This window comes from Protopterus annectens, chromosome 10.part0 (assembly GCF_019279795.1).
Source record: "Protopterus annectens isolate FY-2018-M chromosome 10.part0, PAN1.0, whole genome shotgun sequence".
In the NCBI taxonomy this organism is placed as follows: Eukaryota; Metazoa; Chordata; order Ceratodontiformes; family Protopteridae; genus Protopterus; species Protopterus annectens.
The window spans coordinates 750,405,881-750,550,059 of NC_056744.1; positions in this window are offsets into that span (position 1 = coordinate 750,405,881).

Here is a 144,179-nt window from a genome sequence, read left to right on the forward strand (position 1 = left end):
CTATCAGATTTAGTAGACAGAGCCTACCCTTCACAAATCCAGATTGATTTGGGTTAATACATATTGGTCATATTCTGAAGAAAGTGTAAGAACAAATCTTTGGAGTTAGACATACCTTCATTACAACATACAATACCAAATTATGTAGTTTTTGATGCAATAAGTATGTAGTTTTAGTATTTTATTTTGTTGATAAGGACTGTCCCATAATTTTTTCTCAGAGTTAAAAATTCCTGCCATAACATCATGAAAGTCTGACCCCATAATACCTCATCATTTAAATTAATGTATAGGGTACTGTATGTCCATGCTGAATGTATTAGTAGCTCTAGAAAGGCAAACTGTCAATAGTTCTTGCAGATAGAACACCTCATATTCAAAATTAACATATGAGGTTATGTAGCAGTGAAACTACAATGTAAGTAAGATGTTCCTTTTCTAAAGAAAAAGTTAGTTTTGCTTACCCATGATGCTTTGCAGTTGTATATAAATCATTAAAATGAAAAGACCAATGGTTAGACCACAGCTGAAGATAAAAATGGAATAATACACGTCAGGAAATAAATCACTTGCAGCTTCACAGTAGTGCCCTTTATAAAACCAAAAGTTGTAACTCTTGTTTAATAAAATGGTGTGAAACTGCAAGTGAACCGTTTCCTCCCTTGACTACTACATCTCAGTTACAACTTTTGGTTTTATAAAACGCACTACTGTGAAGCTGCAAGTGATTTATTTCCTGACGTGGATTATTCCATTTTTATCTTCAGCTGTGGTCTAACCATTGGTCTTTTCATTTTTTTTCGCTTGAGGTGTATATAAATCATTGCCTGATACCTACAATGATATCATTTTGTGGATGTGACTATAGAGATAAACTAAGGAACCAATAAAACAAAAACATCAAACGACACACAATAATCTTTGTTTTTCTGTGAAATCACTTGCAACTTTAACATGAGGAATATAAGAGGGAATTTAATTAATTGTAAAACAAAGGTTCTTCTGGATATGACAAATACTCTTTAAGAGCCTGTAGGTTGCCTATATCTTTATTTATTGACATCTACAATAATATGATTCAGTACTTTACAAAAATGATAAGTGGTGCAGTCACAGTTGTATAGGGGTACCACTTTAGCCATTTCCCAAACCTTAAGTATGTATCCTGTGATGGTGCTAAGATTAAACCATTTTAAAAGGGAATTAATAAGACCATGTTTGGTACAGACTAGGAAACCACTTAGTATGTTTTTTTGGAACTATAAAGACAGTAAGTACAATTTTGCAGAAGGCATTTAGGACCACTTCAGAAGTAATGTCAGGAGAAGTCAGGGATGGAGTGATAAGGAAGAAAGCAGAAGAGAGTGGGGAAATTTGTTTGTGAGTATGTTAGCAATGTTCTCCAGGATGGAATAGCTGGTGCCATTTGAAATCATTCCCACATATTCCCACCAAGATTCATAATAAACTTAAAAATGGCAGGTGATTGTTTTTGGAAAATGTGGTAATATTTATCTCTTGACTGGTTTTACAAAAATGCCAGGTGATTGTTTTTGGAAAATGTGGTAATATTTATCTCTTGAATGGTTTTACAAGTTTTGATCGTATGCATGAGCTGTTATAGATCCTTTTGAGTTCACTTACAGAATTAGGGGATTTGATTGTATTCCATGGTGTGAAATTGTATTCCACAGTGTGAAAAGTTTTTCTTTATACTGTAGAGTTTGTTTATATTAAGGTTTGACCATAGGGACTTATTCTTAAATTTACCACCACAGAAGTGCCAGATTTTGATTGAGGTTCTGTTGCAGGAGTTATGGTAGTTGTAGAAGTTGGTAATACACATGTGATCTCAGGAGGGAGGAGATCTTTAAATATTTTAGGTTGTGTAAGAATTCAGGAAGATATGCCTTAGAGCAATCCCTGATTATTGTGGTATGAGATGCAATTTGAGGTTAAGTTTTTAGAGAAAAAAAATGATGGTGTGAGGGATAGGATTTGAATATGGATGGGAAGACTTTATGTGTGGAGATAACTGGTGCTATGTCAATGAGAACCAGGTCAAGGATAATGGATCACATAGAAGGAGAAAGTGTTAACTGGTCCAGGGAGTTGATATCAATAAAGTTATATATCCACTGTGCATATTTGGTGTTTGTAATTTATGTTCAGTGGTTTATGGAAGGGTAGTTACGTCCTCAGGATGATAGTGCTGAGTTCAGTAGTTATGGACTCTGGTTTGTTCAAGCAGACATCATGAACAGTAAGAAACAAAATGGTTTGCAATGATGTGCTCACTGAACTTGTCTGTTGACACCCAGAAATGTAGGAGTTCATAGTCATTATCATGCCTTTCAGATGTACACTTTTTCGCAGAATGTCCAGATTTTTGCCTCATATTTGTGGTCTGTTTGTCATAAAATTGTGGTTTTCTGGTTAATTAGTGGCAAATCATTAAAGACTGAAGTTAGAAAATAATGACAGACATTTGAGTTTCAGGCTTCATACCCTTCAGAACATTCATGCTAATGCAAAACCTGTTATTCTATCAACTTTCTACATTTGTAAGAGCAATATTTAAAAATTGTCCTTATTTTGGGGCCTTTGTCCCACTTTTATGGCTTTATCCAGATTTCTTGCTCTAAGAGGTTGAGAGGTATGGTCATTATTCTACTGGTGGATTGTGGATAAATATGGATCTACCCTTCCAAAAATGCCCTGCATCACTGCATGGCCTGAATGAAAGAAAGGTGGTGAACCAGGTATAGAGGGAGTGTTATCAGTACACTGGAATGAAGTTACAGTAACAATACAGATGTGTATGTGTTTTAAGGTTAGGAATTCCTCAAAGGCAGTTAGTTTCTTGTTTAGACTGCTAGCTTTGAGCTTGGAAAGTCTAAGAGACCGAGTCTGTCTAAAACAGGCATGACAGGTATAGAAAGTGGCTTTACTGTGACACTAATGCTCACATCGGCCACTGGGGAGGGGTTATGGCTATAGAAGAAATGCCTTCATAGCTGATGCAATAGATAATACTGGGTGAGCAGGCTGTATAAATTCCTGATGTGGAGACAACTAAGGCCTATCCTAAAACATGGATAGCCTTGTTCTGGGGTGAAGTCAGATCATTAAATCACTGGGATAAAGACATCCCTCTAGAGCAGCAGATAAAAGAATGGTAATTGCCAGGGAGTCAAACACATTCATACCTGTCTTTATGATGTCTACATCTGGTCAGCTCCCATTCAGTGTACATGGGGAGAAAAATAATCTCATGACCCTGGCTGGGGAGGAGGGCTTGATGACTGACAGACACAGAAGGAAAAACATATAGTAAAAAATAAAATGTTCTTTGACAACACAGAGGTTTAAGGCTATGTGCTGTTAATGAGTTGCTTCTTGTAGTTCAGGGTTTGATTTCCTTAGCCTCTGTTTGCTTGTCTGACTCAAATCAAGTCACTTAACCAGATAATGCTCATGGCAATTTGTAAATTGGACTGGCTAATCCTTATTCTGTGGCATAGATGGAGAGAGCCCTTACTGTAACTCAGGTGACTGGGGTTCAGATAGCAGACCAAGCTCTGAAGGAGCCAGGTGGGGACTTTGATAAGTGAAGAACCATGGCCTGTTCACCTGTCCCAAGGGATAAGAAGGGCAGCAGTCACCTGAGGAGCACATATGGAAGTGCATTTTCTGTGGACATTGGGGAGACCTGCTTGCTGGTCTTCCTTATGGAATAGAGGGTAGACAATTGCATGCTCCCTTTAGTTCCCCAAACTGAGTGGCCATAAGGGGAAACAAAGGGGCAAAGACAAAAAAAAACTCATATCCCCATTAATGGCTGTTTAAAAGATGGTCCTTCCAGGTTGACACTTACCACGACAGTTGTTGTGTCTTTCGGCTTTTCCCGGTTAGGGGTCGCCACAGCGGAACTCTGATCCGTTAATGATTGGTAGTTAATTTTTACGTGCTGAGTTACCAGCCCTGATGCACAACCTTCAACGAAGGTATGCCCATTCACGCATGTCTCCACGCAGAAGACGCTGTAGCTGAGAATCGAACCAGACAGCGTCTTACTGTGAGGTGACAGGAAATAAATTGGATGATTTACCAGGATGAGGCTGACAGTAGACAGCCAATGGGGATTGGTCTTTTTCCTCAGTGGTCTCCTGAGCCATATGCCTTGTAACATGAACTTATGAACCTATTAGCCTATGAACTTTTGTCACCTTACAAAATTACAGTACCTGTGATAGCATCAGGCACAAAGTGAGTTTAAATTCCCCATGACTGCCTGTTGTATGCATACTATGTTTAACACTACTATCATTCGTATCATATGGCTTAAATAGCATATCCTCAAGAATTACTATCTGCAAACTTATCCTCCTGAGCAAAAGTGGCTGTGAACATCTTCTTAACCCTCATATGCTTCACTGTCTCTTGAAATAGAATAAAATAAAACTTAAAGTAAAAACTATTATGTCTGCCATGGTTTGATGGAAAATAATTATCTCTCAATGTGCAAAATAATGCATTGTTCTATAGACTGTTTACCAGAATTCTGGTAGTTATTTTTTGAGTACTGTGAGGAATGTGATATAAATGCAGTAACAAGTCTCAATGTTTTAGTAACAATGCAGATAATAAGCTATATTGTCTCACTGTAGAAAATCACATTGTTCTAATAGACAGCTTCCTCCTAAAGCTTTAGCAGACAATCCCCAATGTCATGTTATTTGGTACAATAAAGAAGATGCCAGTATCAATTTTTATAAGTAAACACTCATACAATAATCTGAATCCACTACTAGAAAAAAACACAGTTTGCTACTTTACAAACTTCTTAGTCTGGCAATTTATAGTACTGCAAAGTGAGAACTGGTGCCCTTCCATATCAGTAAGCATATAGATAATAACCTGGGCAATTCTGTCAGAAAAGCAGTACTCAAAATGGATTTTCCCAAAATGTATCTCTGATTTCAAACTCACATCCTTTCTTCCAACTCACAGAAAGTTTCTAGGTGAAACAGCATATTTCCAAACCTGCCACTATGTGCAAAAATACATTACATTTCAAAATCTTGGTAGTCTGAAATATGCTGAATATTTCTCTTTTTCCACTGTCTTATGATTATGGAGTTAGCATATTAAAGTAAGGAGGTAACATTGAGCAAAGTCACTCACGTAGGCAGCAGGGGGCTGACCTTACAAAAAAGCTGTTAGTTGTGTTTTGAGCTCTGTTCAGTGAGGTTATTCTTAATCCTTTTGGGTCAACATTCATGTGTAGGTGGGTTTGGAGTTGACTTCATAATGGACCCCTCTTGCAGCTTGCACTCACCAGGACTACTTCTCCCAGTACTTTCTCTGGTGAAGGTGTTTTGTCCACTCTGCTTAATTCAAGTCACTGTCAACTAATTTTCTGAAAGCAGTAGATAATTGCTATCTGACTGTAAATAAGGCATCCCATGTAATTCTGAATAGTTTACTATAGTAGTGAATATCTAATTGCAATATAATATACAACAGAACTGATTATGCCAGGCAGTAGTCACTTCAAATGTAAATGGTGTGTAACTGGCAAAAGTCAGAATTTAGGAAGTAACTCTTGCATGTTTGGAAACACTCAGCTGCCTTTACTGCTGCATCACTGCTTCATAGCACTTGGTATCATTTCCAGTCCATGCACTACTCCTAATGCTAACCACTGATGGTGTTACTGCATACATTTATACTGCTAGTTTGCCAAAACAGATATGTATGTAGGATGAAAGCAAGAGAAAAGGGATTCAGAAACTTGGCTCCATCAGGTTAATCCGGAGAGTATATATGTATGCATGTATGTACGTATGTATGCAGGTATTTATTTTTTTTGCATTGCTCTTTTTTGTGTGTGGATATGTGTCTATGTATGTGTGTGTGTGTGTGTGTGTGTGTGTGTGTGTGTGTGTGTGTGTGTGTGTGTGTGTGTGTGTGTGTGTGTGTGTGTGTGTGTGTGTGTGTGTGTGTGTGTGTGTGTGTGTGTGTGTGTGTGTGTGTGTGTGTGTGTGTGTATGCATATTAAAATATTTCCATAATATTGTGATATTATAATTTAACCACAGCAAACTCTTTACAAAACAGCTATCAGATAACCAATTTACACTTATTTTAATCAGCATGAAATGCAAAATAAATAAATGAACTCAAGTGATTATCACACATTACACCCAACAGTGTGCCATGTTGTACCATCCTCATAATTTGCACTATGAGGATAATTTATTCAATTCTCCTTTCCTTCCAGGCAGAAACTTCTTAAATTATCCCACCTATTTTATGCTTTCTTTCTAGTCCCTATCATCTTTTTGATGAAACTATGACCATTCCATACATTTTCAAATTATTCTCAGTGGTCAGATTGGATTTTTACATTACTTCACGTTTCCAGTCTCTAGCAACAATTCTTCTGACCCCCATCTAAAATTAAAATTTGCATCTTTTTCTGTTGTTTCCATTCTCCTGTCTGACTCAATTTGCTCTTCATCTTTAAGTTACTAAAGATGATAAAAACAGGAAAATGCATCACGTTCAGTTTTTACTTATATGAATATTGTTTTTCATACCACTTCAGTGGTTATGTTTGAACTTTCAAATAGGTTTTGTTTATTATAAAAAGCAAGAGTACAGTATTCATATAATAAACATTGAATGCAGGGCACATAGACATGTTTTGTGTACCTTGGACTGTTGCCCATCAGTTATTAGTGGAACAAAAAGAGGCCATGAATGTCAGCACTGTCTATGTTGTTGTATCTTTCGGCTTATCCCAGTTAGGGGTCGCCACAGCGGAACTCCGGTCCGCTAATGTTTGGTAGTAGATTTTTACGTGCCGAGTTACCAGCCCTGACACACAACCTTCAATGAAGGCACGCCCATTCACGCATACCTTCACACAGAAGATGCTCTAGCTGAGAATCGAATGGGACAACGTCTTGCTGTGAGGCGACAATGCTACCGCAGCACCACTACCACGGGTTAAGGTCAGCACTGTCTATAAAATGTACATTTCTACTTGGATTATGAAATGCTCACTGCATACTGAGAAATGAATGCTGCAATAACAAAGATACATGGGAGAAAGACTAGAAGAAAAGCATCTTGACTGTAGCATAACATCTGTAATTATTAATGTTAGTCATCTTTCTATTTACTTCAATTTTATTACTTAGATTAAAAAATACATTTTATTATGGAATCTCATAAAACAGCTGTCTACATCGTTACTAGCTTTCACATCCCACTGTTCTTGCAGTGAAAATTTAATCATTTTTTTAGCTCCTTATTTGTCAGACCTGTTATCTAATGAAAGCAGCCCTCATGGTTACTGCAACAAGAAATGCAAGGGGCCATTAGTCAGTACATCACTGGATGGTTGAGCTGAAACCTGGAACTTATGAGACCTGCGTAAACTGTGACAGTTATCAAACAACCAAAAAATACCTTTTGCTGTGGCAAACTGTATCCAATACGAACTTTAAAACCAGAAGAAAAAATGGATAACAGAAACGCTCAGTTAAACTCTCTACTCTTTATTTCAGCAACAGCAAAGCTTTCAGGTTTCCCCTTCTTCAGTGCTAACATATCAACGAGTAAGTATCCATTCAAATAAATAGTAGCAGCAATAAAACAAATGACACAGCCCATCCAATAGAAACATGTTAGAATAAAAATATCTAAAACATATAGAAAAAATATACATATATAAAAAAATGTATGTATACATATATAAAAAAAAATATATATATATATCTATATATATATATATATATATATATATGTCTAACTGACAAGTATTATTAGCGAGTTAGAATATATAGTTGGGGTTGTGTGGGGGGCAGCCCCCCTTCATTTCATATGATATTGTTAACTTTGATGTAATATTGCTTAGTAAAAGAAAAGTAGTGGGGGCTCCCCACACACACCCTGGGGGGGCTGCCCCCCCCCCCCTAACTATATTCTAACGCACTACAGTGGGGAAGCATATTCATATATATATATATATATATATATATATATATATATATATATATATAAGAATATATTAATTTCTAAAAGGGCCTAAAGCACAATTTTGTAAGTACCTCAATCAATATAACTAATGTAATTTTTGTTTTTTTGCATAGAACTGGTTTGATGCTTGTCGCATTATTAATGCCAGGATACATATCTCCTTGCAATTTTGTAATCCAGGTGTATTCTATATCCTCAAGCATATTATTCACATCACCTCCTCTTATGCTTTTGAGCTATACTTTAATTACCCTAAATTTAAAAATATGATCACTACCTTTTTCAGTGATATGCTTGGCCAGTGCATTCATGAGCACATTCCTTCTGATGCCAGATCTATTTTCAACCTCCAAGTACTCTTTCCCACATAAAAACAAAAACATTTCTGACACGTGGCCAAATAAACAATCTGTGCTATATTACAGTTTGCATAACACTCACATTTATAAGTATATTTTGTATGTGGATGTATAAACCTAGTTTTTTCAGTAATAATATCAACACAACAGCTACAATTTGTACAAGGATAGGTGCCTTGTCTACGTGATTCACTTCTGATCTTTCCTACATGCAAGTCTTTATAACATAAACCTCTGCTTTAGGTTCCTTTCATTTTTATAAGCAAAAAGTACAGTTTTGTACCTACCATAAATGTAGATGTTCGAGGATCTCCATTGCTGCAGTCCTGACAAATGGGTACTCCGCTGCCCACCATCGGCCCGAATATCAAAGGGCTAGAACCGGCGTCGGTCATGGGCGCCTGAGACTGACGCAAGTACTTGTCAGTACAAATGCGCATGACCGACGCCATAACCTCAGTCTTTCTTGCCTCAGACGTCAGAATGCAAAAAAACACCACCCAAAACCCCAATCTAAAAAGAAAAACTGGGAAGGAGGGAGGGAAAATAGGACTGCAGCAATGGAGATCCTCGAACATCTACATTTATGGTAGGTACAAAACTGTACTATGTTCGTCGTCTCCCATTGCTGCAGTCCTGACAAATGGGTAGAATCCCAGAGCAACGGAAAAAGGGAGGCTGGCCAACTAAATAGCAGGAGGAGCTGCAGACATGCCCTGCAAGACTGCAGTGGCAAACCCAGCCCTAGACCTAGAATAAAGAGGCAAATGATAATGCTTTGTAAAGGTATGTACAGAACTCCAAGTAGCTGCCTCCAGAATGTCTTTAGTAGCTACCCCTTCAAAAAAGCAGTAGAGGTGGCCGTAGCCCTAGTAGAATGAGGCCTGATCCCAACTGGAACCTCCTTTCCATGATGAGAGTAACAAAAAGCAATACAATGGCCGATCCACTTGGAAATAGTTTGCTTGAGACAGCTTTCCCACTTGAAGCCACAGCAAACGAAACAAATAACTGTTGAGATCTCCTGAACTCATTGGTTCTGAACAAATAATACCGTAACTGCCTATGCACATCCAAAGAATGCAAAACTCTTTGCGCTTCATTTTGGGGGTTAGCATAAAAAGTAGGCAAATGTATAGATTGGTTCAATGCCACATTAGAAACTACCTTAGGCAGAAAAGTAGGATTAGTACACAAGGAAACTCTGTCCTGGTGAAAAATCAGAAAAGGTTCCACTGCCATGAGAGCCTGTAATTCAGATACCCTTCTAGCAGAAGTAACAGCCAATAAAAAAGCAGTCTTCCAGGACAACAACTGCAATTCAGCCGTAGCTGCAGGTTCAAAAGGAGGCAGAGTCAGTTTTTCCAAAACAAAATTAAGATCCCAGGCAGGAGTAGGAGCCCTCCGTGGGGGTCTTATAATCTTTGCCCCTCTAAGAAACTGTTTAAGCAAAGGATGTGAAAATAAAGGAGGATCACCATCATAGTGAGCAGAAATAGCTGCAGCATGCACTTTTATAGAAGAGAAGGACAAACCCTTGTCCAGTAACATAGTCAAATATTGCAAAGTGCAACTCAAATTAGGCAAAGTGACATCAAGGCCTTTAGCTGAACTCCAAAGAAAAAATCTCTTCCATTTATCAGCATAAACTTTTCGAGTACTAGGACGCCTGGCTTCCAAAAGGACATCTAAAACTTGTTGAGGGAGCTGAAGGCCCTCATCCTCTAAAACTGAATGCGGCAGGCTGTCAGGTGTAGGGATTGCACCCTGACATTGAGAAAATGATTGTCTGCTTGAGACAATAAGTGAGGAATCCGTGGTAATGGCCAAGGTGTCCCGTGAATTAGGCTCCTCAACAGAGGGTACCAATGTTGACGAGGCCAATCCGGCGCTATAAGGATCATGCAAGGTTTGTCCCTCCTGACTTTCAACAGGACCTTTGGAAGAAGAGGCAGAGGAGGAAAGGCATACACGTGAAGGTTGCTCCAACTGAAGGATAGTGCATCTATTTTCCAGGCTTTCGGATGAAACAGCCTTGTGCAAAACAGAGGTAGTTGGGAATTCAGAGGAGAAGCGAACAGATCTAAGTCTGGAGTTCCCCAAGCCATGGTCAACTGAAGAAATACCTGAGGGTCCAACTTCCATTCGTGAGGATCCACCATCTGTCTGCTCAGAACATCTGCTAATGAATTTTGTGCTCCTGGCAGAAACTGTGCTCAAGAGTGATGTGCAGATTCAAAGCAGTTTCCCATAACAGCATTGCTTGTCTGCAAAGAGGGTAAGAATGAGTTCCCCCTGCTTGTTGATGTACCACATGACAGTTGTGTTGTCTGTTCGAATCAACACCAGTCCCAGTCAAGTAGATCCTTGAATGCTTTCAATGCAAATTGAACTGCCAGCATCTCCTTCATGTTGATATGCAAGTGAAGCAGCTCGGGGCCAAAGGTCTTGAATCCATTTTCCTTTGAAATGAGCTCCCCAGGCCGACTCCGAGGCGTCTGTCGTTAATATCTGACTTGCCTCCGGTTGGGTCACAGAGAGTCCCTTGTTTAGGTGACATTCCTGAGCCCACCACACAAATTCTTTCTGAATGCAAGGTAGAATCCGAATGACAGGATCCAAATCGTGGCTGTGTTGAGTCCAAACGCTTTTGAGATACCATTGTAGCTTCCTCATATGCAGTTTGGCATTGGGAAGTACTAGAATGCAAGATGCCATGAACCCCAAGGCTTGAAGGACTGTCCTTGCAGTCAGCCTGGACATTACGGATAGCTGTTGGAAGTATAGGTGTAGATTTCTTTGTTTGTCCGGGGTAAGAGATGCCATCTGAGTAGCTGTATTCAGTCTCACACCCAGAAAACACATCTCCTGTGAGGGTACTAGACTGGACTTTATTTCGTTCACAGAATACCCAAGGCATCTGAAAACTGTCAGCACATACTGCAGATGTCGAAGAAGTTCGTGCTCGCCCTGAGCCAGTATCAAACAATCGTCCAGATAAGGATAAATTTGAATTCTCCTTAGCCGGAGAAAAGCTATTACTGGAGCCAGGACTTTTGTGAACACCCTGGGTGCAGTAGATAAGCCAAAGGGCAATGCAGAGAACTGATAATGCAAATTCCCAGTCCGAAACCTCAGGAATTTCCTGCAACTGGGCCTGATAGGAATGTGAAGATAGGCCTCCTTGAGATCCAAAGTCACCATCCAGTGATCCCTGCCTAGCATAGGCAACAGCTGCTGCAGTGTTAACATCTTGAATTTCGGAATTTCCAGAAAGGTGTTTAGAATGGATAAATCCAGAATGGGCCTCCAAGTATTTCCCTTCTTTGGCACTAAGAAAAGACGGGAATAAAACCCCGTGCCTTTTTCCACAGAAGGAACTGCCTGTATTGCTCCCAACCGGAGCAGAGAAAAAATCTGTGCCTGCGCTTCCAGTCTTTGCTGATGAGGCACATCCGGCATACCCTTGAAAGGAGGGAATGTGTGAAAATAAAACTTGTAGCCTCGAGTTATAATGTCCAGTACCCATTTGTCTTGGGTAACCAAATGCCAATTCCATTTGAAAAGCCCCAGTTTTCCCCCTAGAGGAGCTGCCAGCAAAGCAGAGTCCGGCAGCTGAAGACACAGGTCATTGGGACTGCTTCCGAAAGAACTGACCCCTGCCCACCCCAGCAGAAGGGGTAAAAGAACTCAAAGGTCTAGAAGTAACAGGGCCCTGAGAGGAAGCCCTACCTCTACCACGCCTCGACCTGCCCCTAGAATGAAAATCCGAAGAGGGAAAAGACCATCCCTTAGCAGGCCAATTCCTACTGAACTTAGGGGGCTGAACCTGTAAGAAGTTTTTTACCGTCTGCATAGACTTAGCTTTTTCCTCCATTTTTTCAAAACTGATTCCACTGGAGGGCCAAAAGAACATTAGATTGCAAAGGAGCATCCATAATGCGAGCCTTAACATGCTCTGACAAGGACTGATCTCTAAGCCAGGCATGTCTGCGAACAACAGAACTAGTAGCAGCCACCCTGGAAGAAGCTTGTAAAGCATCAAAACCACACTGCAAAGAATGCTTACCAACCTGGTCAGAAGCATGCACTAAATCCTGAAGCTCCTTACAGTCAACACCTTCAGCTAAAGCATCAACTTTACATTTCAATTGACTTAGCAAATAATTCTGATACCTGAGCATATGAAATTGACAATTTAAAGCTCTCATAGCCAAAGTAGAAGAGGTATACAGTTTTTTACCCCACCTATCCAGGGCCCTAGCATCCTTGTCCAGAGGAACTGGATTCTTAACCACAGAAGCCTTAACACCTTTGGGGCCTTGAGAAATAGTTTCTGGATCAGCCCTAGGACTCTTATACAAGTACTTGTGAGCTTCCGGAACCCTGTAGTATCTATCTGGTTTAACTGGGGCAGGAGGCAGAGAATCTGGGTTAAGGGCAGCCTCAGAAAATACATCCTGAACAACATCCAGTACAGGGGGAATAGCCAAAGGCCTGTGCTGAGGTGAAAACAAGAATTCTCTTAGCCTTTTACGAGAATCAGAATAATCCTGGCCATCCCACTGGAAATGTTCCCTCATGGAATGCAAAGTTTCAGAGAAAGAAAAATCTTCTGGAGGGGACGAGAGGAGTAGCGTCCTCAGCCTCTGAATCAGAATAGGGAGTGAAATCCTGAAGCTCTTCCACAGAGGAATCTGACTCATTGGAAGACTGAACCAGACCCTCCAACTCTGTGTCTATCCTGGGCCTCTTCACAGGGGGGGGCATGGAACCTCTAATTAAAGTAATCAAATCTTCAGCCATCTTTAACATGTGCTTCCTAGGGCTGGACCCTGGGGATGAGCACCAGCAGGGAAAGACCTAGATTTAGAATGGCCTTTGCCTTGAGAAGGAGGAGGTCTAACTACCCCATTTCTACTTGGATTATGAAATGCTCACTGCATACTGAGAAATGAATGCTGCAATAACAAAGATACATGGGAGAAAGACTAGAAGAAAAGCATCTTGACTGTAGCATAACATCTGTAATTATTAATGTTAGTCATCTTTCTGTTTACTTCAATTTTATTACTTAGATTAAAAAATACATTTTATTATGGAATCTCATAAAACAGCTGTCTACATCATTACTAGCTTTCACATCCCACTGTTCTTGCAGTGAAAATTGAATCATTTTTTTAGCTCCTTATTTGTCAGACCTGTTATCTAATGAAAGCAGCCCTCATGGTTACTGCAACAAGAAATGCAAGGGGCCATTAGTCAGTACATCACTGGATGGTTGAGCTGAAACCTGGAACTTATGAGACCTGCGTAAACTGTGACAGTTATCAAACAACCAAAAAATACCTTTTGCTGTGGCAAACTGTATCCAATACGAACTTTAAAACCAGAAGAAAAAATGGATAACAGAAACGCTCAGTTAAACTCTCTACTCTTTATTTCAGCAACAGCAAAGCTTTCAGGTTTCCCCTTCTTCAGTGCTAACATATCAACGAGTAAGTATCCATTCAAATAAATAGTAGCAGCAATAAAACAAATGACACAGCCCATCCAATAGAAACATGTTAGAATAAAAATATCTAAAACATATAGAAAAAATATACATATATAAAAAAATGTATGTATACATATATAAAAAATATACATATATATCTATATCTATATATATATATATATATATATATATATATATATATATATATAAAGGAATATATTAATTTCTAAAAGGACCTAAAGCACAATTTTGTAAGTACCTCAGTCAATATAACTAATGTAATTTTTGTTGTTTTTTTGCATAGAACTGGTTTGATGCTTATCGCATTATTAATGCCAGGATACATATCTCCTTGCAATTTTGTAATCCAGGTGTATTCTATATCCTCAAGCATATTATTCACATCACCTCCTCTTATGCTTTTGAGCTATACTTTAATTACCCTAAATTTAAAAATATGATCACTACCTTTTTCAGTGATATGCTTGGCCAGTGCATTCATGAGCACATTCCTTCTGATGCCAGATCTATTTTCAACCTCCAAGTACTCTTTCCCACATAAAAACAAAAACATTTCTGACACGTGGCCAAATAAACAATCTGTGCTATATTACAGTTTGCATAACACTCACATTTATAAGTATATTTTGTATGTGGATGTATAAACCTAGTTTCAGTAATAATATCAACACAACAGCTACAGTTTGTACAAGGATAGGTGCCTTGTCTACGTGACTCACTTCTGATCTTTCCTACATGCAAGTCTTTATAACATAAACCTCTGCTTTAGGTTCCTTTCATTTTTATAAGCAAAACGGGGAAATTCCCCAATAACATGCTTCAGTTCTGGCATGGATAGTAAAACATTCCAATTTCTACATATTACGGCTTCCACTTCTCTAGATTTAATATTAAAATTCATTACATATCTACATTTATTAACATTTCTCCCATTGCCAGTCCTTGTATTAGTTCTATTGCCAAAATAGGGGGGCAAACAGTTTGACTTTCATTCCTAACTTCATTAGCTATTCTGTTCAAGTCAGTGTCATCATAGCATCTATCGATACAGTCATTCATCATTACTTCCATTTGATTTGAAAAGGTACATTCTGTTGTATTCAGTCTGCAGACCCTACTCAGCTGACTCTTCACAATCCCCTTAAAGACATGGGGTGCATGCATACTACACCGATGCGTGTATCTATTTGCATGTACCTCCTTCCTGTGAACACTAGTATATATATATATAATTTCCTTCTCTCTCCAGATTGATATCTAAATAAGTAATCAATTGATTTGAGTAGGAAAGCTTAAATTTCAAAAAATTAGTGGTGTTATCCAAATGTTCAGCGAAGGCCATTACTTCATTAACATTAACACAAATAGAGGCAGCACAGTATCAAGCAGGATCCAGTTTATTCAAACTCTTAAAAATGAAATAAAATAAAAGCATTCACATGTACTAAGCGCTTTCACCCATATCCACTGTGGGCATCTTCAGAGTACAATAAACATTTAAAATCAATGTAATTAAATACACAACAAATAACACAATGCCCTGATGTAACAACCAATGAATGGTTCCAACTGATTAATATAATTAATTAAATTAATTAAATTCATGGAACTACACATTTTTCTTTCTTTTTGAAAATCCAACGAGATAAACATACTACACTAAAAATCTAAAAATATAAATGTGCTGTAGCTAATGATATTAAGCTTTGACAATGACTGAATAGTAATTAAGTATGTGATGTAGTATAAAATGATATATACAATATAAATATATAATTTTAAATATATATAGTATATACATAATTAATATATAAATAAATATCAGTAAAATAAATAAGTAAATATATAAATATATAAATATAATATAAATGTGGTTCATGTAGTACTTGCAAGTTTATAAATGATGGACCCTATGTGGTTGTTCAGAACTATGGGAGAACTATTAGATGTCCTGGGTACTGTAACTGCAACACCAAGATGGTGGTATATATAGCGACATGTACAAGTTGTTCAACATATTACGTAGGGAAGACCATCAGGAAACTGAGGGACGAATACTTGAACATACAAGATATATAAGAAATAAAAAAACAGTGAGTTCATTATGCACACACAGCCAGAAATGTAAAGATTTTAAGAGATTTATATTTTTTGTTATTGACAGAATTCCAAACAATAATAGCAAAGGGGGTGACAATAAAAACTTATTGGAAGCCAAAGAGTGTTTATGGCAATTGAGATTGGATGCCACAAACCCACTGGGAATTAATGATCATATTTCCATTGCCAGTATATTAAAATATTAAAACATAAATCTTACTGTATATGATTAGTTAGATAACATCTGCTTTGTGTTTTTAAGTTTTTAAGTGTATATATATATATATATATATATATATATATATATATATATATATATATGTTTATTTATTTATGTATGTATTCACATATGCATATATATTTTTAAGCTTAATGTTTTTAATGTTTCATTAGAACAATAACTATTGTTTACTATGATTATTTATATATATATATATATATATATATATATATGGATCTACCTGACAACACTGACACACTACAACACCGACAACGAAATCACCGACACCACATAACCGAAAGTTCACAAACACGAAACCTCACATGCCCGACACACCAGAATACCGACAATCAACAAACAAAACAAATCCCCTGTCCAAAAAGCACACACACAACACAAGCACACCAAAATCCTTACAAACCCACACTAAACCTTACATACACAACTATCTATAACCTTAACCCAAACTCTAACCCTAAGGTCCGTCACTATCGCACGCTCACCTAACCCGCGCCCTAACCCTAACTCACTTAACCCGCCCCTATCCCTAAAGACTGTCACTATCGCACACTCACCTAACCCACGCCCTAACCCTAACTCACTTAACCCGCCCCTAACCCTAAAGACTGTCACTATCGCACACTCATCTAACCCGCGCCCTAACCCTAACTCACTTAACCCACCCCTAACCCTAAAGACTGTCGCTATCACACACTCACCTAACCCGCGCCCTAACCCTAACTCAATTAACCCACCCCTATCCCTAGAGTCTGTCAATATCGCACACTTACCTTACTCGCACCCTAACCCTAACATCCGTCACTACCGCATACTTACACAGCCTTTTCACATGTCAGTGTTCTCAGCATCGGGGTTTTCATCCATCGGTTATCTCAGTTTTCAATCTTCTGGTGTCGGTGTTCTCATCGTCGGCGTTGTCAGCGTTCAGCATTGTCAGCTTTCGGCGTTGTCAGGTAGACCCATATATATATATATATATATATATATATATATATATATATATGTACTTACTTATTTTACTGATATTTATTTATATATTAATTATGTACATACTATATATATTTAAAATTATATATTTATATTGTATATATCATTTTATACTACATCACATACTTAATTACTATTCAGTCATTGTCAAAGCTTAATATCATTAGCTACAGCACATTTAGATTTTTAGATTTTTAGTGTAGTATGTTTATCTCGTTGGATTTTCAAAAACTAAGAAAAATGTGTAGTTCCATGAATTTAATTAATTTAATTAATTATATTAATCAGTTTTAACCATTCATTGGTTGTTACATCAGGGCATTGTTTTATTTGTTGTGTATTTAATGACATTGATTTTAAATGTTTATTGTACTCTGAAGATGCCCACAGTGGATATGGGTGAAAGCGTTTAGTACATGTGAATGATTTTATTTTATTTCATTTTTAAGAGTTTGAATAAATCGGATCCTGCTTGAAACTGTGCTGCCTCTATTCGTGTTAATAGTATTAGTTCATTAACATTGCCTTTCCAAATAAGGAAGCAGTCATCAACAAAACGTTTATAAAACAGTAAATCTGAATTAGAAAATCCTCCATCCTTTTATATATACTGTTCTTCCCACTGGTTCAAAACAAGGTTGGAGTAAGTATTGGCCATGGCCACCCCTGTGACCTGTAAGTATGGCTCATTATCAGATAGAAATATATTGTTACTAAGTACAACCTCAATAATTGCACATATATTTTCTATTTGCCTAGCACATATCTCAGTATTAGAATTCAAGAACTGTTTTATTGCTTCCAAACCATATTCGTTTGGTATCATGGTAAACAAGGAATTTATATCAAGGATTGCTAAAAGAAAATCTGTCCCATCATGTTGATTAAACCATACATATAATTTTGCCAAAAAATCTCCTGAATCTTTAATGTACCTCTCACATAAATGCAGATAACCACTCAGCACTTCCTGTCGGTACATGGGCAATGGTTCAGTTATCCATCCCCTCCCTGAGATGATAGGTCTCGGGGGGGGGGGGGGATTCATAGATTTATGTATTTTAGGCAAGCCGTATATTATAGGCAAGACAGGGCAAGGTACAGTAAAATAATTAATAAATAATCAAACAGCAAAATAGAACCCCCTTGTCGGCTTGCTTAATAATCAAGGGCAGGGCAAGGTACGGTAAAATAATTAAATTGTTCCCAAGCTATATAATTATGTAGTTGCAATTCATATACCATCATGTTCACATTAGAAATACATTTTCTTACAATCTCAAAATATATTAATTTAAACCCTTCATCAGTATCCAGAAAATATTTCATTAAGTGCATATAATATGGCCTATCAAACAGCACAATAGCACCCCCCTCCCCCGTGTCGGCTTGCTTAATAATCAAGGGCAGGGCAAGGTACAGTAAAATAATTAAATTGTTCCCAAGTTATATAATTATGTAGTTGCAATTCATGTACCATCATATTCACATTAGAAATACATTTTCTTACAATCTCAAAATCTATTAATTTAAATGCTTCATCAGTATCCAGAAAATATTTCATTAACTGCATATAATATGGCCTATCAAACAACACAATAGCACCCCCCTTCTTGGCGTGCTTAATAATCAAGGGCAGGGCAAGGTACAGTAAAATAATTAAATTGTTCCCAAGTTATATAATTATGTAGTTGCAATTCATATACCTTCATATTCACATTAGAAATACATTTTCTTACAATCTCAAAATCCATTAATTTGAACGCTTTATCAGTATCCAGAAAAGATTTCATTAAGTGCATATAATATGGCCTATCAAACAGCACAATAGCAACCCCCTTGTTGGCTTGCTTAATAATCAAGTCTTGACTACTCTCTAGTCTTTTTAGGGCTTCATTTTCTTCCTTGCTGAAATTGTAATATTTATATGCGTTTTTATTCAAGAAGGCTTTACGAATATCACATTCACACAATTCCTGAAAAGCTGTTAAAACAGGATTATTGTGTGGAATAAACGTACTACTCTTTTTGCATTTTGAATAATTACTACATGTTTGAGAGCCCTTAAAAATAACTTTCAAACTTAGTTTGCGAACAAACAGCTGCAAATCAGTTAAGGCATCCACAATATCACCATCCCTGCTTGGTATAATTTGCAAGCCTTTGTTTAGTACTATAACGTCCAATTTTGTCAATATATAACTAGATAAGTTCACAATGTTAGAGGCATTTATTTCTGATGTACCATTTTGTTCTTCATTAGCGGACTGTTGTTTTTCTGCTTCACAGTCCTGGGTCGCTGTTTCGATCTCCCCCTGGATCCTGATCTGTTTCTTGTATTTATTTTGGCTGGCAAAGTTATCTGAGGCATTTTGAACTGTTTTAAAAAAGACTGAGCATTTTGTTCAGAATTATCGGCTAGTCTATTGCTACCTTCTTCTTCCACCAGCATTGTGACAGTTTCTGGTTGCATAACCTCTGCACCCTGATTGGCCAAACCTCGATTCTCCCACCTCACTAATTCCTTAGTAGCAGTCTTGTTGTTAGTTACCATAGGAACAAAAGTTTCTTCATTAGATGTTTCACCTCCTGGCGAAAAGCTATCCGGTCTATATCCAGATAACCCTTTTTTGTTGTTTTGAGTCATCTGTATTACCAGCTTTTTTGGGCCATGAAAAAATATGGCCCAATTTAAAATCGTTGATGTCTCTCAACAGTTTCCGTCTCTTATATGCTTCCTGGCTTTTATCAAAATTAGACAGCTGCTCCAGCATATGTTGAAAGTCAGAGAAAACTAAGTGAAAGGAGGCATTTGATGTAATTTTATCTTCGAGTTGATCGATCTCAACCATCAGGTCCCCTTCAATTTTATTAAAAAATTTGTTCATCAAGGACATATAGTCCGCGCTCAGCTTAAGGTTCAGCTGCTGCAAGTTATCAAGCTTCCCCACCTAAATGTGAGGTATATGAGCAGTGAACACACTTAGCCTTGATTTAGTCAGCTTAATGAATCAACTGGTATATAGTGTACTGAAGATAAATTGGAAAGTGCTATTCTCAGAAAGTGCAACCACATTCTTATTTACTTTTGTCAGTTAATGTCTTTGGTAAACAGCATTGTCACTGGCCACTGAAACACATGGTCAGCCCATTCAAATAGTGCACAGCACAGAATAACAACAAAAACAAAATTTATAAAATTATCATGATGATAGAGCCAGTTGGCCTCCATTTTTCATGATGTAATAGTTTGGGCTGGCCTCCACAGGTATACTGCCTAGTACAAGACCAGCCTTTGATCAACTGCTGCCCTAGGCAAAAGAGCTCCAAAGCACCCTCCCCACACCACCCAGTGCCTCCATCCTGGTCTACCTGCACCACCCAAATTACTTTTTTCTTCCTTTTTCTCACAGGTTGTCTTACTCTTCATTTTTTTTTCTTTATTAATTCAACACATTTTAAAGAAACAATTTCTTTACTACAAAAAAAATAAATAAATAAATACTGGAAAAGTACCCCTGCTGGAGTGGTGCCCGAGGTGGCTGCCTAGTTGGATTATGCCTAAGGCCGGCTATGGCCTTCTACAACATCTCTCTCTCTCTCTCTCTCTCTGTTTTGCAGCTTGAACTGCTTCCTCCCTTCCCCCAAAACAATGTTTCTTGTATCAAGCTTGTGTGGCTTCAGTTAATCATAGCCTGAATATAAAATTTCAGAGAAGTGAGTGATACCCAAGATCCTCTAGATTTACTTCTAGACTGGTGCCTAAGTGACAGTTGGGTGGGTTTGTTACATCATGTGGGTATAAGGTCAACTGGATCTCTTGTTAAGATAAGTTCATCATGTCCATGTAATGTACTAGCTTGGACCGAGTCCACAGCAGAGAAGGATGGCATTAAGAAAGAATACCCCTCAAAATGGTGGTACAAAAATGTGCCTTGGTTATAGACATGATATCTAACTTACAAAATTTAGCAAAGGTATGCAAAGAAGACCACAGTGCTGCATTGCACATGGAGCTGCATTGGAGCAGAAGGAAGTATTTTACAGTAGTTCAGACATATATATTTTTTATGAAAATGTTATGCATCTAAAGTGACCAAATTATGCTTATGCTATATTGTTTTGGATATATTTAGAAGGGAAAATACAACAAACAAGGATAGATTTCTAAAGAAATGTATGAAAATATTTGTTATGGAAGATGTGACTTTAGTAGGAAAAACTCAGAGACAATTTACATATTATTCCCCAAGCTGTAATAACTGGGCTAGACTAGACAGAAATTATATTTCATAGGAACATGTGCATTTAATTGAGAACTTTGACAAACATCCAATAAATATTTCAGATCATGCACTAATAATTACTAAGGTAAAACTGCAAGATAATTAAGTAAAGATGACACACTGGTGCTTCCCCAAGAGAGACATTTAAGGAATGGATAGTAAAATGTATTTAGGAGTTATTAGGGAATATAGAAAGTACTCCAACAGTTATAGGTAGTGTCTGAGATAAAATGAAAGTACAGTTTAAAAACAGGATAGAAATAAAAGAAGAAGAAGAGATGTAGTTAAGATGTAGCAAGAATTACTTAGAGGGAATAACAAAGGTTAAAGTACTGCAGAATAAGAGGGGTCTCACATAACTAAAGAGAAATTAAGGGAATACCTTGTGAACATGTATAAGTTTTAAAAAGATTGCTGTTAGACAACTTTTTTTTTTTGATAACTTCAGAGCACAAAAACTTTTGGCACAATGATTTAGGCAACAGAAAGTTGAAAAAGTTGTTCCCACACTTAGGGAGACTATAACAAGAAAAATAATCAGAGCCTGTAGAGGTATTAGAGATATATTGGAAATTTTATAAAAAATTGTATAAAGTAGAGAAGTGAGGAAATCAAGAAAAAGCACAAATGGAGATATTTATGGAAGACTTAAATATGTCAAGGTTGGAGGTAGATGAGGCTCAACAATTAACAGCCACAAGGACTCAAGGGCTTTAAAAAAAAAAATAAGTTACTTGACCACTGTCCCTGTGAATGGGTTCTCTCTCAGTCCCCCACTTGCTAAATCCTTGGCCATTGGCTGCATCTGCAGTGAAAAAAACAGCCACAAGGACTCAAGGGTTTTAAAAAGAAAATAAGTTACTTGACCACTGTCCCTGCGAACGGGTTCTTTCTCAGTCCCCCACTTGCTGCATCCTTGGCCATTGGCCAAATCTGCAGTGAAGAAACCAGCCACAAGGACTCAAGGGCTTTAAAAAGAAAATATGTTACTTGACCACGGTTCCTGGGAACGGGTTCTCTCTCAGTCCCCCACTTGCTGAATCCTTGGCCATTGGCAGCATCTGCAGTGAAGAAACCAGCCACAAGGACTCGAGTGCTTTATAAAGAAAATAAATTACTTGACCACTGTCCCTCCGAACGGGTTCTCTCTCAGTTCCCCACTTGCTGAATCCTTGGCCATTGGCCGCATCTTCAGTGAAGAAACCAGCCACAAGGACTCAAGGGCTTTAAAAAGAAAATAAGTTACTTGACCACTGTTCCTGCGAACAGGTTCTCTCTCAGTCATTCACTTGCTATTTCCTTGGCCATTGGCCGAATCTGCAGTGAAGAAACCAGCCACAAGGACTCAAGGGCTTTAAAACGAAAATAAGTTACTTGACCACTGTCCCTGCGAACGGGTTCTCTCTCAGTCCCCCACTTGCTGAATCCTTGGTCATTGACTGCATTTGCAGTGAAGAAACCAGCCACAAGGACTCAAGGGCTTTAAAAAGAAAATAAATTGCTTGACCACTGTCCCTACAAAGGGGTTCTCTCTCAGTCCCCCACTTGCTGAATCCTTGGCCATTGGCTGGATCTGCAGTGAAGAAACCAGCCACAAGGACTCAAGGGCTTTAAAAAGAAAATAAGTTACTTGACCACTGTCCCTGTGAACGGGTTCTCTCTCAGTCCCCCACTTGCTGAATCCTTGGCCATTGGCCGCATCTGCAGTGAAGAAACCAGCCACAAGGACTCAAGGGCTTTAAAAAGAAAATAAGTTACTGCAAATGTCTAGCTACGTTTCCCTCTTAGCCTGCTACTGTAGAAAGTACCTGGTCTAAAGCAGAAATAACTGGCTCTACCCATGGCTAGGGACAGCAGCTGCACCCCCACCCCCATTCTGCAGTAAATACTTTCCTCAGTTAACTTTTTCTTTTTGTTATCAGTAAACCAAGATAAAGCTTTAGGCAAAAAAAGGTAACTCAGTAGATACACTGGAATTGCCCACTTGTAAAATTGAGGCAAAAAGGTACTTAAACTGCCACTTTTTGTCTGCTTCAAACTAGGTATCTACCTAGAAAGGACACAGCTGAAATCAGGTCTGTAGATTGTTTTTCCGTACTAGAGTCTAATAACTCCTAATAATTTGGCTATTTAGACACTTACCCTGCAATCTTTAGCCTGGGGGAGTTCTATGAACTCAGGTCTATAGATTGCTGTTTGCAGCATTTGCTGCTCAAGTTCTCCTGAGTGTGATTTTCTACAAGAACTAGCTACTTCACATTACCTGTGACCACTCCCACCCCCCTCCTCCAATTATGTCCCAGCAAAGTTTTTTAAACTCCTGGAGCCATCTTGGCTTATACACAGCAGCTGCCAATTCCCTTCAGCTCTTGGTGTATCTCATTTAACCACTGTCCCTGCAAACGGGTTCTCTCAGTCCCCCACTTACTGAATCCTTGGCCATTGGCCACATCTGCAGTGAAGAAACCAGCCACAAGGACTCAAGGGCTTTAAAAAGAAAATAAATAATTTACTTGACCACTGTCCCTGCGAACAGTTTCTCTCTCAGTCCCCCACTTGCTGAATCCTTGGCCTTTGGCCTCATCTGCAGTGAAGAAACCAGCCACAAGGACTCAAGGGTTTTAAAAAGAAAATAAATTACTTGACCACTGTCCTTGTGTAGGGGTTCTCTCTCAGTCCCCCACTTACTGAATCCTTGGCCATTGGCCGCATCTGCAGTGAAGAAATCAGCCACAAGATTGCAAGTGCTTTAAAAATAAAATAAGTTACTTGACCACTGTCCCTGTGAACGGGATTTCTCTCAGTCCCTCACTTGCTGAATCCTTAGTCATTGACCACATCTGCAGTGAAGAAACCAGCCACAAGGACTCAAGGGCTTTAAAAAGAAAATAAGTTATTTGACCACTGTCCCTGCAAATGGGTTCTCCCTCAGTCTCCCACTTGCTGAATCCTTGGCCATTGGCTGCATCCACAGTGAAGAAACCAGTCACAAGGACTCAAGGGCTTTAAAAAGAAAATAAGTTACATGACCACTGTCCCTGCAAATATGTTCTCTCTCAGTCCCCTACTTGCTGAATTCTTGGCCATTGGCCGCATCTGCAGTGAAGAAACCAGTCACAAGGACTCAAGGGCTTTAAAAAGAAAATAAGTTACTTGACCACTGTCCCTTCAAATATGTTCTCTCTCAGTCCCCCACTTGCTGAATTCTTGGCCATTGGCCGCATCTGCAGTGAAGAAACCAGCCACAAGGTCTCAAGGGCTTTAAAAAGAAAATAAGTCACTGTAAATGTCTAGCTATGTTTCCCTCTTAGCATGCTACTGTAGAAAGTACCTGGTCTAAAGCAGAAATAACTGGCTCTACCCACGACTAGGGACAGCAGCTACACCCCTACCCCCATTCTGCAGTAAATACATTCCTCAGTTAACTTTTTCTTTTTTGTTATCAGTAAACCAAGATAACGCTCTAGGCGAAAAAAGGTAAGCCAGTAGATACACTGGAATTGCCCACTTGTAAAATAGAGGCAAAAAGGTACTTAAACTGCCACTTTTTGTTTGCTTCAAACTAGGTATCTACCCAGAAAGGACACAGCTGAAATCAGGTCTATAGATTGTTTTTCCCTACTAAAGTCTAATAACTCCTAACAATTTGGCTATTTAGACACTTATCCTGCAATCTTTAGCCTGGGGGAGTCTAGCATGCTCCATTTGTTATGCTCACTCCGCTCCTCTCCCTGCCCCCTGTTCCCACTCACCCCCAGTACCACTACATTTATTCTTAGCCTTAACCCCACACCTAATTGTCAGCAATTAGGCTACACCACTACTCATCCTCTCCCCCTACATCCAACACAATCATCCTACTACCTAATATGTTAAAATCCTAACCTACATAGTTCTCGCTCACATTACATCGTACCAAGGCTCCACAGTCATATGCCCCAAACAACTTCCACTGTACTCTCTTAACACCCTCCCTCAAACATTTACACTATAACCACACAACCCATGCCATCAAAACCATCCTCCCAATGCACACACGCCATTACCAAACACCTAACACACTCAAAAATAAAATATCCCTAAGATAATATAAGCAATTAACTATGTATATAAAACATATCCTAAACACCCTCTATAAACTAGCCCTTGCTGGAGACATCCATCCAAAACCCTGGTCCTCCCAAATCCAACCCAACCACAAACTCTAGTCTGAGCAACCCCCCAGAACTCAACTCTTAGCCAACAAGAAAACAACAGACCTACTTATAATTTCCCTAAACATCAGAAGCATATGCAATAAAATCCAAGAACTACACGCCAGCATAAGCATATATTCCCCAGATATTCTCTTCCTAACTGAAACCTGGCTCAAACCTCACATCAAAAGTGAGGAAATACTTTCACCTGAATACAACATCCTTTGCATAGACAGATTGTCCAAAAAAGGAGGTGGTGTAGCATTGATATTTAAACACCACCTCAATATTCAACTCCTGAACTAATTTGCCCCTCACCACAACAATGAAGAAATCCTTTATGCCAATCTCAAACTAAACCCAAACAAAACAATCAATGTTATAGGATGTTATTTCCAACCAGGACAAAATATTACACCCCTAGAAAATCTCCTGAGCTGGACTACTTTATCTCTACCCCAGGAAACCATCATTCTCAGTTACTTTAACATCAACTGGCTATCCTGTAATAACAGTCTCCCAACCATTCACCTTAATCTCCATGGGTTCACTTAACTCATTCAATCCCCTACTCGAAGCAACAAAAACCCTAACAATCATACCTTACTTGACTGGATCCTAGTCAACAAAGCCCCTCACTCTTACCTAGCAGGCTGCTTACCTGACAGTCTTAGTGACTACTCCCCCACTATCCTAATTCAGCACCACACAAACAGTCTGAAGCCCATTATCCACAGGCAAATATGGAACAAGTCCAATTTTAACCCCAACTCCTCCATCTCTTCCCTGAAAAAAATGAACTGGTCACCACTAAAATACCTCAACCTAGATGAGGCTGTCCACTTATTCAACAGTACCTTCCTCTCCATCCTAAACACCCATGCTCCTGTAAGAAATGCCAAAGTCAGATCCAGGTATGCCCCATGGTTACAAAAGACCACCAGAACCCTAACAAGATCCAGAGATAAGGCCTGGGAGCACTGGTGACTAACAAAAAATAACTCAGATAGGCAATCATTCATTGAACTGCACAATAAAGCCAAAAAGCATATACAATTAGACAAATCCCTCTACTATAAATCCACCCTAAACTCTACAAACCACAACCCTAAGCAATTCTGGTCCACTATTAACACTATCCTCCACCTAGGGAAGGTTGATACCCCCCGGTTGTCCATTCCCCCCTCCTCCAGCAATATTGCTGAATCCTTCAACAAACACTTCACTGAAACTATAACATTTATAAACAAACAACACTTCCATACAACAGCCCCCCCAACTCCTAACCCTAAACCTCCCACTCCTCTTTTCTTCTTCACCTCAGTACCTACCTCCAACATAAAAAGATTATTGTCAAAACTTAAACCCACCAAACTCGCAGCTGACAACCTCCCCTCTGAATATTTGAAAATTGCAGCTTATACACTAGCCTACCCAATTTCAATTCTAATCAACCATTCCATAACAGAAGGCTATGTTCCCTCAATATGGAAAATATCCCACATCATTCCCCTCCACAAAGGCACCCCCTCCACCGACCTCTCCAATTACCGCCCAATTGCTATCCTCTTCCCTCTCTCCAAGATACTTGAAAAATATATCAACACCCAGGTCTCCAACCACCTCCAAGCTAATAATCTCCTCTCCAAAACCCAACATGGTTTCTGGACATATCACAGCACTACCTCCACTCTGCTCTCCTTCACCAGCACTATACTTCATCACAGAAACAATGGCCTCTTCTCTGCTGCCGTATTTCTAGATCTCTCAAAGGCCTTTGACATGGAATCTCATGAGCTACTATTCTCTAGTCTCTCCAACCTCTCCTTCTCACAATCAGCCTGCAACTGGTTCTACAGCTATCTACATGCATGCCAGCAATCAGTAATCTGGGATGATAACATATCACCTCGCCTCCCAGTTACTCTCAGAGTTCCCCAAGGGTCTATCCTTGGCCCTGTGCTATTCAAACTTTTCAATAACAACCGACATATTGCCACCACACAAGTATCTCTTAAACAGTATGCAGATGACTCTACTCTCATCTGCTCTGTCCCCACTCTACCAGAACTACAACAAATCACACAGGAATCATTCGCTTCTGTAGAAAGCTGGCTATCCAATGCTCAGATCCTACTCAACCGAAGTAAGACAAAACTTCTCCTGTTCCAACCTTCCAAAGCCACCCAAAACACCCCCTCACATCAACATTCTTGCCAAAGACAATACCATCATCCCTCCATCAGTACACACAAAATTACTTGGTGTGGAAATAGACAACAAACTTAGATTTGACACACACATATCTCTCACAATAAAAAAAGTTTATAAGAAACTTGGTGCATTATATCGAAGCCGCCAATTCTTAACCAGGGTGGCTATAATCTCCATAGCCAATTCCCAGCTAATCTCCACTCTACTGTATGCAACCCCCCTCCCCATACTTACCAACCTTAAACAGACAGACCTACACAAGCTGGGTGCTTGTTACAACAAAATTGCTAAATTTGCTACTGGAACCTCCTATTGCAGCCATCATTGCATCTCCCTTAAAGAAATAAACTGGCTAGAACTCCCACAACTCCTTCACTTTAATCAATTCACCCTCACTCATAAACTTAATAACCACCCCCTTAACATCCCTTCCCTTCAAATCCTTCTCCAACCCTATCACCCCACTAGGCCCCTAAGATCAAGCAACAAAAATCAACTCACTGTTATCAAACACAAAAACTCAGCAGGAGAAGACATATTTTCATGTACCATATCTAAACTTTGGAACAATCTTCCACCCTCTATAACTACTCTACCTTCCAGCAGCCTTTTCAAGACTGCGCTCAAATTCCACTTATATTTGCACTGGCTTTGTCCATGTTCTAATCCAGACTAACACCTCCCCCCTTACCCCCCCCACCTAAACTCTTAACCCAACTATACTACCGCCACTACTAACCACAGTCAGAAATAGCTAGTTGTCTTTACATACTTTAACATGTTGTCTGCCAACTTTGTTACTAATATTATAAACAAGAAACTATCTTAACTTACAACATTTACTGTATATACTGTTGATAATCAATATCTTGTTATTGTATTAAAGCCAGCAACCTGTAATGTTGTTTACTATTGTTGCAACTTTGTATCTCTATTTATCAGGTACATGATGTGGAGCTTTTCTCCCCGGGCATCCGCTGAAAAAGGATCTGCATCCAGTCAGAATTTCTTGGTAAACAAAATGTAAATAAAATAAATAAAATAAAATAAGCTAGGAGGAGATGAAATAAAAATGGTAATGTATAACCAATTTTCAGGAAAGTTTCCAGGAATAGCTCGCATTCTGGTGGAAGTTTGGAAGCTAGGAGGGAAAGAAAGTGATAAAGATCTGGAAGTTTTTTTTTAACATCATTTTAAAAAGAGGGGAAGCACCAACATCCTAGAAGAAAAGCTATGGTGGCTGTAATACCTAAACACTATGCAGACCCATCAGATCCAGTTTCATATAGGCCCATTTCAATTTTAAGCCAAGATTATAAAGTGTTTATACCTAGAATGGCTAAAGGAATGGCAAACATGTTGCCAAAAATTGGTAAATATAGATCAATGTAGTTTTGTGGAGGGGAGGCAAACATTTAACAGCATTAATAGAACAATGATGATCTATTTAGAACCATTGGCAAAGAAAATAAGGGACTCAGAAATTCAAGGATATAATTGGCATAATATTCTATAAAAGTTGTTTTTATTTGCAAATTATATTATTTTGTACCTGTTAGAATCAGAAAAGGACATCTCAGTGCAGTAGAACATTCTCAGATAGTTCCATTTTTCAAAATATAAAATTAATGAAGATAAAACAATGGCTATAGCTATAAACTATGTACTCACACATGAAATGATTCAACAATACCCATATTTATGGGGACATGATAAAATGATGCATTTATTTATATAGGTTAAAATGGCTCTGTTATGGCAGTTAAGGATATGTGGTAAGGGACTAAACAAAAACAGTAATACAAAAACTGAGAAACTGGAACATCTTGCCTATAGATATGGATAGCAAGATACAAGTGGTGAAAACCATTTTAGTCCCTTTAGTTTTATACATAGGTCAGGCATATTTTTAATCAAAGGAGAAGTTGTGGATAGTAACTAATAAAGAGTTGAAGGATTTTATCTGGGAGGGGATGAGGGCAAAAATCAAGTGGAATAAGATGATACTTCTAATAGACCAAGAAGGTTTAGGATTACCTGATTTGAAGAGATATTTTAGAGCTACAAGGCTAAGGCCCTTATTCATAACACAAGCAGAAACCTACATTTCAAAGTGGAAAGGGATGATGCTGAAGCAAGAAGGAAATAGAAGAAATAAAGAAATAGTGGGGTTTTGGATACAGATCCTTAAAAAGAATAACAGTCATATAGAATACAAAATTCATAAAGTAGCAAAAAGTACACTAAGAACTAAGCAAACACTGGAATGGAGAAATGAGATTCTGACAATGGAGATGATGCAATTAGGGGTACAGAGAAGAGGTAAGAAGGGAACTTGAATTTACTGGGGGAAGCTGGCAAAGGAACCAGGGTATTGGGAACAATTAACTAGATAGGGAAAGGTAAGAGAATAGGAAGAGACCATGAAGACATTTGGACTACAGGCTAGAGGTTATCTTCCCTGTCAGGGATTGATATCAGTATATAGACAAAGAGAAAGGGATAGGGGAATCTAAAAGACCTGCACTGATTGAGTTTTTAGTTGAATCTTGAACAGAATCTTCTGTTAAAAAAAGGATAATTAGTAAGGCATATAAAATATTGCATGATAACTATAGGAATCAGAGGAGGTTAAAAAGGATTGGAAAGAGAGATTAGTAAGTAATTCACAAAGAAACCATGGGAGGACATATGTATGCCTCCCAAATATGCAACAAAATCTAAAAGATTTAGGATTTTTACCTGGAAGTGTTTACATAGTACTTTTTACACCCCAAGCAGACTCCAAATATGTTTCCTTAGGTAGATGGCAAATGGTGGAGGTGTAATGGGGAAAAAAGAGGTACATGAGAGTGTAATGAGTTGGCAGATTTTAAAAATTCCCTACAGAGTATTCTGTTAGGATTACTTGGCAAGCAAATGAGAGTAATTAAGGATTTTTTTAAATGGGTTCTGATTTGTCTTAATTCTGCTGCCTGCCAAAAAAGCAATTAGTAGAAAATAGAAATCAATGTGTAAACCAGCCATACTTGAAGTAGTGAATATTGTAACTGACATAAAAGGAACTGGGAACTTTAGAAAAGGGTAGTAGTAAATTCCTCAGGAAAAAAAAATAGAAAATGTGGGTGCAATATATGTAGAAAAATATATTGGAGGAAGAATGAGGCTTGAGAGAAGGCAGAAACTGAACAATTTATGTAATGTTGGTTTGATATTATATTGAAAAAAAGCATATATACATATAAATATGGTTCATCGAACCGTATTTACGATAACACACGTCCACGAAAGTGCATTATATCAAAAATGTACTTTCGCTGAACAAAATCAGGAAAATGTAAAAAAAAAAAAACATAAACTAAACAGCATTATGCCCCCCTGCACCCACTACACCCCACACTTTATTATTCTCACTCCGAGATCCCACTACAGTGGGAAAAAGGGAATATTTCCTTATCTCCACTGTACTACAATCTCAACAGGAGTTTTCTTAGTTATACATCAACAGTATACTTTGATGTACAACTAATGGTACATGCAAACTGCATATTTTGTTTTTTTGTTTTTTTCTTTAGCAAAAGTGCATTTTCGACAAAATGCACTTTTGCTAAAGTGTGTTCAATAAAGTACAGTTCGATGAACCGTACTTTGACAACACAAATAGGACATATATATATATATATATATATATATATATATATATATATATATATATATATATATAATGTAGAATGTTTGTAAATGTGAACTTGTTAATATGGTTCAATTACCTTTATATAATATACATATATATATATATATATATACATATATATACATATATATATATATATATATACATATACTGTAGAATGTTTGTAAATGTGAACTTGTTAATATGGTTCGATTACCTTTATATAATATGTATATATATATATATATATATATATATATATATATATACACATATATATACTGTAGAATGTTTGTAAATGTGAACTTGTTAATATGGTTCGATTAACTTTATATAAATGTAAGTTTTCCTATATCACAAGTGATAATTCAATAAAGGTGTATTTTTTAAATATAAATGAATAAACAATGCCAGAATACCTAATGTAAAAAAAAAATGAGCACAGCTTAATGGACCAGCTACAGCTTATGCTGACTGTAGCCAGGCAACATAAATAACTAATTACATTCCACATTTTATCACTGAAAATATAAGAGAGCAAAAGTGAGTGAAATATGGAAAAAAAATTAAAACTTTAAAACAGAAAAAAAAAAATTCAAAATGTGACACACCCTAATAACAATGAGTAGTATTATAACAGTCACAAAGACAAAGCAATAATTAGGGTATACTTTGACTTATTAAAAGGTGGTGGGTGCTCTGCCGTCTTATCATACAAATATGGAACCTCCCTCCCTTTCTTATATTTGTGTGTGTGTGTGTGTATATAGATATATATCCATCCATCCAAAACCCCCTTTTACACATGGAATCAGAGTGTCACCTCAACAGTGACAATCATCTAGAACCAATGTCCAAACCACCAGGTGGTTAGTCCTGCCATGGCTGTTCTTCCATACCACATATTTGGTCTCTTTAGAGTGTCAATTCCACGTAATGCATTTCTTTGAAATGTGAGACTGATGTACCTGGAGAAAATTCACATAAACACAAAGAGGACATACACACTCTACACAGAAGGCACCCCAGACAAGCAGCCAAGAATCGAACCAAAGAATCTCTTGCTGTGAGGCAATACTACATGCTGTGCCACTGTACAGCACACATCTCTCCCCCTTGAATATATATTTATCTCTCTCGCTCTCTCTCTCTCTCTTTATATATATATATATATATATATATATATATATATATATATATATATATATATATATAAACTAGTCACAAAACCTTCAAGGTCACATAAGCTTGGAAAATAGGTACATATATTTAACACCTTTTCTCTTGCCTGATAGGACTTGTGAGGTAGTGCATTTAGAGCATAGTGATGTGTGTGTAGTCAGAGATTGAACACTAGGGGTGTATTGTAATATGTTGTCTAATTATCTACCATGATGTGGCAAACTCCCTTGCAAAAGAATGTGCATTATAGCTATGTTTTTGATATTTTCAGTGGAGTCCATAATCTTACTATGCACTTCTTAAACTATATTTTCCTGCTAAATGTGGTTAAGTTAGGAATCATATTTTATGTTTTGCTAACTCATTCACATGAATGGAGCTCTAGAAATGTGTAACTCCCAATGCTTGGTTGCATCCTAAGCCTTTTGACAAAATTGTTGTATCTTCACAGCCCAAGCAAACATCCATTTCTGTAGAAGCATATGAATTACTAAAACATTATGAAATGGCAAACTGTTCAGCATAAACTAATCTTTACCTTGGTCACTTCCATTAGATTATAAGTCATCCTGGATTTTATAAGTAACAATATGCTCAATAGATACTCATTTTATGTAATGCTTTGTAAACAACTTGTATCCTAGTAACAACACAAATTACAACATAATCCCCCGGATTTACTAATCTTCTGTGCAGGACTAGCTTAGTCCTGCACGGAAGCAGCTGTTTAGGAGTAGGATGGCAGCGTGCCATGCATATTAATGAAGCACGCTGGCTGAGCTCCTAATCTTACATGGAGCATGTAAGAGTTCAGGGGGGGGGGCGTGTCTGAGAGCAGACCTCTCAGAATATACACGCCCCTGCAATGGAGAACAGCAGAAAGGCCTAAGAAATGAGCAAGACCACTCCTAGGTGTACGCATATCCCCAGCAACATTCTCCTACGTGTACAACAGCAATAGCAAATACAATTAAATGAACAAACCCTTTTTCTTTTTTATTTTAAAATCTGATTAAAGCTAGGTACGTGGGTGTGCCCATCACTTAGGTATGGTTAATGCAGCTTAAATGGCTGAAGAGGATAATAAGGAAGATATATGCAAATGAAGCAGCATAGCAATAGTGTAGTGGGCAGAGCATTCACCTTATGAGCAGGCATTTCCGGTTCGAGTCCCACTGCAGCACATTCCATTTTTCATGGCAAAGCATGTTATGACCAATATTTTTGGGCATAACCCACTAAATAACATATATTTGTATACTGGAGTACTGCATTAAATGCACAGGTGAGGTGTCAGTGTCATAATGAATAAAGCACTAGTAAGCAAGTCTAAGCATCAATAAGCAGTAGTTAGCATATTTAAGCACTAGTAAGTGAGTTTAAGCCTGTTTGCATGAGGGTAAGCAATGCGCACACAGGTTAAGCAATTTTAAAGCTAAATCTCTGTAAGCATATGTAACCGGAGGTTAGCACTGCTTACCCTCGCACAAACCCACACAAACCTGCTTACAACTGCTTAAAAGTGCCTTAATCACTCTGTATCCAACGGCCCTTCTTCTGCCCAGCAACAAAATAAATAGCCTTGTAGGGCTTGAACCCAGGACCCTATACACTATAGTCATAGCAGTTAACCACCAAGCCATCACAGCAGCACAGAAGAATAAGTTATCACCAGACATGTCCTCACTATAGTGAAATCAAACTCAACCTGTGAAAGGAATCAGTATACAGTCATATGTTCCATAACCCACTACTTAACATAAATATGTGAAATGCAGTACAGCAGTAAACCTAGAAGTGAGGTGTAATTGTAATAGACTGTTGAAGTCCCCAATAAAACACAAGGACCCCATAGAGTGTAAGTACACATCAGTCATGGATACCAGGCAGATATATAAGAAGCTAAGCATTCCACAGGTCAGCTTAGGAAGTATAAGCAATGTGTAGGCCAGCTAACCCATTGTACTCAGTGGTATACCCCTTTAAACAATGCCAACATTAAGTAAGCAGGTTTGCCCATAGCTTAGCCTTTTCAAAACTAGGCAATCGTGGAACAGTGAGGGAAATCGGCCCTACTTAAACCCAACATGCAGGAATGCATCTCATAACTGGTTGCAGCTTCCCCTTACAGGCACCATGTCAGGAAGGGGAGAGGGAGTGCACTTTTGGGTGCAGCACTGGTGCATCCAGGAGTCCAGAGTCATGGCAGGACTCCTTGTCAAAGACCATGAGCAGAGACTGCTGCAAGGCCAGTACCAGTGATCCCAATATAAGGTGGAAGCCTGGGACTGTCTCACCTGTGACCTCACCAGTGCCATTGGCATAACCCAAACTGGTGAGCAGGTCAGGCATTACCATGCCGGCCTGAAGTGGCATAAGGGGGACCTCTTGGAGCAGTGGATCCAAGAGGCTAGAATGGCAGGGGATGCCCCAGCTGTGTGTAAGTATCACCCCACTATGTGTGTAATAATTGCCAGCTCATGTATATCATGGATAGGTATAGCTAAATGTTCCTCTTATGTCCTCTACAGCTGCAGTTGAGTGGGTGACGAACCAGGAGGCCCATGCAAGTCGCCTGGAGAGGTTGCAGTGTTAGGCAGGTCAGTAATAGTCATGTATTTACTGTCATAGGAAATAAATCTAAAAGTATTAGTAAATTAATTGCCTGTATAAAACCTGTATTGTTTAAGGCAAGTGCTGCATACACCGGAAAATATGGCAGGAAGAGTCTCATATAGTTTGTATGTAAATAAATGCATAATAGCCTGACAATAAAGGTCTAACTGCTGGACTGCATTGTTACCCACAACATGCACCATAAATAGAATGTATAGGAATGCCTGTATATGACTGTTGTAATCCCCAGAGGCCATTTAGTATAACTGAGAGACACATAGACAGAAAACAGGGAAAAGGTAGTCAACAAAACCCGAATAGCACATGCAACTGAGATGTGAATTGTTGTATTTGTAGCACACACAGCCATGGTTCGAATCCTGGCAGTGGGAGTAGTCTGCATACAGAATCATACCCCATAACTGTACAGATATGTCCAGAATGTCCAGTAAAGTGGGCCATATCTGTTGCCTGTCAACATGTCCCCCTGGGAAATCAGTGGGATGATCCCAGATATATAGGCAGCAAACAGGAAATACAACAGATTGACACATCTATGAGAACAAAGCTGGCACACTAGCAACTCCCCAAAACCTTATGAGACTAAGAAGCCATGCATGTCCCATTTACACCCCCATGTTGTCAAGCTGCGGCCAGAGTGTGTACAGTGACAGAGTGAGATGTATGTACATAATAGTAATGTGGAATCTGGTACTGTGTATGCCAACATTCAGGTAGTGCTAACAAACATTTCTTCCACAGGTCTGTCAGATACCAACACTGTGCCCAGAAATACAAGAATGATACTTTGTACTGGTACTGTTTACATTGGTATTGTATGGCATTGTGACTGATGCAGTTGCTCTGAATAATGAGGTATTACTCATTACTGTCAACCACACTGTCCTACAAAATATACCTGTCTAGTGAATCTGTATAAGAGTGTTGTAATACAAGGCCAGAATGCAAAAGCACAGGAGAATTTTAAGACAGAAAGCAGATAGGAGATACACAGTGATATCTATACACACACAACTCTGATGGACAGTCTTTAAGTCGTAGCAGACACAGCCATGGTCTAAATCCTGGGAGTGGAAGTAGGCTGCATACAGAATCATACCCAACAAGTGTACAGATAAGACCAGAATGTCCAGTATATGGGCCCATATCTTCTGCCTGTCACCCTGTCCCCCTGGGAAGTCTGTGGGATGATTCCAGATGTTTAGCCAGCAAACAGGGAATACAAGTGATTGTCAAATTGTCAAACATATATAAGAACAAACCTGTCACTGTAGCAACTCCTGAAACTGTTAGGAGAGTAATAAGCCAAGTATGTCCTATCTACACCTCCATGTTGTCAAGCTGTGACCAGAGTGTGTACAGTAACAGAGTGAGATGTATGTGCATAATACTAATGTGTAATCTGGAACTTTGTGTGGCAACATTCACGTAGTGCTAACAAACATTGCTCCCACAGGTACCTTGGATACAAACACTGTGCTGAGAAATAAAAACCTTTATACCCTGTACTGGTACTGTTTACTCTGGTATTGTAGGGACTAGTGAGTGTTGCAGTTTCTCTGAATAATAAAGTATCACAGATCACTGTCACCCACACTGTGCTACATAATATAACTGTGCAGGAAAGCATGTATATGTGTGTCAATTCACTAAAGGTGGAAGAGGGCAATAATCTAGATATGTCCCGGTACACCTGCATGTGGTCAGGACATGGCCAGAGTCTGTGTAGAAAAAGTTGGATAGCTATGTGCACGACATCAACCCGGAATCTGGGAGTATGTGTAGAAACGGCTCATTAGTGTTAACAAACATTTCCTCCACAGGTATACCAGGTAAGAGGTGTATACTGCAGGTAAAACCAGTTCATGTATAATGATGACGACAGCCATATCACTGTCCAAACTAAGGCTATAGGGTAGTGTAGGAATACTTCTAAGGTACAGATAACAGCACTGACTAGAAAAGTAATGTGGACTACAGGAATATACTAGCTGTTAATTGACATCTTTCTCTCCCCCCACCATATCTCCAACAATAAACTACATACCCACCTCAACCAGTATGTTATGACTCCACTGTTCTGATTATGTCCTATTGGTTGATAAATATTTATATTTGTTTCCATGCATGTGCTATATTGAATTATTCCAACATTGGTGGCATGGTGCCATCAATGTACCTGCATGCTGTTGTTATTACCACTGTGGTCCAATATATGTATGTGTTCTGTTTGCTATGCAACTGTTCCGTATCTGGTGTCTGGGTTAATGGTAATATCTATGCATGCTGTTATACCTAACCCTGGAATGTGTTGACTATTACTAACCCACATATGATGATAAAATCTAAACACTATAGCATGTTTGGGAAGGCTGGTCCCAACGGACCCACCTGTCCCACCTCAGCTGGCCATGGCACCGGGCATCAGCATGTCTGGGGCCCAACCCAGGACCTCCTCCTCATCCGTTGGTCCTTCACAACCTTCAGGTGGAACCACCTCAGGGAATGGGACTCGCCCCCCCCCCCCGGGAGTGGGCACGGACAGGAACCTATCACAGTCGCCAGGTCCGGGTCATAGTGCATAATGAGCTCCACAGGGAGGTTGGAGATCTGCTACGCCAGCTCAAGGGCCATGTGTTGTAACTAGAGGGTTGGCCTGGCTCTGCGATTCAGCCCCCAGCACCGCCACCTTCGGACTGTGAAGGTGCAGTGGTGACTGCCCATGGGTGGGGATCTCAGTCCCACTGTTTCCACTAGGGGCTCATGGGCTTCCAATTTCCCAACACCCCTCCCCATCAAGGTGTTTACCCCCCACATGTGTCATATACCACCTCTGTATGTGTCTTGTTTGTCTTGTCTGTTAACCTACCCAACCTTCCTCCCCAAATATACCTACTATCCCTCTCCAACATCCCACTCTCACCTGAAAAAAAAGGCAATCTGTCCCCCCCAAAAAATCTCTCCCCATACATAGTTGTTCATTTTGCACACATGTCCACACTGGGCACATGTATTCCGGTCTAAATGGCATCACAACTTATTATTGTTGTCCTCACCCCTCTCCCAGGGGTGTGAGTGTCCAAATCTACCTCCAAATTCAGTGTATATACACAGCTGTTGCTGTAGAAGAAATGGGCAGCTATGGACCTACCCTACACCCATCCTGCACATCCCTAGCTATTTTCCCTACTGTCTTTCCCTCTTTGTGCCCATTTTTCACCACTTTCCTATCAACCCTTTTTTCTTTTCTTTTAAAGAAATTAGCACGGGGTAAGCGAGAGTAAGTACTTTTAAGCAGTAGTAAGTGGGTTTAAGCCTCTTTGCACAGAGGTAAACAATGCCTACACAGGTTAAACAATTTAAAAGCTGAGTAGAAGAAACTGTAACCTGAAATTAGCAGTGCTTACCTCCATGCAAACCCATGCAAACCCGCTTACAATTGCTTAAAAGTGCCTTAATCACTCTGTATCCAATGGCCCTTGTTCTGCCCAGCAACAAAATAAACAGCCTCTGCAAGGATCAAACCCAGGAACCTGCACACCATAGCCAAAGTTATTTACCACTAAACCATGTCAGATATGCATAACCCTGATGTTTTCACAAACATATCATCCAGCCCAGTCATTCAACAGTACAGGGAATGTATTTCAACATGTAGATGTATGTGTGTGTGTGTATATATATTTATATCTAAATAGACATAACATATTTATATATGTAGATATAGACATATTGGTGCAGTGGTTAGCATTGTCACCTCACAGCAAGAAGCTTTCCGGTTCGATCTTCATCTGGGGTGTCTTCTGTACGGAGTCTGCATGTCCTCCCTGTGGTCATGTGGATTTCCTCTGGGTGCTCCAGTTTCCTCCCACATCCCCAAAGACATGCTGCAAGTGGACTGGACACATTAAAATTGGCCCTAGGCGTGAGTGCGTGCATGTGTTTGCCTTCTGTGGAAGGTTGGGTGCCGGGCTGGAAACTCAACGCCGTAAAAACTCCACTGCCAGTCATGAGAAGACAAGGTGATCCGCTGTGGCAACCCCTAGCCGGGAAAAGCCAATAGAGAGTGAGAGAGAGAGATAGATATAATATACAAATATATACTATATATATATATATATATATATATATATATATATATATAAATATAAACATATATACATACAAATGCATACATCTATAGATATATATGTCTACATCTATATGTATATATATATATATATATATATATATATATATATATATATATATATATATACATATATATATATATATATATATATATATATATATATATATACAGCAAGTTAAATATATGTACGCAGATATATATATCTATATAGGTATATACGGACATACATCTGTAGATAGTGGGAACATAACATAAACATATTTGTCCACATGCACTGTTACTGGAGTTGAGAGTCCCCAAACAACATACGCCTTGTATGAATAGGTATAACCCCCCCCACCCACAGCCAAACACATCTGCCCTGCAATACACTACCAACTGTTGCAGATCCCATACCCAGGACCTAACACAACATGGGCACAAGATGTTAACAGTACTCCATCCCACCTGTATGATGTCAGGCTTGTATCAGTAACATATCAAGAAGTACAGTCTGGCTCCCATAGGGAATGTACAATGTGGAAGCAATCAACATCCCTAGGATACACAGACACATATATGCAGATATATATATATATATATATATATATATATATATATATATATTTAACAAATGTAAAATAAAAATAAAACAAAATAAATAAGAAATAAAAAAAAAAAATATATATATATATATATATATATATATATATATATATATATATATATACATATATATATATATATATATATATATATATATATATATATATACACACACACACACACACACACATATATATATATATATATATATATATATATAGATATTTATGTAACTACACATACACATGCAGAGATATGTATAGTAAGATACATAAGTAGAAGGTGCACACAATATGGAACAGCCACTATGCCTACAGTTACCACCTTACCAACTGGACACTGTATGAGCCACCCATACAAATGACACTCATTGCCTGCAACATATACACAAAGAGAAGTCAAAGGATATAACACCACAAACAAGTTTGCATAAATGGGAAAGCTTTATTTGTGTACTATTACAGTTGCATATGCCATGTCATATAGTTGTTTAAACACGGACATCCATTTAAACTGAGTAATGCAACTGTGAAACAGTTATAGTAATACAGTAGTCTGGAAAGATTAACAAATGTTGCTTTCCAGGCCATGGTCTTCAAGTAGTACAATAGTAAAGACAGACTGGGCCACAGGATACCAAACAATCAACAGTAAGTAATGCAGATGTATAGTTCAGCAGCCTCTATCTACACTCTGTAGACAATCCCTAGGGGGTAAAGCCCTCAGTTGACACAATGGGATGTAACTGTTACATAACAGGTATAACATACACCATCACAAGCACACTGACAAACAGAACAGTCTGTATGGCAGGTGGCCTGCATTTACCCAAGGTGGATTGTATGGTAATGTACATCCAGATGCCTTAAGGCAACTTACCCCTGATACCCCCACATGTTGTAACAACCTAGGTTAGTTATGGTGTATCCCCCCTCCCAAACTTAATAATACAGGGCCATATACCACTGTTACACACATTGGCCTCTGGAATGCATAAGGGCACACATGTATTGTGTAGGTGAAGCCCACACATATATGGCCCCAACCCCACCGTATGTGTGGGGGAACACAACAGCAGTGGACTGATGGCAGGAATGGCAGCATAACATACTCACAGCCCACTACAGAACAACCCCTGACAGCATGTCATATGTGCAAAGCCTATTATGTAGGTGGAGGACAGAGGCTGGAACACAGCCCCATATGTGGAAAACTTTTGTCATACACTAAGCAAGTCATCAGTGTTACAGGATAGTCTGCAACATACCCTTAGTCAGGAATTTGAAGTTAGAAACAGAAATGGATGTAGCCATGTACTGATAGCACTCAACACACACACTGCTAGTGAAATATCTGACACAAGACCTGTGTGGCGGACAGACAAAACATAATAGGCACACCTCTGGCCATCAAGAGGATAAGTTCACAGTTGAGAGCTATGCAGGCAGACTGCATTCTAAGGTAAACTAGTATGTACACAAAAGCCCCTGTAACACCAGTACTGTACAATGCATACAACTCTACTCACACTCTGTCTGTAGTTCTGGAACCTCCTACAAATAAGTTGCTGGCCTTAGTGTGCAGGTTCTCCTGTAAGAGGTATTGCTATCTGCTGCCTGTAACACTGATGCCCATACACAGGAAGGATGTCCATCATGCAGGAAAGGTAAAGGGACCACACCCACACGATGTAGGGATTTATAAAAGGTGGTTACCATGACAGTGGTAATTGGAAGTACTACACAACAAGTGGAGGACACTGATTGGTGCAGAGGCCATCAGCTGATTATGTGCATCACCTACAAAACCATGCTACAATCTATTCAAAGCAGCTAAATCCATTTACTGGAGAGAGACCAAGAGAGAGAGAGAGAAAGAAAAAAAAAAAAAAAAAAAAAAAACAAGCATAAGGCAAAGCAAAAGCCAAAGGAAAAAAAAACTATAATGACATCCAGCAAACTATCCAGAACAGACATCATTCCCACAACAGGTATGTGAAGTATATATGCATTTAATTGAATGTAGTACCTGGTCCATAATAATGGGATAGATGATGTGAAATGATTTATATGTGCCATCAGGTTTGTTGCAATGATGTTCAACTTAACAACTGCTAGGGACAATAGTGTCTGTCCCTGTGGGTAGTGGGGCCATAGCCATCAACTGTGCAGATCAGCACTGACTGACAGGATGTAAACCATCATAGTGAGTTTTGTGTAATGGGAAGTATGTATATTACGTGGCCAATAGCTGGTGGTGGAAGTAATGCCATTATGATGGACACGGGGACCCACAGTCCACCCCTTGCAGGATACTCAGGTTAATCTGTAATGTAGCATGCAGGAATGCCATAGGTGTGCAATAGGGTTACCTGCAATCAGGTCCTACATATACCCCCCTAATGTCAGGTTGTGTCCATATGTGGCACCTGTCTGTGTTGTAGCAAGGCATAACAGTGCAGCTGTGCAAGAAGGTGTTGTGAGATTGTGGATCTGATGTCTGAATGTACCCCACATGTAGGTATGCATATGTGTACATATGTACAAATATATATATGTATATTTACTTTGTAATAATACTTGTCAGTGAAATGAACTTTCAGTGAAATGAAGTTTCAGTGAAATGAATTTCAGTGAAATGGTGTCAGTGAAATGAAAGTCAGTGAATTGAAAGTTCAGTGAATTGAAGTGAACCTATATATATATATATATATATATATATATATATATATATATATATGTATATATATATATCTACCTACATGTATGTCCACAAATATACAGATACCCGTGTGTAAACATATATATGAGTACATATATACATCACATATCTACACATATATAGATATATACCTATATGCACATGTCGACATATATACAAAAGCACACAAACATATATTACTACCACATATATACATCACATATCTACACATATATAGATATATACCTATATGCACATGTCGACATATATACAAAAGCACACAAACATATATTACTACACAGTGATGCATGCTATGTGTGAGGCAACAGCACACATAGCAATACACACAGATATCAACAGCTGGCAGTGTGTGCAACATAGACAGGTATGTCACATGTTAACCCCTTGTTGGGACCACATTGCCCTCGTCTGTGAAGTATGAAATGGGAATATGGGGAAGTATGGCACGTAGAGTTGTGGAGGTGGTCAGGGTTGGTAGATATAGAGGACAGTCTACATGGGTGGTATGTGACATGTGGTGGGTGAACACCCTGGATGGTGTGTGTGGCTTGTGATGTGTACACTCCATGGGCCCCAATATAAACACAATGGGAACAAGCCTGCCACCCACTGCCACTCACAACAGCAGTCCACGTCCTGAAAGTTCCTGGCATGGAGGCTGAGCAGGAGGAGCATGTTGGCCCTGTGAATGTGTACTGGGTGCCTCAGAGTGATGTAGCACATCCCACATGTGTCTGTGGAGCCCGTTATGGAAGAGACCCTGGACCTGACCTCAGGGGACAGGAACATGTCTGTGTGTGTCCCCAGAGGGGGGGGGGATAACATCCCCTGGGTTGGTTCCACCTGATGGTATTGCTGGACCAGTACATGAGGAGGCCCCAGGGTGGGATCCACATGTGATTTGGCCAGGTAACATGGGCAGATGGGTCTGGAGAGGTGGTTCTGCTGGCCAGTAGTACATATACATGTTATTGTGTCACTGTTATAGAACATATGTTGGTAGTAATAGTCTACACAATACTGGAACATGTCCAACCGCATGCATAGATATCCCCAATAACACAGAATGTCAGATATGCAGCAATCACAAAGCAGCCATACCACAGGCATATATGAAATCAGTGGCCCTGACAATGGCATGCAGGTAAATAGTCTGTAACAGGCCAGCAATGACAGTGTCCACACAGGGAACATGGCTACAATTACATAGCAGAAAGTGTGGTACAATACAATATCTGTCCCACTGGTATGTAAGCAGTAGCCATACCTAATGAGTTGTGTGTACAGTTTGTTGTAGCTGATATGGTGGGGGGGGGGTGACAGATGTGTATTAAGAACTGTGGTAACCTTGCTGTATGAGTTGTTCAGACATGTTTCCATCTTTATGTCTTTCAGCCAAGATGTCACATGCACATTTGCCAACATATTCAGCAGCCGAACATGAAGTGCTGATTATAAACTTAATCCCGTACTGCCCTGTGCTGTTTGTCAGGGCCACCCATGAGCAGCAGGAGTGGACCACCCTGTGGAATGACCAACTCCACAGGGTCAATGATGTTGGACTGCACAACCGCAGTTATGAGCAGATCCAGCATCATTGTACTGACCTGCTTTGCAATGCCCGTCGGCATGCTGCTGCAGTCTGGGGTGATCACCTTGCCACAGGGGGGCCATGCCAGCCATCCCCCCCTGAGATGTGTGGAGGAGCTCCTGGCCAGCCTCGTGGCACCTGCCCATCCAGTCAGACACCAACCGCCAGACACCGTTGTGGAGGTGGGTGTCACCCACACACTGACCGAGGAGTGTGCAGGTAAGGACACAGGGCACATCAGTAGATCACTGTTGCATACACAACCGCATCGATACAGGTACATCATGCATATCTGACATGTCATAGATATATTGTGTTGCTGCATAGTAGTGATAAACAGATGTCCAGATGTGGTAGTATTGGGGAAATATACCGTTGATGTATTGTAATACTGCACCCAACCTGTAGCACTGCCACAGGTGTGGCCACTGACATTGCATCACTCACCCTCTTATGTAGGTCCATCCAGGATACCACCAAGGCAGCAGCCAGTAGCTGGTGAGTATGGTTTATGTAGATGCTTACCAACATACCGGGCATGTAATGGCGATGGTATATTCCATGCACACATCTAGCACACCTACCCAGAATCCATGCTGTACATGTGCATGTATTGTTGCTGTGAAATGCACAGCATCACAGGGGTGACCATGATGGGGTATTGGAAGGGTATGTCAGATGCCTGCATGATAACTAACAACCTGTCATTGCGGAATGTGCCCACAGGGAGTAACATAATGGTGGGAGACATGGCCTACAGTAGAGACATGTATGGAACAGCACCCATATATAGTGCAACACTAGTGTATATACCTGTAGGACAATGGCAACTGCTGCAGAGATACACTGTGTTATATGGCATTACAGTAGTCCACATTATCATCTGGGACTAGGCTGTAACATGTGGTGTTCAGTGTATGGGATACTGCAAAGTGACACACATGTCTAAGGTTTACTTGTCATGCATCTGCAAAAAAGGCTGAAGGAGGGGGGGGTGTCAGCATAACACCAGTGCACTGCTGCAGGGATCCTAAGGATGCTAAGAATGGCAGTATCTGCACATAATCAGGTTCAGGACCTGTGGCAGATGTAACTCTACCCCAACAGCAAAAGTGACAGCAGTGTGTGAACACCAATGGATGTGCACATGAGTAGACCTTGCAATCATGCAGAGTAGGGGGACATGTGTAGGGCAGACTGAACATACACTGGCAATTGCAGATGGCCCACACTGGTATACCCCCACCAGGAGTAGTGACTGCTGTAGTACACACAACAAGAGGTGTGTCCAACCGTCATAGCACACATATGCCCACACAGAGTGTATGCATCGCAGTCAGCATCCACACACCTAACACATTCCATAGACACTGCATGTGAAAGTACAGGACATATGTCACATATCGGTCACATGTACTGTTAAGATATGCAGTGATTTGGCCCCAATGCAGATCACAGATGGGTGCATCATATCAGGAAGGGTTTGTACACTCCCCATAGCCATGGTATGCTCTGATGGTTGTTAGTGTAAGTGTATTGGATTGGTTATACATGGTCCGCTGATGTTGAGAGCTGTAAATCATGCATCAGGCATTCACAAATGACAACTGTCCACATATCATCCCAGGTATGTGTTGCTGAAAAATATAGGGGCTGTGAGCATTAAAGGTGACACAACTGACACAGTACTGCACATTCCGCAATGGGTTGTACATATGTGAGGTTTGGTGCACAGTACATGGCAGGGTGCAGAAAAGGTGCACAGCAACACTGTGTACATAGGTGCAGTGGTATCCAGGGGAAGGGGCATCACCTATTGACACAGCACATGCATCTCACACATGTATACTGTTGCTAGCATGGATTGACTGTAGCTGAACTGCATGCTGTTTTGTACCATATGTTCTGCATGTTGACAGATGAATAATAGGAGGACTGTGTGTACTATCATTGTGCAACCTCACATGTGTGTGTGTGTGTGTGTGTGTGTGTGTGTGTGTGTGTGTGTGTGTGTGTGTGTGTGTGTGTGTGTGTGTGTGTGTGAGTGTGTGTCTGTGCATCCTGGTGGTTAGTTTGTTTGTCTGTAGGGTCACTCTGATGAAGCGGAGGGAGGTTGATGTATGTGGAATGCGTGTGTGCATGTGTGCATTTGTGTGGTTGGCCATGTATGCACATGTGAGATTGTGGGGTGTTCATACAGCCGTACCTCCCTTTGGGACCATGCAGTACACGGATTGCCACATTACACACCAGGAATACCTGTCATGTGTGTAATCACAGGACAGCTGATAGTATAGTATCGTCTGTAGCATGGAACAGGCATCAAGAGGGAAGGTAGACACCAGGTAGACCTTTAATAGCGCATTCAGCAGGGAGGTCACCTACAACCCACGTATGCAGCACTACAGATGCATTGGGGAAGTACTAGTCAACACCAGGGAGTGTCTCCATATATCACAGTTGTCACATGATAGGCTAAATGAGCAGCATATCTGGCATGTACTGAGCATTACATACACATACCACACCTGTGCGTGATATTATAAATAGAACATAGTAGCCCACACACATATAGGGACCATGCTCATGATGTCTGGACATACAGAGGGTGCATACGGAATGAAAGCAGTGAGGCCATGTAAAACCACTACACATAGGTCAGGCAGGTAATGTAGTAACAGGTCTTGTGGTGTGACCGCTTGTGTAGGCATTTAGAGGACTGATATGTGAAGGAGTGGTATCAATGTGTGTATGTTAACAAGTGTGATGCAGGATGGGGTACCACATAGACATATACATGGGACTGTCTGTAAAGCCCTGGACAGGTAGGTATTACAGACATGTGTGTGTGTGTGTGTGTGTGTGTGTGTGTGTGTGTGTGTGTGTGTGTGTGTGTGTGTGTGTGTGTGTGTGTGCATACTGTTAGGCAATGCTGTACAGGTTTTAAAGTGTGTTTATTGTTTTCCCCCACAGGTGGCGAGGTGGGTCAGGGTTCCTCCTGCATGCAATCTGATGTTAGTGTCCATACAGATACCGAAGATGATGACAGTACTGTTGAGGCACAGGTGGGGATGTCAGCGGCTGACACTGCACCAACATTTGACATCCCCCTTTTAGCCACCCCAACCTCGCACATAGTTTCAGTGCCTATACATCCTCCATCACCAGTGACTATAACAGAGGGACAGCTGGCGTTTGGTGGCAGTGCACAGGAAAGTGTGGTAACCATGCCTACTTTGTCTGGTTGCAGCAGGCATAGCTGGATGTCTGGCAGGGCACCACATAGGCAGATGTCCCAGGGTGCTTGTGGTAGGGCCACTGGACATCATGCTCCTGGCATAGGCGACATAGCTGGTACCAGCAGGTGCATGTTTCAGGCTGTCATGGTGGTGCAGGCATGTATGGAATGTTACACAAGACAGGGCCTGAGGCTGCAGAGGGCTGCTGTTGCAACTGTAAGTGACAACCTCCGTGAACTGTCTGGTGCCATTCGTGCTTATACCAAGCTCACAGATAGATGGCATGGTGAGATGATGGCCCTCATCGGAAGTGGTGTATATGTGCTTCAACGTGTGGTGGGGATGCGGCGACGGCCGCCATATCTCTCAACCTGGAAACATCAAAAATCTGGACAAGGCCCATGAAAAATAGGTACAAATCTGTATGCTGATTAACATCTAATTTGCATATGTAATTATGTAAACCCCACCCACTCCCATGGAATTGTGGGATACCAACTTTCAAATGCAAACTGAAGAATAGACAACCAAAATATGGCACCAGAATCCCCCTGCAGCCATTCCAATGTCCCATTGCATGGCAATTTCTCCCCATTTACCATAAACACTAATGTGTGCATACTGCTTTACTTCTACAAGGATTATTTGGATTTTATTTTTAAATTTTGCAGCACAACAATGCACAAACACTAACAGACATCTCCTAAACAAAGCAATACTGTCTCACAATGAAAATAGACTTGGAAATAAAACTTCTCTGCCCTTGAAACTCACATTCATTGAAATAGCATTGAAACCCACAACACATCTAAAGAAAATGCATCTGGCCAGTGGTGGATAAAGATTACTTTTGGGCTATTTTCAAATCATTGGCCCCTTGCACACAAACAAAGAAACATAAATGTGTTCTTTTCTTTGCTATACCTTCCTGATTGTATTAAGTTATATTCCTTGTATAATACAGCACACTTGTTAGACAGAGCACATTTTAAATTTATTGTTTGAACATTTTTCCAGTAGGCTGTACTGTAGACAATGGAACAAAATGCATGGACCAATAATAACAAAATTGCTCAATTCAGAACATTTCCATCATAAAAGTCTACTTCCACACTCACACTATAAATAGAATGACAGTAGTGTAAGCTATAGGCATCTTGCACAGATTCTAACACTTATTTTCAACTTCAGTTTTTTTGGGGGGTGGGGCAAATGGTCAAAAACCAGGGACACATTTTAAACATTGCTTGTATCATTTTGGAAAGTTGCTAGAATAAAATGTGTTACCACCATGCATGTCACTGGCAAGTCTTGAACCCAGAGCCCGCTGCATTACAGTCAGAGCAACATACCACTATGCCAAATCAGCAGTTTCCTGAAAAAAGGAAGACTGAAACTTAATGACTATCATTTAGTGAATTCAGTTCCCACTTCTCACCATAGCTTTCAACCTCTTAGCACAAAAAACTGGACAAACAATGTCAATAATGGGGGAATACAAATTCAATTCTCACTTCTTACCATAGCTCTCAACTCTTAGAACAAAAACCTGGACAAAGCTCACATGTGGTGGTGGCTAGGGACTTACCAGAGACACATTTTAAACATTGCTTGTGTAATTTTTGAAAGTTGCTAGAATAAAATGTGTTACCACCATGCATGTCACTGGCAAGTCTTGAAACCAGGACCCTATGCACTACAGTTAGAGCAACATACCACAATGCCAAATCAGCAGTCCCCTAAAAAATAGGAAGACTGAAACTTAATGGCTATCATGTAGTGAATTCAGTTCTCACTTCTCACCATAGCTCTCAACCTCTTAGCACAAAAAACCTGGACAAAGCCAATAATGGGGAAATACAAGTTCAGTCTCACTCACTATAGTTCTCAACTCTTAGCACAAAAAACCTGAACAACAAAGCCAATAATGGGGGAATACAAATTATTTTCACTTCTGCTTAGCTCTCAGCTCAAAAAATGTAGACAAAGCACAGAAATGGTGGTGACTAGGGACTTTAGGCTCTTTTTACCCTGTACCAATACCTCTAGCCACCAGGTGTATTAGATGGGGGCATTTTCACACACACACACACACACACACACACACACACACACACACACACACACACACACACACACACACCTGTGATGTCCTGCTGAAATAAATCCAATTGTACAAAACTACATCCACTCCTGCTTGCTAGTGCATTGCCTCGAACATGTCCTGTTCACTCTTGCAGTGAGTGCATAATACATCTAAACTTTCCTGCTTGCGGCTGCTAATACATCAAACTCCAAAACATTGCTGCAGCTGCTAATACATCTAAACTCCATGTTCCTGCTCTTGGCTGCTGCTAATAAAAATCCAAATGTTTTCCGCTCACATTTGCAGCCGGAAATGATGACGTGAGTTCAAGGAGCTCAATTTTGACTGGCCCTGATGGAGCTGATTGCAACTCCGACAGCACAAACTTTGAAAAAAGAATTAATAAACTAAAAGAAAAAAATCGGAAATGAAGTGGTGCCACTCAGGAATTGTGGCACCCCTTCATTTGGACCCCAAAACTTGGTAAAAAAATGAGTAATTCAGTATGGTTGAGAGGTCTGATGGCCGTGTGGGTGTGGGCCAGCAACACCAATAGCTGGCAGTCAACGTGGACATGCTAGGACACCAAGAGTGGTCCCGTAGTGGCAGTAGCAGCCCTGGCAGTGTTGGGGGGTGTGCTATCCACAAAACAGCAGGCCATGTGCACATGGTCCTGGTCAGTCCCAGGACGGACCTGGTACCAGCTATTTGTCATCAGCAGATGAGAGTAGCACATCGAGGCCTGTACCTGGACGTGCCCATGGAACCCCTGACAGGTACAGTCCTCGTGTCCATGGCTAGAGGCAGTGAACTGCACACCCTGCCAGGTATGGTCTGCAGCTGTCCATAAACACCTGTGTAGGGCAGCCACATGGCAGAACTGTGTGTACACATACCCACACACTATGCAAACACAACTAGAGCAACCCCATACCTACACACACCACATCACCATGCCCAGCTCACCCCAGTACACCCCTCACTCACACACATTGTGTCAAATGTATGGCGCACCCTCGGCTTCTGGCAAACCAACATCACACCCTGTGCATATGATGATACCTGTGCCACATCCCTGTCATCTATACCATCAATGCAAGAACAGGCTGATATGGTTCTGATGCACATGGTGACTGTACTACAGTGTACCACAGTACTGCAGTGTAACATGTTGTAGGGAGTAGAGTGTAATGCATATATGACAGGTAGTGTAGCCATCCAGCAATGATGCCTCATAGCTGTTAGTAAGACTGGTTGGTTGTGGTCTCTATATTGTTATCCATTTGTGTTGTAGGTGTACATGTGTCAGCACAAGGATACCTGTGCCACATCCCTGTCATCCATACCATCAATGCAAGGACAGGCTGATATGGTTCTGATGCTCACGTTGACCGTACTACATGGCAGGCAGTGTAGCTGTCCAGCAATGATGCTTTATCTGTTAGTAACACTGGATGATTGCAGTCCCTATAATGTTATCCATTTGTGTTGTAGGTGTACATTTGTCAGAACGAGGATGGTCTGCAGTCATATTCCACAACAGGGTATGTCACTGTGGTGAGATCATGGCTGTGACATATCTGGGGTACAGCTGCTCACATGTCACAGACTACTAAAATGGTTATTGCCTGTGCCACATGGACAGGTGACCTGCTGAGGCATGTATACAGTGTAACCTGATGTAGACCCATCTACATGCATGCACACTGTTACTTGGCAACACTGGGACTAGACCCCTACCTAGCTATGTAGTGATACTGAAATGTGTGGCTTACATTGTACACACCACACAGCATTTAGGGTGAGGTGTGTCCCAGGTTACATGTTACATGCAGAATATCCCCAGACATGTACAGTATGCTAATGGGGGCTGTAATGGGTGTATATGGACAATACATAGTAGGACATACTGTCATATATACATTAACAGACACAACAGCCAGACACACATCACAGATACCAGAGCCTATCACTGCTAACTAACCTGACCGTGTGTCCAATGTGTTACAGGTAGGCTGCACACAGCACATGCATAAATGGCTTGGATTGTGGTATCAGTTACCTGTATGGTTGATGGTGACAGTGGTAACCATAACGTGGTACATGGGACATATACCGGGTGTACCTTGGGGTAATGACAGTGTACACAGCACCCACATTCCCCAGTGAATATTGTACTCCCTGAAACCCATGATGATACTCTGCCATAACCACCAACACACATTGTCCGCGACTGCGATACAACCCATAGTATACCCCAACAGTGATACTACAGGGATATGCATCTAATGCCCATGCCACACATGTAGTAGGGTGTTACATTGTCATGCCTCACCTATGGGCAGCAACAACCCTATCTGTACTACTGTGTGGCAATGGGTGTTGTAATAGGAGTATGTGGCCTCAGAATGCTGTACCCTACAGATATACGGACATGCACAACTGCACACACATGCCAGAACACAATGAGTATCCCATGCCTATCAACCCATTTGTAAAACACTGTTGTGCTGGTATTGCAAGGCTCATGTAGCTGGTATGAGGTGAGCTTAACAGGGTACATGTAATGTCCCATACAGCAGCAGCCACAACTGACTATGGCAATGTGTGTTGCATTGGGTGTGAAGGTCCTCATGGAATTCTCAAGTACAAGTGTGCTAACAACCAGACACTGCTATACTCAGTCATGCACACATACACATGTGTCAGTACAGGGGTGCATCGCTGTAAGTGGTCATAGCTGTGTACCTAGTTACTGTCCAAGGGGAGAAGGGTTGTGTAGGAGTTGTGTGTGCAGTAGTATCCTGCCACCTGCCAGGTGGCAGCAGGCAATCTATCAACAGACACTACTGTGGTGACCCTCTGGGTGAGAATGACATGTATCAGCCAATCCTCCAGGTGCCTCCTGCACATGGCCACTGAGGTGATCAAGTTGACATGTATGTAACATGCATTACAACACATGGTTAATGTCTATGATGGAGACCTGTACCCAAGCATGTTCAGTTGACTATGGTAGCGTAATGGAAGTACCTGAGGCATGTGGTGCATACAGGGTGACATCTCCTATATGTACCACTTCTTACACAGCTGGGCAGACATGTCAGTGTAAATCAAGCTTACATTGCCTGTACATATCCCAGCTGAATACCTGCCATCTGCACATCTGTACAGGGACTGACAGTCACCAGCTTGGCATGTAGCTATGCAGTAGCATGAGTTTGTTGACAGATAGACATCTGACAGCAATATGTATGCCATAACTACATGTTGGAAGCCCTCATGAACATGTGCTGTACAGATGGTAGTCTACAAATACATTCCACATAATGGATCATTACCCAGTAAGGGGTATATACTGTGACACAGCTCACACACCAGGGATACAACAGGGAGGCCTCGGTTTCCAGCTATGCCTGCAGGTGTGCCTGTTAGCAGTACTACATTTAGCACTCTGTTCTTGCCTGGGTTAACACTGTCAACAGTAGTACTGCCATTATATACTACATGCCAGTGTGACAGCACATACCCTGGGCTACTACACCTGTATGCAACACATTCACACAGATAGTGCTGTACAGGCCTCATATATGTCTGTGTCCCACACATGACACTCACACCCCTTGCTACGCTAATGACAGCATATAAGCGCATGTATTGTACATGGCATTACATACACTTATTACAGATTATCAGACTGGGTGGTGTGACCTGGTTACCAGTGCTAAGCCATGCTTAGCAAGCATCAACATTGCTGTAATATGACAGCTGAGCTGATTTGTGCACTGGTAAGTGATGTCTACACTGTATAAATGCCTGTACGTTTACCCATAGATCAGTATTGCTTAGCTTCACACAAACCCATGCAAACTCTCTTAAAGTTGCTCAAAACTGCCTTAACCACTTTGTATCTGACAGCCCTTGTTCTGCCCAGCAACAAAATGAACAGCCCTTGCAGGTCTTGAACCCAGGACCCTGTATACTGAAGTCACAACACTTAACCACTACACCATGACAACTATGGAAACAGTTGCTTAACCAATATAGCTGTCAATACACATATTGCCTAGTATTGAACAATTGCCTTTAGTTCCTAAATTGTGTAGTTCTTGTTATTAATATGACTGTTGCATAACATATGTTGTTTTATCATACTGTACACATAGCAGATACATATGGTGAGATACATCTGGGAGGGTATACACATCCATGAGGTTTACTCATGACAGGAATATGGTTTTATACTTAGGTCTATATATGTCTACATGTACATACACATGTATACTCATACATATGTCTGTATACACATCTGTATAGTGCTACATATATATGGCCATGTGTACATCTCTTCGTATATATATATATATATATATATATATATATATATATATATATATATATATATATATATATATATATATATATATATATATATATATACACACACACACACACACACACACACACACACATACATATATGTATATATAGATATATGTATATATATATATATATATATATATATATGTATATATATGTATATATATATATATATATATATATATATATATATATATATATATATATATATATATATATATATATATATATAGAGAGAGAGAGAGAGAGAGATATGTATGCACATCCTATGTGTATAGATATGCCTAGTTATGTTGGTATATATGTAGATATCTATAACTATATGTGCATACATATTTATTCTGATATACCTACTACTGTCAATATATATGTAGATATCCATATGTATATGTTCATATGTATCTCTATCTGCAGATGTGTAGACATATATTCCTCTGTATATGTATTTATCTGGGTGTTTATATGTATATCAATGTACATATACATATACATCTATATATGTCAATATGTATATGCAAATATATCTATATAAATATCTGGATAATTATATTTGCATATATATTCACCATATGTCCTGAACATGGAGTGTAGCCCTACCTCAGCCCCTATAGTCCCAGCTTCATAGAGCAAGGGGATGTCAGGTATGTATATCAGGTATATTTGTAGACTATTGCTACTGTAATAGGGAATGTCTTCACAGACATGGTGTGTGTGGGAGGTCACATCTGATTTTAACGTGTGCCTTTGGCTACTGACAGACATCCTAAGGACATCATAGTACAGTACAGCTGCTAGCACGTAATGCTCCTGTGGACTACAGCAGAGATACTGGCCAATATATGTGGACATTCTGACACACTCTGGACAGTCCAGAGGTATACATAGAACCCCATACTGCAAGACATGTGGACAAAGCCTGACAATGTGGATGTTAGCCATGTAGATGGGTATAACACATAACTGGTATACTATGGCATCATAGGTTATGTATTCACACACCCCTGTCTGTCCTGACACAAAATAACCGCTGGTACAGAGGTGCCATGGCCACATACTACCCACTAGATATTGACATACATCTGTACAGCATCCCACTGCTCTGTCTGACATACATGACTGTTAAGGGAGGCCCACAGCAGTACATCTGGCAAGTATCTGGACAGGACATCTCACTGCCTAAGTACACTAAGCTGCTATAACAAAGCACTGTGCAGGCTACAGGTAGATTGGCTTAACACTGGCCTACATTTCCTATGGGGGAATGAACATGTACCTGCATATATAGCAGGCTCTACAGGCGTGTCACAGCACAGAGTAAGATACATCTGTGTGAAAGTGCATAACCACAACCAATGTGAACACAACCACAGCCACATATGGTAAGCTAGTGTAATATTGCAGTATATGGACTATCTGTTCAATACCACGTAATGAAATATAACCCCTACTATACATAACATGTGTAGCAGTCTATCTCACTGGCTTGTTATCAGCTATGATGTCGCTAATTATGGTGTACAGCACATATGCACCTCTTACTGCATGACATATGTACAAAGGTTGACAGAGTTGTGGTTGGAGGCACATACACAAGGACAGTATTGGCATGTTGCTGTCATAACCTCATACATTTACTGTTATAACAGGGTTTGTTGCAAAATATGTCCTATAAGGGATATGGAGTCAATAACTGTCATGGCTTTCACCATCTACAGACTGCAATCCTCACACTACCTTCTGCAGTTCACAGATAGGTGCTCTGTGGGTAACACAGGAAACAAAAGGCACAACACACTGCCCAGTCTGCAGAGGAACCTACAGATGGGGGCTTCCTCATAAACATAACACTGACATGGCAGGTATTAAAACATGTAGGACAGTCATATCCACACACACCCTGTTAAACCAACATTACTCCAACTGCAGTATAGCAGCACTTACAGTCTGTAGTCAGGTCAGGCACATCCCCCTCCTGTGTGTTGCCCTGTTTCCACAGTGTATGTTATTCAAGGCAAATCCCCAATCCATCTGAGATGCTGTTTGCCAAACAACAGATCGAGTTCCTACTCACAGTGAATGAAAAGGCCCAACACCAACATGATGTTCCTAGATACTGGAGTGTGTTTCCATGCAATTGGCTATGGGAATGTTACCACAGCTGTTCCACATGCAATCAGCTAGAGGAGGGCTGCAATTCATGCAGAGGCCATCAGCTGATCATGAGCATCACTTAAAATACACATGCTGCTGCCTAAGCAAAGCAGGTGTAGGTCTTCACATCCACCAGAGAGGGAGTGAGAGAGGCAGACAGAGGAAAGGAAAAGTCAGGGAGGGGTGTGAGAGTAAAACTTAAGCATGTTTATGTCACACACCTACCAGCACAGGGTATCAAACCCCTGACGACTATGTAGTGCTATCACATTTCTATGCAGTTATTGGATGTGCCACATAGGTTACATGTTGAGTAGACCTCAAAATGTATATGTGATGGTGAGTGACACCTGCAACAGAGATATGGTAGCTATATGGTAGGTGTAGTACATGTGCCTGTCCGCATGAACGGCTACCAGCGTCAACACAGCCATACTCTCACTCGGATGCACACTCATTGACACACTTGACAGGGCCAGGAATACAACTCATCACTAGTGAGATTGCCACAACATATTACTGTGCAGGTATCACATGCCCCACAGGGGCCTTACAGAGATTATATGGGCAAAGGGTATGTGGAGGTGTCTGACATCAGACAGCATGCTTCAGTATGCCAATGGGGGTTGTAGTGAGTGTGAATGTGATCATATGCATCATACAGCACACACACACACACACACACACACACACACACACACACACACACACACACACACACACACACACACACACACACACACATGGTGCCAGTACTGACATGCATGGGTGCATTGCTTCACGGATGTGTAGTGGTCAACTGTGCCAGACAGTTATACAAGGCTAGGTGATGGGTATACCTTGGCATCAGGCCACATGACAGTGGTCTACATTGTGGCTCAGGGGTGTAGTTTTTGGATTTGTCCACACAGGTCAGTATTGTATTCACCATCTGGTCATCTGGGTGACTAGTGTGTGTTCATAGGTTCATAGGTTGGTACTAGGCTATTGGCCCTAGGGCCTATACAATCCTAGCCATAACAATCCCCAGGATATTTCTTCCCACAATATTTACGACCCTGGACCCCTGTCTAGCAGGGCGACTGACATGATCCCATCCAATTGTCAAGGTTCCTTTTGAAGAGGACCAAGGAGGCACTCTGCTTGACATGTATGGGCAGTCTATTCCAGAGTATGGGGAGTCTCTGTCAGGAACCAATCCTTCTAGCATGTTTTGTTCATTGTGATGACAATGTTTAGATCCCTGGAGCATGTGGAGCTGAGGGATTGGGATTTCTTTAAGTGGAGCATGTCCAACAGCTCAGGGTTTGACATGGCATTGTATGTTAAGCAGCAATCACCTCTGAGTAGACATTATGCCACAGAGTATAGCTATAGTTTTTTTAGACAGTCAGCATAGGGCATCTGCTTTAGACATGTGATTCTTTTAATGAGGTATTTCCGTGGCCTTTCCAGCTGTTGCAGATGTCTTGTGAGGTACATACCAAACTGTATTGTACTCTATAATGGGTCTAATGAGGGATGAGTACAGTGGGACAATGACCTCCCTTTTTCTGGATGAAAAGCCCTTAGTGATGAGGTGTGCCACATAGAAGGATTTCCTGACTGTTGTGGTGATGTGGTTATCGAAGGTGAGACCACTGTCCACCTGTGTCCCGAAGTCTCTCATCACACTTTCAGTCTTTAGTGTACTGCCACCTATGTGGTAATTCATGGTTACATTTTTTTCCCAGTGGGGATAACTATACATTTCTTGGCATTAAGCTTTAGCCCATGGCTCTGGCACTAAGCATCTGTTTCTGTAAGGCCCTTTGTAGAATATCCACATCATTTGGGGATTTAGTAATGTCTCCCAGTTTGCAGTCATCTGTGAACTTTGTTAGCCAGAGTCCCTTAGTGTTGGCCTGTACTTCAGAGAAGTAGATGCTAAAAAAAAGCGGTCCCAGGACTGAACCCTGAGGTACTCCACTTGTCACCTGTCTGGAGCTGGATTGGAGTCAGCTACTTTTACAGTCTGGATTCTGTCAGTAAGCCAGTTGGCAACCCATCGAGTGACGTATGGATTTATGCCCAGCATAGTAAGTTGATCTATAATTCCAGAGTGGGGGATGGTGACAAAGGCCTTTGCAAGGTCCATATAGGCAGTGTGGACCTCCTTACCCTCATCCACAGCTCTGGAGACTGGTTCAAAGAAGTCAATCAGGTTCAGGAGACAAGATTGGCCCTTCACAAACCCAAACTGGGTGGGGTCCAGTGTTTGAAGGTTGCCAATGTCTTTGTTTATAAGTTCCATGATAATGCGTTCCATACCCTTGCAGATCGGGCTTGTCAGACTGATGGAACAGTAGTTCCTGGGATCCAAGGTGGATCTCCCTTTGTGGAGTGGGATAACTGTAGCTGTGTGCCACTCAGTGGGCACAAAGCCTGAGGTGAGGCTATTATTAAACATGACACTTAGGTGAGGTGACAGTTTATTTTGCAGTTCATGTAGTACACAGCCTGGGATGTCATCTGGGCCCATGGATGCTGTTTTCTTAACTTTGGAGAGTGCAGTTTCTAGCTGTGTGGCTGTGATTACTGGAATTTGACAATCTTTTGGTGGTGAGAGGGGGTGAAGTTGGCACAAAATCGATCTGCCGGGATATTGGCAATATCCTTAGGATCAGTATATTTAATGCCATTCTGTTGTAGCTCAGAGCAGATCTGAGCATTGCCATTTAGATTCTTGACATAACTATAGAATACCTTGTGGTTGTCTTTGGAATCTTTAGCAATATTATTTTCGTAACTTGCTTTGGAGGATTTTATAAGGGATCTCAGCTTCTTACTGAGGCTGGTAAGGGAGTTTTTTACATCCTGGGATTTTCCTTATTTCTGCAACAGTTTCTTCCTTCTGTTGTATAGTTTGTTTATGGCAGGTGACTACCAGAGTGGCTTCTTTTTTTTTGGAAGAGACCGCTTTGGTTCTGTTTGGGATGGCATGATTCATGCACGATTGGATGTGCTCGTACAGTGCCTTAGTGTATGATTCAGCAGTCGAACTTTCAGCTCCCGTCTGCATGGGTGTCATGAAGTTTGTCACTTCTGACTTGAGTAGCATGAAGTTGGCTTTGGATAAGTTTTTTACAGAGGTTTCCTTACTGGGGGGGTGGGGGTGGGATGTGGAAGTCAAGGGTGATTAGTTTATGGTCAGACCTGACCAATGAGGGGGTGACCACTGGTGTGGAGCATCTATCTCCCATGTTGGTAATGACCAGGTCTAAGATATTGGAGCCCCTGTTGGGACAATGGATTAGTTGATCCAGGGCATTGGAATTTATGAATTCCAAGAACCATTGGGAAAAGGTGTTGGTACCCCAGTAGTTTTCCCAGTTAATGATAGGGTAGTTGAAATCACCAGTATTAGGGTGTTTGGTTGTATCTTAATATTTTCCAGTATGTTTAGAAAGGTTTAGTGATGATCTTGAGGCATGGTGGGGGCTCTGTAGCAGGCTACAAATTGGAATGTAGTCTTCTCTAGTGTTAGTTTCATCTGGAGAATTTCAGATGCATTGTGTTGGGCAACTAGCCTGAAGGTGTGAATATCCTTGGTGAATATGGACACTCCTCCACCTTTAATGTTTTGGTCTTGGTTTGGTAGCCAAAATGTGTGGTAAGAGTTGTAGTCTGGCATTGCAGGGGTGCTCTCTGGAGCCTTGAACCAGGTCTCAGTTACTGCACAGATATCGATGTTCTTCATTTTTAGGAGTGTCTCCAGAGAGTGCATTTTGAGGTTTAGACTTCTAGCATTGAGTAGCATTACCTTCAGATTTTGCATGCTTGTATCTGTTACTCTGGTGGTTTTGTCCTTTGAACCTTGCCTAAAAAAGGCACTATAGGGGTGGCAAGAGATTTAGCCAGTAACCTGAATCCCAGGGGTGACAGGTACAGACCATCTCTGGCAAAGCATCGTGGTTTGTCGATCATGTCATCCCAGGCAGACAGATACTGAATCCCCTTTGAATGACACCAGAAGCTTAGCCAGTTTCTGAAGTCAGTCATTTTGTCCTTATACTGTGGTATCATTCTGGTTGAAGGCAGGATGCTACTCAAGGCCAGGGTCATACCTTACTGGGCCACATGATCTGAGAGCTCTTCCATGTCTCTTTTCATGTAGTCCAGGGAGGTATGTCTCAAGTCATTCACTCCAACATGGACAATGATAGAGTCATATTTGTACTTGTTGTGGAGTGAATTGAGTGCATGTGTTATGTGGTGGATCCTGGCACCTGACAGGCAGCTGACTGTAATTTTCTTCTTGTTTAGCCTGGTGAGTGGGACATCAGTGTGGCTGACTATAGAGTCACCTATGACTAAAGTGTTGGGTACATTTTCTTGCCTTAGGGGCTGTTGGGTGGCACACTGGTATTGTGAGCTGTGTGTCACTTTGGTTGTGACTGGTGTTTGTGTTTCAGATTCAGAAGTCCTTGTTGCTTGGGCAGGTTAATGTTAAGGGCCTCTGCATATGTGGGTTTAGTGTTGCTATGTCTGGGTGTTGGAGGTATGGGTTTTGAAGGGCTATGTGTTGCTTGAGGTGTAGTGCATGTGTTAACCTTCTCCTCTTGACTGTCTAGCACAATCTTGGATGGAGAGAGCTTTGCTTCCATTTTGGCTATGTAAGTGCATCTCTCGCAGGTTGTAGTGTTGGGTCATAGGAGGAGAGGGTTGTCTGTGTACATGAGGCAGTTGCTGCATTGCCCCAGTATGCCCAGATTCACCAGGTGGACAGGAGAAATCACTGGAAGCTGTTTTCCCTTACATTTGCAAGGTACTTTGCAATTATAAGCTGTTTAGTGCCTATGATTAATTTCTCCTTATTAACAAGGAGAGGTGAGTGCTTGTATCAGTTTAAGGCTTCCTAGTGCTTTCCAGCAGGTTCTAGAGCAAGTGCTAGTCACAGGTGTTCAGATTTTGATGCTACAACTGATAAACCAGATAGTTCTAAGGGAAACTTTGAAGAGCAGACTTTCCGGCACCTGTTTTTTTACTAGTTATTCGTTATTCTAGATATTTATATCACTTTTATTGTCTGCTGCATACTTGATTACTGTATTTTATAGCTATTGGCTCACTGCCTGTAGTGTTTTCTGCCTGAAAAAAAAGCCTAGGATCTGGATTATACTAGCTAGGAAAGGCAGGAAACGAGCAAACAAGATAGTATTTTCTTGTTAGTAAACAATGCAATAATACAGTAAATAAAGACAGAAAAGGCTAACACACTTGAGTGTGCAGCCCTACACAGTAAATGCAATTAAAACTCTACAAAATTAGCAATTTAAAACTTTTTAAATGAAGAAAGGCAAGTGCACAACTGAAAAACGATTTAAGATGCAGTAATACAGAAGAATAAGTAGCTAGTTTATATATACAGAAAAGTCTATATATATATATATATATATATATATATATATATATATATATATATATACACACACACACACACACACACACACACACACACACACACACACACACACACAGATATGCAGCTAAAACAACACTAAAACAATTCAGATGCAGTGCAACCTACAGCACTTGAGTTATAGCAATATTAAGGCAAATACAGTTTTAATAAATGCTATAAAATATACTCTATATTTCCAAAATGTTTGAGAAGCACAGTCAGAACAATAGGAGCTTCAGGCAATTTTTTTTTTTTTTTTTTTAAGAAAGGGAGAAAGGAAGAACAGAAGGAAAGAACCTAAGTGGGTTGGTCTTCTCAGATGTTCTCTCTGTATTAGGTAAAATGAGCTAATGACACTAGGCTGGGAGGAGTGTCCAAGATCAAATTTAGAGTAGGGGAGAGAGACTGCAAGGCCAGCAAGTATAAAGACAAGATACCAATAGAGAGGGAGGGTGGGAGCTCTCTAGTCAGAACACACTAGAGAAATCAATTCAGGCAGAAAACACTATAGGCAGTGAGCCAATAGCTATAAAATACAGTAAGAAAGTATACAGCAGACAAAAAAGTGCTATAAATATCTAGAATAACCAATAACTAGTAAAAATAAGTAAAAACAAAAAACACAGGCTACTTATTGTTATATGTCACAGATCAGAGTTTTAGTCAGTGCTCCTTCTCCAATATCATTGTGTGGAGTGGTAGAAACACTCAAGTTAACTTCTTAAGTAACAAAAAGGTGAAACCTGAAACAACTTTAAAAATTTTCTAGAGAACCAATGAGGTGCTTTCTCCAAGCCGTAGACCTGGCAACCCCATCCAGAAATTACCACAAACACTACACTCTCACTGTAGTGGGGGATGATTTTTGCTAACTAAGATGGCCTTTAAAATAAGCTGAGAACACAGCATGTAACAATCAACTAGGGCCAGAAACACAGTCTTAAATATGGAAACTTTTCAGGCAGAAAACACTACAGGCAGTGAGCCAATAGCTATAAAATACAGTCATAAAGTATGCAGCAGACAATAAAAGTGCTATAAATATCTAGAATAACCAATATCTAGTAAAAATAAGCAAAAAAAAAAAACAGTGTACTTATTGTTATATTTCACAGATCAGAGTTTTATTCAGTGCTCCTTCTCCAATAGCTCTGTGCAGAATTGCAAGAAACACTCAAGTTAACTTCTTAAGTAACAGAAAGTTGAAGCATTAAACAACTTTAAAAAATCTCAAAAGAACCAATGAGGTGCTTTCTCCAAGCCGTAGACCTGGCAAGCCCAAACAGCAATGACCACAAACACTACACTCTCACTGTAGTGGGGGATGGTTTTTGCTAACTAAGATGCCCTTCAAAATAAGCTGAAAACACAGCCTTTGACAATCAACTAAGGCCACAAACACAATCTTAAATATTGAAAATTTTCAGGCGGAAAACACTACAGGCAGTGAGCCAATAGCTATAAAATACAGTAATAAAGTATGCAGCAGACAATAAAAGTGCTATAAATATCTAGAATAACCAATAACTAGTAAAAATAAGCAAACAAAACAGTGTACTTATTGTTATATATCACAGATCAGAGTTATAGTCAGTGCTCCTTCTCCAATAGCTCTGTGTGGAATGGCAGAAAACACTCGTTAACTTCTTAAGTAACAGAAAGCTGAAGCCTTAAACAACTTTAAAAAAATCTCAAAAGAACCAATGAGGTGCTTTCTCCAAGCCGTAGACCTGGCAAGCCCAAACAGCAATGACCACAAACACTACACTCTCACTGTAGTGGGAGATGGTTTTTGCTAACTAAGATGGCCTTGAAAATAAGCTGAGTACACAGCCTCTAGCAAACAACTAGGCCCAGAATGACAATCTTAAATTTCGAAACTTTTCAGGCAGAAAACATTACAGGCAGTGAGCCAATAGCTATAAAATATAGTAATAAAGTATGCAACAGACAATGAAAGTGCTATAAATATCTAGAATAACCAATAACTAGTAAAAATAAGCAAAAATGTGTACTTATTGTTATATTATCACAGATCAGAGTTTTAGTCAGTTCTCCTTCTCCAAAAGCTCTGTGTGGGATGGCAGAAAACACTCAAGTTAACTTCTTAAGTAACAAAAAGTGGAAACCTGAAACGACTTTAAAAAAAATCTGAAAAGAACAATGAGTTGCTTTCTCCAAGCCGTAGAACTGGCAACCCCAACCAGCAATGAACACAAACACTACACTCTCACTGTAGAGGGGGATGTTTTTTGTTAACTAAGATGGCCTTGAAAATAAGCTGAGAACACAGCCTCTAACAAACAACTAGGCCCAGAAACACAATCTTAAATATGGAAACTTTTCAGGCAGAAAACAGTACAGGCAGTGAGCCAATAGCTATAAAATACAGTAGTAAATTATGTAGCAGAAAATAAAAGTGCTGTAATTATCTAGAATAGCCAATAACTAGTATAAGAAAGCAAAAATACAGTCTACTTATTGTAATATATCACAAATCAGAGTTTTAGTCAGCGCTCATTCTCCAATAGCACTGTGTGGAATTGGAAAAAACACTCAAGTTAACTTCTTAATTAACAGAAAGTTGAAACCTGAAACAACTTTAAAAAATCTCAAAAAAACCAATGAGGTGCTTTCTCCAAGGCATAAACTTGGCAACCCCAACCAGCAATACCCACAAACACTACACTCTCACTGTAGTGGGGGATGTTTTTTGCTAACTAAGATGGCCTTGAAAATAAGCTGAGTACACAGCCTCTAACAAACAACTAGGCCCAGAAACACAATCTTAAATATGGAAACTTTACAGGCAGTAAACACTACAGGCAGTGAGCCAATAGCTTTAAAATACAGTAATAAAGTATGCAGCAGAACAGAAAAGTGCTATAAAAATCTAGAATAACCAATATCTAGTAAAAATAAGCAAAAAAATATTGTTATATATCACAGATCAGACTTTTAGTCAGTGGTCCTTCTCCATTAGCTCTGTGTGGAATGGCAGAAAACACTCAACTTAACTTCTTAGGTAACAGAAAGCTGAAACCTGAAACAGCTTTAAAAAAATCTCAAAAGAACCAATGATGTGCTTTCTCCAAGCCGTAGACCTGGCAACCCCAATCTGCAATGACCACAAACACAACACTCTCACTGTAGTGGGAGATGGTTTTTGCTAACTAAGATGGCCTTGAAAATAAGCTGAAAACACAGCTTCTAGCAAACAACTAGGCCCAGAAACACAATCTTAAATTTCGAAACTTTTCAGGCTGAAAACACTACAGGCAGTGAGCCAATAGCTATAGAGTACAGTAATAAAGTATGCAGCAGACAATAAAAGTGCTATAAATATCTAGAATAACCAATAGCTAGTAAAAATAAGTAAAGAAACAGTGTATTTATTGTCATATATCACAGATCAGAGTTTTAGTCGGTTCTCCTTCTCTAAAAGCTCTGTGTGGAATGGCAGAAAACACTCAAGTTAACTTCTTAAGTAACAAAAAGTGGAAAACTAAAACAACTTTAAAAAATCTCAAAAGAATTAATGAGGTGCTTTCTCCAAGCCATAAACCTGGCAACCCCAACCAGCAATGACCACAAACAATACACTCTCACTGTAGTGGGGGATGGTTTCTGCTAACTAAGATGACCTTGAAAATAAGCTGCGAACACAGCCTCTGACAGTCAACTAGGGCCACAAACACAATCTTAAATATGGAAACTTTTCAGGCAGAAAACACTACAGGCAGTGAGACAATATCTATAAAATACAGTAATAAAGTATGCAGCAGACAAAAAAAAGTGCTATATATATCTCTAGAGTAACAAATAACTAGTACAAATAAGCAAAAAACGGTGTACTTACTGTTATATTTCACAGATTATAGTTTTAGTCAGTGCTCCTTCTCCAATAGCTCTGTGTGGAATTGCAAAAAACACTCAAGTTAACTTCTTAAGTAACAGAAAGCTGAAGCCTTAAACAACTTTAAAAAATCTCAAAAGAACCAATGAGGTGCTTTCTCCAAGCCGTAGACCTGGCAACCCCAACCAGCAATGATCACAAACACTGCACTCTCACTGTAGTGGGGGATAGTTTTTGCTAACTAAGATGGCCTTGAAAATAAGCTGAGAGCACAGCCTCTAAGAAATAACTAAGGCCGGAAACACAACCTTTAATATGGAAACTTTTCAGGCAGAAAACGCTACAGGCAGAGAGCCAATAGCTATAAAATACAATAATAAAGTATGCAGCAGAACATAAAAATGTAATAAATATCTAGAATAACCAATAACTAGTAAAAATAAGCAAAAAAACAGTCTACTTACTATTATATATCACAGATCAGAGTTTTTGTCAGTGCTCTTTCTCCAATATCTTGGTGTGTAATGGCAGATAAAACTCAAGTTAACTTCTTAAATAATAGAAAGTTGAAACCTGAAACAACTTTAAAAAATCTCAGAAGAACCAATGAGCTACTTTTTCTAAGCCATAGACCTGGCAACCCACACCAGCAATGACACAAACACTATACTCTCACTGTAGTGGGATGTGTTTTTTGCTAACTAAGATGGCCGTGAAAATAAGCTGAGGACACATCTTCTAACATAAAACTAGCTCCAGAAACTAAATCTTAAATATGGAAACTTTTCTGGCAGAAAATACTACAGGCAGTGAGCCAATAGTTATAAAATACAATAATAAAGTATGCAACAGACAATAAAAGTGCTATAAATATCTAGAATAACAAATAACTAGTAAAAATAAGTAAACAAAACAGTGTACTTAGTGTTATATATCACAGATCAGAGTTATAGTCAGTGCTCCTTCTCCAATAGCTCTGTGTGGAATGGCAGAAAACACTCAAGTTAACTTCTTAAGTAACAGAAAGTTGAAACCTGAAACATCTTTAAAAAAATCTCAAAAGAACCAATGAGGTGCTTTCTCCAAGCCGTAGACCTGGAAACCCCAACCAGCAATGATTACAAACACTGCACACTCACTGTAGTGGGGGATGGTTTTTGCTAACTATGATGGCCTTGAAAATAAGCTGAGAACACAGCCTCTATCAAATAACTAGGGCCAGAAACATAATCTTAAATAAGGAAACTTTTCAGGCAGAAAACACTACAGGCAGTGAGCCAATAGCTATAAAATACAGTAATAAAGTATGCAGCAGAACATAAAAGTGCTATAAATATCTAGGATAACGAATAACTAGTAAAAATAGGAAAATAGTGTACTTATTGTTATATATCACAAATCAGAGTTTTAGTCAGTGCTCCTTCTACAATAGCTCTGTGTGGAATGGCAGAAAACACTCAAGTTAAATTCTTAAGTAACAGAAAGTTGAAACCTGAAACATCTTTAAAAAAATCTCAAAAGAATAATAAATTACTTTCTCCAAGCCATAGACCTGGTAACCCCAACCAGCAATGACCACAAACACTACACTCTCACTGTAGTGGGGGATGGTTTTTGCTAACTAAGATGGCCTTGAAAATAAGCTGAGTACACAGCCTCTTAGCAAACAACTAGGCCCAGAATCACAATCTTAAATTTCGAAACTTTTCAGGCAGAAAACATTACAGGCAGTGAGCCAATAGCTTTAAATACAGTAATAAAGTATGCAACAGACAATAAAAGTGCTATAAATATCTAGAATAACCAATGACTAGTAAAAATAAGCAAAAAAGTGTACTTATTGTTATATATCACAGATCAGAGTTTTAGTCAGTTCTCCTTCTCCAAAAGCTCTGTGTGGAATCGCAGAAAACACTCAAGTTAACTTCTTATGTAACAAAAAGTGGAAACCTGAAACAACTTTAAAAAATTCTCTAAAGAACCAGTGCGGTACTTCCTCCAAGCCGTAGACCTGGCAACTTCAACCAGCAATGACCACAAACACTACACTCTCACTGTAGTGGGGGATGTTTCTTACTAACTATGATGACCTTGAAAATAAGCTGAGAACACAGCCTCTAACAAATGACTAGGTTCAGAAACACAATCTTAAATATGGAAACTTTTCAGGCAGAAAACACTACAGGCAGTGAGTCAATAGCTATTAAATACAGTAATAAAGAATGCAGCAGACAATAAAAGTGCTATAAATATCTAGAATAACCAGCAACTAGTACAAATAAATGAAAAAACAGTCTACTTGTTGTTATATATCACAGATCAAAGTTTTAGTCAGTGCTTTTTCTCCAATAGCTCTGTGTAGAATGGCAGAAAAAACTCAAGTTAACTTCTTAAGTAATAGAAAGTTGAAACCTGAAACAACTTTAATAAAATCTCAGAGGAACCGATGAGGGAGTTTCTCTAAGCCATAGATCTGGCAACCCCAACCAGCAGTGGCACAAACATTACACTCTCACTGTAGTGGGGCGTGTTTTCTGCTAACCAAGATGGCTGCGTAAATAAGCTGAGAACACTGCCTCTAACAAACAACTAGGTTCAGAAACACAATCTTAAATATGGAAACTTTTCAGGCAGAAAACACTACAGGCAGTGATCCACTAGCTATAAAATACAGTAATAAAGTATGCAAAAGACAATAAAAGTGCTATAAATATCTAGAATAACCAATAACTAGTAAAAATAAGCAAAAAAACAGTCTACTTATTGCTATATATCACAGATCAGAGTTTTAGTCAGTGCTCCTTCTCCAATAGCTCTGTGTGTAATGGCAGAAAACACTCAAGTTAATTCTTAAGTAACAGAAAGTTGAAACCTGAAACAACTTTAAAAAATCGAAAAAGAACCAATGAGTGCAAAATAAGCTGATGACACAGCCTCTAACAAACAACTAGCACCAGAAACAAAATCTTAAATATGGAAACTTTTCAGGCAGAAAACACTACAGGCTGCGAGCCAATAGCTATAAAATACAGTAATAAAGTATGCAGCAGACAATAAAAGTGCTATAAATATCTAGAATAACCAATAACTAGTAAAAATAAGCAAAAAAACAGTCTACTTATTGTTATATATCACAGATCAGAGTTTTAGTCAGTGCTCCTTCTCCAATAGCTCTGTGTGGAATGGCAGAAAGCACTCAAGTTAACTTCTTAAGTAACAGAAAGTTGAAACCTGAAACAACTTTAACAAAAATCTCAAAAGTACCTATGAGGTGCTTTCTCCAAGCTGTAGACCTGGCAACCCCAACCAGCAATGACCACAAACACTGCACTCTCACTGTAGTGGGGGAAGGATTTTGCTAACTAAGATGGCATTGAAAATAAGCTGATGGTACAGCCTCTAACAAACAACTAGGCCCAGAAACACAGTCTTAAATATGGAAACTTTTCAGGCAGAAAACACTACAGGCAGTGAGCCAATAGCTATAAAATACAGTAATAAAGTATGCAGCAGACAAAAAAGTGCTATAAATATCTAGAATACCCAATAACTAGTAAAAATAAGCAAAAAACAGTCTACTTATTGTTATATATCACAGATCAGAGTTTTAGTCAGTGCTCCTTCTCCAACAGCTCTGTGTGAAATGGCAGAAAACACTCAAATTAACTTCTTAAGTAACAAAGGTGAGAACTGAAACAAATGTAAAAAAATCTCAAAAGAACTACAGAGGTGCTTTCTCCCAAACCATAGACTGGGCAACCCAACAAGTAATGACCACAAACACTACACTCTCACTGCAGTGGGGGATGTTTTTTGCTAACTAAGATGGCGTAGAAAATAAGCTGAGAACACAGCCTCTGACAAACAACTAGGCCCAGAAACAATATCTTAAAGATGGAAACTTTTCAAAATGAAAACACTATAAGCAGTGAGCCAATAGATATAAAATACAGTAAGAAATTATGCATCAGACAATAAAATTTCTATAAATATCTAGAACAACCAATAACTAGTAAAAATAAGCAAAGAGTCTACTTATTGTTATGTATCACAGATCAGAGTTTTAGTCAGTGCTCCTTCTCCAATAGCTCTGTGTGGAATAGCAGAAAACAATCAAGTTAACTTCCTAAGTAAATGAAAGTTGAAACCTGAAACAACTTTAAAAAAAAATCTCAAAATAACCAATGAGGTGCTTTCTCCAAGCCATAGACCTGGCAACCCCAAACAGCAATGACCACAAACACTGCAATCTCACATTAGTGGGGGATGATTTTTGCTTACTACCATGGCCTTGAAAATAATCTGAGAACACAGCCTCTAACAAACAACTAGGCCCAGAAACACAATCTTAAATATGGAAACTTTTCAGGCAGAAAACACTACAGGCAGTGAGCCAATAGCTATAAAATACAGTAATAAAGTATGCAGCAGACAAAAAAGTGCTATAAATATCTAGAATAACCAATAACTAGTAAAATAAGCAAAAAACAGTCTACTTATTGTTATATATCACAGATCAGAGTTTTAGTCAGTGCTCCTTCTCCAATAGCTCTGTGTGGAATGGCAGAAAACACTCAAGTTAACTTCTTAAGTAACAAAAAGTTGAAACCTGAAACAACGTTTTAAAAAATCTCAAAAGAACCAATGAGGTGCTTTCTCCAAGCATAGACCTACCATCCCCAAACAGCAATGACCACAAACACTACACTCGCACTGCAGTGGGGATGTTTTGCTAACTTAGATGGCCTTGAAAATAAGCTGAGAACACAGCCTCTAACAAACAACTAGGCCCAGAAACACAATCTTAAATATGGAAACTTTTCAGGCAGAAAACACTACAGGCAGTGAGCCAATAGCTATAAAATACAGTAATAAAGTATGCAGCAGATAATAAAAGTGCTATAAATATCTAGAATAACCAATAACTAGTAAAAATAAGCAAAGAAACAGTGTACTTATTGTTATATATCACAGATCAGAGTTTTAGTCAGTTCTCCTGTTCCAATAGCTCTGTGTGGAATGGCAGAAAACACTCAAGTTAACTTCTTAAGTAACAAAAAGTGGAAACCTGAAACAACTTTAAAAAATCTCAAAAGAACTAATGAGGTGCTTTCTCCATGCCATAAACCTGGAAACCCCAACCAGCAATGACCACAAACACTACACTCTCACTTTAGTGGGAAATGTTTTTTGCTAACTAAAATGACCTTGAAAATAAGCTGAGAACACAGCCTCTAACATACAATTAGGCCCAAAAACACAATCTTAAATATGTAAACTTTCCAGGCAGAAAACACTACAGGCAGTGAGGCAATAGCAATAAAATACAGTAATAAATTATGCGCCAGACAATAAAAGTGCTATAAATATCTAGAAAAACCAATAACTAGTAAAAATAAGCAAAGAGTCTACTTATTGTTATGTATCACAGATCAGAGTTTTAGTCAGTGCTCCTTCTCCAATAGCTCTGTGTGGAATAGCAGAAAACAATCAAGTTAACTTCCTAAGTAAATGAAAGTTGAAACCTGAAACAACTTTTAAAAAAAATCTCAAAAGAACCACTGAGGTGCTTTCTCCAAACGGTAGACCGGGCAACCCAACCAGTAGTGACCACAAACACTACACTCTCACTGTAGTGGGTGACGGTTTTTGCTAACTAAGATGGCCTTGAAAATAAGCTGAGAACACAGCCTCTAACAAACAACTAGGCCCAGAAACACAATCTTAAATATGGAAACTTTTCAGGCAGAAAACACTACAGGCAGTGAGCCAATAGCTATAAAATACAGTAATAAAGTATGCAGCAGTCAATAAAAGTGCTACAAATATCTAAAAAAACAATAACTAGTAAATTAAGCAAAAACAGCTACTTATTGTTATGTATCACAGATCAGAGTTTTAGTCAGTGCTCCTTCTCCAATAGCTCTGTGTGGAATGGCAGAAAACACTCAAGTTAACTTCTTAAGTAACAGAAAGTTGAAACCTGAAACAACTTTAAAAAAATCTCAAAAGAACCAATGAGGTGCTTTCTCCAAACCGTTGACCTGGCAACCCCAACCAGCATTGACGAGAAACACTACACTCTCACTGTAGTGGGGGATGTTTTTTTCTTACTAAGATGGCCTTGAAAATAAGCTGAGAACACAACCTCTAACAAACAACTAGGCCCAGAAACACATTCTTAAATATGGAAACTTTTCAGACAGAAAGCACTACAGGCAGTGAGCCAATAGCTATAAAATAAAATAAAAAAGTATGCAGTAGAACATAAAAGTGCTACAAATATCTAGAATAACTAATAACTAGTAAAATTAAGCAAAAAAAAGTCTACTTATTGTTATATATCACAGATCAGAGTTTTAGTCAGTGCTCCTTCTCCAATAGCTCTGTGTGGAATGGCAGAAAACACTCAAGTTAACTTCTTAAGTAACAGAAAGTTGAAACCTGAAACAACTTTAAAAAAATCTCAAAAGAACCACTGAGGTGCTTTCTCCAAACCGTAGACCAGGCAACCCAACCAGCAATGACTACAAACATTAGACTCTCAATCTAGTGGGGGATGGTTTTGCTAACTAAGATGGCATTGAAAATAAGCTGAGAACACAGCCTCTAACAAACAACTAGACCAAGAAACACAACCTTAAAGATGGAAACTTTTCAGGCAGAAAACACTATAGGCAGTGAGCCAATAGCTATAAAATACAGTAAGAAAGTATCTAGCAGACAATAAAATTGCTATAAATATCTAGAATAAACAATAACTAGTAAAAATATGCAACAAAAAAACTAGTCTAATTATTGTTATATATCACAGATCAGAATTTTAGTCAGTGCTCCTTCTCCAATAGCTCTGTGTGGAATGGCAGAAAACACTCAAGTTAACTTCTTAAGTAACAGAAAGTTGAAACCTGAAACAACTTTAAAAAATCTCAAAAGAACCAATGAGGTGCTTTCTCCAAGCCGTAGACCTGGCAACCCCAACCAGCAATGACCACAAACACTACACTCTCACTGTAGTGGGGGATGGTTTTTGCTAACTAAGATGGCCTTGAAAATAAGCTGAGAACACAGCCTCTAACAAACAACTAGGCCCAGAAACACAATCTTAAATATGGAAACTTTTCAGGCAGAAAACACTACAGGCAGTGAGCCAATAGCTATAAAATACAGTAATAAAGTATGCAGCAGACAATAAAAGTGCTATAAATATCTAGAATAACCAATAACTAGTAAAAATAAGCAAAAAACAGTCTACTTATTGTTATATATCACAGATCAGAGTTTTAGTCAGTGCTCCTTCTCCAATAGCTCTGTGTGGAATGGCAGAAAACACTCAAGTTAACTTCTTAAGTAACAGAAAGTTGAAACCTGAAACAACTTTAAAAAATCTCAAAAGAACCAATGAGGTGCTTTCTCCAAGCCGTAGACCTGGCAACCCCAACCAGCAATGACCACAAACACTACACTCTCACTGTAGTGGGGGATGGTTTTTGCTAACTAAGATGGCCTTGAAAATAAGCTGAGAACACAGCCTCTAACAAACAACTAGGCCCAGAAACACAATCTTAAATATGGAAACTTTTCAGGCAGAAAACACTACAGGCAGTGAGCCAATAGCTATAAAATACAGTAATAAAGTATGCAGCAGACAATAAAAGTGCTATAAATATCTAGAATAACCAATAACTAGTAAAAATAAGCAAAAACAGTCTACTTATTGTTATATATCACAGATCAGAGTTTTAGTCAGTGCTCCTTCTCCAATAGCTCTGTGTGGAATGGCAGAAAACACTCAAGTAAATTTCTTAAGTAACAGAAAGTTGAAACCTGAAACAACTTTTAAAAAACTTCCAAAAGAACCAATGAGGTGCTTTCTCCAAGCCATAGACCTAGCAACCCCAGTCAGCAAAGACCACAAACACTACACTCTCACTGTGGTGGGGGATGGATTTTGGTAACTAAGATGGCGTTGAAAATAAGATGAGAACACAGCCTCTAACAAACAACTAGGCCCAGAAACACCATCTTAAATATGGAAACATTTCAGGAAGAAAACACTACAGGCAGTGAGCCAATAGCTATAAAATACAGTAATAAAGTATGCAGCAGACAATAAAAGTGCTATAAATATCTAGAATAACCAATAACTAGTAAAAATAAGCAAAAACAGTCTACTTATTGTTATATATCACAGATCAGAGTTTTAGTCAGTGCTCCTTCTCCAATAGCTCTGTGTGGAATGGCAGAAAACACTCAAGTTAACTTCTTAAGTAACAGAAAGTTGAAACCTGAAACAACTTTAAAAAATCTCAAAAGAACTAATGAGGTGCTTTCTCCATGCCATAAAACTGGCAACCCCAACCAGTGACCACAAACACAACACTCTCACTGCAGTGGGGATGGTTTTGCTAACTAAGATGGCCTTGAAAATAAGCTGAGAACACAGCCTCTAACAAACAACTAGGCCCAGAAACACAATCTTAAATATGGAAACTTTTCAGGCAGAAAACACTACAGGCAGTGAGCCAATAGCTATAAAATACAGTAATAAAGTATGCAGCAGACAATAAAAGTGCTATAGATATCTAGAATAACCAATAACTAGAAAAATAAGCACAAAAACAGTCTACCTATTGTTATATATCACAGATCAGAGTTTTAGTCAGTGCTCCTTCTCCAATAGCTCTGTGTGGAATGGCAGAAAACACTCAAGTTAACTTCTTAAGTAACAGAAAGTTGAAACCTGAAACAACTTTAAAAAATACTTCCAAAACAACTAATGAGGTGCTTTCTCCGATCCGTAGACCTGGCAACCCCAACCAGCAATGACCACAAACACTACACTCTCACTTTAGTGGGAAATGTTTTTTGCTAACTAAAATGACCTTGAAAATAAGCTGAGAACACAGCCTCTAACAAACAACTAGGCCCAGAAACACAATCTTAAATATGGAAACTTTTCAGGCAGAAAACACTACAGGCAGTGAGGCAATAGCAATAAAATACAGTAATAAATTATGCGCCAGACAATAAAAGTGCTATAAATATCTAGAATAACCAATAACTAGTAAAAATAAGCAAAAAACAGTCTACTTATTGTTATATATCACAGATCAGAGTTTTAGTCAGTGCTCCTTCTCCAATAGCTCTGTGTGGAATGGCAGAAAACACTCAAGTTAACTTCTTAAGTAACAGAAAGCTAAAACCTGAAACAACTTTAAAATAATCCAAAAGAACCAATGAGGTGCTTTCTCCCAGCGATAGACCTGGCAACCCCAAACAGCAGTGACCACAAACACTACACTCTCACTGTAGTGGGGGATGATTTTTGCTTGCTAGCATGGCCTAGAAAATAAGCTGAGAACACAGCCTATAACAAATAACTAGGCTCAGAAACGCAGTCTTAAATATGGAAACTTTTCAGGCAGAAAACACTGCAGGCAGTGAGCATATAGCTAAAAAATAAAGTAATAAAGTATGCAGCAGACAAAAAAGTGCTATAAATATCTAGAATAACCAATAACTAGTAAAATAAGCAAATAAACAGTCTACTTATTGTTATGTATCACAGATCAGAGTTTTAGTCAGAGCTCCTTCTCCAATAGCTTTGTGTGGAATGGCAGCAAACACTCAAGTTAACTTCTTAAGTAACAGAAAGTTGAAACCTGAAACAACTTTAAAAAAATTGCAAAAGAACCAATGAGGTGCTTTCTTCAAACCGTAGACCTGGCAACCCAAACCAGCAATGGCCACAAACACTACACTCTCAGTGTAGTGGGGGTGGTTTTTCCTAACTAAGATGGCCTTGAAACTAAGCTGAGAACAGTGCCTCTAACAAACAACTAGGTCCAGAAACACAATCTTAAATATAGAAACTTTTCAGGCAGAAAACATTATAGGCAGTGAGCCAATAGTTATAAAATACAGTAATAAAGTATACAACAGACAATAAAAGTGTTATAAATTTCTAGAATAACCAATAACTAGTAATAATAAGCCAAAAACAGTCTACTTATTGTTATATATCACAGATCAGAATTTTAGTCAGTGCTCCTTCTCCAATAGTTCTGTGGGGAATGGCAGAAAACACCAAAGTTAACCTCTTAAGTAACAGAAAGTTGAAATCTGAAAACACTTTAAAAAAATCTCATAAGAACCAATGAGGTGCTTTCTCCAAACTGTGGACCTGGCAACCCCAAACAGCAATGATCACAAACACTACACTCTCACTGTAGTGGGGGATGTTTTTTGCTAACTAAGATGGTCTTGAAAATAAGCTGAGAACACATCCTCTAACAAACAACTAGGCCCAGAAACACAATCTTAAATATGGAAACTTTTCAGGCAGAAAACACTACAGGCAGTGAGCCAATAGCTATAAAATACAGTAATAAAGTATGCAGCAGACAATAAAAGTGCTATAAATATCTAGAATAACCAATAACTAGTAAAAATAAGCAAAAAAAAAACAGTCTACTTATTGTTATATATCACAGATCAGAGTTTTAGTCAGTGCTCCTTCTCCAATAGCTCTGTGTGGAATGGCAGAAAACACTCAAGTTAACTTCTTAAGTAACAGAAAGTTGAAACCTGAAACAACTTTAAAAAAAATCTCAAAAGAACCAATGAGGTGCTTTCTCCAAGCCATAGACCTGGCAACCCCAACCAGCAATGACCACAAACACTACACTCTCACTGTAGTGGGAGATGTTATTTGCTAACTAAGATGGCCTGGAAAATAAGCTGAGAACACAGCCTCTAACAAACAACTAGGCCCAGAAACACAATCTTAAATATGGAAACTTTTCAGGCAGAAAACACTACAGGCAGTGAGCCAATAGCTATAAAATACAGTAATAAAGTATGCAGCAGACAATAAAAGTGCTATAAATATCTAGAATAACCAATAACTAGTAAAAATAAGCAAAAAACAGTCTACTTATTGTTATATATCACAGATCAGAGTTTTAGTCAGTGCTCCTTCTCCAATAGCTCTGTGTGGAATGGCAGAAAACACTCAAGTTAACTTCTTAAGTAACAGAAAGTTGAAACCTGAAACAACTTTAAAAAAATCTCAAAAGAACCAATGAGGTGCTTTCTCCAAGCCATAGACCTGGCAACCCCAACCAGCAATGACCACAAACACTACACTCTCACTGTAGTGGGGGATGGTTTTTGCTAACTAAGATGGCCTTGAAAATAAGCTGAGAACACAGCCTCTAACAAACAACTAGGCCCAGAAACACAATCTTAAATATGGAAACTTTTCAGGCAGAAAACACTACAGGCAGTGAGCCAATAGCTATAAAATACAGTAATAAAGTATGCAGCAGACAATAAAAGTGCTATAAATATCTAGAATAACCAATAACTAGTAAAAATAAGCAAAAAACAGTCTACTTATTGTTATATATCACAGATCAGAGTTTTAGTCAGTGCTCCTTCTCCAATAGCTCTGTGTGGAATGGCAGAAAACACTCAAGTTAACTTCTTAAGTAACAGAAAGTTGAAACCTGAAACAATTAAAAAAAATCTCAAAAGAACCAGTGAGGTGCTTTCTCCAAGCTGTTGACCTGGAAACCCCTACCAGCATTGACCACAAACACTACACTCTAACTGTAGTGGGGGATGGTTTTTGCTTACTGAGATGGCCTTCAAATTTAGCTGAGAACACAGTCTCTAGCAAACAACTAGGCCCAGAAACACAGTCTTAAATATGGAAACTTTTCAGGCAGAAAACACTACAGGCAGTGAGCCAGTAGCTATAAAATACAGTAATAAAGTATGCAGCAGGCAATAAAAGTGCTATAAATATCTAGAATAATCAATAACTAGTAAAAATAAGCAAAAAAAAAAAAACAGTCTACTTATTGTTATATATCACAGATCAGAGTTTTAGGCAGTGCTCCTTCTCCAATAGCTGTGTGTGGAATGGCAGAAAACACTCAAGTTAACTTCTTAAGTAACAAAAAGTTGAAACCTGAAACAACTTTAAAAACATCCCTAAAGCACCAATGAGGTGCTTTCTCCAAGCCATAGACCTGGCAACCCCAATCAGCAATGACCACAAACAATACACTCTCACTGTAGTGGGGGATAGTTTTTGCTAACTAAGATGGCCTTGAAAATAAGCTGAGAACACAGGCTCGAGCAAACAACTAGGCCCAGAAACACAATCTTAAATATGGAAACTTTTCAGGCAGAAAACACTACAGGCAGTGAGCCAATAGCTATAAAATATAGTAATAAAGTATGCAGCAGACAATAAAAGTGCTTTAAATATCTAGAATAATCAATAACTAGTAAAAATAAGTAAAAAAAACAGTCTACTTATTGTTATATATTACAGATCAGAGTTTTAGACAGTGCTCCTTCTCCAATAGCTCTGTGTGGAATGGCAGAAGCACTCAAGTTAGCTTCTTATGTAACAAAAAGTTGAAACCTGAAACAACTTTAAAAAAATCTCTAAAGCACTAATGAGGTGCTTTCTCCAAGCCGTAGACCTGGCAACCCCAACCAGCAATGACCACAATCACTACACTCTCACTGTAGTGGGGGATGGTTTTTGCTAACTAAGATGGCCTTAAACATAAGCTGAGAACACAGCCTCTAACAATCAACTAGGTCCAGAAACACAGTCTTAAATATGGAAACTTTTCAGGCAGAAAACATTACAGGCAGTGAGCCAATAGCTATAAAATACAGTAATAAAGTATGCATCAGACAATAAAAGTGCTATAAATATCTAGAATAACCAATAACTAGTAAAAATAAGCAAAAAAAAACAGTATACTTATTGTTATATATTTCACAGATCAGAATTTTAGTCAATGCTCCTTCTCCAGTAGGTCTGTGTGGAATTGCAAAAAACACTCAAGCTAACTTCTTAAGTAACAGAAAGTTGTATCCTTAAACAACTTTAAAAAATCTCAAAAGAACCAATGAGGTGCTTTCTCCAAGCCATAAACCTGACAACCCAAACCAGCAATGACCACAAACACTACACTCTCACTGTAGTGGGGGATGTTTTTTGCAAACTTAGATGGCCTTGAAAATAACCTGAGAACACAGCCTCAAACAAACACCTAGGCCCAGAAACACAATCTTAAATATGGAAACTTTTCAGGCAAAAAGCACTACAGGCAGTGAGCCAATAGCTATAAAATACGTTAATAAAGTATGCAGCAGACAATAAAAGTGCTATAAACATCTAGAATAACTAATAAATAGGAAAAATAAGCAAAAAAAGCAGTCTACTTATTGTTTTATATCACAGATCAGAGTTTTAGTCAGTGCTCCTTTCCAATAGCTGTGTGGAATGTCAGAAAACACTCAAGTTAGCTTCTTAAGTAACAGAAAGTTGTAACATGAAACAACTTTTAAAAAAATCTCAAAAGAACCAATGAGGTGCTTTCTCCAAGCTGTAGACCTGGCAACCCCAACCAGCATTGACCACAAACACAACACTCTCACTGTAGTTGGGGATGGTTTTTGCTAACTAAGATAGCCTTGAAAATATGCTGAGAACACAGCCTCTAACAAACAAATAGGCCCAGAAACACAATCTTAAATATGGAAATTTTTCAGACAGAAAACACTACAGGCAATGAGCCAATAGCTATAAAATACCGCAATAAAGTATGCAACAGACAATTAAAGTGCTATAAATATCTAGAATAACCAATAACTAGTAATAATAAGCCAAAAAAACAGTGTACTTATTGTTATATATCACAGATCAGAGTTTTAGTCAGTGCTCGTTCTCCTATAGCTCTGTGTGGAATGGCAGAAAACTCTTAAGTTAACTTCTTAAGCAACAGAAAGTTGAATCCTTAAACAACTTTAAAAAAATCTCAAAAGAACAATGAAGTGCTTTCTCCAAGCCGTAGACCTAGCAACCCCAACCAGCAATGTCCACAAACACTACACTCTCACTGTAGTGGGGATGGCTTTTGCTAACTAAGTTGGCCTTGAAAATAAGCTGAGAACACAGCCTCTAACAAACAACTAGGTCCAGAAACACAACCTTAAATATGGAATCCTTTCAAGCAGAAAACACTAAAAGCAGTCAGCCAGTAGCTATAAAATACAGTAATAAAGTATGCAGCAGACAATAAAAGTTCTATAAATATCTAGAATAACCAATAACTGGTAAAAATAAGCAAACAAACCGTCTACTTATTGTTATATATATCACAGATCAGAGTTTTAATCAGTGCTACTTCTCCAATAGCTCTGTGTCGATGGCAGAAAACACTCAAGTTAAGTTATTAAGTAACAGAAAGTTGAAACTTGAAACAACTTTAAAAAAAATCTCAAAAGAACCAATGAGGTACTTTCTCCAAGCTGTAGACCTGGCAACCCCAACCAGCATTGCCACAAACACAACAATCTCACTGTAGTTTTGGATGTTTTTTGCTAACTAAGATAGCCTTGAAAATATGCTGAGAACACAGCATCTAACAAAAAACTAGGCCCAGAAACACAATCTTAAATATGGAAACTTTTCAGACAGAAAACACTACAGGCAGTGAGCCAATAGCTATAAAATACAGTAATAAATTATGCAACAGATAATTAAAGTGCTATAAATATCTAGAATAACCAATAACTAGTAAAAATAAGCAAAAATAAAACAGTGTACTTATTGTTATATATCACAGATCAGAGTTTTAGTCAGTGCTCGTTCTCTAATAGCTTTGTGTGGAATGGCAGAAAACTCTCAAGTTAACTTCTTAAGTAACAGGAAGTTGAATACTTAAACAATTTAAAAAAAATCTCAAAAGAACAATGAAGTGCTTTCTCCAAGCCGTAGACCTAGTAACCCCAACCAGCAATGACCACAAAACACTACACTCTCACTGTAGTGGGGGATGGCTTTTGCTATGTTGACCTTGAAAATAAGCTGAGGACACAGCCTCTAACAAACAACTAAGTCCAGAAACACAACCTTAAGTATAGAATCTTTTCAGGCATAAAACACTACAAGCAGTGAGCCAGTAGCTATAAAATACAGTAATAAAGTATGCAGCAGACAATAAAAGTTCTATAAATATCTAGAATAACAAATAACTAGTAAAAATAAGCAAACAAACAGTCTACTTATTGTTATATATATCACAGATCAGAGTTTTAGTCAGTGCTTCTTCTCCAATAGCTCTGTGGGGAATGGCAGAAAACACTCAAGTTAACTTCTTAAGTAACAGAAACTTGAAACTTGAAAGAACTTTAAAAAATGTCAAAAGAACCAATCAGGTGCTTTCTCCAAGCCATAGACCTTGCAACCCCAGCCAACAATGATCACAAACACACTCTCACTGTAGTGCGTGTGGTTTTTGCTAACTAAGTTGGCCTTGAAAATAAGGTGAGAACATAGTCTCTAACAAACAACTAGGCCCAGAAACACAATCTTAAATATGGAAACTTTTCAGGCAGAAAACACTACAAGCAATGAGCCAGTAGCTATAAAATACAGTAATAAAGTATGCAGCAGACAATAAAAGTTCTATAAATATCTAGAATAACCAATAACTAGTAAAAATAAGCAAACAGTCTACTTATGTTATATATATCACAGAACAGATTTTTAGTCAGTGCTTCTTCTCCAATAGCCCTGTGGGGAATGGCAGAAAACACTCAAGTTAACTTCTTAAGTAATAGAAACTTTAAACTTGAAAAAACTTTAAAAAAATGTCAAAAGAACCAATGAGGTGCTTTCTCCAAGCTGTAGACCTGGCAACCCCAACCAGCAATGATCACAAACACTACACTCTCACTGTAGTGGGTGTGGCTTTTGCTAACTATGTTGGCCTTGAAAAATAAGGTGAGAACACAGCCTCTAACAAACAACTAGGCCCAGAAACACAATCTTAAATATGGAAACTTTTCAGGCAGAAAACACTACAGGCAGTGAGCCAACAGCTATAAAATACAGTAGTAAAGTATGCAGCAGACAATAAAAGTGCTATAAATATCTGGAATAACCAATAACTAGTAAAAATAAGGAAAAAGGTCTACTTATTTTTATATATCACAGATCAGAGTTTTAGTCAATGCTCCTTCTCCAGTAGCTATGTGTGGAATGGTAGAAACACTCAAGTTAACTTCTTAAGTAACAAAATGTTGAAACCTGAAACAACTTTAAAAAAATCTCAAAAGAACCAATGATATGCTTTCTCCAAGCTATAGGCCTGGCAACACCAACCAGCAATGACCACAAACACTACACACTCACTGTAGAGAGGGATGGTTTTTGCTAACTAAGATGGCCTTGAAAATAAGCTGAGAACACAGCACCTAGCAAACAACTAGGCCTAGAAACACTATCTTAAATATGGAAACTTTTCAGGCAATAATCACTACAGGCAGTAAGTCAATAGCTATAAAATACATTAATAAAGTAATCAAAAGTGCTATAAATATTTAGAATAATGAATAACTAGTATAAATAAGCAAAATAACAGTCTACTTATTGTTATATAACACAGATCAGAGTTTTAGTCAGTGTTCCTTCTCCAATAGCTCTGTGTGGAATGGCAGAAAACACTCAAGTTAACTTCTTAAGTAACAAAAAGTTGAAACTTGAAACAACTTTAAAAAAAATCTCAAAAGAACCAATGAGGTGCTTTATCCAAGCCGTAGACCTGGCAACCACAACCAGCAATGATTACTAACACTATAAATATCTGGAATAACCAATAACTAGTAAAAATAAGGAAAAAGGTCTACTTATTTTTATATATCACAGATCAGAGTATATCACTGTAGTTGGGGATGTTTTTTGTTAACTAAGATGGCCTTGAAAATAAGCTGAGAACACAGTCTCTAACAAACAACTTGGCTCAGAAACGCAATCTTAAATATGGGAACTTTTCAGGCAGAAACCACTACAGGCAGTGTCTGGGATTAGAACTTCTACCTAACTAGTTTATCACACTTCAGGAGTATGCAGTTATAGGACATGCCACAGAGATTACTGGGCTACAACTTTCTGAAAGGTGTATTTCACAGTGAATGACATCAGCAGCCTTGCGAAAGTAGGGCAGTTGAATTGTAATGAGTGTGACTAGACTAAAAGCCATTGCTCTCTACACAGACAGACAGACAGATACACACACTCACACACACACACACACACACACACACACACACACACACACACACACACACACACACACACACACACACACACACACACACACACACACACACACACACACACACACACACACACACACACAGACGTGCGTGCATACACACACACACACACGCACTCACACACACACATGCACACACACACACACACACACACACACACACACACACACACACACACACACACACACACACACACACACACACACATAGTTGCCATGTCTGGAATTGGAACTCCTACCTAACTTATCACACTACAGCAGCACGCAGTTATAGGATGCACCATGGAGATTACTGGGCTACATCTTTCCAAAAGGTGTATTTCACAGTGAATGACATCAGCAACCTTGCGAAAGTAAGGCAGTTGAATTGTAGTGAGTGTGACTAGACTAAAAAGCATTTCTCTGTACACAGACAGACACACACACACACACACACACACACACACACACACACACACACACGCATGTGCGTGCACACACACACACACACACACACACACACACACACACACACACACACACACAGACACACACACACAAAGTTGCCATATCTGGGATTGGAAATCCTACCTAACTTATCACACTACAACAGCATGCAGTTATAGGACGCACCACGGAGATTACTGAGCTACAGCTTTCCAAAAGGTGTATTTCACAGTGAATGACATCAGCAACCTTGCCAGAGTAGGGCAGTTGAATTGTAGTGAGTGTGACTAGACTAAAAAACATTCTTCTCTACACAGAGACACACACACACACACACACACACACACACACACACACACACACACACACACACACACACACACACACACAGTTGTCATGTCTGGGACTAGAAGTCCTTCCTAACTAGTTTATCACACTACAGCAGTGCACAGTTACAGAACACGCCATGGAGATTACTTTGATACACCTTTCCCAAAGGTGTATTTCACAGTGAATGACATCAGCAGCCATGCCAAAGTAGGGCAGTTGAATTGTAGTGAGTGTGACTGGACTAAAGAGCATTGCTCTCTACACAGTGACACACACACACACACACACACACACACACACACACACACACACACACACACACACACACACACACACACACACACACACACACACACATTTGCCATGTCTGGGATTAAAACTCCTACCTAACTAGTTTATCACACTACAGCAACACACAGTTATAGGACACACCACTGAGATTACTGGGCTACAGCTTTCTGAAAGGTGTATTTCACAGTAAATGACATCAGCAGCCTTGCTAAAGTAGGCCAGTTGAATTGTAGTAAGTGTGATTGGAATAGAACGCATTGCGCTCTACAGAGACACCCACACAAACACACAGTTGCCATGTCTGGGATTAGAACTCCTATATAACTATACTACAGCAGAACACAGTTATAGGACGTGCCACAGAGATTACTGGGCTACAGTTTTCCAAAAGGTGTATTTCACAGTGAATGACATCAACAGCCTTGCCAAACTAGGGCAGTTGAATTGTAGTGAGTGTGACTAGCCTAAAAAGCATTGCTCTCTATACAGACAGAGACACACACACACACACACACACACACACACACACACACACACACACACACACACACACACACACACACACAGTTGACAGGTGTGGGATTGGAAATCCTACCTAATTAGTTTATCACAATACAGCAGTACGCAGTTATGGGTCATCCCACAGAGATTACTGGGCTACACCTTTCCCAAGGGTGTATTTCAAAGTGGATGACCTCAGCAGGCTTGTCATAGTAGAGCTATGGGGAAGGCAGTGTGTGTGTGCATGGGCCATAACCCATTCATCTAGAGGTTGACACACCACACACGGGCACATGCAAGGTTATATTCCACAGGTATGTGTATACAGCTGCTAGATGACTACTTCCTTGTACAGTCATGTTGCACAGCTAGCACTTGCACCACATAGTCTGTACTGCTGATGGATACCAGTGGCTAATGTCTACAGTGAGTGACATTTACACCTCATGTGGCTGTAGCGATTTGGCTGTCTGCTGGGTGGGACAGGCCTCATAATGGATGGCTCCTTGTCACAGTCACTCTCTTCCACACATCTATGTACATCTACTTTTGGCTTATTATAGTGTGTTGTCCTTGGATATGTGTCTGTATGCCTATCCACTGTGTGTGCAAGACATGATTGGTGCATACTGAAGAGTGTATGCACTAACATCTGCAAATGCCAGATATGTATGGTCCACTGTTATTTGTAGACATGGGCTTCATTTGTTTTAGTGTGTGAGCATGCCCAGTATGACCTTTCAGTATGTTGTTGTCTGACATTGCCTTCATTTCTCTAAGTGTGTGAGCATGCCCAGTATGGCCTTCTGTACTGAATGTGTATATTGATTCCAGGTAATTTGTTCTCCAGTGCAGTCCTTTGTGTTGTACACCTACAGATAGCAAACTGTTTCTGCAGGGTATCCCTCAATCATTTGTAATATGGGGATACACTGTGCAGGGGGTGTTGTGTACTGTAGGTGATTGTGTCTGTGCTGCTTCAACTGCATGGTACTGCTGTTAGCAGAGACATTCAGATATGTGTATTGTTATGCACTGTGATGTTTTCTGTCCTCATGTACTGTCAGGTGGACATTATTGCTCAGTGATGTCTTGGGGACAAGGGTGACTGCAGCTGTGTCCGGTATTGTGGGAAGACACCTACGTATTCATGGTATGTTATGCCATTCTGGAGGGGTAGCTGCAGACATGTGTTGCTGGATCTGTGTATCCGGATCCGCACCTTGGTACAGTGCTGGCAGAGGATCCCATACTTGTACACCCATCGACATGACAGTATGGCCTTATCTTGCTGTGGCAATGCCTCACAGCTGTACTGATTCGCACAGGTTACCCAGAGGCAGGGGCCATGGGTCGGGACATTACCCCTATTGTGGTGTATGGGCAGGTGTGTAGCCACCCATTTATGTGTTTGCAGCCAGAGATAGTTTGTGCACACAGCTTGGTGTTGGACCCTGCACATTCCATGCTGCCCATGCTCCTCCCCCATAATTCCAACCTCTTCCATACATTATGCATACATTCTCGGATACTTACCCTAAGGGTATCACCCCATCACAGGTGTGTGCTAGTGTTGTTCTACAGTTCATGCAGTGGGACATGGTGGACATGTTACTGTGGTTTGTCCACATGGCCTTGCATATGTCTTATGTGGTGTGTGTTATATTGTTATTTGGGTGCCCATGACATAACATGCATTGGCAGTACATGTGAGACACAGGCCTTTGGCAGAGGCCTGTGGGCCATTAGGTGTTGCTGCAGGCCAGATGTGGCAGGCCATTGCATTCTGTCAGTCCTACAGTCTCAGACCACCATACAGTATATTCCCCAGGGTGACAGGGTAGGTGTGATCGCTGTTCATGCCAATACCTTCTATTGGTCTTGATCAGGTGGTGTGGATGCTGGCAGGGTGCTACCTACAGCTAGGGACACACCTGCATGGGACACCTGCACTGCATGCTGCATTCTTCCACTATTGCCATATACAGATGGGATCATATTGTACCGAATTCCCACAGCAGGGATATGACCAGAGAGGTACGTGTGGGTGGTGTTTGCGTGGGCTGTGTGCATGTGTGCTATGGAAACTACTTGCATCTGACACATAGATATGCATGGGGCATTCCAGTTATGCTGGCATGTGTAGGTACATCAGCTGTTTCCCAATACATCAGTCCTACCTCCTTTGTGATCTGCAAGTGTTCAGGCAGACATCACCGGTATCCCCTACTACAGGACCAGTTAATCTGATGCATACCTGTATGTACAATTCCAAGAGTGTCCCCATTTCACAGTGACACACTATGTACTGTATGTCTGGTGTACTTTCCCCTGTATACTGCTTGTATATTTAGCCCAACAGCCATGCCATGTCAGTCTTTCAGATGGTGACACATATTACCACCATACATTTACAATGGATTACTGCTAGCATGTGTTATACTGGTGGGAATTGTCTTTGGCACTGAAGTTGTGAGGGCTTGTCCCTGTCATCAGCAGTAGTGGGCAATGGCCATCAGGTCTTGTCTCAACATGCATACATACTGACCACTCTCACACAATATGAAACACACACCAACCTAACACACAAGACCTGCATATTGTGCAAATGCTACAACCTATCCTGCTACCTTGACCACCTCTGGGCATCTGTGCTCCACTGGTATTATACCTAGTTATACATGTTGCTACATTTCTACACAGGATTGGGGGGGCACACCTGACTGTTACTACATTTCTACGCTGGATTGGGGGAAGGGGCACACCTGACTGTTTCTACACAGGATTGGGGGGGGGCACACCTGACTGTTACTACATTTCTACACAGGATTGGGGGCACACTTGACTGTTGCTACATTTCTACACAGGATTGGGGGGATACAGCTGACTGTTTCTACATTTCTATACATAATTGGGAGGCACACCTGACTGTTTCTACATGTCTACATAGGATAGGGGGGCACACCTGACACTTGTACACATTTTCTATGACTGTACTGGTATGTCAGGTCCTCCATTTCACTCTGTATTCTAACCTATCATGATGACTAGAGGCATATCAGTGTACTACAGGTCTTAGCTTTGGTTGACCTACATATTAGTGTCTAACTTCTTACCCTTCAGAACTAACATCCCACTGCCTGACCTGCTGTAGTCTGTCTGTGTAGGCCTGGGGGGAGGTTATCCATAGGCATCATTCAGAGGCCATAGCACAGCCTCTGTTTGTGTTCGGCTACACCTGTCCTGCTGGCTGAGACTGTGGTTGGGTATGTGAACCTCCCTGACTGGCATGTGTGAGTCATATGGACACACATGACAGCCAGCACATTTTCTGCAGTGGGTTTTGTCACCCTGTGTGGTACTGGCTACTATAGTGACTCCAGTATTTGTTACAGATATCATGGTGCCACTATAGGTGTCTGCTATCTGCTGACATACCATTCAGCCACCCAATTCCCTTGCATGCTCACATCCATACCATAGATACAGGTAACAACACATTCTACTCCATTCAGCAATTGGTCAGTTGATTGACATACCTTGTGTGTGTGCCAGTATTGAGGATGGTGCTGGAGGACTGCTTATGTTGGATGCACATAGTACACTCCCTATACATGGTTGGGCACAGGTAGTGTCATGTTTGGCATCCCTTTTACTGTATGTGCGAGTCAGAGAGAAGTGTCATTCCCTGGATCCCTACTGTGTCAGTGTATGTGCTATGCGTTGCCTCTTTGCCAAGGCCAGGGCATACTGGACACTCCTCCATCTGCCTACTGGGGCAGGCTCAGGTTGTTCCTCCTCTGAGTCACTCTGTGCCTGTGCAGGCCTTGGCATTGGTGGGGGGCTGTGTGGCCCTGCCCTGTGCTGTTCCTGCTGCAGCTGTTTCTGCAGGATCATATTGTGTAGCATGGCACATACCATAACAATTTGAGTACATGTAGCTGGTGAGTACTGGAGGGCTCCACTGGATGTGTCCAAGCACCAGAACCGTGACTTGAGCATCCCAAACACAAACTCTATTATACGTCTGGTCTGTGCGTGTGCCTCATTATGGCGTTCTTGTTCCAGTGTGTGTGCATTTTTGATGGGTGTCATCAGCCACGGCTCCAGTGTGTAACCAGCATCCCCCACTAGGTGACCTTAAGGGATGTCCCCATTGGCAAATCTTTGTTACAGCTGCGTCAGATGTCAGATGTGTGAATCATGATAGCTTCCAGGGCAGCCAGCACACACATTCATTATAATGCCCTGGACATCACACATGACCTGGTATTTGATGGAGGGGAAGCCCTTGTGGTTGATGTAGAACCTACCCTGCTCACTGGGTGGTGCTTTGATGCATATGTGCATGCAGTCTATAGCACCCACTACCTCAGGGTGTTCTGCTATTTGGTGGAAGAGATGCATATTACTGGCCAACACCTCACGGGTGTTGAGGAAATATACGTGCTCACCGGTGTGTGCTGACATGGCATCCAGGAACTGGTGGAATACTCTGGATGCTGATGCCTGTGAGATCCCCATGATATCCCCAGTTGAGCTTTGGGAGGTACCTGTGGCTAGTATTCCTAGGCTTACACATACCTTGGTATCCACTGGGATGGGTTCCCCTCTGTCAGTTCGGTGTGTCAGGCATGGCCGGCACAGCTCAACAATTTGCTGTAGGAGATCCCTGTCCATCCTATAGTGCTCCACTATCTGCAGTTTATGTAGTCCCTGTTAGGTTACCTTGGATCTGCACACCCTTCTTTGTTTCCTCACTGTGGGTTGGTTCACAGCATTCACATCTTCAGCACCCTCAGCCTCTTACACATGTTGTTGCATGATGCCTGCTGCAGCCCCTATCATTTTGTAGTTTTGTTTGTTAAAAGTTCCCCGCTTGTATACACTGGTGATGTAGAGTATGGGAAAAACCAGAGAGAAAGGTGTTTGCATAGTTTATAGTTGTGTTCTGGGCTGGGCTGGTCTGCTGCATGTGTCATTGGCTGATTCTGATACATTTCACCTGACAGCTATGCTAGTTCTCCTTGATTACCTTCCTACTACTGTTTTCCCTTCCCATTGCCTTCCTGTTTAAGCCCAGGGGTGTGCTGCGTAAACACAGTGCTCAAATGTACACAGAGCTGCTATTTCCTGGTTTACTTTTTTTTTCTTTAAAACCCAGTGCACATCGTGCACACCCGCTTAGGCAATGTAAAGAGTGCTAGGCAGACTCAGACACACACCCTTGCCTAGCTGTGCTAAGCTAGGAGCAAACCTGAGCCACAGGGCTCCAATCTGCTTATGGTATGCCTGATACACCCCAATATGATGTCAGCTAACTCCCAAGCTTGCACCAAGTTATTCCTGCTCTTACACTGTTGGGAGCTGTCTAGCATGCTGGGGAAATCTGGGATTCACTGTCATTCCCCTCATTTGCATAGGATTGCCTGCTAATGCATAGTTATATGTCTCACACTGAGCCTCCCCCCTTAGCAACCACTGCACACTGGCCATGTTGTCTTCTGCCTGCCATTGACTATAATGGCAGAATAGTGATTTTAGTTAGAATGCTTATTTTAGGTTTATTTTCTTATTTCCTCCCCGATCCTGTTTGCGAGCCGCTGCCCTATGCTTAAACAGCCGAGATCAGCTAAAAAAAAATAAAAGTTAATTTTTTATGTTTTTCACCCGTTTTCCATGCCAATGGCCTGATACTTGGCAATTGGCATGTTTTCTAAATGATATCCACCCTTTATTTGGATCTGTCATGGCTCCATTTTGGAATTTGCAGAAATGTACTCCGTTACTGGCAGAGTACATTTCTGCAGATTACAGTAGACCTGCATGGCTGGTTTTCAGCTTCCTGGATTGCAAATTCACCTCATTTGCATGGATTTCTCCTGCAAATGGGGTAATTTGCATACAGAGGCTGTGTCCATGCAGGACTAGTGCAGGAGCACTCTTGCATGCCCCTACAGGCTATTCCTGGATCGCATGGCAGACATATTTCCCGCTGGAGCTCCTGCACTAATCCTGCATGCCATGCAAGGCTTGCAGAATCCGGGGGAATATCTGCAGCATTTTGCTTAACTGGTTGTAAGGTTTCCATGAGTCCAAGCAGTTCTGCTTGGATTGCTTTGTTGTTGTTGTTGTTGTTGAGATGTTTAGAAAAGTATGAAAATTATGACAATATAAATGTGTAGCCTATGAATAACATAAATTATCTTCAGCTGCACTAGACAGAGGTCAAATATCAATGAAGTTTTGTTGCCCATCAAGTTAAGTTTTATGAAGAAAATTTTCAGTAGGATGTAGAACAATTTCATTACATTCAAGTAATTATGAACTAGCTGTATTTGATATTTAGGGATATTACTGGGATAATCTTAGATAATTGACTGAAGGCATCACTAGGGTTTAATGAGGCAAATGTGTTTAAAACCAACAAAGGAGTTAAGCTCTTGTATGATCACCATATTTTCAGATATTATTCTTGACAAATAATGGCATTTAATGAAGGTATAAAGAATTTTTTTAATTGCTAGTTTCTTAGGCTGAACTTTTAATAAGCTGGCTAGAAGGAATTATTTTTCTTCTTTTTTGTTGTTTTTCAAGATGATGTGACTAGTAGGCAACATAAATACACTATTTCAGGGTTCTTTCAGGGTTGAAGGCTTTTTTTGCAGAAGTATATTTTTTTCAAGATTATTTTATTTAAAAATGTGGTCATTGCGTTGTGGAGTATTCATAAACATATAGTGCATAGTTTTACATGAAATAGTATGATAAGCAGCAACACACAGGTAGGGGGCATTTCAGAGGCATACGTAATGCAAGTGGATTGTAGGAGAAATTCTGCAGTATTAACATGCAGATGACAGCATAATGGCATGCAGACGAGTGTTGTCATACTAATGAGACTATCAGCATATAAAAATAATGAAGTCCAACATGGCAGAGCAGTTCAGAGACATATAAGTACAGTTCTAAGAGTCATGAATCTTATCTTTTCTGAATGTCAGGATATCTCAGTGTGCAGGAGCTTTACTCACACCAAAGTGCTAGTCGTAATGTATGACAGCAGTTGCTGTCAGAGCCAGTGATCCTGATGTTGTGCATTGTCGACCACTGCATCACAGAGCTGTTCATCACTGACTAACATGTTATCACCTTTATGACCAGGGCATTTTTGATTGCTACTGTATGCGGACAAAACCACCATATATGAGTTAGTTGACAGTTCTTCACACATAGAATTAAGGGAAATGCATGGACTGCCCATTACTGTAGACATGAAGGTTTGTCTAGCACTGAACATCCTTGCAAGGGACACATTAGTAATTCTCTGCAGGCATCAGCCTCGTGAATCCAGTACTAGTTTCTTGTTATAATGCTGTAGCATATGGATGAGCATATATGGTTTCTACAGACAGCAGAGGAGATAATCAACACTATGCATGCATTTTACAACATACCCCATTTTCTGAGGTTCAGAGGAGGTATCAGCTGCACTCACACTGCCATCAAGGCCCTACCTCCTCTGCATGAAGTCTGGCACATCATCCAGAAGGACTTATACTCCTTCAATTGCCAGCTACTCTGTAGTGCACAAAGATGTGTTTGTTTTTCTTTCTATTGACTTCTCACAGGGTCACCTAGCTGATAGGTGTACACGTATCCAGGTACGTAGGCCAGGATATATGGTTCCCATTTAGGTATACAGCAGGCCACTTACAATAGTGTCTACTGTTTTGTATTGCCAGTGATGCTAGATATGCCTTGGAAACATGGAAGATTATTTCTATGCAAACCTCTCATACCATGGCTGAGATGATATACAGACAGCATAGCCCATTCATAGACACAGAATACTATTGAATGTGTAATTGGACTTCTGAATGGATGACTCTACTTCCTGGGTACATCTGGTGGCACACTGCATTATGTGCTTGAGACTTGCAGTTAGCTATTCATGGTGTGGACTATATTACACAATATGGTAGCATGGAAGAAAATTCAGCTTGGAAATATTGTGTATAGCCTAAAAGACCTGTTGAAGCAGCAGAAGAGAAACTGGGATCAGAGTCATTGTGGAGACAGGTGCAAAACATTGAAGAACTGGGAAAAAGGCAGTGTCTAGTCCACAACTATGTGGCACAATTAGGGCAAGGCAGAATCAATCTGGTGCATGCATTATATTAACCAGGCCTAGCATTACAGTACATTGACTGGTGGCACTGTGCATCTGACTTTACCTTACCAACACATGTCACAGGGTCATCAGGAAACTGTCATCATCATCATCACCACCATCATTTGAAAATGTGAGGTTGGGTGAGGGTCATGAATGATAGATGCAGTAGCCGCTCAGGTTGGTATCAGGTAGGGGGGATGATATCCTCCAATGCCAAGGTGGACCTGTCATGTTAGGCACTTTAGCATACTATGCTGCCCTGCAGTTCCATGGCTGGATACAATCTGTATAAGGGAAGACATAACACTTTGGTGGCATGTATGTAAACCCTGACATGTTGCCTGTGTTAGGAGTCAGTAGATTGATAGAGTCCATGCCCCCACAGATGATCATGGTTGAATGTGGCAAACAAACAGGTCATGGTGATATTGTGGAACTATTGGAACCTAAGCAGTAATCTCATGGTGCAGCCTGACTGGTTTCATGGGCCACAGCCATGAGATTGTTCAAGCCTAGGTATGATGGCTGCTGAGGCCAAGAATGACAGTGATGCAGTCTCTGGATCATTTTGTGCCATATGTGCCACAGAATATTGTTGAATGTATATTTGGACTCCTGAAGGGATGACTACACTGCCTGGCTACAGCTGGTGGCTTACTGTAGTATGTATCTGAGACATGCAGTCAGTTATGACCATCAACCTCAAAACTAGATCTGCACTTTTGTATGACCATGGCTGGTATATCCTGCAGATGCACAATGTAGGGCAGTTGCCACTTGTCTCATGGACAAACCAATGAATGCCATGTTGGGGCCCAGTGACCTGACCATGTGTTTGCTCCAAGCTATTATACTAGCTGTCACTCTGCACATGATGCAGGTTATCATGCAGCCCATGCAGCTGTTGCACTTAATCAGACAGGCCATAAAGTATGCTTACCATCTCTACTAAAGTGCATACACCAGCATATCCATGGGTGCACTGTGCAACTGCAATTTTGTTTACAGTATTCTTGTAGGTTTACTTTGAAAATTACAAGTATAGGTTTGACAAAAATGAGAATGTTGAACCACAGTTGGTTGAGTCCCATTTTCACCGACATGCACTACTGCAAGTATGCAGTTTAGTGAGTGCCACTGTGCATTCACACATATGTCATAGGAGTTATGACTACAGATTGTGGTACAGTAGGGATCAGGAAATTACCCTTGCCCCCACTGTAGTGCAGTCTTGGAGTTGGAATATAGTATTTGCAGGGGGTGTCGGGGGCACAGCCCACCACACGGGTAGTGCAGGAGGGTGTAGCCCCCTGCGAAAACATTGCATTGTGTGATATGCAGGAGTGACATGCAACACAGAAAGTCAAAAGTGCAAATTTGAATGTTTCGCTATCTGCACTTCGACATTCTGTCCTAATTAATATGCTGCACATCACACATCTGAATCAAAGCTGTAAATGGATTTTGTTCTGTACTTCGATATTCTCATAGTAAACCATTCTTGTACACTTAGGATTCTGTTTGCATTCTTGTACACTAATGTGTTTTACTTTTTCTTCTTCTGTTTGTTTTGTTTCTTTTTTTTATTTTTTTGTTCTTCTGCAGGTGTAGCTGAGATGCAAGTTATGAGGTGGATGCAGGCACCTGAGTCTGTGCCAATTCTGGGTCATCAGCTGTTGCCAGGCCTACTTCTCAGCATGGGGATGAAGATCACTTTGCAAATGTGACCAAGTGGTCTCACTGTTGGACTCTTTGGGCAACTCTATGGTGGTTGGGGGATACGGTTCTGAGAATAATCTGGAGAGACTCCCTTGATTGCCTGGCATGTGGTACAGCAGTGGGGTGTGCCTGAATTGCACTATGAGTTATACAACTGGATAAGGACCATGGAGTATCTGCAAACCAGCTGTCTGTTCTAAGCATTCGACAAACAGAGGAAGATCCTGCACATGATATTATTAGCTAATTTTGCCCATGATATCAGATACAGTTTTGACTGATGCCTGGGTGGGCTTTATTGTAGATAAGGTAGACAGGTCCCTGTACACTACTCTATCCACTATCGTGATGTTCACCACCCTAACGTATCATTCCCTATTCCCTTCTTGTAGTCTAAATCGCCACATCACCAGTTGTACTCCCTTTATATGTTTGCATCTCTCCATTCTTGTCCACACCTTTTTTGGCCATACTACTCCTGATTGTCAATATCTGCATTCTGTCTGCCCCGATACCTCTCTTGTTCTGTTCTTCCCACAAAGTTGCTTGTTATCTTCCCCATCAACCCTTTTTTATAGAAGATATAAAATAGGCACCTGTCACACAAAAATATATGCCATTCTTTCCCCCAGACTATGACTCCTTTACTCTTGAGTGTGGATCTCTGCTTGATAAGCTCCTCATTTTCCTTTTTCTATCTGCCACTTTCCTTCACAATTATATAATGAACTGAGTTGGCACTTTGCTGTGGTGCTCCTCTGCCTCCTATTTATGGTGCCTAAGTTGTGTGTGAATACACACTGCGTCAGGCATGCCACCTTACAGTTCTCGTCAAATCGGTCACATGACTACCCATATAGAATGCCTGAATCAATATCATTCAGTGGAAGGATTGCTGCCAGCAACAAAGCTGCTCTAATTTACTATAGAACCCTTTTGTTGGAACAGCAGTGCTACTCTGCAAGATCTTTGATACCGAGTGCTGTGCTGTGGCATTGAGAATGTTTGTGAATACCCTTCATTGCGCAACATTGCTTTTGTATTAATTTTATTGATCGCTTAAATGGACTAGAGTATAAGACCCTATTTTAACTGCAACCAAGTTGGAAGCAACCGAAGCACACAAATAATATAATATAAATGATGAAACCAGTGAATATTGTCTAATTACGGTACAGAGAATAAACAAATGAAAAATTACGATATACACTAAAGTGAGACCATATTAAAAAGGACAGCAATATGGCCTTAGTCCATTTATAGTTATGTTTTTGGCTTTCAGATAACAAAATGGTAGGAAACTAGACACTTGTAGTATTTTTAAGTCATTACATCATGAAATCGATTATCAACATTACAAAAGTAATTTTTCCAACCTAGCCTTAGCAGTCACCTCTTGAATATTGCATTCCTAAGGCTTAATATCTTGCAGGTTATTATGGGTATGTTTATGAAAACTCAAAGCTAAGTTATTGCTTTATTAACTCCTCATATCCCACTGTTTTTTTTTTTTCCTTTCTAGCTCTTGACATAAAGACAGCTTGCTTTATACTCCTACCAAAATAACCTCTTTATTTAACTGCTGGAAGTATGCACAATCTTCATTAATGAACCAGCTCAGATGGATATATCCTTTCAGTGGCAAAACTTCTGTCACTCCAGTACTGAATGATTCTGTTGCAGGCCAGTATTACCAAGCTCACAGCATAAATGTTACTATTTTGTCTGTAACTTCATCTGACCATGTCAAGTGGTGATGTATGGCGATAACTGTAATATTACTCCCATTGTAACACAGCTATAGCATCCTAATGTCCCACACTGTCCCCTCAAGCTTTCCCTCTCTGTAGTGGTATAAGCCTTCTCTTAAGCAAATATCTAAGGCTTACGTGAATCACTGGTATCTACGGTCATTCTCCAATGGCCAGCTCATTTAATGCAGTTTAATTTTTCAGTTTCTCTTGAAATGAACTGCATTCTCTCTAATAACAAATTAATTTTTAACTTTGGGCAAAGTCACTACAACTCACATGATGAAGGCTGCTTTTCTTAAATCTAGGTTCTGAATATAATAAGCTTCAGGATAGCTGTAAGGTTTGGACAAATTCCTTCCTTCCACAGTGATCCTGTCAGGATCCTACTCTTGCACCATTGCACTCTTCTTTCTTGTTAACTGGTAAGTGAACTGGTCCTTTGACAACTCAACCACAATCTGTATCACTTAAACAGCAGTGGTTGGCTCACTATTGCCCTAGTCTGTAGTTTGAAGCATCTACCTGCACATCAAAGTGCTAATGTTTTAGGTCTGGTTAGCCAAATGGAATATGGCAGCTTGTTTAGTGGTTTAGAATGCCTACTTAGAGGGAGAGCTCCTAAGATAATTGTTTAGCTTTTAGTACAGTCTTTGAATAGAGTTCCCACTGTGCCTACTAAAGAAGTTTCCTTAAAGGTTTCTAGGTCAGAGGAGCTGGAACATACTAACTTTCTGTTAGGATGCAATGATTTTATGTGCCTACCAACATTCAGTCATAAACATCCGAGTCTGTTCAGCAGCTTTTCAAAATGTGCAATGATTGTGATGTGCCAGCTATAGATAACAATATCTTCTATATCTGCTAAAGCAGAATTTTGAGACCTAAGCCTTGGCATAGTAAATGGATAGTGGAGATGATTATGGTATTTTTCAGTTGAAACATTACCCATAGCTCAAGTAGGACAAATTGTCTATGTATCAATCACAAACTTCACCTTCATTGTGACCACGCAGTTGACATAGAGGGAAAGCTCAGACTATGGCCCAGGCAACCCAAGTTCAGTTAGTGACATGGATTCCTGCTGGAGTGGTAGGGAGGATGGGTGTACCTATCATGGGGGAGGGTGCAAGCTTGCTGTGGCAGATTTTTCACTAGGTATTTCTGGTAGCCAGGACTCAGGGGCATTTTCTGGTCTTAGTGGGTAAGTAAATCAAGGTGGGATGACTGCTCTAGGCTCTAAGGTGGTCATGTCTTCAATGATCACATCTAATGACGTCTCCAGCCTCCAGATGTGATACATCAGCACACAGGAGGGTAGACCTTAGGAAAAATGCCCTTATGGCTGATCCAGCAGTATGATTTTGCTGATTCTATTCTGCTTTGTGCTTTCTCCTGAGTTCAACAACAATGACCTTGGCTAGTGCGAGGGGATAATATCAATTGCAAGCCCCTCTTTCCATTCTCTGTCCCCTTCTCTGTTTATCAAGGTCATTCCAGAATGGAGGTCAGAGCTATGAGAAAAGGAACCAGGCAACTGATGATCAGCTGAGATGTACATGGAGCCCATAAAAAACTTCACCTTTGTTGTAAATGCCAGGGTTACCTTCAACTATTTTTTTTTCAAATCAGAGGCAGTTTCCACTTTTCGTTTGGTCCATAGAAAACCTTATCCTAGCAGCATTTTTGGAGAATTAGTACCACTGGTGAGGTCCTGGGGCTGTTGGATTCTTGGATCACCCTAGATAAGGGATACGTTTTCAAAAAATGGTGCTTTGAATGACTGGCCCATAATATAAAAATTCACAAAAAAAAACACAATGCAGGGAAGTACATTCAATATGTCTGCAGTAGCCATTTAACCCTGTCTGACTGTTATCTGTTTGTCACATTGTGAGTCAGCATGAAATCAGAAGAGACAAATCTGTGATGCGAAAAGATGTTAAAAAAATGTTAGTGGTCTCTGTCTGTTCTTTATGTCATACACATTAGGATATAGATTTAGATTTCAAACACAGCAGGTACATGAGTAATCCTTATTTTAAAAAAAGAACATGCCTGTGGCAGTGTGCCATGGTAACAGTATTTCCTCAAGCTGTTATAAAATGACTGATGAAAGTACTGCTCTTCCTAACATGAAGAAATGTTTATTTTTAAAGATGTGACTGTCAAGTTACTCAACATGTCCTTGCACAGTTTGTTCCCAAACAGAAACAAGTCTGTTGGCAGAAATATCATGAATTTCTCATTTAAGAAACTCGTCTGGCACTGTTATGCATGACTTTTACTTTTTTTAATCAGACACAGTGACTTGCTCTCTGCATTGATTACTACTGTTGGATAATAAAGTAAAATAAAAAAATAATTGTTTATTGTTAGGCTTATATGTGGGGTGGCCATGGTGGTGCAGCAGTTAGCATTGTCGCCTCACAGCAAGAGGTTCTCCAGTTCAATCCTCAGCAGGGGTGCCTTCTGTGTGCAGTCTGTATGTCCTCCCTGTGGTCGTGTGGGTTTCCTCCCACATTCCAAAGACATGCTGTAGGTGGATTGAACACTCTAAATTGGCCCTAAGTGTGCGTGTGTGTGCCTTCTCTGGAAGGTTGGGTGCTGGGCTGGCAACTCAACACTATAAAACTCCACTGTCAATCATGAGCAGACAGGTGATCTGCTGTGTTGACCCCTAACCAGGAAAAGCTGAAAGAAGATTGTTAGGCTTATACGTGTTGTTTTAGAGAAGATGAAATTATGTCAGACTTGCTAGGCCTGCACTATATACTTTGTATTTGTTGCCATTTTCTTCATTACCTTCTGCCAATTTGTGATTGTCACCATTGTGGTCAGACAACACGAACATTTATTCTTTTATATTAGTTTATTTATTTATTTATTTATTGCAACATATTGTGTGAGTTATACAGACTGTTTTCAATGCAGTTTATAATGCCCCTTAGCAGGAAGAAATCCTGTGATATACAAGTGGGTAAAGGTTACCTGAAGCCAGTCTGTGAGCTTAATTTTTGTCATGTTAGTCCTTAAATATTATACAGTACTAGACTGAGGAAAAAAATATGAGCAACAAATACAGCAAGCTGCTTAGGACTGATCACATTAGATAAACTAAAAGTGAATGACTTGAGAAAAGAGCAGATCAAGCTGCAAGAAAGTATATAGCAATAAACATTACCAGTGGGGAGAAAAAATAAAACGCTTTCCTCTGACTGTATAAATGGCTAAATGAGTTGTGGTATTATATGACGTCCCATAAATTATCACATTGATAATAAGGCACTAAGCATGCAATCAGTCGTGAAAGACTTGGGAACCCAGGTTGATAGCAAACTGACTTTTGACCACCATATTGCCTCTGTTATACGGAAAGCTTTCTACATGGCCCATCTCATCAGTAAAGGTATCTCATCCAGGGACAAGGTGGTCATAACATCTTTGTATTCTTCCCTTATAAGACCGATTATTGAATACAAATGCCCCTTTCGGCTCGTACCTCACAAAGCACATGCAGCAGCTGGAGAGACCACAGAGATTCTTCACCAGGAGAATCCAGGGCCTCAAACATCTAACCTACATATATAGGCTAAATGCCCTGTCCCTGTACTAAGTCTCCTTCAGACCCCACCCTGATGGGACTGCTGCATATCCGCAAGTCAAGCTCCACTCGCGTAACCCACACGTGAGACATCAACCTGGTCTGTGACATCAATAGGAATTGTTGACGAGACAGATTTGTGTCCCCTTTTGTGGAATAGACTCCCTCTCCACTTAAAGCAGAGTACCTCATTAACCCTTTTTAAGCACAACCTGGATAACTGGATGGGGAACAGAAAATACACCCCTGGGATTCCACCTATGTCCCTGCTGGACATTGGCATAGGGTGCTGACTTGCTGGAACATGGGCTAAATTCTTGGCTAGGCTTATAAGGGCCTCAGGGCTAATAGCGCAGTAACTTCCTGTGATCCTATGATCCTATATGTTACAAAGACCCTGTCACTCCACAGTCACACAAAATGGAGACATTCAAGAAGGAGACAAATCAACTAATAGTTAAACTGCCAAGTGTCTTATATTTGGAGATTAATGGATATTAAATATTTGTAGTCTTGAAAAAAACATAGAGACAAATGGACAGAGAAAGGCCGAGATAGATAGAGAGGGAAAGAGAGAGAATAAACATAAAACAAAACATTTCAGTATCTGAAATGGTCTAACAAAAGTACACAGAAATGCATTTTTTCACAACAGCAGAAGTAGAAGAGCAAGAACAGGAGGGCAGAGCACAAAAACAAGCTTATTAGAAAGGATGAGTTTTTTAAAATATGACAATTGTAATGATATATAGGAAAGAATATTCTTGTATGAGAAGTAAAAAAGTAGTAAGACAAATTTATACAAATTATTCATAATTTATATCACTGTTTTATATTTTCATTTTACGCTGATAACACAAGCCATTTATGATATTAAATAATACAGTGCACTTTTGATTCTCCATAACCTAAAGAAATGACATGAATTTAGTAATGCAGGTCTGCTAATGTTTTAGCATCACAAGTGCTTACATATTATTATCTTTGCTCACTCCAGATCATACCACTATTACAATATTAGGATAGAATTTTGGCACCAATCCTGAGTTATAAAAATTCTACTTTTGCAACCCACACCACCTTGCATCGCTTTTTCAAGATTAGCAGAAATCTTCCATCTGGCTACTGACAGTATAATAACAGGGGAAATGCATGACTCCACCCCATCATCCTATGGCTACTGTTCCCACAACTATTTTTCCAGTACCTATCATATACCATTATCATCATAATTGGGTCCAATCAGTCAGGTATTCAGTTTAGCTACAATGGGCTTATGTTCATCATGCTCAAATAGCCTTCTGGCTCCAAGGGTTGTTTTCTGCTTAGGAAACAACAACTGGCCAGCTTCACAAATCTCCGGTTCCCACCCACATCTTCACTCTAACTGCGTATTAGACAGCCCAGAGGAGGGAAATCATTTGTCAGAGTGAAGATATTTTCACCACTTTTGTGCTTCCTCAAAAGGAAGCATCTCTGAGGTTCTACAGGAGCAGCAGTCATCCTTAAAGCTTCATTTCTGGCAGACAAGTCCATTTAGAGGAGCCCTTTCATGCATAAATTGTTGCCCTTTTAAGAAAATAATATTTATTGTATTTTGTGACTAAAAGCATAGTTCCCCTTTAAAAAAATCCAATATTTTTTTCACAATATCAGAAGTTTCCTGTCAGGAACCAATATTTTAAGTTAAGACTTATTTTGTGATTTAGGGTCTATTTTTGATTGATAAAGTATACTGTTTATGCAAACATTTAGTTGATTTGTGAGAATTAAGAAGGCATGAATTGTTTTAAATGGGGAGGCAACATGTATTTAGTACTTGTTTGCACTTTGTGACTGCTTACGTTTTATCTTTGCTCAGTGTGCATTCTAGACAACTACTTTATTTCTTACAGTGATTTTGCTAGTTTTCGTTAAATTTACAGAAAAAAGGATTGTGGTGATAAATGTAAGTGTGTGCATGTCTGTGTGTATGTGCTGCTTGTGAAGACTTGTATGATGACTTATCTAATGACCAGCTCATTCCAGCTCTGCTTACCAGCTTTGAGTCCTTGTCTTCAGCTGCAGCATATGTACTTACTCCAGTCCTGCTGGCTTTTCTCCTGCTGCACCTAAAAAGAATAAACAGCACAATAAAGAGCCCTTGCTACTGGCATGAGTTCAGTCATTGCCTCAGCCATTGATGAGTGAACCTGTAGTGGCCATCCGTTATTCCTCATACTACTGACTTGCTTCTCTGAGTTCCTTTGAAGTAATCATTTCAGCCACCATGGACCAGAGGTTAGTCACATCCTCCTAGGCTGTTGCAATATCCATTATGGGCATGGGAGAACCATCTTCTTTAGGTCAGGGAGACTCTCCATGTATGCTTCCTGGGGTAACAGGGAAAGAGACCTCTAAACGGCGTTGAACTGCAACCTCGTAGTTGGTCTTACGTCAGGGTGTTACCTGCAAAGAAAAAAACAGAAGGTTAGGCATTGTTCATCTGAAGGTAATGCCTATTAAAAAAATATATATTTTCTTAACATAGCCAGACAGTTAATCCTGTTAATCCTGATGCTCATAAATCTTTTTCTGATGGCAGTGTCATTAAAGACAATCTTGAAGGGATTCGTGTCCTGGAGATTCACAAATCAATAACTCTTATTTAGAGGAAATGTGCTTCTTTCCACCTCACTTGGGCAGTTTTCTTTCTCTCAGAGTATATCAAATAAAATTCAGATAGATAAGTAAATAAATGCATTTCCAGGATGAATGAGGTATTTGTGGGAGAATGCTTAGTTGTTGTACTCCCTGAACTGAGGAGATATTATCCCCGGGATTCATGAAGCTCGACGCAAGAACGGTTTTAGCCTTGCACCGAGCGTCCTCATTACAGATAGTGCAGCAGCGCCATATGAATATGTGTGAGGGCATGCCACCACACCCTCGATGTGCACAGGAAATGTGTGCAAGTGCAGGGGGTGTGTACATGTGCTCTAGGATGAGTAAACACACCCCGACAGTTGCACAACCTACTATGCTTATTATAAGAGCCCGCCTCTAATAGTAAGTCAGTAATTCAGTGTCCGTGGATACCAAAATGTATGCTAAGCATACAAGAGTGTCCACGAACAGTGAAATAAAATCGAAGTAGTAAACACACAAGCATGTAGTGGAATGTTGAGCCCCATCCCTAGAACTTTCACAATTAGATTCCCCGTGTTCCTATTATACATTTGTATTGCTGCAATATCGAAAGTGTAACCCCAGTATCACAGACTTGCTCATATAGCTTACTTCCAATCCAGAAAATCTTTATACATCTTCTCCAAACCTTTAAATATTACAGTCTGACCCCATATACACCTCCTGGTAGCTGGTGATATTCACCCCAACCCTGGCCCTAACAGTTTAGATAACACTAATCCCCTCACCTCAATTCCCTCCACCTCTTACAACCAAGCAAGACCCTCAAACTCTCTCCTTATAGCACATCTGAATATACGCAGCATAAATAATAAAATAGCCTGCCTTCATGCACTTCTAGATGTGCATTCTTTTGACATCCTATGCCTTACAGAAACTTGGCTAAAACCAACAACCCAGGATAATGAAATAACCCCACCTGGATATAATATTTTGAGAATAGATCACTCAACCAGAAAGGGTGGGGGTAAGCCATCCTATTCAAATCTGAGCTGCAAGTTATTTCTTTTGATATGCAGCTTCCTACAAGTAGTAATGCTGAAACCCTTATAGCAAAATTACAAATCAATACCTTCAAAGCCATTTATTTAATATGCTCCTACCTTCCTCCTGGAAATAATATCAATACCCTAGAAAACATCCTTAGCTGGCTTTCTACTTACTTACCTTAAGAAACCATAGTACTTGGTGACTTTAATATTGACTGGACTACCTGTATCTCACCTAACCCAACAACCCATATAAACCTCTATGGCTTTTCCCAAATAATTACCTCCCCTACTGGAATTCATAAATCTAATAACAAAGAAAGCACTTTAGTGGATCCTTGTTAACAACCATCCCTTGTCTTACAAAGCAGGCATCCTTCCAGATGACATTAGTGACCACTCTCAAACCTTTGTATGTAGACAAAAGATCAGCATTCCTAAGTCTAACTTATTTAGAACTACTCGGTTTAATAAAAATTTTAACCAAGAAAGCTTTCAAACCGAACTTAAGGCATGTGACTGGTCACCTCTAAAATACCTACCACTAAAAGAAGCAGTGTTATATTTCAACAATAAATTCCTACAAATCTTAGACTATCATGCCCCTGTTCGATCCATCAGAAACAACAGAAAAACTGCTCCATGGCTTACAAATGAAACCAGACAAAAAATCATATTTAGAAATAAAATTTGGGCCAAATGGAGAACTCCTAAAAATCCAATAGACCACCTATATTTTAAGCAGCTGAGGAACTCTACTAAAGCTTCTGTACTCCTTGACAAGATAAACTTCTACTTTCAACTCCAACAAACCCACCAGCGCAAACCACAAAAATTCTGGTCAGGCATAAATAAGCTCTTACATCCAGGCCACTCCAAAACACCAACCCCAACAGGCTCTAACCATGACAATCCTAAACTTCTTTCTAATGCCTTCAATACCTTATTTACTGATGCAATCCAATCTCTAGCCAATTCTTTACCCTCTGTTACCACTAACCTGTCACCCACTTTAACTAACTTGTCTCCCTCATTTCATCTACAACCTGTGCCTACATCTCTTATCTGCACCCTTCTCCAAAGACTTAAACCAGGCACCCCTTCAGCTGACCTCCTACCAGCTGAATATCTTCAGAAATCAGCTAAAGTCATAGCCTATCCCATCTCCATACTTATAAACAGAACAATCACTGAAGGAAATATCCCAAGTATCTGGAAAATCTCCCATATCATTCCTCTTCATAAGGGTGGTGACTCTAATAAACTCTCTAACTTTTGCCCTATAGCCCTACTGTCTCCACTAGCAAAAATAATGGAGAAGTGTATTCACCGACAACTACTTGACCACCTTCTCCATAACAATTTATTTGCCACCTGTCAACATGACTTTAGACCATTCCACAGCACAACTTCTGCCCTTCTTTCCTTTTCTGATTGTATCAACAAAAATCGTAATAACAACTCCCTGTCATCGGTACTCTTTACTGACCTCTCAAAAGCCTTTGACATGGTTAACCATCATCTTCTTTTGGATATACTTAAATCTCTCTCACATGATACACAGGCACTACACTGGTTTAAGTCCTACTTGAAAACAGACAACAAGCTGTGCTCTGGGACAAGGAACTCTCTACACACCTCCCTGTTTCCCTTGACATACCTCAGGGCTCTATCTTAAGCCCTCTCCTATTTTCCATTTTTATTAATGATCTAAATCTTACAATTCCTCAAGCCACCTGCATACAATATGCAGATGTCTCTACGCCAATTTGCTCTGCTACTTCCTTACCCAAACTCCAATCGCTTACCCAGAATGTATTCAATAAAGTTGAAAATTGGTTCTTACAATGCTGCCTTCTCCTGAACACCAAAAAAAAAAAAAATTATTGCTCTTCAATCCTACAATAAAGTCCTCTCAATCAGACCTTACAGTGACATCCAAAAATGGTACTGTAATATCTCCAGAACCTACCACCAAACTCTTAGGAGTGATAATTGACCATAATCTTATCTTTGACATACACATCAATACCACCATAAAATCAGTTAATAGAAAGTTGGCACCCTTTACAGAATTAAACCCTACCTTACCCCCACTGCCAGAACTACTATTGCCCACACCCATCTCATCTCCACACTACTCTATGCCTCTCCCATTTATACCAATATTTCAAAAAGCAATCTTAACAAACTGACACTCACCTATAACAACATAGCTAGATTTGCCACAAACTCCCCATTCAGAACCCACCATTGTCAGAATATAAAACAACTTGGATGGCTTGAACTCCAAAATCAACTATTATTTCAACAACTTACTATCACACACAAGATCTTATATCATCCTACTAATATTCCAATATTAACTAGTCTTATCACCCCCTACAAAAATCTCTAAACCCTTCGCTCAGCCAATAGGTTACTAGTAACTATACATAAATCCAACAATAAGGCTGGGGACACACTGTTCTCAAACACTGTAGGGAAATCTTGGAACCTGCTCCCCTGGGAACTCTCATGTCTCTCCTCTACATCTCTATTCAAAAAGCAACTTAAAGAATATCTCCTAACTCACTGGCTATGCCCTTGCACAAATCCTGACTAAAACTCTCCTTCATTTTTTATGCCTAGATTTTCTTAATACTCTCATCCTATCTCCTACTAAATTTACTACTAACACTGCCTTTCCTTAACCTGCCATTGAGCTTAATACTCACTTAGCATGTGCTCTTCTTGAGAAACAAAACTCTACCTTAGTTTAACCTGCTACAGAGCTTAAACTTGCTTAGCAAGCTCTACCCTACCTTCTTTTAAGAATTATTGCTTGTACACAATTGTAAACCATATTAGTACTACGATGTTATGTAACAATCTTGTTGTTCTACTTGTAATTATGTACTGTGACTTTAACTGTAGTGGAGCTATTCTCCCCGGGTCTCTACTGAAAATGGACATGTGTCCAGCTAGACTAGCCCAGTCAACAAATGTAAAATAAAATAATAATAAATAAATAAGCAAAGTGCAGCATGTTTGTGCGTCGCTGCCCTCCAAGCATAGCTTACACATCAAAATCATTCAGATAGGGAAAAACATGCAGAATCACCGTAAACGTCAATAGTGTAGTGTTTAGAGCATCTGCCTTATGAACAGGCATTCATGGTTCGAGTCCAACAATAGCACATACCATTTTCCATGTGGAATGAATGTCGTTTTGCTGTAAAACCGACATGAGTATCGCATGAGATGTTTAACTAAATGTCATTCAATCAAAGTGGTACTGTCATAATGAATAAGGCACTAGTAAGCAGGTGTAAGCACAAATAAGCAGCAGTAAACATATATAAGTACCAGTAAGCAAGTCTGAGTGCGCTTGCATGGGTGTAAGCAGTGCCCAGCATAGGAAATTTATATAAGTATGTACAGATATATATCTCTATATATGACTCCCTCAGACAGACGTGTCATTACTTACACGCAAACATTTGTACATTGGCCAAATACATCACTCTGTGCATTTTATTTACATTAACACAACAGTTCCTGTCCAATCATTATGTGAGAACAGTACTCTTGCAAGGTGCTGTGTGTGACATCATCATCATGAAAAAGGTAAATGGGGTAACCATAGAGGGACCGGTACTGTCGTGTGTACAATGGGGTTGTCTACATCATGTGTACCTGGAACCTTTAGGAGTCATGTGCATACCAGGATCGTGTGCCTGAGAGACAGGCGTGAGGACAACTGGAGTATGTTGTGATGCAAATTAAAAAGGTTACATGTGTCCAGTGAACACGTGTGAAATGGACAGCTATGTATGGGGCAAATGTTGTTCTAGGAACAGATTGGCCTTTTGTTTCTGTAGGCTGAGAGTGGGATGTGGGGGAAGGAGAGAAGGTATGCTCGTGGAGGATAGGTTGGGATAGGATGACAGACAAGACAGCATAGAGGGTCGGTATATTACACATGTGGGGGAATACACCTTGGATGGGGAGGGTTATTCTGCAGTCACAAGCCCATGACCCCCCAGATTGAAACAGTGGGATAGAGGTCCCCACCCATGGGCAGCCACCACTGCACCAAAACAGCCACAAAGGTGGCTGTGCTGGGAGCTGTCTAGGATGGGCAAGATAACCTTCTAAATGTGACACTCTGTCCTCGAGCTGGCATATTTGGCCTTTAAACCACTTATTGAACCCCCTACACACCACGTCTGGGACTGTAAAACAACGGACAAGTTCCTGTCTGGACCTGCTCTGAGGGGGACAAGCCCCATCCTCAGTGGGAGTTCCACCAGAAGGTGGTACAGAGCCAACAGAGGTGGAGGTCCAAGGCTGGACCCCAGATGTGCTGGTGCCCATTGCCTTGGCCAGCTGAAGTGGGACAGGAGGTTCTGCCAGGACCTCCAATCCCATACAGCCTATTGTGTTGCAGTTTTAACACAGATATGGCTTAGCAATAGTCAACAGCACTCAGGATTACTTATAACAGCATGCATAGATATGACCATCAACCCAACACAACAGATGGCATACATTTGCAGAGGGAGCACAACACATATATACTGCATGACATCTGTACAAAGTGTAGAAGACTTGTGACTGCAGCTATGAACAGTGGCCCATTATTGGCATGTCACTGTGAGAACCTCAGATAGTGACTGTCATACCATTGTTTCATGTGACATATGTCCAATCAGGGATGCAATGGCAGTAACTCTCATCACTATCACCATTTACTGACTGCAATCCTCACCCTATGCTTCTGCAGTCCACAGATGTGTGTTCGGTGAGTAACATAAGAAACAAATGGTTCCATACACTGACCAGTCCAGAGATGGCCCTACGGATGGGGGTTCCCTCACAAACAAGGCACTGTCTTGTCAGTTTTAAAACATGCAGAATAGCCATTACCACACACAACTTGTTAAACTGGCAGTAATCTCAATGAAGCATAGCTACACTTACATGCTATAGTCATGTTTAGCACATTACCCTCCTGTCTTTAGGCTATTTTCCACTGTGTATGCTGTTTGAGGAATATCCAGATATCATCTGTGATGCTGTTTACCAAACAGCAGATCCAGGTTCCACTCACATCGACTGTCATGGGCAAACACCAACATGATGTTCCTAGATATTATACTGTGTTTCCATGTGATTAGCTATGGGAACATCACCACAGCTGTTCCACATGCAATCAGCTAGAGGAGGACTGCAATAGGTGCAGTGGCCATCACCTGATCATGACCATCACTTACAAAACACAAGCTGCTGCTGAGCAGGTGTACAACTCCACATCCACCAGAGAGTGTGTGGGAGGGACAGACAAAGGCAAAATACATCAGAGAAGGGCTTGGAGACTAAAACCTAAGCATTGTCTGTCACACACCTACCAGTACAGGGATTCAAACCCCTGACTGACTAGCCATTACTATTACAAGTGCATGCAGTTATTCCATGTGCCACATAGCTGACATGTTGCTGTGCTGTAAGAACATATATGTGTGTTGGTGAGCGACATCTGCAACAGAGATATAGTAGACATACATGGCTGTCCACATGAATGGGTGTCATTGTCAATACAACCACACTCTCTAAGGGACTCAGACACATTGCCACACTTTGCCAGGCTCACAAATACACTTCCTAACTTCTTTGTTTGCCACACTGCAGTAATGCACAGGTACTACATGCACCACAGGAGATATCCTGAGGTTCTATGGGCTAGGGCATGTGAACGTGTCTGGCATCAGTCGGTATGCCAATGGGAGTTATACTGGGTGTGACTGTGGTTGGAAGCATCATACCCCACATGCAGACACAAGGTGCCAGTACTGACATGCATGTGTGCATTGCTTCATGGGTGTGTAGTGTTTGGCTGTGCAAGATGGCTATACAAGGCTGGGTGAGGGGTAATTCTTGGCATCACGCCACCCGACAATGGTGTGCAGTGTGGTTCAGGGTTTTAGTGTCTGCAATGTCCCACACAGATGGGTATTGTATGAACTGTCCTGTCATCCTGGTTACCATTGTGTATGGCCATTGCTTTGAAATGCATGCCATGTCTGAGTTTGATAGTCCTTGACATGGTCATTGCCTGGGATGTGCACATCCCACAATAATGTACAGTAACATGTACAAGTGTACCTGGTTTGGCTGGCACATGTTGTGTGCACAGACTGTTATCATCAGTTATGCCAATATTGGCCTGGTGTGGCAGGACCTGCTAATAGACAGCAGTTTAACCCTGCACCTGCATTAATAGCAAGATGCAGGTATTCCCTGGCATCAGTGGCATCTGTCCATACAGGGCATGTGTGTAAGGCATTGTATGGCCTTTGTGGATCACATTTGATTGCACCACATATGTTGCAGGCATCCAGTGGGGAACATAGTGAAGGCACATTGTCTGCAATTATGTGCCTATTGTACTGCTGGACAGGGTGCCATGCCATCTGCAGCCCACTGCAATCACACCATGCCTACAATCTGTCATCAATGTGCAGTGTACTAGCAACATAGCGGGATATTCTAGGCAAGTGTGTTTGTGTATGACACATGGGTTCAGAATGTATTCCAGGTAATAGTAGGGTTGCATACTTTGTTCACCAGGCCTTTTGCCAGATGTAGGGGCATGGCTTGCCAACACAGTCCCTTGACTGATTGACATCTGTACTCCTCGTGAGGTGGACATTGTAACATATAATATGGACACTATATAGGAAAACTTCAAAAAACACTCCCCAACATGTCCAGTGGATAGACACTCACAGCCACCTCCACACAGGCTCTGATTGTCAAACACACACACACCTGCCATGTCTTTGAATAGAGCCCCTACCTAACTAGTTTATCACACTACAGAATTATGCAGTTACAGTATGCGCTATGGAGATTACTGGATTTTAATAGTCCCAGAGGTGTATTTCTAGGTGGGTGACATCAGCAGGATTGCCAAAGGTGAGCATGTGAATTGTAAAGAGTGTGCATACTCTAAAAAGCATTGTTTCCTTCTCAGGCAGATAGACACACACACACAGTTGGTCTGTCTGGGATTTGAACACCTACCAAACTAGTTTATCACACTACAGCATTACACAGTTGCAGCACATGCCACAGAGATTACTGGGTTACAGCAGTCCCAGAGGTGTATTCGTAGGTGGGTGACATCAGCAGGATTGCCAAAGAAGGGCATTTCAAGTGTATTGAGAGTTGTACATGTCTGTTACCTGAGAGTACCCACTGCTTACTGTCATGCGAACACATTTACACCTACTTACAACTGTCTTATTCAGTCCTAAATGACAGTATTAACAAGGCTTGCAGGTCGTGAACACTGCACCATGCACATTGAGGTCACTGGACTTACCACTAAGCCATCTGGGTTATATACATGTTTCATGGATTTTGTAATGCACATCTTACTACAGGTATTCCACAGTACTGATAACAAATGGGACAGTAACTTTGTGTACATATGTATAGTACCCTTGAATATACTGTACCCTATGAAACAACAAAGACAAGTCTACATCTGTACAACTGTCATAACTACATATAATATATATATATATATATATATATATATATATATATATATATATATATATGTATATATATAGATATATATATATATATATATATATATATATACACCTACGGGATGTGCACACACACATACACACACACACACACACACACACACACACACACACACATATATATATATATATATATATATATATATATATATATATATATATATATATATATATATATATACATGTACACAGACACAGCTATAGCCATATGACACAGAAGGGTTCCAAAGGAACTGACATGTACACAAAACAGAGGCATCTCTTGTTTTATAACATTTAAGTCTTCATCAGTTCACCAGAGAAGGGATGGTTGTTGTGTATGTGGAGTTTGGGGTGGGGAATGATGGCTAATGTAATCTACCCTGGGGATTGTGGAGTTTGGGTAGGGGAATGATGGGTATGGACTTACACCCCAGTGACCACTTCTGTGTCACTGCTCGACAGTGGCACAGGAAAATAACATACCCAACTGTAGTAGTTCTTTACTATGTATTCTTTACAATTCCTAACTATGTAATACTTTGTAGACACCAGTCACCAGAGATGGCTACCATGGTGTGCAGCATGTTAAAAGACATTACACATGTGTATGCCTGGCTACAGGGTAGTCACACACACAAACATGCACACACTTGCCAGTATTGTGCATACACGTCTTGCATATGTAAAGGTAACTAGTACAGTGGTATGCATTTGGGGTATGTGCCACAGAACACATACAATTACACTTACTCTGATTCCACTTCTGAGCTGGGTGACATGACAGGACTGATTACTTGCAGTGGGGAGGGGGGGGAAAAGAGAGGTTTAGCAGTTGACAAGGATAAAGGCCAGTGCAAAAGGTGGTATCTCTTTGGAATGCAGCAAAATCCGCTACCATGACAGGATGCAAATACAAACATGCACACAACCACTTGCTGACACACACACATACAAACACACTCAGCCATTTGCTGACACACACAAACACACGCACACAGTTGCTAGAGGTGGGATCAGAACTCCTGCCTACCTACATATCACTATTACAGTACTATGCAGTTATGAGATGTGCCACAGAGACTACAAATTCTAAGGCAGTCAGAATGCCCTTCTAAGATTGAGGACAACAACAGAGATACTGACAGTCATGATGTACATAGCTGTAAACCTGTGTGTTTAAAATAGGTGTCTATTACAACCTGTATGCACAAACAAGACACATCATCTGCAGGTAGTACATAGGTAGGCCTGAGAGGTATAGTTGTAGCACAACAGGAACCTGAACTGGAGTATGCCCATCTGCGGAATGGACAACTACAATCACTATACAGGGTTACAGTGGTCATGCTCATACACATAGAATCACAGAACTTGTTTGGATGAATTGACTCCAATTACACAAGGTGGCAGTGTGCATGCTCATACGCAGTAGCACAGGGCCGTTTGGGATGCACTATGACTACAACTGCACAAGATTATACTGGGCATACACTTAGTAACAAAGGGCTTGTTTGGATGCACTGACTCAAATTACACAAGGTGGCAGTAGGTACACTCATACACTTAGTAGCACAGGGCTGTTTGGGATGCACTCCGATTCTAACCACAGAAGGCCACAGTGTGCATGCTCATACACTTACATGTACAGAACACATTGTAATGGACTCCTATTGTAAACACATAGGTTTGCAGCTATGTACATCTTACCTGTCAGTATATATGCACATCATACTGGTTTACTACCAGATACCTGTATGTGGTCCATAAATTATATATCTGTGTTAGTGCTGTGTGATACACGTCCATACTTGTACATGAAGTACTGACATATATATGTTAAGTATACACAATCATGCATGTGTGGACATGACAGACAACAGATTAACTGGGACACACAGGTGGATACTACCTACAGCATGTGTCACACACCTTGCTGCCCTGAAAGGCATACATTTATAGCAGGTTGTGGGCAGTGGCATTATACTTGGAACAGTGGCATGTGCAAGCATAATGTGTGAGCCACATTGTGTAATGGTACTGAGGTGCAGGTGTCAAGATGACCTCACCCAGCTGTGCTAGTAGTTGTCATTATTAGCAGGACTGCTACACTAAGTATATCTCACATTGGTTATATACACAATATCTGCTGCTGTCCATCACCTTACATGTGGCATTTGCTACCAAGCACATTACTGCCACTCGCAGTAATGTCATGGTACGAATGGCAACTGCTAGACCAAAACAATGAGCCAATGTCCTGCTGTTATTATGAGGTTGTCCAGTGTTTGTCATTCCAGGCTGTCATGAATGAAGAACAAGCCTTCAACACAAAGCACATGCATCCATGTTTCAATGAGTGTGGATAATACTTAGATTGCATTTACCCATATAGCCACATTCCAAGGCAAATGTCCTACATAACACCCTGACACCTACAAGACAATTGCATTGGATGCTTATGCTAACCAGTGCTAGATGTGTGGCTTTTGTAATCCATTTGCTCAATGTAGAACCTACAATGGGGAATACTGACATCTGTGCAGTGAGGAACACCTGGCTGAAGGCTCTGTAGTGCACAATTGCACTACCACCATATAACTCAGATCCGGACATGTGGGTCATAACACTGGTATGGACCATTCCAGGTGGTGCTGTCCACATATTCATAAAGGCTACTCACATGTAAAGACCACTACTCTGACATAACTCATCACAGATGAGTCAGGTACAGGTGACAGTGGCAAATGCTGCATTCTAGGTTGTATCCTCATATACATCCACCACCTTATGCCCAGACTACCAACACACATCCGTATGTGGTATGACATAGTATGGTAGACCACCAGATAACCTTCAATTGGTGGAATGTACCTAGGCCTACATCAACTGTGCAATGTACCCATGTACAGACACAGCTGCATAATGTGTTATGCAATGCAATAATACCACTGTTTGTAACCAACTCAGTTGTACACATAACAGGGTCCCTTGGATGTTGTCAGCATTAACACAGTTGACTGTTGCTCTACACCAGTAAACAACACCCTCATGGATGGATATGACCTAACTGTACCTGCCCTGGATATGTACATCCCACACTCATACAACATAAATGACATTACCATAGCTTTCGTTATCCTTTCTACATACAGGTGGCTACAGTCATTACACACATGCACATGGCAGATAGCATGCTAACAGTACATAATGTTTGATATCTATGTTAACAGAGGTAATATTCCCTCTCTACTGGTCACCCATAGCACCTATCATATCATACAACAACCCATGTGGCATGTATGTCATTAGACATGTCCACCTAATGCAATGCCTACAAACATACCCAAATAACAGGATCATAGGACCTATACAAGGCTTGACAGACTCAGGGAAATCCAGCTCTGCTCTGTATGTTCCTGAGTAGTCACAGGTGATATGTTCATGACATGTACAGTCACGTGTGCCCACAGGTCCTACATATACCCCATGTCAACAATTGCAAGCCATGCATGCTGTGTGCTATCTGGCCATTAGCCTTATTACCACAATAGCCAGTGCGTGCTTGGGTGAGATGTTTACAGGCCACAGACCTTGCACATGCTTGAATGAGTGTACTGCCTAGCTCTAACAGAGCACATTGCTGGCACTCTTCCAGTAAACATGAGATGTGTGTTGCAAATATGATGTGCTTCACCATGGCACTGTCCAGTAACAGTTTGTAGGAGCATGACATGGAATAATGCTGTGTGTGTCTTGCTGATATGTGCTGTTGTCATATATGTAAACCTGGCTACTCAGTGAAGGTGGTTGTGTCCTACCAGTACATGAATACAACATCCATTATGGTGTAATGCTCAGCTATGTTTCACACATGGCGTGGGGAAGGTGTGGAATGTATCCTCTTGACCTGCTAGTCCACTTACTGATGTAGACCACATATGTGTACATTTGAAGGTTGTTTAGATTCCATGCATGTGCAGTGTCCGATGTTTGAAGGTGACTGTTGTCTTAGTACATCATGTTGTTGCAATACAGCCTCAGTATTGCCAACTGTATATGGTGATATGCTCAAAGTACAGTAAGCTGTACAAGAGGTATGGACAGATGTTTGGACATGACTACTAAGTGGTGGGGCTACTTTGCAGATGAATGATTACTGAGAAAAGCTCACTGGTGTGTTACAACCATTCCTACAATAACCTGTGTAACTGCTAAGGTCTGGTTTTGTTAATTGAAGTGGAAGACAGACAATGTAGAATGCAGTAAGGGTGACACTGAAGGCAAACCTCTTGACACCTGTAACAATAATACCTCCCCTGTGCATATATTGTGCATATATGAGCACAGCTGGCAAAGGAAAGATTCAGTATGCTTTCTAGTGAATGCGATAGTGCTGTACTTCTATAATACCTATCATGAGATGGGCAGGTGTTTGATTCATAGTACCGGCGTGTGTGGATGTGTGTATGTCCATATATGTCACGCATGGTTGGGAATACATCCCACATGTTTTTCACTCTCCTGAACACTGTCAACATCAGTAAAGAGTGAAGTGTAGAAAGAAAGGCATAGGCAGGTGGTTGAACCTCACACATGTCAAGTGTCTGTATGTGTGTGACATAGGTGTGTTTCTTTGTGAATGCCACAGTGTGTGTGTGTGTGTGTGTGTGTGTGTGTGTGTGTGTGTGTGTGTGTGTGTGTGTGTGTGTGTGTGTGTGTGTGTGTATGTCTGTCCATGTGTATGGCTGTCTGGTCCCTGGAGTGAGGCTGTATTTTACCATAGTGAAATGTTAATGCCCCCTCCCCCATCCACTCAATGCAATCTAGTATCCCTGTTGATATCATCAATCTTAGATGGGCATTCTAACCGCCTGTTAACATGTACACCCTGGGGTGCGACTTGTTGTTACATAGGCTACTGATGAACCCCCTCCCCTCATACACTCACTGTACTGTAGTATCCCTGTTGATGTCCTCGATCTTAGACCATTCCGACTACCTGTACATGTGTAATCTCTGTGGCATGTCTTGTAATTGTGTAGTACTATAATGATGATTTGCACATAGGCAGGGGTTCTCATCTGAATACTGGCAACTGTGTGTGTGTATGAGTCAGAGTGTGGGTTACTGTGTCTGTGAATCCCTGAGTGTGTGGGTGTGTCTGTGTTTGCATCCTGTCATGGCAGCGGGTATTACTGCTTCCTAATGAGAAGCCACTATTTCCACTGGCCTTTACCCTTGTCATCCACAATACCACTCTTTTACATCCTTCCCGCTCCAGGTAACGATACCTGTGATGTCACCCACTATGGATGTGATGACTCTGAACACAGTAGCTTACTTCACAGCTGTCATGCTCTTAGATCATTAGAACAGTAAATATAATTGAAACATGGGAGATTATAACTGTGATGTGGAAGCTACAAAGTGCATGCAGGTATTGTCATACAGATCTGTGAGTAGTCAACATGTACATATGGGACACTAACCGCAAACACTGACATCCCCTGGCGCATGCAACTACACCTGAAAAAGGAAGGCAGAACATCAAGATTAACATGCTGTTAGTGTTGTTACACATGATGCATACTGTCAGACATACAAAATGCATTCTAAAACAGCAATACATGGTATGTCTGCTGCCTGTCAACACTACTCAACAATATTAATCTACAATTGTCTACCTAGTATGTTCTCTTTGTTCATCAGACCATATGAGCATGTCCCTGCACAGATGGTGTGGATGACAGGGATGCGGCACAGGCATCATCATATGCACAGGGTGATAATGTTTGCCAGAGGCCTAGGCTACGCCATTGGATGACATCATGTGTGTGTGTTAGGGCCTGTGATATCATTGGGAGTGTGTGGATGTTATGCATGTGTCTGTTGAGGTGCCCTATATTTGTTTCTGGTGTGTGTGTGTATGCATGCACACAGGTCTGGCATGTGGCTGGCCTACACAGGTGTATTATTGACAGCTGCAGACTGTACAAGGCAAGTTTCACAGTTCACGGTGTCCGGCCACAGCCACGTGACCTGCACGTGCCAGGGGTTGCATGGGCACTACCAGGCAGAGGTCCAGATTGGGTACTGTCTGATGACACATGTCCACTGGAATCGTGTCCCTGTTGGGACCATCCAGGACCACATGCACGTGGCCTGCTGTGTCCTGGTGTGGACTGCACAGCACTAGCTGCACTGCTGCTGCTACCACCACTATGGGAGCAGGCATGTGCAGTAACATGTTCACATAGACCTTCAACAGGTGATGTAGCTGACCTACGTCCACGTGCCCAATGCCTCACTCCCACCAGATGTTCCAGCACAGACATTCCATGCTCGAGGATTGATGTGCCATGGTCAATGACACCCACCATGTCACCCAATCGTCTATCCAAAACATCTGCAAGATGATGGTGAGAATTTGAAATTGCCTGGATGCTGTCAGTTAATGAACGGACAGCAGACCTCTGAAGCCTCAGCCCTTCTCTGTTGTGCCATTCAGCATGTGTCTGTGCCTCCATTACAGCCCAAAACATGCATCTGGTGACTCCAGCTGATATGCTTTGTCTCACAGAGGCATGTTGGGCAGTGGTCCTCCTGCGAGCAGCACTGGGCACATGCCTGTGTGGGACATCACCAGTTAGTTGACTGGGATTATGGTGTGCAGGCACACCTTCCATAGTCTCCACACTTCCCTGTTCCATGCTACCACCTCCCAACTGTCCTTCCTCTATGGCCAGCGGTGATGGGGTATGTGTAGGCAAGGGAAACTGTGTGCGAGGATGATGGGGATACAGGTGGAATGGCAACCAATGGCACAGATTCAGCCCCTGACAACCCTGCCTGTGCCTCAATCATACTTTTGTCATCACTGCTAGAGTCTGTGGGGACACTAACATCAAATGGACCACAGGAGGGCAACACACCCACATCAACACCTGTGAGGGGAAGACAAGAACTGTACATTACAAGTTATACCACACAGACACACACAGACACATGCTATGGCACCCAATGGCATGCAACATGCAGGTGATATGGCAGATGGCATTCAGCTTAGACAATTATAGTGGTAGTTATCATACATCCCTGAGTTGCACACAACAGCATGCATGTGTTATAGTAGACGGCATGCACCTTACACAATTATAGTGGTGGTTAGCATACATACCTGTATTGTACCATTTGTGTTAGTAGCTTATGCCCCATTCCTGCAACACAATGCACCATTGCACCGCACTGCCATGGTGTTTGCAACATACACCACATGTTAACAGACCATCGCTGACCTTTGTACATCTGCCACTGATGCTTTGTGTTGGCCACTGCCCCTATGTGTGAGGACATGAGCAGAAGGGTATGTCAACTGAATACTATGTTTGCCTGAGCCCTAGCTTGCATATCTCCCCCAAAGCAGTGCATGTCTGTTCAACATTATTCCGCCTACCCCTGAGCTGAGTCTACAGACATTGTGCATGTGGCTGTACACACGTTTGACATGGCTGTCCCTACTTTGCAATGGTGCCACAGACCAGCACAGGTTTACAGTACACTGGCCTAATGTGTGGTGTATGACCTTGTCAGTCACATGTAGTATGACATGTCTTCTGCTGACGTGTTGAATGACATGCATACATGTGTAACACAATGGTGTCCTTTCCAATCTACAGTATGGTAATGGTGTCCCAATGCAGGGACATGTTATACTAACATGAGCCTTCAGCTGATGCAATGTTGTCTGTCCACCCTACAAATATGCAGTGACATACTGCACATTGAGCTGATGTGCATAGCCATTGCAGGGTATCAAGTGGCTTCACTATTGCTATACAGTGTGAGTTACTGACACAGTTCATAGCCATGACTGTGTTCACATACAATACATATCTAATGTGGAATGTGACCCATGTCACTGAGGTGTATACACACTAAACCCTAATGTGGAATGTGTGACACAGGTCACAGAAGGGTATACGGATGACACCCCTGCACATCTGCAACTGTATTACTGATGCCTTGCAACTATGCCCACACATGGCTAACTTAGCAGTACTCTATGTCCCACATGCCATCTGTGTACTTTACACACATGAGGAGCAGGCATGACAGTGATGTCTGACACTAGCAAGGTGAATGTACTGTATCTGTTGCCTGATGTGGTTGTATGTGTATGTTGTGCAACACATGTATGTATTTGGATACTGTATAGGTGAATGCTTTCATGTCGTGACATGTGACACACTCAAGATGTTCAAGACATGTTATGTGGTGGTTTCATGTTATGCCTACACAAGCTGTGCACAGGCCTGTATGATGTCATCACACCATGTCACAGAGAGGGGCGATGTGCAGCTTTGCTGGACAGGGATGCATAGTATGGCAGGAGTATGTTAAGTGTATGGGACAGAGATCTGTCAGGCATGTTGTGATCCTTGTACTAAAAAGGTGGATGTCCATGAAGTATGTGTTTATTTGGGATTAGGATGTGTTAAGTGTAGCATGTCCAACATCTCTGGGTTGGACATGGCTTTATTCAGGGTAGGCTGCATGCTACATAGTAGAGCTAGGGATTGGGAATTGCAGTGTAGGCCATCTACACATGGGCAATAACCCTTAAAGGAAATATGTGATCTATTATGGGTCACATGAGTGTTGAGTATGGCTGAACAATTATCTCTATATTCATGGATGGCACCCTGTCATGATTAGGGGTGCCACATACGACTACCTGACTGGTGTGGTGAAGTAACTATCAAAGGAAAGACTACCATCCAGCTGCATCCCATACACACACAGTTGCCATTATGTTGACCGCTGCCTAGGTGGTAGTTCATGGTACAGATTTTTAACATAGGGGATGACAATGCAATACTTAGCTGCCAGATTGTGGCCATACATCACACACCACACATATGACACACTAAGGCCCTTCTGTATGTTGAATGCAGCACACATTGAGTCAACTATTGCTCCTAGTTCATAGTAATTTGCAAACATCAATAGGCAGATGCCTTCTGTGTTAGTCTGTGTGGTATAGATAACAAAGAGTGGGAGTACCAGGAATGAACCCTGTATTACTGTGGCTGGCACTGGTTTGATGTGTGTGTATTAGTCAGACACCTTCTGTAGTGCTGGTTCTGCCAGCAGTCCAGTTGCCAACCACTCCTGTGACATAGGAATATAGACCTAGTTTACTGAGTGTGGCTGGAACACAGTATGGGTGATGGTGTCCTAAGACCTGGCAAGGTCATGATATGCTGTGTGAATCAACTTTACTGTCATCTACATCTGTACTGAGTACAACAAATACGTTTATAACGGTTCATGGCCTTACAGACCAGACTCAGCAGGGTAGTTAGTAGTGCACTATTTCCCATTATCAAATGTGTCTCCCCCTTTGTGGGGTGTGATAACTATTGTTGTGCACAATTCAGTGTGTTCACAGCCTGACATGGAGCTATGACTGAACATGATGTGTATGTGGAGAGCTGATTGTTCTTACATTTGTGTAGGATACACCTTGGGATGTTGACAGGTCCCATGAAAGCTGTATGTATGGCTTTAGAGAGTGCAGCTTGTACCTGCATAGTTGTTATTACAGGGGCTCTGTAGTGTACATGGATATATAACTATGTGTACCTGTTAGGGGGGTGTAGTGGTTTTAGGTTCTCCAAGACCCTATCTGGATGAACAGGTGCTATTTCTGTAGGTGCAGTACTTCCCATGCCATAGTGCTGTTCAGCATGGCAGGTCTTGTCATTGCCATTACAATTAATGAACACAGCTATAGAATGCTCTGTGTTGGCCTCATAATATGTGGCTGATTAGTTTCACAGTAGCTTTGTGTGGTTTTATATGGTGTATCTGCATCTTACTGAGACTGACCAGGGATCACCTACACTCATGTGTGTTCACTCTTGCAACAGTTACTACCTTCTGTGATACAGTTTAAAGCATGGTACCACCAATTTGCCTTCTTGTTTGTGTTTGGTTGAATCTTGGTTCTCTTTCAATGGCACAATCACTGCACGTATGTGACTGCTTAAGGTTCATTTGTATAGGATTCAGCATTTGCACATGCATTGTCCATCTGCATGGGTGCCATGACAGTCACCACATTGCTCTTAGGAAGCATAACATTGGCTTTGGAGACTATGTGTAGCATACTGTTAGCCCTGTTTGTATGACTGTTGTGATCCACGTCATTGGGGTTGATGGAATCCAACATGCATTGAGCGCAGGTGCTGATACATTAGGAGTCTTCCCAGTTCATAATGGAATAGTTGAGAGTAGCCGTTATTATGGTTTTCTGTCTCAAACCTAATATTCCCCATTATAGCACATTATGACAGTTGGAAAATCCACGGCATGGTGGGTGATCTGTCGCAAGGTGCAATTTGAATTCCACATTGGCACAAAGGCAGTTGCTCAGCATAATGCATCTGAAGTTATGCAAGTGCAACTAGCGTGGGGGTGTACATATCCTTCAATAAAGGATAATGGGCAAGAGATGAGATATGTGTTATAACATGGTCATGCAGGTGTGCTCTCCAGAACGTTGAAACATGTCTCAGCCACTGCATAGATATGTTCTCCATATTAGGGATTGACATATGTGCGTCCATATAGTGTTTCTGACATGTATCATTGTGTAGCGAGACCCGCAGTTTATTGCATGGCTTTCCCTGTAACAGCAATGGACCTTCACTTGAACTGTGCATGATGAAGGCACTATAGAGGAAGCATGAGCCCTAGGCAGTATCCAGATTCCCAGGGGTGACAGGTGCAGGCCCTGTCTGGTAAAGCATCATGGCCTGTCAACCATGTTATCCCAGGCAGACAGATACTGGATACCCTTTGACTTGCACCACTACATTAGACAATTGTGGAATACAGTCCTTTTGTCCCTGTACTGCAGTATCATTCTGGCCAATGGCAAAATGCTACCCAGGCCTTGGGACATACCTGCATGGGCTACAAGACCTGACATTTCCTACATGTGTTTCCATGCAGTCCAGGCTACTGCATCACAGGTCCTGCACAACAACATGGAATATGCCAGAGCCATGCGTATAGTTCAAAAGGTGGTTTGAGTGTATGGGTATGTGGCTAATCATGGCATACAGGCAGCTGACAGTATGTATGCCCTCGTATAGGTTGGTGTGTAACATAGTGCCAGAGTTTGCATTCACAAATGAGTACTGTTTGGCATGTTTCCAGCCATGTGTTCTGAGGTGTGGCACAATTATGCAAACTATATCATACAGTTTGTGTATTTCGTTGTCTGTCTCTTCCAGCTTGGGAGGTAACTTGTTTGGCCAGATACTTAGAAGAGTCTGTGAATGTGTATGGTTTCTGGGAGTGTGTGTGGGTGTCCTTACTGTGTTCTGGTAAGGGTATGTGGTGGTTGTGATGATGAGATGCATGTGTTAACCTACACCTCATGACTGTCCAGTCCAGTCATAGCTGTAAACTGGACTGCCTTCCAGCTTACCCCTGTAGCTGCATCCCAGACAATGTGTGAGGTGTGGTGTTAGGTGGGTTTGGCAGTGTGCATGGCATAGAGATTACATTCCCCCAGGATGGCCACACACACAAAGCTGACATTAGTAAACACCAGTAGCTGACTAGTGGACATGCCTGTATGAGCATTCAGTACTACAAGTACCAAGTACTGTATTTAGTTTACTTATTGTTTATGAAGATGTTTTAGACAGTGATGCTCACATGTAAATATTTGTGTTATGGATGTGACAACACTGGCTATTACGGAAACACTATAGCTACCTTTAGCAGCAATCCTCCTCTGAGGAGCACATCACATCCTGATAGTTGATTACAGATGATGCAAGTGTCTACAGGTCTGTTTCCTTCTCTAGGTATATACTCACATATGATAAATAAACAGAGATCTCTCAGGGTAAGGTACCTGCTTTGTCCCCAAACGAAAAATGTCAAATGTCAATATCAAGGTGCAGGTACTCCATGACTATCGAAGCCGACCATCAACCAAAAAAAGCAAAAAATCAATAAAAAAAATTTATACTTGAACAGCAAAATTCAAAATTCAACATTGACACTAAATAAGAATATGTATTTTTAGAGGTTTTTCAGTAGTTTCATATATTTGAAATGTTTTTATCACATGCTGTTTTTATATGCTCTTGTGTTTTTAATAAATATTCATATGCTATTTGCCATCTGAAATGTTAATAACAGTAATAATCCATTACTACATCCATTTTAGTGTCAATGTTGAATTTTTAATTTTTAATTTTCACAATATAAGTTTCTGACTTTTTATTTATTTCAAAGTTTCTGACTTTTTATAGTTATGTATTCATACAAAGGCTTTCATTGGTTAACTGTTTAATTGATATGTATTTAAATACAGAAGTGATGAAGTGTTCTATTAAAGTCTGAAGAAGCATCCAGAGTAGACGTGAAAGCGCTAACAACCCATGGAATAAAGTTTTTTTGCTGTTCAAGTATAAAAATTTTTATTGATTTTTTGCTTTTTTTGGTTGATGGTTGGCTTCGATAATCATGGAGTACCTGCACCTTGATATTGACATATACTCACATATCTACCAGGACCATGAGCTCTGTTGGGTACAGACACCCACTCCCCAAACAGAGTCATGTATCAATAGACTCGGATGCCACTATCAACATGATCAGGATATAATCAGATAGTGTAAGCCATCATGATTGAGAGGGTGGCCTAATGGTAAATGTGTTTGCCTTACAAATACAAGGTGTAGGGTGTGAGTCTCACAAGGGATAATTGGCTAGGCTTAAAATGGCTCGCAAGAGCAGTTAGCCTAGTAATAATCTATGAACCTATGAACCTATGAAGCGGCTATTACACATGGGCATCAATCTCCTACATCTTACACTCCTACTGTAGATGTTACACTGGAGTTAAAGATGATATGCAACCTGTTTCATTACCAGTACTGTGCACTACCTTACATACAGTATGTGCAAGCGGCTGTTAGGTTGGCAATGAGAGGTTAGGCTACACAAACCTGGTAGTTCAACCAGTGTGTCTCTACTCTCAATATCCACTCTATGTAGGTGTGCACATAACCATTTGGCCCAGCCTTGTAATAAGGGTCACTACACATTTGCATAACATGTACACATGTACAGCTGTTATTGCTTGCAAATGAAACTAGAGAGGTGGATATTACATGTGTTATGTGCATGGATAGTTACCTAGCTCTTCCAATTATCTTTGCTATCATGCTGCTAAACTGTCAGAGGTTAACCGGTCACTGGTTAGACCTGACCATGAACTGTTCACTGTTTCCACACCCAAACATCTCCCCCACCCATGGAAACCACAGTGTATACCTTTCCTACAGCTAAATTTACACTACTAGTGACAGGGGTGGGGGGCTTCGCAGCCCCATGCTAAGTGGAAACACTGTGCAAGATACAGACAGATTTACAAATGCAATCTAAAAGCACCTACATGGATATATGGATTGTGCCATCACTGGTAAACCAAGACTCACTCCTCCTAGACAAGGACACCAGTCTGGTGGACCCCTGCAATAAACAGGCTATACTACAGAAGTAGGACAGTGTTCCAGACAAACAGCAAATTCCACGAAGGGCAGACATCTGTGACCACTATTAGTATGATACGTAGGTCCCTCATGACATCATCCAAGGCTAACATCAGCAGGAAAATACGCAAGGATTTGAAAGATAATCACAAAGCCTTCTTTGGCTATGTCAAGGATCTAAGTGGTGACTAACAGATTTGCACTGTGCCGGTGAAATATAGCACAAAATATACTGACCCTACTGATATCGCCAACATCCTTGCAGATACATTCAGTGCATACTTCACCCCCTAAAGAGCCCACAACACTACCGGAAAGGTACAGTATCCCACACATCAGAGACACACAGGTGGAAATGGCCCTCTCTAACAGCAGAACACAGCATCAATGGAGGCAGATGTTGTCCCAGACTGCATCTTGCAAACTGTACAAGACAACCTGACCCCCCACCTAATTAAGCTTTTCAACCTCAGCCTCTCCACAGGCTACATGCCCATATAATGGCATGTGGCAATGGTTATTCCACTCCATCAAGGTGGCATCACAACTGACCATGGTAAATGCCACCCCATAAGCCTGACTAGCCTGGTTTGCAATGGCATGGATCGCATCCTCATGGCACTCATTAACAAAGACATTAGTAATCTCCAAACACGTGACCCAACCCAGGTCAGCTTGGTTGAGTGCAGTTCATACCTACTAAAACTGTTTGACGTCTTACATACAGTCACCAAGATGTTAGATGATGGGAGAGGTTGTTCACACATACTACCTGGACCTCACCAAGGCTTTTGACACCGGCTTTCATCCTTCTAAGTTGGGAACTGCTGATTAAGAGCCCAGTGTCTGTTATTTCTTAAAGTGTATTAGTTCTGGTTTAAGCACTTGGGCTTCAGGACAGTTATTTTACATTAAGAAGGTTCGTGGTCTGCACTCTTGTGGGAGAAGAGGCTGGACTCTGCCTTTCTGAGCTGGGAATTTCTGGTTAAAGGTTTATAGTGCCTGAATATTTGAACTGTATCTTACTAAAATTGGTACACCTTCTTTGCTGTAGCATAGACTAGATCCAGGCCTGCTGAATCTAGCTTTGTTTATATGCTTGTTGTTTGTTTGCTTGTTATTTCCCTGGAATGCTAATTCCACCTAATACGCGGCTTCTCAGCACTTCTGTGGATCACTAGTGATATCTGCATTGCTTACTGTACTTGTTTCCTTGTTTCACTTGAAAGAAAATTACTGTTTGCCATTTATGCACTTAAGTTACCTGTAACACATTGCACTTAAGTTACCTGGCACTTGCTCACTAAAGCAATTATATAAGTCAGCACTAAAAATTAAAAGCACTACACCCTCACTCCCCACTGGCCCTTGTTTTCAATTATAAAGGAATTCCCAATATTATTCTAGCATGTCCAAAGGTCAGTTGTCAATCTCCTCTCCGGTCCAGCTGGTGAATCTGGGAATCTTGAGGCAATGTTACAACTGCCTCATGTACACAGACAACCCTCTCCTCCTCCAAACAAATTCCAAGACATGTGAGAGATGCAACCATATAGCCAAACTGGAGGCTAAGCTCTCTCAACTCAGTACTGGCATAACCAGTCAGGAGGAGAAGGAAACCACACTCACTACAATTCCAGTCTCACATAGACATACCACGACAGCAAACCAAACACATAATCACACAAAAACATACACGGAGGCTCTAAATAAAGATCTGCCTAAGCAGGAGAGACCTCCAAAGCAGACACCCAAGCAACCGCTACCCCAAAACAAAACACGTGCAACACATATCTCACAAAACCAGTGTGCCGAACAATCACAGCCCTTAAGACTAAACAACACACCTGATACACTTGTAATAGGAGACTCTATCGTCAGGCACACTGATGTCCCACTCACCAGGCTGAACAAGGAGAGGGTCACGGTGAGCAGCCTGTCGGGCGCTAGGATCCGCCACATAACACAAGCACTCAGGTCACTCCAAGGCAAGTACAAATATGACTCAGTCATTGTCCATGCTGGTGTGAATGACCTGAGACGTACCTCCCTGGACTACATGAAAAGAGACATAGAGGAGCTCTCTGAGCATGCAGCCCAGGCCGGTATTACCCTGACCTTGAGTAGCATCTTACCCTCACCAAGAATGATTCCACAATATGAAGACAAGATGATCAATTTCAACAATTGGCTTAAGTACTGGTGTCATTCAAAGGGGATCCAATGCCTGTCAGCTTGGGATGATATGCTCGACAAGCCACGATGCTTCGCTAGGGACGGCTTGCACCTGTCACCCCTGGGCTTTCGGATATTGGCAAAGACTCTTGCTACCCCCATAGTGCCTTTTATAGGCAAGGCTCAAAAGACAAACCCACCTCCATAAGTATCACAAGGGATAAGAAACTAAGAGTAATGCTACTCAATGCCAGAAGTCTAAACCTCAAGATGCACACACTCAAAACTCTCCTTAGCATGGAGAACATCGATATCTGTGCAGTAACAGAAACCTGGTTCAGGGCTCCCGAGAGCACCCCAGCACTTCCAGGTTATACCTCATACCATGCTTTTCGGCCCCAAAACTTGGACCGAACCACAAAAAGAGGGGGAGTATCGATATTCATCAAAGATAGCCACACCTCCAGGTTGGTGGCAAAGCACGAAGCATCAGAGACTATCCATGTGCAACTAACAGTGGGTAAAGCTGCCTTCCAGTTTATAGCCTGCTACAGACCACCCTCCCAAACCCAGGAACCCCACTCGGCCTTCCTGAGAACACTGGAAAATATGAAGGTCTCTCCAAACACCATTATATTGGGCGACTTCAACTACCCAAACATAGACTGGGAACATTACTCTAGCTCCAACACCCTAGCCCAAAAGTTCCTAGAATTTATAAACTCAAATGCTATGGAACAACTTGTTACCACTCCCACAAGAGGGGAAAACATACTGGACCTGATCATCACCAACATGGGGACTCTATGCTCCAGACCAGAAGTGTATCCCTCACTGGTAAGATCAGACCATAAACTAATCTCACTGGATATTCACATCCTGACCCCACAACCTGCCCAGAAAACCACAGTGAAAAACTTCTCTAAAGCAAATTTCACACTCCTCAAAACCGAGGTGGAATCCTTCAAAGCCCCCGGGCCTGTGGAAAATATGGCCCAGACCGCAGAATCCTTTATAAACGCATTCTATGAACACCTTCAGGAAAGCATGGATCATGCAATCCCAAATAAAACCAAGACCCAATCCTCCAAAGGCAGACGTCCTGTCTGGTGGACCCCAGCCATAAACAAACTATACAATAGAAGGAGAAAGCTACTAAATGATAGAGCAAAATCCCAAAAAGGGAAGGCATCACTGATCAGTATTAGCAAAAAACTATGGGCACTCATAAAATTGTCTAAGGCCAGCTTCGAGAGAAAAATTGCACAGGACACTAAGGATAATCACAAGGCTTTCTTTAGTTATGTTAGGAACCTGGCTGGTAATTCCCAGATATGCTCAGAATTAGTCCAAAATGACAAAAAATATACTGAACCCACAGACATTGCCAACATCCTAGCTGACAGGTTCAGTGCAAACTCCCCACCAAAAGGGCAAATATCTATCCCAGCAGAGTGCTGCCCCCCTGACATCTCAGATGCCCAGGTAAGAGCCACCCTCTACAAAGCAAAAAACACAGCATCAATGTGACCAGACGGTGTCCCGGCTGCGGCCTACATGAACTCCAAGAAGAGCTAAACCCAAACATAAAACTACTGTTCAATCTCAGCCTTACTACAGGATATGTGCCCAAAGAGTGGCGTACAGCAACAGTGGTCCCTCTCCATAAAGGTGGTGACTCAACAGATCCTGGAAACTATCGCCCCATAAGCCTGACTAGCTTGGTCTGCAAAGCTATGGAAAGGATCATCATGGACCTCATAAATAAAGATATTGGGGACCTACAGACACTGAATCCTACCCAGTTCAGCTTTGTTAAGGGCAGATCCTGCCTCTTAAACCTGGTTGATTTCTTTGAAACAGTCACCAAGGCCATTGACGAGGGGAAGGTGGTCCACACAGCCTACCTGGACCTGGCAAAAGCCTTCAATACAATACCCCACTCGGGCATTATAGATAAGCGCACCAGCTTAAATATAAACCCCTATATCACTAGATGGATTGCAAACTGGCTCAAGGACAGAACCCACATGGTTAGAATTGCTGGAGCCATGTCAGACTCCAAACCAGTTATAAGTGGTGTCCCACAAGGCTCAGTCCTGGGACCTCTCTTGTTTGGTATATATTTCTCGGAGGTACAGGCCAACACGGAAGGACTGTGGCTGACCAAGGTCGCAGATGACTGCAAACTGGGCACCATAATCGACTCTCCAGCCAACACAAGCATCCTCCAAAAGGGCCTCATAGAAACAGACAACTGGTGCCAGAGCCATGGCCTCAAGCTAAATGCCAAAAGTGTATAGTCATCCCTTTGGCAAAACAAAGTGCCCACAAATTACCACATAGGTGGTAATCAATTAAGTACAGAAGAAGTAATTAGGGACCTGGGGACCCAAGTTGATAGCAATTTCTCATTTGACAACCACGTGGCCAAAGTGGTTAGAAAAACATTTTATATAGCCCACCTAATCATGAAGGGATTCACATCTAGATCAGGGGAGGTCATCATGCCTCTTTACTCATCCCTCATCAGGCCCATAATTGAGTACAATGCCCCTTTTGGGATGTACCTTACCAGACACCTGCAGCAACTGGAAAGACCCCAAAAGGACCTCACCAAGAAGATCAAAGGGCTCAAACAGATGCCGTATTCTGCCCGGTTAAAGAAACTCCAGCTCTACTCAATGGCATACCACCTGTTCAGAGGCGATCTGTGCCTGATGTATAAAGCCATGTCCAACCCGGAATTAATGGACATGCTGCACCTCAGAAAATCCAAATCCCATCGAGCTACGCGCTCGAGAGACTTGAACCTGAGCACTGAAATAAATAGGACATGCTGGAGGGACAGATTCATAACCCAGAGGCTCCCTTCACTCTGGAATAAAATCCCAGTCAAGGTTAGGCAGAGCCCCTCATTGACTCTCTTCAAGAAGAATCTTGATGAGTGGATGGGAGATCGTAGGTTTACCCCAGGTATCACTTCTGTGTCACTGTTAGACAGAGGCACAGTATACTAACCTCGAAAAAGGGCATAGCAAAATAAATTTAAAATGGGTGGCGAAAGCCAAACACATTCTGGCTAGGCTTATAAATGCCCTAGGGCAGATAGCCTAGTATGAACCTGTGAACCTATGCCCCACTAAGGTATTATTGATAAACACACCAGCCTATACATACACCCATACATCACAGTTGGGTTGCCAACGGGCTTACACACAGAACCCACATTGCATGACTAGCGGTCTCCAGGTCCAACTCTTGACCAGTCACGACTGGTGTCCCACATGACTCAGTCCTGGGAGCCCTAATGTTTGGCATATACTTCTCAGAGGTACAGGCAAACACAGGTGGATTATGGCAGGCCATGTTTGGCAATGACTGCGAACTGGGAGCCAGGATTGATAGTCCAGCTGACACAGACATCCCTCAAGGGGCCTCACAGAGACTGACACAGGGTGTCAACGTCATGGCCTCCAACCAAGTGCCACTAACTGCATGGTCATTCCATTGTGGAATATTAAGCACCCACATATTAACACATAAGTAGCAGCCACTTTAATATGGATGAGGTAATGGGGTATCTGGGGACTAAGGTAGATAGTGATTTCCCCTTTGACAATCATATCTCCACAGTAGTTAGGACATCCTTCTATGTAGGCCATCTGATTACTAAAGGGTTCCCATCTAGACAAACTGGATTTATAGTGCCCCTTTACTCATCACTCATCAGTCCCATCATAGGGTATAATAACCCATTTGGGATGTACCTCAGAAGACACTTCCAACAGCTGGAAGGTCCACAAATGTACCTCACCAAGGAGATTACTGGCCTCAAGCATATGCCCTATGCAGCCATACTGAATAAACTTCTGCTTTACTCAGTGGCATCGCATTTACCCAGAGATGATCTCTGCTGGCCAACACAGCCATGTTGAACTCAAGCTTAATGGATATACTCCACCTATGGGAATCCATGTCACAGTGAGCCACACACTGTAGTGAGCTGAACCTTGCCACAACAATAACTGGAAGATGCTAGAGGGATGGATTCCTGTCACAGACACTCCCCATACTTTGGAACAACATCCCTAACTACATTATACAGAACCCCTCACTAACACTCTGCAAGAGAAACCTTGAAGAGTGGATGGGGAATGGTAGATGCACCCCAGGGATCCTGCCATTGGCTCTGCTCCACAGAGGGACAGTTAATGAATCAATGGGTTGGCAAAAGCTGACACATTTTGGCTAGGCTTATGAATGGCCTCTAGCAGCTGGCCGAGTACCTACCTATGAACCTATACATACAGTAGCAGCACATGCTGATAGCTTAATTTACCGTTCAGGTATTGACTTACCTTGTGCCAATGGCAGTTGTATGTGCAATAGTTGAGGGCTGCCTATGTTGGATGCACACAGTAGACTGCCTATACATGACAATTTACAGGTAGTCTTGTGTGTGTGTGCCATCCATTTTTACTGTGTGTGCAGATGGAGAAAAGTGCCAGTCCTTAGGTGCCTACACTGTCAGTGTGTGTGCTATACATTCCCTCCTTGCCAAGGCATGGGCATACTGGGCATGCCTCCATCTGCCTACTGGGGCTGGCTCAGGGTGTTCATGGTCTGAGTACCTCTGTGCCTGTGGGGCCCTTGGCAATGGTGGTGGGCTGTGAGGGCCTTCACCATTCTGTCCCTGCTGCAGCTGTTTCCATAGGATCATATTGTGTAGCATGGAAAATACTATGAAGATGTGGGCACACATGCCTGGAGAGTACTGCAAGGCTCCACCAGATATGTCCAAGCAAAGGAACCGTGATTTCAGCATCCCAAACACATGCTCTATGATGATTCTGGTTTGTGCGTCTGCCTCATTATGGCGTTCCTGTACGGGCGTGTATGCTTTTCTGATGGGAGCCGTCATCCATGGTTCCAGTGCATAGCCCGCATCCCCCACCAGGTGGCCATTTGGGATGTCACCCCTGGCAAATAACTGATACAGCTGTGAGGCATGCCAGATGTGGGAGTCATGATAGCTTCTAGGGCTGCCAGCACACACATCCATGATAATGCCCTGGGCATTGTACACGACCTGGCAGTTGATGGAGGGGTATCCCTTGCAGTTTATGTAGTGCCTACCCTGCTCACTGGGTGGTGACTTGATGTATATGTGCATGCAGTCTATTGCACCCAGTACCTCCAGGTATTCTGCCACATGGTGGAAGAGACACATATTGCTGGCCAACTCCTCCTGCATTCAGGGGAAGTATATGTGCTCATTGGCATGTGGTAACATGGCATCCAGGAACTGGTGTAGTACCCTGGATGCTGATGTCTGTGAGATCCCCATGATATCCCCAGTTGGTCTTTGAAAGGTACCTGTAGCTAGTATTCTCAGGCTTACACATACCTTCGTATCCACTGGGAAGGGTTCCCATCTGTTTGTTCTGGATATGAGGCGTGGCCGGCACAGCTCCACAAGTTGATGTAGAATGTCCCTGTCCACCCTGTAATGCTCTACTATCTCCAGCTCATGTAATCCCTGGTATGTTACCTTGGGTCTGAACACTCTCCTCCTCCTCTGGTGCCTGCGGTGGTCATGTGCATCATTCTCCACACCACCTTCAGTCTCCAACACATGCTGGTGGATCAAAGCTATGGCAGCCCCTAACATGGACATACTAAAAGTTCCCAGTCTGTATACACCACTAGTGCAGAGTGTATGGGAATACACAAATGTGTGTGAGGTGCTTTCATACTTTATACTATTGTGCTATGGGTGCTTCTGATGTCATTGGGTGTGTATGAGCTATTCCAGCTGCGGAGTATCTTAATTATGGGTTTTACAATGAGTGCTGCAAGTGTGGGGCCTTTTCTGTGGAGTTATGCTTGCCTGCCTTGAATAATCTGTTGCCCTTTAATTCACTTTTAAACCTGGATCCCATCCCATTATCAGGCATGCATCCACCTGCCGTCTTTCTTGTTTTGTACTTTCCCTACCCAGTCATGGCAAAATGTGTCTTGTAGCTGATATACTGCAAATCGGCTTTGTTCTGCTTTGACACTTTACTGTTTTCTGTGCAGTACAGCCTCCCCCCTTTCCTGTTCTGCAGGCAGCTGCTTGCAGCCTTGTTAGCTGTTATCAATGGCCCACTGTAGGCTGTTTGTTTGTGTCTTTCGGCTTTTCCCGGTTAGGGGTCGCCACAGCGGAACTCTGGTCCGATAATGATTGGCAGTAGATTTTTACTTACTGACTTGCTGGGCCTAACGCACAACCTTCAATGAAGGAACGCCCATTCACGCATGTCGCTACACAGAATATGCTCTAACTGAGAATCGAACGGGCAACGTAACTGTGAGGCAACAAGGCTCCTAGGTGTTAATTAGTTAGTGGTACTCCAGTTTCCCTGCTGCATCATTTCCTTATTTCTTTCTTATATCTTTCTTTTTTCAGCGGCAGTGCATGCCGCACAAACCCGTTTACCGGGTTTACGCGTGTTTTCATCTCTGTTCACATGCATACTTGGTTACCTTCTGTACTCTCAGCTAAGCAAAGCTATGGCCAGTTCAACACACCTCTATCCTGCAGCTTTGCCTAGCTAGGGGCAAAACAGTTTAGCAATGCTCCAATGTGCTTACAGCAATGGCGACACACCCCTCTCTTGATGTCATCTTTATCTCAAGGGCACACCTTGGTGTTATAACGCTACGCTGTGAGGTGCATTCTTACACCAGCGGGGAATCTGTGATTCAATATTACTCCTCTCATTTGCATGACATTGCCTACTAATTCCTAGCTACCGCGCATAACACTGTCACAGCCCCTTAGCAACCCTTGCGCCACAGTATGGTGTAGCATGCCTGCCATTGACTATTATAGGGAAATCATGATATGTGTTACATTGCAGTTTTATTCCATATTTATATATTTTCCTTGTGATCCCCTTTGTGTGCGGCTGCTCTGCACTTCCACGTTGTGATAGTGCGACTATATATATTAAATGTTAATTTTATATTTTGTAAATTTTTTATGCCAATGGCTATATATTTCGCCATTGGCATATATTAGCAATATAATACATGTGTTTGGTTGGCTGTCATGGCTCCGATTTTATGTTTGCAAAAATGTAAACTGTTTTCTACGGTTTACATTTCTGCATACTTACACTATGCCTGCACCACTTCCTGGATCGCTACATACCTTCATTTGCATGCTACACTGCTGCACATGGGGTAATTAGCATACAGGGCCCAGGAGTTGTGCGGGCATAGTGTATGCAGGTAGTGCATGTGGGAACAGCTCGTACCTGGATCGCTCGGCGGCCATATTTGGTGTTAGAAAGAATGCTGATGCTACGGCTGCACCTGGCGCAAGCTTTATGAATCCCGGGGTATGATAGGTTACAAGTGGCTATACCTCATTCTACACTTATCCCTTCCATTTTGCCAGCCTTGGAAGATGTGTTTAGTGTTGCCTGTAATAAACCTGGATCTCAGCCTTCAGTCCCCAAAAAGGTGGATGAACTGTATAAAGTACCCCAAACTAACAACACTTTGTTTTCTTATCTTACCTCAGAAACAGTTGCAATATCTACCACTTTGCTATCTGGCAAGAGATTATTAGTAACTACCAACCCCTTTCCAGTAGACAAAGAAGTCCAAACGAAAAGCAACAGGACACTGCTGTATAAACGATAAAAAGTTTTAATCAAGCTAAAACACAGAGTAAGCGCTTTCGGGATTCACCCTTCATCAGACAAAGAAACACTCAACAAATTTCATTTTTAAAAAAGCAAGAACCAATAGCATCTAGTGAAAAGCCCACCTATTCAGAAGGGTGGGCTTCACTGGTATTACATCATTTAATCCCGGATCTGTGTGTGCCATTAGTTCAATAATCCATCTGGATTCAGCCAATTCAGTCAAATGTTTAACGTCCCCCCCTCTATTATTCAATTTAATATTGACTATAGCTCTAAATTTAAAACTATGTGTGGGATGTCCATTAACGTGCCTGCACAGAGCATTGCTCAAATCACCATTTCTGATACTGCTAAGGTGTTGAAGGATCCTCACTTTGAACATATTGTTGGTCTTCCCAACATAAAAACAGGGGCATTGAACACATTCTGCCAAGTATACTATGTCACTTGTCCTGCAGGTGGCCTTCCCTTTTAAGTGAAACACTTTCCTTGTCACTGGATGTCTGAAAGTAACTTCCTTATTAATGCTATCACAAGCCTTGCATATCCCACAAGGAAGGCTACCTGCCGCTGTTTTAAACATCCTATTGTTGACATTGGACCTTTCGCTACACAACAGGTCCTTAAGATTTTTATTCCTCCTATATCGAAAGCTCGGACTGTTGTCCACAATTCCTCTAAGACCAACATCACTGGTCAGAATGTTCCAATTATTCTGTGCAATCTTACAGACATCACTGATGTTACTGCCATAGGTGAACATCAGTTTTAAACCCCCTTGTGTGTAACAACGGCCATTGTCTACATGTGCTTCTCCCTGAGACTTTCTTAACCAGGGTTTATACCTAGTCCGTCTGTATTTTATACTGCTGTCAATAACCTTATGGACCATGGCCCCTCCATAACCTCTTTGTTTAAAGCAATCACCTAATTTATCCAATTCCTGCTCAAATTGCGTATCAACCGCACTCACTCTGGAGACTCGACTTACCTGCCCTCTAACTATACTGGCGAACACAAATCGAGGATGCATACTATCATATGATAGCAAGGTGTTTTTCCAGCACTCCTTTCTATGAAGACTGGAAGTGAAACCTTCGTGTGTCTGTTCCACACAAACATCCAAGAAGTCTATGATGGAATACGAAGTACGAGCTGTGAATTTCAAAAATGTGGTCTTGGAGTGTATGTAGGACAAAAATTGTTCAAAGGAACTGATGTCCCCATCCCACAAGATGAAGATGTCATCTACAAAACGTGTATACATTTTGATGTGACCCTTCCATTCATCATTGCTTAGAACTTTAGTTGTTTCCCAATTTGAGAGGACCAAGTTCGCATATGTATTCGCACAGGGGGTGCCCATGGCCACCCCCTGTGCTTGTCTATATACTGAACCAGCCCCTATAAAAACATTGTTCTCCAGAACTAAAGTTAACATGTCCTTTATTAATTGTATCTTGTCTGTTGTAGCTCCCAAATTCTCTAAAAGTTCTCCCACAGAAGTTATACCATAATCATTATTGATAACAGTGAACAAGCTGTTAACATCTAAGGTTACCATCAGCAGCTTATCTATATCATCCGGTTTAATGACTTCACCCAGGATTTTCAAAAAATGTCCTGTATCTATAAGAATGTTACCCAGCTGCTCTACATAAGGTTTAAGTATAAATTCCAACCAAATGGAGATATTCTCTGTGACCCAACCCCTGCCTGACACTATCGGTCTCAGGGGTGGGTCACTCAAGGATTTATGTACCTTAGGCAAAGCCTTGAAAATGGGTGTGACAGGTTTTTCTACCCATAAAAATTTATAGATCTCATCAGTGATTTTCATATCATTCCATAATGACCCTAACTGCTGATGTACCTTATCAATGATGAGTCTTACTCCCAAGGGATTAATCTCTACATATGTCTTATCAATAGCTAACATATCTTTTATTTTATTGTTGTACCAAGCAGTGTCTAAAACGACAACTGCTCCTCCCTTGTCCACCATTTTAATGGTTAAATCACTATTATCTATTAATTGTTGTAATGCCATTTTCTGTGCTGAAGTTAAATTATAATATTTACTAAAATTTCCTTCATTAAAGTATCTCATCAAATCCCTCTAACATCCATTCATAAAAAGATTCAAAACAGGTAATAGCGGTGGTACATAGCTGCTTGGTTTTTTAGGCATCACACAGCTATTGTCGCTATTGCCAAACATCAATTTTAACATGACGTTACGACAAAAAAGCATCAAATCCATGATAATTTCATTATAAAAACAAGTTCTACTGGGTACAAAGGTTAGACCTTTGTTTAAAACAGTCAACTCATCCTCTGTTAACACGTAAGATGATAAATTGTACACAATACCAGTGTTAACGCCAATAGTCAATGCAGAGTTCGTCTCCTCTTGTCTGCGTCCCTGTCCTCGCTCAGGGATCTCTTCCAAGCCCCTTTTTTCCTTACTGGAGCAGGTAGTTTCTCCAAAAAATGTTTTTGTCCCTGTATCATCTTGGGACGTGCCCCAGTTCTATTTTCACAGCTTTCAGAGTCCCTCGACAGGATGACCGGTGAGGCTATCTCCTTAGGACTTGTTCCCTCTACCGCTTTGAAGCCTGCACGTATCTCAGAGGAAAGCGAAACACTTCCCTCATCTGCTACTGCAATAGAGGTATCTACCTCTGCATTCAAAATATTATCTCTACTGACGATATTCGGCTCTCCCGATTCCAACGGAGAACGAGAATAGCCTGCAACAGCAGTATGGACCATGGTAGCAGCACTAACGTGATCGTCACGCCCCTCATTTGGACGCGTTACAGACTTCCGTTCCACCCGCCTGGTGCTGTCCGTCAATGCATGATTCTGTCTTGGCCAAACAAATATGTTTCCCCTAGAAAAATCCTCATAGTCCCTTTTTATTTTGCCCATTTTTTGATTCCGCAACTTTTCCTCGTTGTTATGAAAAGAGCAATACAATTGTTCAAGGCGCTGCACACATCTTACTTCTACAAATTCTGTCTCTAGTTTATTTTGTAAAAGTTGTACCTCATTCCTTAGCCCCTCTAACTCCGGGGCAAAGAAATCATTGAGAAGCTCCATATATTTATAGCTAGTATTAATGTTCAAGGTTTGCCACTTTGCAAGCAATTCAGGGTAACGATCTCCCTGCGCTGGCATACACAAAATTCTCATGCCTCTAGGCACTATCCCATAGTTGAGGCAAGCTTCTAAATGATACGTCTGCCACTGCAGACGCTGCAACTTGCTCACCTTGTAATTCAAGTCCCGCAACAGATCTTCAAAGGTTTTATCAACCGCTGCTGGAGCATTGCTTCCCTGCTGTCTATCTCTCTGCACCGTGAAACCCAGGTTCAGTAGTGGATTATCCTGTATAGTGAGTAATTTAATACGCCAGCTGTTGATTGCTTCACCTGAACATGAAGCTGAAGAAGAAGGTGTTTCACCTTTTGCTATTGTCTTTACAGCATGCATAGCATAGCGAATAACAAAGTCCAAATACAAAAAAGAAACTTCCTGCGCTATGCCAAAGTCCTGTCAAACTTAAAAGCACAAATGAAATCCAAACGAAAAGCAACAGGACACTGCTGTATAAACGATAAAATGTTTAATCAAGCTAAAACACAGAGTAAGTGCTTTCGGGATTCACCCTTCATCAGGCAAAGATACATTCAACAAATTTCATTTTTAAAAAAGCAAGAACCAATAGCATCTAGTGAAAAGCCCGCCTATTCAGAAGGGTGGGCTTCACTGGTATTACATCATTTAATCCCGGATCTCTGTGTGCCATTAGTTCAATAATCCATCTGGATTCAGCCAATTCAGTCAAATGTTTAACGTCCCCCCCTCTATTATTCAATTTAATATTGACTATAGCTCTAAACTTAAAACTATGTGTGGGATGTCCATTAACGTGCCTGCACAGAGCATTGCTCAAATCACCATTTCTGATACTGCTAAGGTGTTGAAGGATCCTCACTTTGAACATATTGTTGGTCTTCCCAACATAAAAACAGGGGCATTGAACACATTCTGCCAAGTATACTATGTCACTTGTCCTGCAGGTGGCCTTCCCTGTCATGGCTCTGATTTTATGTTACGAAAAGCAACTTACACTATGCCTGCACCACTTCCTGGATCGCTACATACCTTCATTTGCATGCTACACTGCTGCACATGGGGTAATTAGCATACAGGGCCCAGGAGTTGTGCGGGCATAGTGTATGCAGGTAGTGCATGTGGGAACAGTCGTACCTGTATCGCTCGGCGGCCATATTTGGTGTTAGAAAGAATGCTGATGCTACGGCTGCACCTGGAGCAAGCTTTATGAATCCCGGGGTATGATAGGTTACAAGTGGCTATACCTCATTCTACACTCATCCCTTCCATTTTGCCAGCCTTGGAAGATGTGTTTAGTGTTGCCTGTAATAAACCTGGATCTCAGCCTTCAATCCCCAAAAAGGTGGATGAACTGTATAAAGTACCCCAAACTAACAACACTTTGTTTTCTTATCTTACCTCAGAAACAGTTGCAATATCTACCACTTTGCTATATGGCAAGAGATTATTAGTAACTACCAACCCCTTCCCAGTAGACAAAGAAGGCAAGGGCATCTATATTATCTTATCGAAGTTTCAGAATATCGAATCTGATATGGTCGACACCATATCATCGAATTCTGAAACATCGAAAGATAAAAAAAATGCCTAAATACAAAAATAAATAAAAACTTACCTTTGCAAGCAGAGGGGCAAGCCCTCTGCACCCTCTATTTGGGGGGCTGTGCTTCTCACACCCCCTACTTATATACCAACTCCAAGACCGCACTACATTGAACTAAATGGAAATCTCCCCTTACGGAGATTTCCGTTTAAAAGTTCAATTTTTTTTTTGCTTTCGCTAATCTGGTGCCGACAGTATCAGCTTCGATATCGTTGGCCTTCAACAACGTGAAGTAGACCCAAGGCAAGGTGTTAGACATATTTGTTAAGAGAATTTTCTCTTCTTCCATGGAATGTGACAACATACCTGATTGCCTAATTAATAGCAATAAGCAAGCATCAGCAGATCCACTCCTCACCCTCTTCAACCTGAACTTAGCAACTAGCTTTGTACTACAGGAGTGGTGCACAACTGTTGTGATACCACTTTATAAGGGTGGCCCCACAACAGACCCTAGGAATTACAGACATGTCAGCCTAATGACTCATATTCAAAGCCAGGAATGTAACTGACCTAATTAGCTAGGAGATCAAAAATCAGAATTGACTCACAGGAGATTGTTTATTTCAAGGGTAGAGCTTGTCTAATGACTCCTGATAACTTCTTTGAGAGGGTTAAGCAGACTACAGATTGTGGACAGGCTGTCCACACAGCTTAATTTGACTTCACCAAGGCATTTGATATCATACCACATCAAATTATAGAATTCTAAGCTACCAGATACATACATGGATGTTTTTTCCATTTTGTGTGGACAGTATGAGGGAATACTCCACTTCTCTTCCTTCAGAGGATTGTCCCTTTCTGAATTCTATTGTTTCTAACATTTCCCAATAATCCAAGTATGCTTTGAAGTGTGTGTGTGTGTGTGTGTGTGTGTGTGTGTGTGTGTGTGTGTGTGTGTGTGTGTGTGTGTGTGTGTGTGTGTGTGTGTGTGTGTGTGTGTGTGTGTGCATGTGATTGTGCATTTACTGTGTCTAGGGCCATTGCTACTGCTACAGATTTGAAGAGGTATGCCTGGGTTCATAACCAAAAGTTTGCTGATGATGTAACTCCTGCATTAGATAAAGAGGTTTTGTTTGGTCATTCTGATACTGAGGTTCTCAAACAATTTGATGAAGAAGGGAAGTTAATTCAGGGAGTGTGTAAGATTTTTTCAACCTCTTCCCTTACAAATCTCACAAATCCTTGCCAATGCACGGTAAACAGGGGAAAAAAAGATGACAGGCATGGAGCAATAAAAAGCAAGGATTGTTTCCAAAAATAAAAAAGGGATATAACAACTATGCCAGCATTCTACCTCCTATTCTCTCCACTCCTGCCCCTTATCTCTAAAAAGCTGTCCCAGAAACTGGTTCTTTACATTCCCCTTTGGCAACAGATTGTTTAAGACTTTTGGGTGCTAAGCCTGATTCAAGAGGAATATAGTTGGCACCGGATACAAGTACTTCCTTTCAGTGGAATTCTTCCTCATCCGCTGATGGATTTTCTTCTTCATCATTTACTCACCCAAGAAGTCATAAAACCAGTGCCTTTAGATCAAAGAGACAACGGTGTCTTTTCTGAGTGTTTCTGGTCTCAAAGAAAGAACTGTGTCGGAGATCACTTTTGGATCTTTCCATTCTCAATCTGTATGTGAAAGTACCTAAACTCAAAATGCTGACCCTTCAAATTCTGTTACCCCTCATACTTCCATTGAAAGTGTCATGATAACATTAGATCTAAGATGCTTATCATTACATTCCTATAGCCTCAGGTTTCAAGAAATTTCTCAGATTTTCTGTATCTGAATTGCATGGTCAGCTCTCTGCATTATCCTTTGGGTTATCTACAATTCCAAGGGTGTTTTTCAAGATGTCTAGCTCCAGTCAAAAAGCTCATTGCAGACTGTATGGCATTCACATTTCTTTATTTAAATGACTTACTTATCTTTGCCGAGTCTTTTCTCTGATGTTTACAGTCTTTAACATGGTTTTCATCTGTTCCTAGCAATCTAGGATTCCAGGTAAATGTACTAAAATCCTCCTTGACTACATCACACAGGATTGTGTTTCAAGCTGCCTTAAACACATTTCTCAGCAAAAGCCTTTTTTTATACAGAAGTGGGATTTGTATATGTAAACTTTCCCGAGTTTCTCCTGTCAGACTCAGACTTCTGCAAGAGAACATCTCAGGAGTCTGGGGTTCATGGCCTCTATGATTCTCATGATTTCACTTACCAGGTTACATATGAGAAAAAAAAAAAAAACACATGGACTCAACATCTTCATCTTTTGGAATTACAGATTCCAGTTTTGGGCTTTGTAAAAAAGGAACTATACCTTTACTCCTCAGATCCTCAGTCAGTTTGTAGTTACAGATGCTCATGTTTTGCTTGGTGAGCAGTTTCTGTGGAGGTAAAGGTGCAAAGCCCATGGAACTTAAACAGGCTAAAGTACATAATTACCAAAAAAAGATGTTGGGTGTGATCCATGCCTTAAAATCGCTATGGTCCCTAAGATCTCTTTGGTGATTAATGACAACACCACAGTAATGAGGTAATGAAACAAGCACGGGGGAGGTGGAGGTCACCAGGTCCTGCCTCTATGTAAGATGGTTATTATGGCCTAGGAGGTAGCTCTACAGCATTCCTTAACCTTTCAAGCATCTTATATTCTGTCAGAGCAAAATATAGTGGCGAAGAAACTGAACAGAACCAGGACAGACTCTCACCAATTCAAATTGAATAAAGGGGTCTTCCAGGAGTTGATCCAGTCATTGTGGAGAACACCACAAACAGATCTGTAGGCCTCCTTTTAAAACAGACAGCTGAACACGTTCTGCACTAGATCTCCTTGCAGGCAAGCCTGGAAAACAGATGCATTTTATTCCCATGGCTGGAAATTTTCCTTTATGCATTTCCATCCTTTCCTGTGATACCCAGAGTATTTCTGAAGATTCAGAAATACCCTCCAAAAATCATTGTGGTGACTCCCTTTTGAGTGAGGCAACAATGGTTCTTCTTTCTTATGGAATTGGCCGTGTGCAATTACCAAATGCTTTCTCCCATACTGGACCTGTTCACACAAGACAAGGAGTTTGATACACCCCAGTCTCAAATAACTTTAATTAACTGCATGGACGATTCAGTTTTTATTCCTTTTAGGCACCTCTTTCCTGAGGACATGCAACAGTTACTAAAGGAGTCAACAAAACCTGCTATTAAGAAATGTTATATTGGTAACTAAACAAAAATTCTTGTTCGTGCCTTGTCAATAACCAGGGCTCTAGCAGGGATTGTGTACTACTGATACTGAAATATTTGTGTGACTTACTTACCTCTTACCTGCCTTACTCCTCTGTTTAAGTACATCTTGGAGCTGTTTCAGCATGTCTGCCTGTAGATTATTGTTTTTCTTCCTTGTTTTTAGTGAAATAGTTTCTTAAGGGAACTTGTCATATCAGGTCTCCTAGAAAACATGTGTCTCCTTCTTGGGATCTTAACTTTGTACTAGGAAAGTTAATTATGACTTCCTTTGAACCAGCTCATCAGGTTGATTTAAGGTTCATTACTTGAAAGAATGTGCTTATGGCACTAATATCTGCAAGAAGAGTATATGAGTTGCAACCTGTCATGGTGGGTGAACTGAACTCTATCTGGTCAAAGTCTCATTAAGAACTAATTCCTCATTCATGCCCAATGTTGCTTCAAAGTTTATTTCGAATTGTGTTTTTAATCTGCCAGTGTTCTATGCAGACCCTCAGAACCAGGGAGAAAGACATTGATAGCGTTTGACAAAGCTAAGTCCTTTAGAAAATGAGAGCAGCTATTTATTTCTTATGATAGGACTAAGAAAGGGCAACTTGTGTCAAAACAGACTATTTGGAGATGGTTGTCTTTGATTATTGCTTTTTGTTATACCCACCATATAAATCAGGCACAGGCAATACAAATGTGCATTGCACCAGAAACGTGACATCTCCAATGGCATATTGGAAAGGTATGGACTCTAAAAGCATTCTGGAGGCAGCAGTTTGGCCCGCTATACATACTTTTACAAAGCAATACAAACTGGATTCCTTTTCCATGTCCAGGACTGGCTTTACTAGGAATATTCTTCATGGACTCCTGGATCCTTATCCTTTCTATTCCAAGGCTGGATAGGCTTTGGTAATCAACCCATATAGCCAAAAGGCTACTGCAGGAGTGAGAATAATGAACGTAGTATAGTTGCCTAAGTTGCATTTACCATAACAATAACTGTTCAAATTCCTTAGTACTGAAGTCACTACACTCAGTCACTATCCCCTACTTCTTTGTATAGTTAGTTGTTGGCATATAAAATTATTTGTTACTGTTATATCTTTTACTTGTCCAGGATGAGTGCAGTCTTCTCTCTTTACGGACAGTATAGTCTTGAAGATTTCTTCAGTCTGTCTGATGATTTCCTTCCTCCGGGAAGTCCAATCATTAATGAGAGTAAAGATGTGGGAGAGAGCCAGAGCTTTGTGAATCTTGCTGGCTGTTATTTCCTAGGCAGGAACAACCCATACAGCCAAAAAGCTACTACAGCAGCGGGGAATTTGCGCATCTACTGTTATGGTAAGTCCAGCTTACACAACTGTACCTTTCTTTAGCACAAAGACTCTACTTCTTGTCCTGCTTCCAGGATTCCTCTTCCATTTCCAAAATCCTGAAGATCACCACTCTACCTTACCTTGCCACAGTGTCTACTCAATGGTTTTGGTGTTCATCTGGGTCCCCAAGGTCTCGCTAGCATCTAAAACACCACCAAATCACTGAAGCCTTACCACAATGTTTCTAACATTATACCACATCATCAATACAAACCTTCAATATTATCTTTCTTTAGGGCAATCATAGGTAATATGAACTAAGCCTGCCTCTAAGCCCCAGAATTTCCATAATTCTTCTGCAACTCCAAATTCCATTTTTGTTAACTTTTCCAGAGTAATGCAGCTTCATATATATATATATATATATATATATATATATATATATATATATATATATATATATATATATATTCAGCATCATCTTTTCCTGTCTTTCCTTAACTGGACTCCCTAAGCCTTTATATCTAAGCACTCACTGCTTCCCATCTGCAAATATCAACAAGAACCCCAT